This window comes from Eulemur rufifrons, chromosome 8 (assembly GCF_041146395.1).
Source record: "Eulemur rufifrons isolate Redbay chromosome 8, OSU_ERuf_1, whole genome shotgun sequence".
NCBI classification, from domain to species: domain Eukaryota; kingdom Metazoa; phylum Chordata; class Mammalia; order Primates; family Lemuridae; genus Eulemur; species Eulemur rufifrons.
In genome coordinates, this window is record NC_090990.1 from 115,232,132 (window position 1) to 115,344,869 (window position 112,738).

The following is a 112,738-nucleotide window of genomic DNA, read 5'->3' on the forward strand; positions in this document are numbered from 1 at the left end:
TTTAAAGGACATTACAAGCCATAATGTACATAGGAAAACAGATCCATAGACCTTCAATAGAAATGGATTTATAAGTTAAAAGGCAAGGTTGTTCCCCTGCAGAAAAGTTATGGTTGTTCTGGAAATTAGCTAACACTTTATTAGGATTGCAGGGGCTGAACCCAGTATGTCAGTAAAGGTCACAAACCACCAGGATAGTGTGGACTAGGAGTTGAGGAGGACAGGCAGACTTCATCACATCCCTATCAGGTGATAGAGGCCAGATGGTCCTCAGCTCTATGCTACACTGGGGCGCTTGGGACTATGTCCCTGGGGCTGGCAAGACGCAGCCCTGTTGCACACACTCCTCGCTCATTCAGACCTGGGCAGTACTCCCCGCTCCGGTACCCAGCGTGTATCCCGGCTCAGGAAGCAGCCTCTGGACTCACAGTGCATCCCATGCAGGTTTTCCTGCAGGGAGGCAGTAGCACCACGCACACACACACAAGTGCCTGGTCTAGGAATAGTTACAGTTTTTGTTACACATTAAAGGCTTGGCATTTTGAGTTTTATATATCTTAAGCTAAGAAAGATAAAATTTCCAGATCCCACTGAGAAAGTGGATTTTTTTTTTAGAAAACTAACACTAATGAGAATAATACTTTTGAAAAACATAGATATTGTTACATCAGTATTCATCCATTTGTTCATTCCTTTATTGGAAAAACAGTTGTTGTGACTGTCAACTTAAAATCTATAAATCTGGAAAAGAGAACTTTATGTCTTATCATGGGTTGCAGCCTGCAGGCTCAGAAGCAGAGCCTCCGGCTGAGTCCAAAGCAGGCACCTTGCTGGAGTAAGCATGGGACAGGTTTTATAGTAAATGGGTTGGCTAAATATATATATTTAACAGGTTATAATAGCAGCTATGAATATTCATAAAGCAGGTTAGATACATGCGTGTTAAGCAAACATATATGTTACATATGTCCCGTATTCACTTTGGGGTGGAGACTTAACATTAAAAGGCATAAAATAAAAAAAGGCATAAAATTGGGCTCTCCATGTCAAAAGGTGAAATATAGGACAGAAAGGCACCTTGTGCACAGCCTCCCTAACCTGGCCAGAACCAGTGCATGGCCAGTGATCATGTATCAGTAAGAAATGCTTTGTAAACTGGTTAGCTGTCATGCTGAAGTCAAAAAAAGGCAGAGGAATCTGTCCCCAGTGTCAGATACTTGGTTGAAATCAGTGGAGGAATCTTCCATTCTTTTTTTTTCCAGGGCTGATTTCTGTTTAACTCTTAGGAAAAGGCAGTCTGGTGACAATTAGTGAGTAAGCGGCTGTTGAGGTATGACCAACATTCTATATTGTCATGGCTGGGAAACTTATTTTTAAAAGGTTTTCTGGGGTCTCCCTGGCCAAGAGAGTTCTGTTCCATTCGTCAGGGGGAGAGTTAAGATTTTATTTTTATTCCACATTTCTCCCTTTTGGCCAATATCTGCTGCAGGCAGCATCAATGGCCAAATTTTTATTTTGTCCCATGTTGTGGCCGAGGGACTTATAGCCAGTTGAACATTCTAGACCACACAGGAATAGAGGGAGGTGGGCAAGTATTCATTAACCCTTAAAGCCCATCAAGAGACACAAGAGCTAAAATGTGGGGTACACATTTAACTTGTCTATAAGTTCTATGTACTGAGCCACCATAATTATGATTTAACAGTGGGATTATAGCAGTTGATTACACAAATCATAATTTAAATCTTAAGAAGAAAAGTATGATCGAGACTGTGATTATAACGAGAACCTGAATGGCAGCTTGAAAGGGATTTCCCAGTTCAGTAGGGAACCAACTAAATAGATCATTGAGAGGATCAGTAGCTTGTGCCTTTTTAACCATTTAGCTTACTTGGAAATTCTTCCTATACAAGTTTCTACTTCACTTGAAGTGTTGATGTAAGTGGCAGCAGGTGGTATGGGTCACTGCAGACTCTTTCCTGTCTGGCTAGGAGGAAATCTAAAGCAATTCTATTATCTATTAATAGTGCTACTTGAGCTAGGGAGTTCAGAGACTTGGCAGCGGGTGGGTAGCGGGTGAGGGGGGGCGGGGGGCGGTGCTTTGAGGCTTTTTGCAGTGTCTTCAGCTGTCTGTCCAAGTGGTGGATACGTTTCAAATCATATCCCTATTGACATAAACCCCAGCACTTGGAATTCACATTCCTAGAACGCTTTCTCCTATATTATCTTCATATCCTGCTAGCATACACCTTTTACTTTTATAATGAAGAGAGAAAGGGGGTGCTTCAATACGTTTGTGTATGGATAGGGGGTTACAAAATGTCCTAACAGGCACAAAGCTTCTATGTGTAAGCTGTTGAGGCAATGGTGTGCCCATCCCTGGGCAGGCAGATCAGACGCTATGCCTCATACAAACATATGGCTGGGGGCAGGGGCGTCACAAGTGATACCCCCAAAGGTGTGTTTGCCAATAGATTCGTTCGTGGGAAGTGCAGACAATACCAAATGGAACCACAGATTATTTCCTTTGAAAGCTTTCCAGATCCCATTTTCATGATATTTTAATTGTAAGTATTGTTGGCATTGTAGGGACATATTTCTAACTTTATTCATTTGATCTAAACTACATCTGTCTACCCAGCAGTTCATAGCTCACGGAGGCCCCATGGTATAGAATGGGTTTCCAATGTTTGCCCTTCAATTTAAGGACAAATTAAAACAAGGGGTGGTAATATTTGGATTTTGAACCAATTGGACCCAGAAAGTCAATAGGAAGAGAAGTTGGTCTAGATGAGTGGTGATGTTGAGGACATCTCAGAAGTCAGTGACAGGTATTATCAATGACACATTTCTCATGCAAGGATCTGGAAAGCTGCTGGCCACTCCAGCAATCCAGTAGGTTTCCTCCAGTGTCAACACTTTGGGAGGGCTTAACCAAACTGTCATCATGCCATTCTATGCATTGGGACAGGGGGAAATCACAAAACGGAGAGGAAGGCCTAATAGGGCTACGAGAGTAAAAGGAAAGCTGGGACAGCCATGTCAGCTATTCATAAATTTCAACCACGGGAAAAACAGTAAGTCCCACACAAATTCAGCGGGGTTATCCGACTAACTTTGGGGATTGTCCTTAAGGTAACAGAGCACCTGACTAATAAGGAACAGAGTAACGATGTCCTCAGGGGTGAGGGTCATAAGCCCTGCCTAGCTCTGACTATGGCAGGGAAAAGAAGCTTACCGGTAGCTAAACATTCAAAACATGCAGTACGAAGGCACAGAACAAATTACGTCAGTTTACATAGAGGCAAAATTCCTTTTTTTTTTTTTTTGAGACAGAGTCTCACTCTGTTGCCCAGGCTAGAGTGAGTGCCGTGGCATCAGCCTAGCTCACAGCAACCTCAAACTCCTGAGCTCCAGCAATCCTCCTGTCTCAGCCTCCCGAGTAGCTGGGACTACAGGCATGCGCCACCATGCCCGGCTAATTTTTTCTATATATATTTTTAGCTGTCCATATAATTTCTTTCTATTTTTAGTAGAGATGGGGTCTCGCTCTTGCTCAGGCTGGTCTCGAACTCCTGAGCTCAAACGATCCGCCCACCTCGGCCTCCCAGAGTGCTAGGATTACAGGCGTGAGCCACCGCGCCCGGCCGAGGCAAAATTCTTAAATGAGTCCCAACATCTTTGAATACAAGCCTGGCCTTGTGTCTTACGAAAGCAGTTCACGTTGGCTGTCGCCTTTTCCTGGGTCTAAAGAGGAGACTTTGGTTAACTTGAGATTGGTGTCAAATACCAGCCTCAACGTCCAAGATTCAGCGGGGTTCTGTGCTTTGTTCAGGTGAGATATGTGCACCAGGAGTCAACGCCCTGTAACTTAGCAGCACAAGGATGAGTTAATAGTACCTGTTAGGGACCCTTTCAACAGGGACAGAGGGAGTCTTTTAACTAATGCCTCTTCCAGCATACATAATCGCCAGGCTGGAGGCGGTGATATTGGAGTCCGTGACCTGGCTAGATACTGTAAAAAGATCCTACAACTTTGAGGTGACTGCTTTTTGTAGTCTTAATGTGACCCTGGCAATAAGCCAGGAGTTCCCCCTCTAATTGGGTAGGAGAAAACATCTCTTGGTCTAAGGCAAAGACTGACCAGTAACAATTTCAAAAGGGGAGAGTCAGTGTTGCCCAGTGGGAGTGGACCACAGAATAGCAGCACCAGCAGGAGGGCTTTAGGCCAAGACAAATTAAAAGTTTTTGTGATTTTTACTAGTTGGTTTCTAATGATCCCATTAGTCTTCTCAACTAGCCCAGAGGACTGGGGCTAGTAGGCACCATGAAAGTGCTGTAGAATGGGCCATGTTTCACAAACCCATTCTATAATAGTATTTGGCCAGTAAAATGAGTTCCCCTATCACTGTGGAGTTCAGTGGGAACACCCCAGGTAGGAATGATTTTCTCAGGCAGTATTTTGGCCATCGCCACAGCTGCTGCTTGTTTACAGGGGAAAGCCTCAACCCAATGAGAATGCATGTCAACCATCACAAGAACATATTTGTATCCATGGGATGGTGGTAACTGAATGAAATCCAGTTGCCATTTATTGAAGGGACCATTGGGAAGTGGAAACTGGCCCGGAGGATGACTTCAGGGTTTACCTTAGTTACACTGGGGAAAAACATTGCAAAATTTGTATACCTGAGATGCAACAGTTAAAAAAGTCTTCAGTAGTATTATCTGTCCCATTGAATCATTTTATCTGGGTTCCAAGGGTTAGAAATATAAGTATGAATATTAAAGTCTGTCTCTGCAGGGTGCTAGGTAGGACTGGATCTCTATTTGGGCCTTCCCATAATTTTGACTGGGGGTTGAAAGTGCAATTTTGTTTTATCCATTTCCCCCTTTCAAACTCCAAGACTGTCTTTTGAGACAGAGCCTGGAAAGGAAATCTTCAGACGGGAAAGAGAGTGAGGGGGGAAGGAGGTGTGGCAGGGGGCGGGGAAGGAGGGGTAATGGGGTTTGTAAGCATAGTTGGAGAAGGAGTCACCTGCAGGGTGGCAGCTTTGGCTGCTGCATCCACTAGGTGATTACCTTTATGTCCTCTGTCTTGTCGGAAGAATGTTCCTGGACTTAGAAAATGGCCAGGGCTCGAGGAGCCTGAATGACGTCTAGAAGGGCCAGAACAATGTCTTTATTCTTAATAGGCTTCCCAAAGGAAGTCAAAAATACTGTTTATCTCCAAAGCACGCCAAAATCACAGGCGACTCTGAAGACTATCTGTTGTCTGTATGAATATTAGCCATTTTATCCCTGGCCAGCAGGCAGACCCAAGTGCAGGCATGCAGTTCCACTTGTTGGGCACGTCAGGCACCTGGCAGGAGCCCAATGCACTGGTTTCTATCAGAGAGATCATCCCATGGCCTGCCCGATGGAAGCCAGCAGAATTTTTGAGAAGGATCCCTCTGTGTACCACATAAAATCTGGGGGTCCCCCATAAGTCTATACAGGGTAAGAAGAGGGTGTCTGTAAAGTCACAGTCATGGGGACCATCTTCTCCTGGTAAAGGCAAAAGGTGGCTGGATTAAGGCGGTTGCAATGAACTGTAGCCAAGTTAGAAGAGGAGGAAAAAAGTATTTCATAGGAGATTAATTGGTGGCTGAGTGTGGTGAGAGGTGAGAAGGGCCTCAACTGAATGAGGAACATACACATTGAGAGAGGATCCCATTACTATTTTTTCAGTAGCCGTAATGGGAGTACAGGTGTCAGTGACTGCCCTTAAACAGAATGGCAGTCCTTGGGCCACGAAGTCTAATTGTTGATTATATAACCCAATGGGTGGCCTGGCGTGATGGCTCACGCCTGTAATCCTAGCACTCTGGGAGGCCGAGGAGGGAAGATTGCTTGAGCTGAGGAGTTCGAGACCAGCCTGAGGAAGAGTCAGACCACATCTCTACTAAAAATAGAAAAATTAGCTGGGCATGTTGACATACACCTGTAGTCCCAGCTGCTTGGGAGGCTGAGGCAGAAGAATCACTTGAGCCCAGGAGTTTGAGGTTGCTGTGAGCTAGGCTGACGCAACAGCACTTACCCAGGCAACAGAGTGAGACTCTGTCTCAAAAAAAAAAAAAAACAGGAATGAGACGATTGCTACCCCAATGGTGCTGAGTTACGACTCTCAAGGCATTTTCTTCCTGTTCATGGATAAAAAGGAAGAAGGGGAAATGATAATTTGGGTGTCCTAGAGTGGAGAAGTGAGGCTAATTGATATGTTAGGTCTCCGAAGGTCCGTTTACTTTCTGGAGTCCCAACATGAGGATCGGGGGAGGGAATGTGAAGTAAAGCATACAGGGGTTATGCCATTAAGGAGAAGTTGGAGACCCAGGCTCTGTAGGATCCCACAAGTCCAAGAAACCCTCTGAGCTGCTTCTTCGTTGGTGGGGAGAGGAAAGGAAAACATGGCTTGAAGACAAGAAGGGCCAATGTTTAGCCCTCAAGCGGTTCATAAGTGTGTGAGAAACTTAGTAGAAGTTTGGCAGAACTGTAACTTCTCTTTAGAAACCTATGTCCCTCCAGGGCCAGCTGGTGGAGCAAGTGAAGAGTGTCGGTCAGACAAGCGTCTTGTGAAGAAGAGCATAACAGTGAATCCTCAATGTACTGCGCCAGGCTAGAATTGTGGGGCAAGGTTATGTCCTTTAGATCAGCCCGTAAGGTTTAAGAAAAGTAAGTGGGACTCTCAGTACATCCCTGGGGAAGGACAGTCCAGGTGAACTGCTGGCCCTGCCACATGAAACCAAAGAGGAATTGACTTTCTAGATTGACGAGGATGCTCTGAAAGGTGCAACAGAGATCAACAGCTGAAAAACAAGGAGTGTTTCAGAAGCTATGTTAGACAGGAGTGTGTGTAGGTCAGGCACAACAAGGTGCCAAGGGATAACAATATTACTGACAGCCCTGAGGTCGTGAACAAATCTCCATCCCTTTCTGTTTGGGTTTGGACAGGTAACATGGGAGTGTTAAAGGGGCTAGTGCAAGAGAAATCATCAACAGTGGGCTCTATATCTGTCACAGCTTCCCGACTGAGGGGATATTGCCTTATGCTGGGCAGAAGTGTGGTGGGGTCTAACCCGACTGAGGGGATATTGCCTTATGCTGGGCAGAAGTGTGGTGGGGTCTATCTGTATGGATATAGGTGGTGCTGAGCGGATCGGACTGACGTCAGTGTAGATGCTGCCCAGAGTGTGTGGGGCAGTTCTCTTAGGCTGGGTGCTCAGTGGCAACTGAGTAGCTGTCGGCCAAGAAGCGAAAGACAACAGTAAGGTCAGTGGTTAAAGATTCTGCAGGAGAGACCTCCAGAATGGTATCTCCCTTATGAGAAAAAGAAATGTGGGCTTGATGTTTGTCAAGAAAATCTCTCCCTGTCATGTGGACTGGTGCAGAGGGAACAAGCAAGGGACTGTGATGCCCATCAGGGGGCCCAGCTGATGGGAGATCAGCTGTGACTTGAAGACAGGCGTAGGTTGGCTAGTGACCCTGACCATCTGTATGGTTTGGTTACTAAAGGGTTGGGGGCTTTTGAAAGAGCTGGGTTAAGCACTGAGAGCGTGTCCCCAGTATCTATTAGGGCTCACACTGTTTTGCTATGAATTTGAAGATCAATATTTCCCAACTGATTTATTGTAGAAGAGAAATCCCCCTCCTTTACCCAGAGTATCCCCATTCCTGTAATGGGGGAAGATTGGGTTCTCTTTAGCCCACTCAGGATTATTTTTTGGAGCCATTTTTTGTATTTCTCACAATCCCTCTTAAAGTGACCAACTTCCCTGCAAAAATAGCAAACTATATTCTTTTGTATCAGACTCTGCTCCATCTTTTGCCCCTTGGGTGGAGCTTGCTGTTTAGCAGACGGCCCTGGAAGCTGCTTAGTGAGTATGGGTAAGGTCATGAGTTTTGCAGCCTCTTCTTGGCATTTTAGCGTCCTACCTGCCCAACTATCTTTTCCTTTTTCTAACATTTTTGAGAGGCAGTCGGATGTAGAAGCCAACTCGTGAGGCCTCTTAGAGGCCCAGTTAGGATTTATGTTGCTTAACTAAAGTGTTAAGGGCCTCATTGAGACCCAAGAGACTCAGTCAATTTAAAAGCTTAGCCAGAAAGTTTTTTCAAATCGATCAAAGAAATCAAAGACTGGCTCCTCCCCTTTTTGAGTACCTCACTGAATAGCCTTTTAACCTACCTGGCAGGGAAACAGCATCAGGATGGCCTTAATCAAGTCCTCAATCGTCTCCCGTGCTCTTTTAAAGGCTGCCTGCCTGGTAAGCACAAGATCAGTCTCAGGGCGAACCACCCTGCATGATTCATCCATTCCTGAGCCAATGTTTCCCACCAGCATCTGGTGGGAAACATCCAAATGCCTGGCTGATATATATTCATAATTAAGCTAAAGTGGTGTTCCAACTCAAGTGAGTCTGTCTCAGGGTTTGGGAAGTCTTCGATATAAGGGACAGTAGGTTGGTTTGGGACCATGGGGAGACAGAGACGGTTTCCCCACCCTGATGTTCTCCTGTGTTCTGAGCAACTTTAAAGGGAGCAATGAGAGAGGTCGAAGGGGTGTGGATGGGGGGAGTGGCTCTGGGATGAAGGGGGAAGAAAAGAAAGGAAGCTCAGAACGGAGGGAGGGCGGCAAAACAGGGGCAGTGGGGGGGGGGGGGAAGCTGGAGGGGTGCAGCATCCTTTCCTGAGGCATCTTCAGGGCCTGACTCAGGAAAGTTCTCAAGTGTTTGAATACACTGGTCAAGTTTTGAATTAGGCTCTTTTAGTTTTGAACTAGTTTCCTGTAAAGAGGCTATCAGAGATTCCTGACCACGCTTAGGAATACCAATTTTAAAAGACCTCCCACTGCTTGTAAGAGGTCCAGAACCCTGTCTGTTCTAATTTTGTGCACAAGTAAACTCATTTAGGCATGTCAAAAGTTACCACCCATTGTGGCCAACAAAGCTTTAAATTGGCCCAGGTTAGCTTTATCCAGGATCCCAAAAACTCAGAAGAATTTTTCCCGTAATTCTTAAACATGTAAGCCACTTGAGTTCCTGATTGGTGGCTGGTCAGGGACCGTCCCTTTGGAACCTAGGGTCCCTGTAACAGCACTCACCTAACGAAAACTTCCCTTTGAGTGCTACTGCAGGCGGGCATCCCTGCCAAACCTTATGGACCAGATGGAGGGATCAGCAGGAAGAAATGGAGTCTCTGAGATCTCCCACTAAAAGCGGGGCCTCATTGATGTGGGTAGAACTTACCGAGTCCCTTCCAGCAAGGTCGGGGAGAAGACTGAGCGTCAATGGGATCTGCAGGCACCAGTGAATTGACCCTGATCACTCTGGGGGGAACCTGGGGGTCTCCACAGATCCCATCCTCCTCACCAATTATGTCTATTAAAAGTAATGAGATGCATACATTTAGAAAGAAGGATTTTATTTCTTATGATGGGTTGCAACCTGCAGGCTGGTTGCAGAGCCTCTGGCTGACATGGAAAGCAGGCACTTTGCCAAAGCAAGAGTGAGATTTAGTTTACACTAAATACGTTGGCTAAATATACATATTTTACAGGTTACAGAAGGAGCTATGAATACTTGTAAAGGTGGTATCAAGCATGCCTGGTTAGCAAACATACATGTTACATACATCCCATGTTGAGTTTGGGGTGGAGAACTTAACATTAAAATGCAGTAAAGTTAGGCTCCATACATCAAAAGGTGAAAGACAGGACAAAAAGGCACTTCGTGTGCAGTCTCTGTAAACAGCCCAGAAACAGCCCGTGGCCAGGGGTCATTTACCAGAAAGGAAATTGCTAAACTTTGTAAACTGGTCAGCTGTCATGCCAAAATTGTAAAAAGAGAAAGGAGCCCGGCTGCAGAGCCCAGTGATTGGTAGAAATCAGCAGAGGAGTCTTCCATTTTTACTTTCTGGGGCTAGATTGTGTTGATCAATTACGGAAAAAATCTGGTGGGGAAGGGAGTGTCCTGAAGTGTGACTGGCTTCCTGTCTCATCGTGGCTGTGAAACGTAGTTTTTAAAGTTTTTCTGCAGTCTCTTTGGCCAAGAAGGATCCGTTCAGTCACTTGACCGGCTTAGGATTTTATTTTCATTCCACGAAATCCTACCATATCCTAGACACTATGAATAAGACAGACCAAGAAGACTACAAGTCAGGTGGGAACTGCAGGGGACAGATTTTGAAAATACGGGACCGATCTTACTGGGTTTACACACTGAGAGGCAGTGGAGGGGCAGAGAGGTTGAGTGCAGCAGAAAGGAGCGATCCACGCTCAGGCCAGGACTACAAGCAGCCGGGAAGATGGGCCCAGGGCACAGGTGGCTTCTTCAGCAGGAGTGGGACTCTGCAGGAGGGGAAGGACTAGACCAGTGGGCTCTCAAAAGCAGGCTCCACAGGGGCCAGGAGGATCCCAATGGATGAAATGGGTCTGTGCCAGGCAGTCGGGAGCAGCAGGGATGAGGGAAGATGAAGAGGGGCTGCAGCAGGGACTGTAGCCAGTTGTAACCACACAGAACTCAACCCCACTGTTGCCAGATCTTCTGGATTTCTGTCTGCTCTTTCACGACTGCGAAATGTGGACAAGGTCTCATTTTTAAAATACTGTGGAGGACAATCGAAATATATTGGGTTGAATTTGGTCAAGGGACTATAATGTGACCTCTGGACTGGATTCCACACTTCCTCCCAGCCCCTCTGCTCACACTCTCACACTCTCACGGCAAATTAACAGAAATTCTACGTAAAATGACCCCAGAATAAAAAGACAACTTATCAAAAGCAAATGCCAACAGACAAATTAAAATGTGTCCTACTTCATGGAAAATTTTTAAGTCTCTTAAATATTATCTGGGTAAACTTAGGGAAGTTAAAATATAAAGAATATTTTCCTAAATGTGAAAATAAGAGAATCAAAACCACCATCTATACGATACTACCAAATTGGGATTGAGAAAAAAAATTTTCCAAACAAGCTGATGGTATTAAGAACATGGCAAAAGAATCTAGGGTTTCAAGAAGGTAGAATGGGGACAAATTTCAAGATAAAAAATATGGGAACAAGAAATAACACTAAGAAGAAAAATCTTGAAACTTTCACCAATATGCTTATTAAAGCAATAGTTGCTTCTCTAAAATCAGTTAGCTGACAGAGCATTAAAACAGCAAAAAGAAAAGTAAAATTACAAGGCAATAAAAATCAGTCCCAAGAAGGAAGACTTAAAATCAGTATCAGTGATTTCTAAAAATTGGGAAAATGTCAGTTACATGTGAATTAGCATTACAACCAATGGAATAAACCAAAACACATTAAAACGTATTACAAGAAATGAACATAAAATCAGATTGACAAAAAAGATAAAGATTCAGAAAGAAGTAATAATACCGTAATAAAGAAAAATAATAACACAAAAGGACACTTGGTCCTCAGGAATTTCCTAGATAACTTTTCAAAAAGGAATGTATTAAATTGTCACACACCACAGACCAGTATGGAATAAAGGACATAACGAAGGAAGGACAACACAGGCTGGAATGACTACAAATTACCGTCACTTATGAGCCTGAAGCCAAACATCAGGAATGGCGTGGTAGAGAGAAGAACGTGGTGTTCTGTTATAACAGGTGTTGTGCTCACAGACAGCGCACAGGAGGAGAGACAGACAGACAGAATGCTGGGGGTGAGGGCAGAGGGGAGGAGGGGGAGGGAGGGGAAAGCCAATGGGGAAAAGTTAACGTCTGGGGTATATGGGAGTTCCTTGTACTTTTTCTCCCAATTTTCTCAAAATCTCGTATCAAGAGTTAAAGAAAACAAATGACCACATGATCCAAGACACACACACATACTATATTAATTAAAAGTTTCATCAAAGAAAACTTACTTTAACTACATGAGTTACATTATCTTTTTTTATGTTCCCCTATTTTTTTTTAATGCTAGTCTCTAACCACTACACCAGTGGTTTTCAACTGGAGGCGATTTTGCCTCTCGGGGGACATTTAAGTTTGTCTGGAGACTTTTTAAATTATCACAACCGGGAAGTGCCACCAGCATATGCTGGGATACAAGAGACTTTTATTGATTTGCAATAATCTCTCCCAGCTGGGCCTTGCCTCAATGCCTGACCCACAAAATCAGCAACTATTTCTGGTAACAGTCTGGGGACTGCTGAGCTACGAGGACCTTCCAGCTCACTCTACAGTGAGTTGAATTATTCCAGGAGGACGCAATGCTCAGGAAGACGTGCGGCTGCTGAATCAGGCTGGAGCCAGCCCAGGCTTAGACCGCTCCTGGAAAGGTGTGAGGCAGCAAAACATCAGCCTGTAGATCCACACATAGGCTTTGGACGTAGACACCTCAGAATGACCGAAAAAAAAAAAAAAAAAAAAAAAAAAAGCTTCTTAAGTGAAAAGGCAAAGGGATGCAGTCAGAGCGGCATCCACCCTCTCATCAGAAATGCTCAGTTCTAGAAAGCAAGGGGTAAATCCATCTGAATTCTGAAGGGCTTCATCCTGCAATGCCATACCCAGCCAGACTATTAAGTCAGTGTGTACCAAGATACAGACACTCTCACTTATGCAAGGACTAAAGACATTCACCTCATAGGTCCCCAGCAACATGAGAGAGTGACCAGAGTAAACCCAGCAAGATGGTCCTCATCACAGCTGTGCAGCAAGACCAGACAGCATCGGAGAGGAACAGTGGAGATTGTGTCCTGGAGATCTGGCAGGTGAGATGCACGCGGACAGTGAGGAAGGCAAAAGCGACCTGGTTCTCTCTGCTGGGGATTTCACACCTCGGGGTCCCTCCTCCCTGAGACACACGGCTCTGCGTGACCACGGAGAGACTCAGTAACGCTGGGTGAATGAACGAGACCCAGGCCCGGAGAGAGGTGTCCTTCCCATGCTTCACGGCCTTCCTGCTCCAAGGACACCAGAAATGGAAGCAAGAAGTCTCAAGCACCTCGCCACACCCTCCACAATGCCCATGATCCCAGCCACTGCCAGGGTCACCACCCAGGCCCTTGGAAGCAGCAGTGATGGTTGGACAGTCTGGTAGCCAGGAGGAAATGAGACGAGACACAGAGCAAATGTGTTTGGGCTTTACTGGGGATCGGGCAGGCCTCGTGCAGGGACCACGCTGGGGACCAGGCAAAGCTGATCCTCCGGCCCTGCTGGGACAGCTCGGGGCTCAGCTGCACAGACACAACCGCTAACAGGAAGGAAGTCGGGGTGGCCTGAGTGCAGGGCAGGGGAAAGGTGGGAGGGAACCTTGCTGAAGGAAAGTGGGAAGCTGAGGCTTCAAAGGGCCTGGACGGGACAGGGGTTGGGGGCAGTAAGAAGCGTCAATGAGGCCTTGGAGAGGAGAAGGGAATGAGAAGGGCAGGGGGACCAGAAGGCTGCAACTCGGGGTGCAGAGAGTCCACCCAGGCAACAGGCTGAGCACAGGCTCCTCACTGCCATCTCCAGGCCCTACAAGGCCCTCACTTATTGCCCCAGAAGGCCACCTTTGTGTACACAGGTGTTGGGAGGAAGCGCCCGGACTTCATGTAGGCAGAGATCTTCTTCAGGCCCTGAGAGGGGGGAAAATAAGGCCAGAGCTCAGGGTCTGCTGCCCACCAGGGCTGCAGTGGCCACTGCAGGCACAGCGCTTCAGGGCCCTCACGACAGCCTTTCCATGTGGGCCCAAGTGCGGGAGCACCACCCAGTCTCTTAGGGTCCCCAGCTCTGCTCAGGGCACTCTTCCAACCTAACTGACGGCATACCTAAGTAAGAGCTACCACCCACGGAGGCCCTACGCTGTGCTGGCTGCTCTGTGTCCACTAGATAATACAATATAGGCTTAGGAAATCCACCCAGCTACCCCGAAGGATGGGTTCTACTATCACCATTTAGCAGAAGGGAAACTGAGGTGCACAGAGGTTCAGCAACTCCGTCAGGCTCACACATCCAGTGAGTGGGACAGGGCTGGAAAGCAGCCTGGCTCTGGCTCTCTCCAGGTCTGGCTCTTTCTGACAAATTCCCCTCTTCGCCCCCTCCCCCAAATGAGGCCCTGTCACATCCTGTCTGCTCAAACATTCTCCTATTTCACAGGGAGGCTCTTGGCTTGCCTGGGTTTGCACACAGAGCAGGGACCGCTACTAGGACAAAGGGGCTCAGAACATGCCCGTGCAGCCTGCAGGGGAGCCCAGGGCTCACCCAGTGACTCAGCAAACCTGGATGGAAGTGGATAGGGGCCGTGGACCAGCAAAAGGAAAACCGGGCCAGGCTGAATCACTCCCCGTAAGCAGAAAGTACACACCCCTCCACGCGGTACCTGAGCCCAATCTCACTGTGCCCCAACCTACCTCACCTCTAGCCCTGCTACAGCCGACCAGGCCTCCTGGCACCCAGGTGCGCTGTGCACCATCCTCCCAGGATAAAGTGCCCAGATAATTTCTACAGGTTCAAGGAGATCCGAGGCTGCCCGTTCCCCAAGGCCAGGCCCTGGCAGGCCACAGGCTGCAGCCCTCAGCTCTCTCTTCCCCATCCCCTCCCACTACCTCTTACATAATCCCCAAGGCCACTCGGCCTGGACCAGAACCAGCGCTGATGAGAACCAGCTGACACAGCAGATCTTTTCAGTGGAGGGAAAAGGAAAACACATTCTGTGCTGAAAACCTGTTGGACTACTGCCTCAATCCCCTAATCTGTACGAAAGTAGGATTTGTTGCTCTCAAACTAGTTGACTACAGGTAACAGAGGATCTTCCCTGAGGTCCACCCGGTTGGTACAACTGGCACCTCACAGTCTGGGGTGCCAGCAGTTCCCCACTGCACTCCCTTCCACACTGCAGTGGTCGTCTCTGCATCTCCACTGTGCCTGACACCTGCCTGGTACAGACAAGACCAGTCAACACGGGCTAAAATGAGCACGATTCCCTTCTCACAGATAGAGCACCCGGAATATCGGAGGAGAGAGGACACCTCAAGATAAACTCCTTCGACAGGGCACCCACATAGGCACTCACATCCAACAGCAAGAGAGCCCTGGGTCTCAGTGTTCCCCAGATGAGGGTCCAATGGGAGCAAAGCTTTCTGGAGATGAGGTATGGATATTGTCTCTGTCTTGGGTGCAGGACCTCAATGCTACCTTGTGTCAGTCCTACAAATGCCAGCTACATACATACTCCCGAGATGTTCTGCCCCTTCCACAGTGTCCCGGGCTGTCAGACCCAGGCTCTCAGACCCAGGAAACACAGGGCCTGAGGCTTTTCCTTTTGGCACAAAAAAGGGGGAGCCCTGACTGCCACCTATAGAAGCCAGAGGCTGACAGGGAGCCCCCCACACTCGTGGTTAGCTCTGGGACCTTGAGGAAATGACTTACTCTCTCATTCTCAGTTTCCTTATCTGTAAAATGGGAGTGATAACTCTACCGGCCCTGTGGGAATGTTACACTGTTTAAATTTGACACCATGGATGTAATATGCTGAGCACAGGTCCTGGCGTGACGCCAGTGCTCAATAAATGCTGGCTATTCTTTCTTTAGCTCCAGCACTAGGAAAGCGTCACAAAGGAGGACAAAGGCATAAGCGACACCTAAGAGGAGGAGGATGGGGTCATCACCTCAAAACGGGCCATGAAGTCCTTCAGGGTGGGGAACGCGTCCAGGCACTTGGGTTCAAATATACGGTGCAGGTCAAGGACATCGTAGGCGAGGAAATCCACAAATGTGATCTGCAGAAAGCCAAGGGTGAGTGGGCTGCAAGCTTCGGGACACAGGAAATATGACAATTGTCATTCCCCATTGCCCATCCCTTTACCTTGTCCCCTGCAAACCAGGGTTGGTTTCCCAGAAACTGTGAGAAGTGCTTCATTTTTTCAGGAATTTCCTCCAAGTACTTGGGCTTCAGTTTCTCCTGAGACAGAGAACAGCTGTCACCACCCTCAGACACCAGCGCCCCGGGCACAGAGGCAGGCCTCCCCAGGGCTGTGCCTGGCCCCCCTGGCCTCAGGTGAGCAGCCATCTTCCCCACAACTGGAACTGGGTCAGTGCCCAGCCCTCCATTAACACATCAGCATTGATTAGGCTCCTACTGACTACCAGGCCCTATCTGAGGTGATGGGAAGGCAGAGAGGATTAAGACTGTCCCTGAATCTGTCACCACTGATTCCCAAACAAGTCTCCTGTGGGTCAGACCCAGGAGCACCCTGAGCACCCGGCAGGCTCTGCACTGAGATGTCAGGCAGATGACAACTGTATGGAATGAAAAGAGCTCAGGGAAAGAAGTCGAAAGTTCTACCTACTGGGGTGGCAGAAGAATGCAATGGACATTTCAGTAGTTTTCAAAAAATGAGGAGAGTTTCATGTTGAAAAAGAGGGAGAGGCACAGGGCTCCCTGGTGACCCTGAGCTTTCTACTAGGAAAACACCCTGATCCCTGTTGGTTTCAAGGAGAAGCACTAGAAAAATAGTAGCCCAGAAATCCACAGACGAAGGTGCTATTTCATTCCCCCATCTTGTACTTGTTTTTCTCCTAACTTTGTGTGTACTGCACGAGTAGGCAGATGGGGTGAACCACCTAGGAGAGATGGCTCACAGGTGAGGGCAGAGGGCAGAGGTATGGAGAATTCTGAACACATGACTTCATTGCCTAGGAAATGAATTTCAACCATGGGTATCTGAACTTCCTAAGATTGGTAGGGACTGGTTTAGGGTTTTCATTTGATACAGTTTACTGTTAAGAGAGTCACTCTGGTACAGTTTAAGGAACCCCCTGGAGTATCAGTAGCCATTAAGAGCGCAAATCATGAATAGGACCAAAGTAGATATGAACAGAAGAATCCTGATTCCTGACTCAAACCATTCCTGGCTCAGCCTAGGGAGGCACTCACAAAGTCAGGGCTGTAGCAGACCGTGGCCAGCTGATTAGAAACGTCCATAGCCTGGTTCACCAAAATGTCCACACGAATCTTCTCCTCTTCGGTCTCCCCACCTGCCACAAGCACAACAGAGACTCACCCTCAAAATCCTATACCAACCAAGCTCAGCGGAGTGGCCACTGTCCCCAACACCCTGCAGCCGGCCCCACTCACACAGGTTGTGCTTGCGGGCAATGTAGCGCAGGATGGCGTTGCTCTGGGTGATCTTGTGAGCCCCATCGATTAAGTAGGGCAGCTGGATGGGCAACCGGGGAGGTCAGTTGGGCCACCAGGCTCCCCAGCATCTCCTTCCTTTAAGCAAGGGCAGACATGAGACCTGGCACTCACTGTGCCTGCCCACGGCCCTAGGTAAGAATACCGTCAGATGGGTGAGTGAGCTGGGACACAGAACATCATGGAAATGGCGGCGTGGAGAGCCAGGGATGAGAGGAATGGAGAAAAAGGCACCTGATCCCAAAACCTCTGAGCTGGGAAAGGATGTGGACATAGAGACACCTTCCCCAACACCACCCCTTCCTCTGCACCTACGTTGGGAAAGTCCAGGCCCAGCTTGAATTTGTCATTCAGCCACTGGCTTCTGTCATAGTCAGGAGCTGTGGTGGAGAAGATGAGTGAAAACAAACCTCCCCAGAGTCCAGCCCTCCTTCCCTGGGACCCTCCCAAGCAGTCAGAGGCAACAGCCCTGAGGCAGGTGGGTCTAGAACCTGAGCCATTCAGTCTCCCATTCCAAGGTTGGGGGGCGGGGCGGGTGAAGAATGCTTGCAAGGGCCCTGGACTCTGTCCCACTAAGGCTTGCAAAAGTTTAGGGAAACTCCAAGCGGGCACTCGGCCAACTGCCTACACCTACACCAGGCCCAGCAATCCCCTCCCAGCGTCCTGCCTGGGAAGGCCTGACTGCCCCCTCAAAGGGCTTCAGGGAAGGCCAGGCTGCAGCTCCAGCAGGTGGAGGCTGCACAGGGAGCCACAGGTGGCCATGGCGTGGGCTGCCTGGTACCAACTCAGTCTGAGTTGGGCAGAAGTCGGGACATGAAGGTGCCATTACCGTCCCCCATCGTGTACATCTTTTCCTCATAGCTGGAGTCTGTGTATTCCAGAAGCAGGCGGATGGCGTGAGCCAGCTGGGAGGGAGGGCCCAGGTCAGAGGTGGAGGGACCCCGATTCCTGACTTTATCCGCCCCACGTGAGCCCCCACCCGACACCGACACGCCCCTGTCCCCCACGGGCCCGCGCAGGCCCTCGTGAGAGGGACAGGCAGCGGCTCCAGCGGGTCCCGAAGAGCAACCATCCCCAGAACCCGCGCCCCCGCTGCCCAGCCCTTCCCCGGCCCTGCGCCGCGGCCCCACCGCCCAGGCGGCCCCTCACTCACCCCGCGGATGTCCCAGTAACCCAGTGTCATGGGCATGGTGCAGTTTGAGGTGGACTCGGTGGACTGGCCTCAGCGGGGCTGGGCTGCGACTTTCTCTGGGTGCCGCGGAGAACAGATTCTATCCAACTATTCCGCTCCCTGGCTCTTAAATGTCGTCACTTCCGACAAGTTCTCCGAGATGCGCATGCGCAGGAGGCCGGGAGCAGGGCGCCTGCGCCTCACTGGCAGGAAGGAGCTAAGGTCCGCCGCGCCTACCAGCTCGTAGGGTTCTGGGAGCCGGGTCTGGCCGGCCAGAAGCCGAAGCAGAGCTCCGGCTCACCTGCTTCCCCGGCTGCGCCCCCATCCAGACCTCTGCTAGGGGGCAGGGCGTTGGCAGTGCACTTGCGAGAAAAGCCAGATCTTGAAAGTGCAGAGGTCTTTTCCCTTCTCTTCGCCTCTTGGCTGCTGAGTTCCCGCGAGCCCAGGGAGCCTCAGGCTGCCAGGGTCTGGCCAAAGAGTGGTGTCCCCAACCCGAGAATTTAGAGCAGCACTTCATCCCTAGTAAGTCATAGAAATGTCATGGTGTGCTCATCTCTGCTAAGTTCGGGAGTTTGGAGAGTATGTCGCCGGTGCTGGCAGAGCTGGGTCTCTGTTGTGGATGCTCCCGCCCATTTAGACTGGGCTCTGAGACCAGGGTCCAGGCTGAGGAAGCGACCTCTGTGTCAAGGAGGATTCCCCTGTAGGTTTGCCTACAGTGAGGCGATGGCACCATGGAGGTACACAAGTGCTTGGACTTCTGAATAGTTACATTTCTCATTATACATTAAGAGTTTGTCATTCTGAGTTTTAAGCATCTTGAGGTAGGAAAGAGAACATTTCCAGATTCAATTAAGAAAATGATTTTTTAAGAAAGCCATCACTCATGAGAATTATTATTTTGAACAACATAGAACAGATATTGTTACATTAGTATTCATCCATTTGGTCATTTCTTGATTGCAAAAACAGTTGTTGAGATCCTACCACATCCTAGGCTAAGGCAAACCAAGAAGATTGTACTTTGGCTGCCTAAAAGTCAGGTGGGAACTGCAGGGGAGAGATTTTGAAAATACGGGTGTTTCATTGAGAGGCAGTAGAGGGGGAGAGAGGTTGAGAGCAGCTAAAAGAAGCGATCCACGCCCAGGACAGGACTCCGAGGAGCCGGGAAGATGGGCCCAGGGCACAGGTGGCTTCTTCAGCAGGAGTAGGACTCTGCAGGAGGGGAAGGACCAGACCAGTGGGCTCTCAAAAGCAGGTTCCACAGTGGTAAAGAGGATCCCAATGGATGAAATGAGTCTGCGCCAGGCAGTCGGGAGCAGCAGGGATGAGGGAAACTGAAAAGTAGTGTCCTTGAGAAGAATGTGTATGGTGTTTTTTGTTTGTTTGTTTAGACACGGTCTCGCTCTGTCTCCCCAAATAGAATGCAGTGGCGTCACTATAGCTCACAGCAACCTCAAACTCCTGGGTTCAAGATGCCTCAGCGTCCCGAGTAGCTGGGACTACAGGCGTGCACCACCACACTTAGCTGATTTTTCTATTTTTAGTAGAGACAGGGTCTCGCTGTTGCTCAGGCTGGTCTCGAACTCCTGGCCTCAAGCAATCCTCCCACCTTGGCCTTCCAGGGTGCTAGGATTACAGGCGTGACCACTGCGCCTGGCCTGTATGGTGTTCTTGTTAGGTAGAATTTTCTGCATGTGAGTTCTAGCTGTCCACTGTCGTGTTCAAGTCCACTATTTCCTGCTTCTATCTGGTTGTTCCTTCCATTATTGAGAGTGAGGTATCAAAGCCTCCCATTGTTATTGTAGAATTATTTTTCCCTTCAATTCTGCCAGTGTTTGCAGCACATATCTTGCTTTATTCCCACTGTGAGAATTGTGGCCTATATGACAGAGAAATCGATTATCCCTCTTGGATGTTCTCCCGTATTATCTATGCAGTCCTCATTTTGGAAGCTTCTGTATATCCTTTTTAAGAAAACATGATTTCCTGGTGGAATGGTAGTTTTAAATATCTGGCAATCTCTAACAATTGGTCAGAATCACAGGGTGAGTTAGTGTGCAGTAGACAGAGTGGGCCTGATGTCATATAAAAACAGTATTTTAGTGGAGCATAGATTGTACCGAGAGTAAATATAATATCATTTATTGCAATAGGAATGAATCACTTTTGTGCTCCTAGAGATAGACACATTACTTGAGTGGAATTAAACTGTTCCTACAAGGCAGACTCATGTCTTTGAAGAAAGCAAACAACTATGGCAGCTAGAATGGCCCCAATATTAGTCCCGATTGGTTGGCCTTGTAATGGCCTCAATAGAAGCATTTTGTTGGCATGAAGTCAAGGCCCAATATTTGTAAGACTGAAGGTTGGGATTAATGATGTGAAGGAAAGATAATTACCATAAGGAGCCTGTGAAAGGGAAGTTGCCTTGTAAAGCTTTTTTTTTTTTTTTTTTTCCGAGACAGAGTCTCACTCTGTTGCCCGGGCTAGAGTGCTGTGGCATCAGCCTAGCTCACAGCAACCTCAAACTCCTGAGCTCAAGGAATCCTCCTGCCTCAACCTCCCGAGTGGCTGGGACTACAGGCATGTGCCACCATGCCTGGCTAATTTTTTCTATACATATTTTTAGTTGTCCATATAATTTCCTTCTATTTTTAGTGGAGACGGGGTCTCACTCTTGCTCAGGCTTGTCTTGAACTCCTGAGCTCAAATGATCTGCCCGCCTCGGCCTCCCAGAGTGCTAGGATTATAGGTGTGAGCCACCGCACCTGGCCCTTGTAAAGCTTTTAAAAGAACAACTATTAAATTTTTGTTAGCAGGGTTATTAGATTCAGAGCAGTAACAATGGTCTGGAAAAAACATACAAGAAAATTTAGTTTTCTGTTAAGTGGTAGATGGAGAACATAGGAGGTCAGAAGTAATAGGATGAAAATAAAGGAGATAACATTAATATTTTAAATGGCTTGAAAGTGGAATAAAAAGCAAAGTAGAGTAATAGGTAGGAAAGGGTGTTAAGCCAGAATGTTAATCTTTTTCTTTTTTTTTTTTTTTTTGAGACAGAGTCTCACTTTTTTGCCTGGGCTAGAGTGCCGTGGTGTCAGCCTAGCTCACAGCAACCTCAAACTCCTGGGCTCAAGCGATCCTCCTGCCTCAGCCTCCCGAGCAGCTGGGACTACAGGCATGTGCCACCATGCCCAGGTTGGCCTCTTATTAATTTATAAGGAGATAACCTGTGGGTCCAAGAGGGGGTTGATCTTATACACTTTAAAGCTAATGGTAATATTTTAGGCCAGGAGTTTGAGGGAGCTTTGTTCATTTTAGTTTTACAATTCCATTAATTTTCTGTATTTTTCCTTAGGATTGTGGATGATAAGGACAGTAAAGCTTTTGGGTAAAAAGCAAACTTTACAGAGTTCCTTAATGACAATACCAGTAAAATGGGTGTCTTTGTCATTATTAGAGAGATAAGGGGGAATTCCCAGGTGGAAAAACAAAATCAAGCAAGAATGTTTGCCACAGTTAGAGCCGTAGCACTCCAGCAAGGAAGCTGTTTATAATCCATTGCAGAAGGCACTTGGCTAAAGTCCATTTGGAAGCATGAGGAGCCCTCAAGACCCTGGTTCTTGTCCGTGTGTCATCTTTACAGTTAGAAGGATCACGTTGTTGGCAGCAGGACATGTTTTAAAAACATCCTTCAGAATACCTCTAAAATTACCCCACCAATGTTGGTTTAATACTGTTGCCAATTTATCCCTGCTATTATGAGTAATGTCATAAAACATTTTTTCAAAACTCCACTATAAAGTATTTGGCATTATGAGTCAGCCATCCTGAAAGCAGCAAATAATCTCTATGCAAACTTTTCCTGCTTCCAAATGTGTCTACTTTTTTGAATCCGGGGTTTGTCGCTGACAGTTAGCCTCTTTGAATTCTTCCCAGGCCTGTCTTCTCTGTGTGGTTACAGAGCAGTGATCTTGGCTAATACGGCTTGGGTTAGCATAGTGATCAGCTGAAACATTACTAGAGATTCTGGGTCTTTGTGCTTTGAGTGATTGCTTTTATTATAGCTATTAATATTTCCTTAGGTAACAGCAAAGCAGCAGTTTTATTAACTTCTTGTCCAATTTTTATAGGTTTTTGTTGAGGTTAGAAAACTCTTCATTTCCAAACCATTCCAAATTCACAGACTCCCTGCAAAAGTGCATCTACTGTTAGTATACATGTTTACGCATTTACATTTTACAAGCTGGCAAGCCTGGTTGAGGACAATCATTGTAGTCATCAAAGCAGATTTAATTTCTGGAGTGGTCCATATTCTAAGGGTGAATTCAGGTCTGTGATAGCATTTTTAAAAATGAACAAATAAAATTAGGTCAGGGATAGCCAAAGAGATTTCTAACAAAATTATTAAGAATATGTGAAAAGCACTGAGAGTTAACAGAATAATTTGATGACAAAAAGAACCTCTATTAATCTGGGTATAAAATAAATGAATTGCTTTACATGACAGATCCAAATTCTAATTTTACTCCTTTAGTCCATTATTTTTGTAACAGATTATAGTAAGAACTCAATTAATATTCCTGTATTTGTATATATTTGGGCATACACAAATATATAAACATACAAAAAGGGCCGGGCGCGGTGGCTCATGCCTGTAATCCTAGCACTCTGGGAGGCCGAGGCGGGTGGATCGCTCAAGGTCAGGAGTTCGAGACCAGCCTGAACAAGAGCGAGACCCCGTCTCTACTAAAAATAGAAAGAAATTATATGGATAACTAAAAACATATATAGAGAGAAAAATTAGCCGGGCATAGTGGCGCATGCCTGTAGTCCCAGCTACTCGGGAGGCTGAGGCAGTAGGATCGCTTGAGCTCAGGAGTTTGAGGTTGCTGTGAGCTAGGCTGACGCCATGGCACTCACTCTAGCCTGGGCAACAAAGTGAGACTCTATCTCAAAAAAAAAAAAAAAGATACAAAAAGGTAATACTTTAAAGCTTTTTTAAAAAATTGTGGCATCAGGCATGGTGGCTCACACCTATAATCCCAGCACTTTGGGAGGCTAAGACAGGAGGATTGCTTGAGCTCAGGGGTTTGAGACCAGCCTGGGCAACAGAGCAAGACCCCATCTCTACAAAAGATTTAAAAAAAAAATTAGCTGGGCATGGTGTCAAGTGCCTGTAGTCCAGCTACTCAGGAGGCTGAGGCAGGAGGATCACTTGAGCCCAGGAGTTCAAAGCTGCAGTGAGCTATGATGACACCACTGCACTCCTGCCTGGGTGGCAGAATGGGGCCTTATCTCAAAAAAAAAAAATGTGATAACAACACTTAACATAAGATCTACTCTCTTAACAAATTTTAAGTGTACAGTACAGTACTGTTAACAATAGGCACAGTGTTGCACAGCAGATCTCCAGAACTTATTCACCTTGTGTAACTGAAACTTTATACCTGTTGAACAGCAACTCCCCATTTCCTCCTCCTCCCAGGCCCTGCCAACCACCATTCTTGTCTCGACTTCCATGAGTTTGACTACTTTAGATACTTCATGTAAGTAGAATCATGCAGTATTTGTTCTTCTGTGACTGGCTAATTTCACTTAGTACAGTGTCCTCCAGGTTCATCCATAGTGTCACATATCGAAGAATTTCCTCCTTTTCTAAGGCTAAATAATATTCTACTATAAGCATATATCACATTTCCTTTATCCATTCATCTGGTGATGAACATTTAGGTTGTTTCCATGTCTTGACTATTGTGAATAACCCTACAGTGAACAAATGAGTGCCAATATCTCTTTGAGATGCTGATTTCAATTCTTTTGGATATATGCCCAGAAGTAGGATTGCTGGCTCAATATGGTAGTTCTAGTTTTAATTTTTTGAGGAAGCTCTGTACTGTTTTTCATAGTTGCTGCACCATTTGATTTTCCTACCAACAGTGTATAAGAGTTCCAGTTTCTTCTCCACAGCACTTGTTACCTTTTGGAGGGATTGGGGAGTTTGTTTATTTTATTTTATTTTATTTTATTTTTTTATGTTTTGTTTTTTTTTTTTACTATAGCCATCCTAACTAATAGGTGTGAGGTGATATCTCATTGTGGTTTTGATTTGCATTTCTCTTATGATTAGTGATATTGAACATCTTTTCATGTATTAATACCTGTCAGCCATTTACATCTTCTTTGGAGAAATGTCTTTTCAAGTCCTTTCCAAGGATGGTTCGACATATGCAAATCAATTAATGTGATATACCACATGAACAAAACGAAGGATAAAAATCAGATGATCATTTCAATAGATGCAGAAAAAGCATTTGACAAAATTTTTACCTTTCTTGGTAAAAAAAAATCTCAACAAACTAGATATAGAAGGAATTTACCCCAAGCATCATAATAAAGGCCATATATGACAAGCTAACACCATAAACTCAATAGTGAAAAACTGAAAGCTTTTTCTCTAAGATTAGGAGCAAGGCAAAGGATGCCCACTCTCACCACTTATATTCAACATAGTATTCAAAGTCCTAGCAGAGCAATTAGGCAAGGAAAAGAAATAAAATTTATCCAAATTGGAAAAGAAGTAAAAGTATCTCTATTGGCAGATGATGTAATCTTATATGTAGAAAATTCTAAATACTCCACAAAAAAAAAAAAAAACCTGTTAGAACTAACAACAAGGTGAGTAAAGTTGCAGGATACAAAAGTGTGCGCCATCTCCAGTCTGCTGTGCCCGCGGTAGCTGTGAGACTTCCAGCAGTTCTCATGACGTTTGGGACTAAGAATGCTCACCCAGGGTCCCTCACAGCACTGATGTGTTCCGAGATTTGGTCTCACACTTGACTGCAGGCTTTTCACCTAATTCCTTTGAGAGCAAACCTCCCTCTGCTACCCTTGGCCAGCCGTTGGAACGGGCACCCAGCTCCCTGCCAGCTGCCTCACCCTACCCAGACAGAGGGCCCAGATCCACCTCAGACTAGCAGAGTTGGAAAGAGTCTTTTTCCTGCTTTTCACCTGGGAGTGCAGGTCTGTCCCTAAGTAGCAAGTGGCAGTCCGGGTCTCCCTGCACCCTGGAATACCCCTCCCCCAGCGTCTGCTCCTGGGTGTCTTGAGGAACAATAACTTCTTGACAGTCAGTTTAAGTGTGACAGTGGTGTTTAGGAAAGAGCTATGTTCTCTTTAAAGAAGGGGCCTGTTAGCTTTTACTAACAATCCCCGCCAGTGTTTACTGAGTGCCTATTATGTGTCTACTATATATATTTTCTCACCAGATTTTCCAAACATCTCTTTGAATTACTTTTCTTCCCTATTTTATGGATGAGAAAACTGACATTCAGGGAAATTAAGTAACGTTCCCAAGCACACAGTTATATTTGATCGAATCCAGTCAGCCCCAAGGCCTGGGTCTACCCAGAACACCGCACCGCCTACAAGAGGCTGCAGGGTGAAGCCACAGGACCCAAACATCCAGTAACGATCCAAGACTGTTTCCAAACACCGTGGGAGCTGATAATCCACAATCTTGGCACGAAGTCAGAGGCTCACACAAGCCAAGCACAGTGGATGTTTCTTAGAATGCTTTGTGCCCTCTGTGTTCATTATCAGCAAAAAATGACACTTCACAAGGCCAGAATATCTCAGTGTTGCGTAAATCCTATACGCACACCTAGACGGGAAAACAAGGCCACAGATAAGCCACTGAGAGACCAGAGCCAGAGAGAATGTGTGGGGAAGCTTCAAGAGCAATGCACCAGGCCCCAGAAACAGCACTGGCTGCAAAAAGCTCCCAGCAGTAAGCCTTTTGGGCTTACTGTTGCTGTCTCCCTGCTTACAGAGACGGTGTACAGAGAGAACAGGCCCATGCGGGGGAGGCCATGCGGTGGCCCTGGCAAGAATGCAAAGCAGATAGCAGGGATGGCCCCAGAAGACTGGAGCTGGGCCATCTACTCGTTTGGGGGTCTGACCTGGGGTTGGGGACAAGCAAGAATCTGCAGGTAGCAATACGGTGATGGTGGTGGTGGAGCATCAGTGGTCCGGGACAGCCCCGGAGGAGGGGCTGTGGAAACTAGGGCTCTCAGTAGACAAGCTGAGATTCCAGACAGACTCCTGCCTGGCTGAGAACTGCCCAATTAAACAGGAAGCAGAGGGGATGCTGGCTCATGCAGCTGTGGCTAGGAGGGAAGGAAAGGCCGTGGCTTCGCTGCACAGAGGGGTCAGGACATACCACAGACCCCCAGCTCCCTTACCCTTCAGCAGAGAGACCAACCTCAACCCGCCGACCACTGCGTCTGCGCCTTCTCCCACCCGAGCCGCCTCTCAGGCACTGGCCCAGCCCCGATGGCAGAGGCACAGCCTTGGTGCCGTACTGTGGGGTGCTAGACCCAGGCAGGAGGTACAGCCTCCACTCCTCGGGAGGGGACGCAGCCACAGGGCCCCATGCCTGCTCCTGGGCAACGTGGGAAGCCTGGTGAACGCCGACAAACCCCACATTTACTGGACTCCATGGTTACCTGTAGGGCTGCACGTAACTAATACCCTGCAGAGGCCTAAATCCCCGCCCAATTTCTGGGAACGCCAACTCCAGCAGCGCCCCCTGGTGGCCAAACGTGTGGCTCCCAGGCCCTGCCTGCGGAATCCCGGGCTTCAGCCCTCGCTCCATCTGCTCCACTGCTCCTGCAAGGGGGTCGATCGGCTCTGGCCTCATGACAGGGACAGCCCCGTTGGCGCCACCTCACCCTACAGCTCTTTGGGCTTTTCTGGGTCTTTGCCCATGGACTCAAGCCACATCCCGCAGTGGCCAGAACAAAGACTTTGGGGCATCCCGCGGTGCAACCCTAGGAAGTAGAATTCAGAGAATGGCCATCTTTCTTGAATAGCTGAGTGCTGGCCACTTTGCACATATTATTTTATTCCTTACCAGCTCCCCATGAAATAAATGGTGCTATTACCCTCTCCTTACAAGTAAGAATACTGAGGCTGATTGTTTTTTCTCACTTTTTTACACTGAAATGAAATTCACATAACAAAATCAACCATTTTTCAATTTAAACTTGCATCTCATTTATTATGAGTAGGGAGACAATAAAATTTATCATTCAAATAGGAAATTTTTGAGACTAAAAGGTGACGCTAGTCATGATTTTGTTGGAGGAGTACATGTAACAAGTACTTTCTCAGGGAAACAGGGTCACCCTAAAAATAACAGAGTTAAAGCATGTATTCAATGGCCATTTGAAAACCGAACCATTTTAAAATCAGCAATTCAGTAGCAATTAGTACATTTACAATGTTGGGCAACCACCACCTCTATCTAATTTCAAAACATTTTTATCACCCTGCAAAAGAAACCCCACACCCATTAAACCGTTGCTGCCATTACCCCCTTAACCCAGCCCCTGGAAACCACCATCTGTATTATGTCCCTGTGGATTTACCTATTCTGGATTTTTCATATAAATGGAACATGTAACCTTTTGTGTCTGGCTTCTTTCACTTAGCATAATGTTTTCTGGGTTCATCCATGTCATAGCCTATATCAGACCTTAATTCCTTTTTATGGCTAAATTATATTCCATTGTATGGATATAGCACACTACGTTTACCCATTTATTTGTTGATGCACATCTGGGCTATTTTCGCCTTTCCGCCATCGTGACTAGTGCTGCTGTACACATGTGTGTACATGTATTTGGCCGAGTCCCAGTTTTCAGTTCTCTTAGAAGAATATGCCTCGGAGGGGAATTGCTGGGTCATGTGATAGTTCTATGTGTAACTTTTTCGGAAACCACCAAGCTGTTTTCCATAGTGGCTGCACCATTTTACATTTCCATCAGCAATTGTGAGGGTTCCAATCTATCTGCATCCTTGCCAACACTTCTTATTTTCCATTTTTCTTCTATTGTAGTCATCCTAGGGGGTGTAAAGCTGTACTGAGCCTGATTTTTAAGTGAATTTATTTAAAATCAATTTAAAGAAAATATTAAGAGAATAATAGCATGGCTGTATGTGGCTAGAGGGGGTGAAACTGGGAGACCCAGAGCCTACAGCTTGGAGTCCGCAGGTTTATCGCTCTTCAAGGACCTGCACAGCGTCCCCCCAGGAACCCGTACCAAGCCCACCCCTGACTCTGTAAGAGGCCAGCAAATCTTTTCTATCCCCGGCCTCAAAGTGAGCTCCAGGCCATCCTCTTTAGGACAGATCTCTCTAGTCAGAGGGCTGATTGAAGAGGCCTGTGCCCCTGCACTCCCAGGATCAGCAGGGTTTTCAGGGCTGAGCTCCCGCAAGGAATAAATACTGGACTGTGTCGTGGGACAAGCCTCCCGTGCCAGCAGACTCAGCCCCTGCCTCTGAGAGAGGCAAGGAGACCCCTCCAGGCTCCATCCCAGGGAGGCACTGGTCCAAGTATCAGGGCAGTGCTGTCCCCTTCTACTGTGGCCTTTGGGACGCCGACCCCACACAGAAGGATGGGGGGAAGATGCCCCCAACACAGTCCCAGAATGCCTTCCTCCCTCCCCTCCTCCAAGCAGGTTCTCCCCACCCTTGCAGTCTGGTCGAAGCCCATCTCCTCCTTGGAGACTTGCCCAAGTGCCCCAAACCCTAGAGCTTCCTTTCTGCCCCGACCACCTGCAGCCCATATGAGCCTTTGCCAGGAGCTTTATCTCCTCACTAGGACTGGGGTGTGACCAGGATATGGGGGTGACCATTAGGTCTTCCTCAAAGTTCTGAAGGTTACAGGAAAATCCACTCAGAGGAGATGAAATCAACACCTGCAAAAATCATCTAAAAATTAAGAGGCATTCCAGATGAAGAACAGGAAAAGCCCAGAAACCCAATTAGGTTGTGCTGATGCAAAAGAAGGTATGGCCTAACCGCAGGTGGCCCACATATCTGAAGGAAGAATGTGGTAACGAGACAATGGGGGTGGAGCGGAGGTTTCGAGCAGCACAGGCAAAGGGCCAGAGTGTGCGTGGCTCCAGCCTTGCCCGGGAAGAGGGTGTCCACGGCAGCTAGCCAGGGCCAGCTCTCCACCCAGTGGGGTCCTGGTGTGAGCCAAGCAGTGGCTCTCACCGGGGGATTCATACGTGAGCCAGCCTGTCTACTGGGCTGCTGGGGTGGGGACCCAAGGGTGCCCACTGCATGAGTGAGTGAGCATGGGTGCCTGGAGAGGGTGCCTCAGCACACCCAGCCCTGGAGCCAGGGAGCCTTGGGCAGAAGCAGGAGTTGTTCTCACAGGGTACCGCCACCATGTGGACATATTGGGAACTGCACAAGGACTACCATCCACTGGCAAGTGGGAGCTGAGGTCAGCCCACACTCTGCTCCCCCCGGGAACTCGCCCTGCAGAGCTGCAACCACCTAGAGGGAGGGACACTCTTCTTTATCAAAAGATGCCATCAGTTCCATGAGCTGTTCTAATAGCTCATCTCCTAACTCACACAAAGGAGACATGGAGGTGGGCATCAGCCCTGGCTTGTGCGTGACCGGAGACCCCAAGCCACCCACAAGGCATCTGGTGCACAAGGACTGGATGTGGCAGAAGGAAGGGAGTGAGCCATGCACCTGGATTGTCCACAGTGGGGTCTCTAGCACCCAGAGCAGACCACCCTCGGGATACTTGGCATGAATGTGCATTCCCACCACAACTACAGGCACACAGGCAGCTGTATGGGCCCTGAGCCTTGCTCAGCTCAAGACGTGATTGGGGTGGCGTGGGGGTGGCTGGAGCTTCCGTTGATTTACAAGCTCACATAGGATACTGGCTGGAACTCTCAGACCCAGCTGGGTGACATCCTCCAAGAGTAGACACAAGAGCCAGTGGCATCAGCGATAATGCGGCTGCATGTGCACCATCAGGCTGCAGGTGGCCCAGGCCCCCAGGCTGGCTATCACACGTGTCAAGGTAGATCATACACCGCACAAGAGCCCCAGGGTGATCAGGGGCTGAGAGCCAGCCTGTGCTCTGCTCGCCACGCTGTGCTTCCCAGCATGGGCTGTGTCCACCCAAGGGAGGGGCATCTTTATTTCTAAGTACACACAGGCCAGGCACAGTGGCTCACGCCTCTAATCCTAGCACTCTGGGAGGCCGAGGTGGGAGGATCACTTGAGGTAAGGAGTTTGAGACCAGCCTGAGCAAGAGTGAGACCCCGTCTCTATAAAAAATGGTGGTACACATCCGTAGTCCCAGCTACTCAGGAGGCTGAGGCAGGAGAATTGCTTGACCCAGGAATTGGAGGTTGCAGTGAGCTATGATAATGACATTGCACTCTATCCGGGGTGACAGAGTGAGACTCTGTCTCAAAAAAAAAAAGGCACTTTGGCCGGGCGCTGTGGCTCACACCTGTAATCCTAGCACTCTGGGAGGCCGAGGCGGGTGGATTGTTTGAGCTCAGGAGTTCGAGACCAGCCTGAGCAAGAGCAAGACCCCGTCTCTACTAAAAATAGAAAGAAATCATCTGGCCAACTAAAATATATATATAGAAAAAATTAGCCGGGCATGGTGGTGCGTGCCTGTAGTCCCAGCTACTCGGGAGGCTGAGACAGGAGGATCGTTTAAGACCAGGAGTCTGAGGTTGCTGTGAGCTAGGCTGACGCCACGGCACTCACTCTAGCCTGGGCAACAAAGCGAGACTCTGTCTCAAAAAAAAATAAAAATAAAAATAAAAAATAAAAAGGCACTTTACGGGCTAGCATGGCTCTGCTTGGGGGCATGTGGGTGCAGAGGAGAAGGAGACCCAGGGCTGATCCAGACTATTCAAAACTCTGGTTCCAACTCACCCTCATCAACCCACCTCTGGTTGACTTTTTTAAAAAAAATCCTATGCAGCTAGGCATGGTGATTCACACCTATAATCCCAGCACCTTGGGAGGCCAAGGCGGGAGGATCACTTGAGCCCAGGAGTTTGAGGTTATAGTGAGCTATATATACTGCACTCCAGCCTGGGTGACAGAGCAAGACCCTAACTCTAAAAATAAGAAAAAAAATCCTATGCATGGTGTTTTGAGTTCTTACTATAAGCTAGTGTATTAGTCCATTTTGCACTGCTATACAGAAATGCCCGAGGCTGGGTAATTTATAAAGAAAACAGGCTTATTTGGCTTACAATTCTGCAGGCTGCACAAGAATCATCGTGCCAACATCTGCTTCTGCTGAGGGCTTCAGGGAGCTTACGATCAAGGTGGAAGGTGAAGCGGGGGCAGGTGTGTCATATGGTGAGAGCAGAAGCAAGAGAGAGGGAGCGGGTTCCAGCCTCCTTGAAACAACCAGCTGTCACGTGAACTAACAAAGTGAGAACTCAGAGGGCACCAAGCCATTCATGAGGAATCCGCCCTCATGACCCAAACACCTCCCACTGGGCCCCACATTCAACACTGGGGATCAAATGTCAACATGAGATTTGGAGGGGCCCAACATCCAAACTGTATCGGCTGGGAAGTAGCTTCCAGGTCTGCTCCACATCTCCTGCAAGCTGGGTTAGCGTTCCTGTGCACTGGTCATCTCTGGATGCTGGGGCAGATGGACAGAACACATCTCCTGGTCCATCTTGGCCTCTGCTAATGTATCGACCCACCCGGGACCCTCGATGGATACTGCGGAGGAGCTTCTCTCCTTTCTCCTCCCCTCTCCCCACCCCTGCCCCAACAAACTTCTTTCCTGACTCCAGGGTCTAAGGAAAGAGCCCAGCGGGCCAGGCACCTGCAGCGGGAATCGGCCTCCCGGCCTGCTGGGGAGAAAGGCAGATGGAGAGACGGAGACGGGGAGACAGTGAGAAAACCATCAGGAAGGCAGGAGGACCAGCCGGGCGCAGGGTTACCCACGCCAAGAGGCAAGAAATGTTCCCCAAAGGAAGCAGTTGATGGGCTTGTGGTGTCTCCGAGAGGTCAAGGAGAATAGCGGGGAGGACTGGCCTATGAAGGGGGATGGGCAGCCGAGTAGAAGCCCAAGAGTAGTGGGGCTCGGGGGACAGTTTGCTGAAGGAGAGGAGCACAGGAAGGTGCAAACCACTTTATTAAAAAGCCATTTAGGGTCACCCTCACTGGGTGGGTAACGCTATGCATAGGGAGGTGCCGCTCTCCTAACAGGAGGAGGAAATACAGACTACCGGTCAAGACAGGGCTATTCACAGACGTGGATGACACAGACACAGCTGCTGTGGGTATTGTCCCAAGTTCTCCTGCTACCCTGTGGCAAAACCTACAGACCTCTCATCTCAGCAGCATCTTGGCTGGATGTCACTGTGTCCCGGATGATGTGGGATTCCGAAGCTCTGAGACAGCTTGGCCTTGCAAGATTCTGGAGTTTGCCAATCCTCTGGGGACAGCGCACCGTAACGGTTCAACCTGGAACCTGTCAGATGTCCCAGGGTTTGAATCCTGGCTCTACATGGCGCCAGCCAAGTGACCAGGCCAATCACTTACCAATCACCTAGTTTCTCTGTGCATTTGGACACACATCTGTGCAGTGTGGATAAAGATAGTAGATACTGCACAGTACTGTTGTGAGAATTTAAAAAGTTATTCAGGGAAAGGAATGCGATACATAAGAAGTTGGCTTATGAGGGCTGGGAGCAGAAGAGAAGGAGCAGGAGGGAGAGGGGGCTGAAATGAGGGCAGTGGGCCGAGCCTCTACCCAGGAGGCCCCCAGGACGCAGAGCCAGCAGCCTCTCCCAGGAGGCACTCAGGCCCAAGGTAGGTGTGAGGTGGGGAACAGCGAAGGGGAGGCTCAGAGGAGTTAAAGAGACCCGGGGGTGCTTGCCTTCGAAAGTCTCGGTGGCCTTGTCAAAGCCAGACCTCACCCTTGTTCCCCACTCTCCACCCCAGCCCCCATTCGCACCTCTGGCCAGGCCCTGACTCACGTCTCCAGCAGGTCCCAAAGGGAGCTCACAGGCGAGAGCACTGGGCAAAGGAGTCCTACGCCAGTCCTCACCCCACTCACCACCTTTGACCAAGCAACATGGGGCCTCTCTGGTTTTCCACGCCACTATCCATTACATGTGTGTAACACTCGATGACTTCTGTTTAGATCCCACCTTTTTCTGAAAGGATCTGAGGCCACCGGTGGGAATAATCACACTCTTGTCTCATCCAGTTCATCAGGCTATTATAAAAATTAAATGTAGAAATTATAAAGCACAAAACAGACATGATATTATTGGTATTTTCTCCAGAAGGAATTAGCTCACCTTTCTCTGCCCCCCACCCCCCACTTCCCCAATGGAGTTTCCATAGTTGTCCAAGTCCCCTGGACTTGAACTCAGCTTCATAAACAGTATTTAATCTCCATAACAAAGAAATGCAGGTGGACCCTGATGTCCTCATTTTATAGATTAGAGAACTAACGTTCAGAGTTCATATAATCTGCCCAAGATCTCACAGCCAATACCTGACAGCTGTACCATGAAATGGTGATTTTCATCCAGGGATCACAAACTCAGGCAGCCCCCTGGCCATGTGTGGCCTGGGCCGGGTGGGAGGCAACAGGGAGGAGTAGGGCTTGCAGCCCCTCAGGGCATTCAGGCCTCAATCTTTTACCAGGTTGCACCAGCCAATCACAAGGCTATGGCCAGCTCTGCCACCCTGTCTTAACCACGGGTCTTAACTACCCCCCTAAAAATCTCTACCCCACAGCCACCATCCAGAACCTCATCACCCACATCCGGGATGTGGCAGGAGCCTCGTCCACGACCTTTCTGCCTCCAGACTCCCCCACACTGGCCCATCTGCTCAGCAGAGCCAGACACTGTCCCTTCCCTGAGCACCCCACCCCGGCAGGGACCCCTCCCCCAAATCAGACACATACCCCAGAGACCATGATAGAGTACGTGGAACAAAGACTTTGCAGCCAGACAGTTCTGGGTTCAAATCTCAGCTCTGCTACTTACTAGCTGGGTCATACTGGGTAAGTTACTTAACCTCCCTGAACCTCATTCTCTCTGAGAGGGAGTATGTGGTAGCTACAATGCAGAGTCCCAGGAACAGCAAGTGCATTCATGGTAAAGAGCCTAGACCAATGCCAGGTGCTCATAGGTATTTACCCCACCATCACTACTGGAAACGCACAGCAGGCAGGCAAACATACCCTAGTGTTGCTTCCTTAGGCCTCCAGGCTGGGGATGGGTTGCTAGTGGCATCCTCTTTGCATATTTCCCCCAAGCCTGGGAAGTCAGAGGGAGGGCTGACTTGCCCAGCTAATAAAGGGAACACTCGCATTTAAACTCAGCTCAGGGCCGGGCGCGGTGGCTCATGCCTGTAGCCCTAGCTTCCTGGGAGGCCAAGGCAGGAGGATCGCTGCAGCTCAGGGGTTCGATACCAGCCTGAGAACGGTGAGACCCTGTCTCTATAAAAATAAATAAATAAAAATAAAAAAAATAAACTCAGGTCAGTTTCTCATCTGTAAAATGGAGATGGAAACTCCAGCCGTGCATGGCTGTTGCACAGATTCAGAGAAGATGCCAGTGGTTGCAGTAGCTGCTCCAAATCTGTCCAGACTATTTTGTGAGGCAGGAAGGCTGAAGGCTCGACCTGAAGCTGAGCCAATGCCCTGGCCCAGAGCAGGACTGCAGGGCTGAGCCTTTTAATCCCTTCATAGACCCTGTGTCTGATTCTTGGAGGCCCCACCCTCACTCTAGCAAACATTCAAATGCACCCACATCCTGCATTAAATATAACTCTTTGCTTTAAATTTAAGAGTTTTTATAAATTCTATTTTGAAATTACTTGACTAAGAGTAACTCATTTAATTTACTATTGGCCATGATTTCTCTTTAATCATCTGGAACTCTTGCCAAAAATCCAACTTACAAATTGTTTTCAAATATACTGACATTTGTCAGGGTACTAAACTTAACAAATATCAAAGTTGACATACTATTTTCTCAAGGCAATTAAACATTTGTCAATTTCAACTTTGCTTTTTTCATATTTTCCAGTCCCAAAGTTTTTCTTTCAGCTTGGGGTGGCGGGGGGGGGAGGAGGAGCGGGCTTTAAAAGTCCGCCTTGCCCTCCAGAGAGGACAGATTTGCTCACAAAGCCAGGGCTCTTGAATCGTCGCCATCTCTAGACACACAGGCCACCGCGAGGGTCTGGCTGCAGAGACCACACACTCCAGATTGACTCCAGGACATCCTAAATCAGGCAACTTTATTCTCATTGTGAAAACTAAGTGATTTGTCAAACATTGGATTAAATATGATTTAATGCTTAAACCTTTATTGGAATTTCATATTAATAAATTTGCAAATGAGGCAATATTTTGACAAGGTAAATGTCCTGAAGTGGAGTTTAGAAGTCAGGATCACTGTCACCTTAACCAAGCACCCCTACCCTCACCCGGCCTCCAGCTCTGCAGGAACAGCCAGGTCTCCGCCCGCTCCCCTCAACTTCCCCAGGAGGGGGCGCCAGGGAGGTGAACCAGCGCAGTGCAGGATGAGATGTGGTTTGGCACAGGGCCCTCCAACCGCCCAGTTTGCAAGGTTTTGTGATTGACAAGGGACAGTCTCCCATGTAGATTTCACTCAGGGCCAGCCCCAGGACTGGGGGGTGGCAGATTTGTTTGCACATTTTACTGCACTCTGTTTGGGGCCTTTTAAAGCAGATGAAGTTTTAAAATTCCCTCGGCTACTCACCCTCCTTCCCCTCCCCTATCCATGCAAGAGCCTCCGGCCCCTGACTCTGACTACAGAGAGCGGGGAAGATGCTGCCTCCTTCACGAAGACACACGCACCTCCCAGATGGTCTCAAAGAGGGGCGTGCTGGGTTCCAAAAGAGGAAAGGAGGTGGAAGGACAGCGAGGAAGGCGTGGGCAGGTAGAGGGCAAGGAAAGGACTTTAATCTCAGTTCATACACTTCGATCCATCTCTATCAAGAACAGTAAAAAAAAAAAAATTATACATTGGACCTGGTGACTTCACTCACGGGCATCTAGACTTAGGGCTTCATGAAGAGACAGTAATAGCTAAGATTTACTGAGCACTTACTTAGTACTTTATAACCAGCGACTAATTGAAACCCATGAGGAAAGTGCTATTGTTCCCATGAAATGGGGTGAGGACCTGGAGGCACAGAGAGGGAGAGTAACTTGCCCAGGGTCACCCAGCAGGAAAACGGTGGAGCCAAAATTCAAGCCCATATGGCCTGGCTCCAGAATGCACACTGTCAGTCACGTTAGGCCATGGCTATTCTTAACAGAAAAGAGCTGTAAGAGTAAATCATGGGCAGGCTCACCCTGGGTCAGTGCACTGTAATTAAAATTTATATTTAGAGTATTTTCATGACATGTGGATTTATGTTAAAATAATTTTAAAAACACAAAATTATACATATGTGATCTTAACTCAAAAATACGTTTTAAAGGAACTGAAAGGAATACATAGATAAAATATTTAAAAAATATGTATACATATAACTCAATCATACTGCAAATTATTTGAAGATTAGATTATGAATGGGTGGGCAAAGAACTTATGAAGACCAAAAAAAAAACAAGAAAAAAAAAAGATTATGAATGGGCTTTTTTCTTCTTCCGTTCTCTTCTTTCCCAAATTTCTTTAATGAAAATGATTTTCTTTTCACATAGGAGGGCATTTTAAGGCCTTACTGTTTTAAGATTATTTGCTCTTGATAAATGTTTGAAAGAGAAATTTCTGAAAAACTGGAAAACCAGAAGCAAGTTGTTTAAAAAATAAATCGTGGAGAGTTTGCTAAAAATCTCTTTACATTAGTAATATTCTTACAGCTAGGCCTTAGCACACACAGAAAAACGGGAGACAAGAAAATGGAATGAAGGATTCTATTAAATAACAAATTCAATGAGTAGATGTGGAGTCCTAAGTGCTGGCAAATGGGACAGGCAGTTCTTGCCTTCAAGGGACCTTCTAGAAAGATCTTCTGGCTCACACCTGTAATCCCAGTGCTTTGGGAGGCTGAGGAGGGAATATTACTTGAGTCCAGGAGTTTGAGACCAGCCTGTGCAACATAGCAAGACCTCATCTCTTAAAAAAAAAAAATTTTTTTAATTAGCTGGGCATGGTGGTACACACCTATAGTCCCAGCTACTCAGGAGGCTGAGGCAAGAGGATCATTTAAAGCCCAGAAGTTCCAGCCTGCAGTGAGCTATGATCCCACCACTGCACTCCAGCCTGTGCAACAGAGAGAGAACTTGTCTCAAAAAAAAAAAAGAAACATCTAATCCTGCTTCCTTGTCAAAGACAAGATACAGCTTGTTTATATTATTAAATATAGTCATCTCCTTAAAAAGTTATTCCCCTGAAAAGCATCACCCCTTGGGCAGACGAGGCCATGTGAGGTGCCGGAGCCCTGGACACTGAGTTCCAGTCCAGGCCCTGCCACTGGCCACTTTCACCTCCTGAGCCTGTTTCCCAGCCAGGAGTCAGCCAGAGGTGTCCAACCTCTCACTCTTCTCCAGCCCTAACATTCAATCCTGTGACATGTAATGGCTAGAATGAATCGGCAAGAGACGTCTTCTGGAACTGAAGGGCCCTGGGTCGTGGCCAGCAGGCCTGGCCAGCAGCCCTCGGGAGGCTGGGTACGAGAGCTTTCGCCCAGGGCAGCCAGGCACGGAATGGGGCCAGGTACAGATGTGCCCGCCTGCCTGCTGGCAGAGGTGGGGCTGGGCAGAGCAGCTGACAGGACAGGAGGAAGCTGACAGCCTTCCAGCCTCCCGCTCTTGCTCTCGCTCTGCCCAGGCCCTCAATTACACAGGCTCACGCTGTTCTAGAGCTAATCATCTCCGAGGCGGCCAGCCAGAGGAGGCCCTTCCTCCCCTCACAGCAGCAGCTGCAATGACAGGACCTCCCACGGTCCGGGGCACATTCCATGTCCCTTCTGTACTTAGGCAGCAGACTCCAGCAACCGCTGTGCCAAGGGGGTACTCCAGAAATTACGTATTAAACAGGGGACAGAAGCTGAGTGGGTCAAGGCTGGATTCAGAAGACACAGGCTCGTGTCAACCCCTTGCAACAGATTCTGCCCAGGAGTTTGCAGATGTCTGCGCCACACCTTCCTGAATCGGAATCCCTGAGGGTAGGGCCTGCAAAGAGCATTTTAAACAAGACCCCCAGATATCCAGTTTCAGAATCACTGGCCTCAGGTTTGCCTGTGAGTGCATATTCTCATATCTACCAGACTGTCCCCTAAGAGGCTGGAAGTGGGGAGGAAGTACAAGGCGGGAAAGGGGCGCCATCCCCCAAGCTGGGGTGACAGGGCTGTGCCACAGACCTGGGGGCAGGCTGGATGCGGCCTGGTGGGCATCTCCTCTCCCCCACGGCCTCCTTTGTCAGTTCCCGTGTGCACAAATGCCACCCAAGCCCGGCGGCTCCTCTCAGACTGTGCTGTTCCTCCATCCACAGCCACCCCCACCACGGCCCTCCCTTCTCCCAACAGAGACCCCACCTGCCTCGTTACTTAAATAATCTTTATTTCTCATGCACTAGGAAAGACGGATCGTATGAAACACTGCATTTCACAGCAAAGGTCTCAGTCCAGAACACAACGTGGGGGCCAGCCCGGATCCAGGTCTGCTCAAAGCTCTGGGGGCCATACTGGGACACTACTCCCAGGGCTAGTGGCAGATCCAGGACCCTGTGGCTGCAGTGGCCCCGGACACAGCATAGGTCATCTGTCCTCTTCCATGGAGGCACAGGAAGCTGACACCAGAGGAGCATGTGGGCTGGGGAAAGGACGGAGAAGGCTGCTGGGCAGTGACCTGGTGGAGACGGGGGTCCACCCCCTCAGGCCAGGCAGCCCAGGGCTGTGACCCAGCTCTCGGCCCAGCTCTACCCAGCGCGGAGCTGATGCCCACAGCAGCGCTGTACACACCCCACCCGACTGCTCCTTGGCCACGTAAGACAGGGGCCTAAACTTCAGCCCCAGCCAAAGCTCAGATTTGCCCAAAGACTAGAGGGGCCAGCCCCCCACAACCATCCCCAGGCCCTGCGGACCCTGGAGGAGCCCACAGGATAGGCAGGCTTTTGAGGATCCTAGGATCGAGCCTCCAGCAGGGCCATCCCTCAGAACCTCGGCTGCCAGGTGCCACCTGAGCTAAGATGACGGTGAAGGAGATTCCCAGGCATTGCCTTCCCTGGGGTGGCCCAGGGACAGGGACACGGTCAGAGACATGCAAGACAGAGACAAAGAACGGAGACATGCAGAGACTACAACAGGATGGGAGGGCTCTGAAAACAAAACCCGGCCGAGGTGCTGAGATGAAGTGGGTGCTGCGTGGGCCAGGCTCACTGAGGCCCCGGGCTTGTGGCCACACCCGCCTCCTCAGGGATGGTCTCCAGCATCTCGCTCTGGACGGCCTGCGTGATAAGCGCCAGCTCCTGGCACAGGGTCTCATGGCGGTAGCCCACTCGGATGTCTGGCACGTTGGTGCGGCGGATGTCATTTCCCTCGGGGCCCTCCTTGGTATAGTTGGGTCCCAGCCAGTGGCTCTTTACCTGCAGGAGGTGGGGTAACGGGCAGAGCTGCAGCCAGCCCTGGGTGGCCATGCCGCAGCCCGGACCCACTCAGGGCCAGGGCCAGGACTCAAATGCAGAAGAGGGAGGAGACACAATCCCAGGGCGCAGCCAGGCAGGAAGGCATCGTACCTTGTGGGAGAAGCCGCTCATGAGCACACTGTTGCGGGCCAGCTCACACATGTCGCAGGAGCTAAGCTTCCACACCTGGGTGGCGATGCTGTACTCCTCCATCAGTGGCTCCTGCATGGGCCAGGTTCCCTCAGGCAGGCCGGCCCCAGCCCTGCACCTCCTCCCCTGTGGGCCTCGCCCCTTGCTGCGCCCCACCAGCAGGGGGCAGCACCAGCCCGGAGCGACCCCACTGTCCCAGGACACCCGCCGGACTCTGACCTTGGTAAAGTGGAACTGCAGGGGATCGTCAGTGGACAGGGAGACCATGAGGCCTCGGGACAGGTACTCGGGTAGCGGGTTCCGGTGGTAGCTGAGGAAGAGGCTGTTGTTGCTGAGAGGGGACATGGCGATGCCAATCTGGGCCAGGTAATACAGGTACTGCAAGACTGGGGCCTGCACGGGCGACAGGGAGGAAGAGACTGTCGGGTGGCCTGGAGACGGGGAGGGCATGCTGGTCCTGGGGCGTCCAGGCCACAGCAGTGGGCAGGGGGAAGGGAATCCAAGCTGGGCCTGACGTGCGAAGGGCGAGTTGCAGCCAGAGTCCAAGTTGAGGCCCCGGTCTGGAGGCTGGGGTGGGGAGGGTTAATTACACCGGGAAGGTGGAGTCCAGTCTGGGGGCTGGGTGGGAGGAGGGTCAGTCACTGAAGGGCCGGATGGTTCAGAGGAAGGTGAACAACTGGGAGGGGAGGCTGGAGGTGCAGACCCTGACCTTGCGCAGAAGCAGCCCGTGGGAGATGTTCTCAGCCAGCATGAAAGCTGACACCAGGTGGTGGATGGGCCCAGCCTCCCCGCAGTGTGGCCTCAGCACAAACGTGTGGAAGCCCCTCTGCCTGGGGGGCATGAAGACAGGGTCAGCTCCTGAGCCTGGGCTGGCCTGGGCTCACTGGAGCTCCTGAACCCCACCCCGGCACACGCACGTCCTCCAGGCAGGGACCATGTGGGCCTGGGATGAGGGAAGCAGGGGTAGATGCCTGGCTGTGAGGGCTGAGGGGTGGGGGGTGGGGCCCTGAGGGCAGAGAAAGCACCCATCCAGTCCAAGCATGGGGCACCGGGTGGTCGGGGCTCTGGCGGCCCCAGCGCAGGGCACCCAGAGCGAGGTTTGCTGGGCGAGAGACCACATGGTGCACAGGGGTCTGGCGCTGGGCGGAGCAGGCACCTGCGCAGGTGGTTCAACGTGGCCATGTTGGCGAAGGTGTAGTACAGGTAGTAGGCGTAGGGTGGGTTGTCCTCCTCCACCCAAGCCTCGGGGAGGGGGCTCTCCAGATTGAAGACATGGTTCTCGGGCTTGGACTCATCATCCACGCTGTCAAAACCATCCACCTGGCACAGAACCCTGTGGTCAGGCCCAGAACTGCAGCTGGGGCTGAGGCTGGCCGTCCTCCCCATGCCCGGCCCTGTGCTGCCTGCTCACGTGCTCCAAGAAGAGGTGTAGTTCCGGGTGGCTGGCAGGGTGCACAGTGGCCTCAAACAGAGGCAGGAAGATGTTCTCCAGCATCTCCTGGAAGTTGGCCAGCTGGCCCTTGGTACGGTACACGTCACTGCGGGCGAGACCCAGCACACAGGCACGTGCAGGTCAGGGCCAGCGAGAGGAAACCCAGCAGGCTGGTAAGGGTCAGAGCTCGGCCCAAAAGCACAGAAGGACGCCTAAACCACACCGGGAAGGTGAGGACACCAGGGTGGGCTGGGCTGAACAGACCACGGGTGGAACCAGGCAGCCCCTCCTTGCACTCAGAGGGCTTGTCAGGGTCAGGGGAGGTTCGGGCACCCCAGGAGGGCAGGAGGCAGGCCCTGGCCCCTTGAACACGGCCCCCCACATTCCCTTCCACCCCAAGGGACACTCACAAGAGGCGGGGCACCTGCACGAGCCAGCGCACGTTGGGAGAGTGCACGCGGTGCATGACAGCCCAGCGCGCCAGCTTGTCCCACTCGTCCCTCGAGCGCCCGTAGATGGAGAGCCGCAGCTCCGCGTTCTGGTACTTGCTCTCCTCCAGGTCCGACATCACCTCCTAGACACATGGGGAGCAGATACTCTTGCGCCCACCACGTGTACTCAGTCAGACCTCTTCAGGCCTCTTACCCCACACGACCCCCGCCCGAGAGCCCCCCAGATGCCCAGGTCACGTGGCTCAGTAGCTGCCTCCTCACCTTGATGATGTGAGCAAAGTACTTCCCAGAAACCCTGTTGTCGGTCTTGATGAAGATCTCTCGGAGGACAGACTCCCCAATAGGGTTGTATTTGGCATTGAACTTGTCGAAGCGATGGAAGGTGTTCCTGTCCTGGAGGAGATGGGCAGGCCCAGGTCACCCTAACCCCCAGCCCCTACCCTGACCCAGCCCCTCAGCCCGTGCCACTGGGACGGACCGCGTGCACGTCGAGCGTGTCCACACTGAGGTCGTAGGCAGTGAGGTTCATGCTCTCGAAGACCTCCCGCAGCGTCTGCTCGCGGCCCTGCTCCACATGCACGATCTCATCCAGGTGCCGCTTCATCGCCCGCTTGATGAAGCGCAGCAGATGCTTCTGGTTCATGCAGGATGAGGCATGGATGTGGGTGTCCACCTGGGGTGGGACGGGGCACTGCTGGTCCACCAGAGCCGGGAAGGCCCAGGGCAGTGGGATGGGAGAGGACACTCCATTCTGGACGCCGGGTTGGGGGCCCCAAGCCCTTGAGGGGGAGGCTGGGCAGAGGTGCAGGGTCAGGACGCAGAGAGGGCCAGAGGGCGGGGAGTGAGGGCCCACCTTGCGGATATTGTAGAAATCTCGGTGTGGCACTTTCTTCTGGGCAGCCAGCTCCTTCATCTCATTGAGTAGCACGTGCATCTGGAACTTGGAGCTCAGGTACTGCAGCCGGCGGTAGCAGAATGACTTTCTGGGCACGAGGAGAACATGGCAGGGACTCAGGCCCTCGAGGGAGCACCTGGGGAGGGCCTGGGTAGCAGAGTGGAGGGAGGAGGTGGGAGGGGGTGGGAGGAAGGCTGCCAAGAGGGCAACAGACTGAGGGAACCAGAGAGGGGCAAGACACCAGGTGACAGGGGCTGGGGCAGAGCTGGAGCTGGAGAATCTGGGCTGGGAGGCAAGCTGACTGTCTGGGACAGGAGGGGACTCACATGGGGCCATTGATAATCAGGGCCATCAGCACATTGACATCAGCCACAAATTCCTGCAGGTCCGGGTACGGCAGCTCCACCTCTGAGCAACTGGCACGGAGGGGAGCCTGGGTGAGGAGGGCATGCCAGGCCCGGTGGCCCCTCTCCAGCCACTACAGCCTCCCACACAGTGTCCCCCAGCACATAACACCCCTCTTACTGCTCATCAGGTTCCCTGCGGGTGTAGACGTGCACCACGCCCTGCACCATGCGCAGACCCAAGCCCAGGTCCCCAGGCATGGTACTTGGCTCACAGCGCTCATATGGGTGCTGCTCCAGCGCAGGCGGGTGCACCGGGGCATCTGCAGGGGGAGGGAGGGTAGAGTCAGGGCCTGACTTCCAGGCAGGGGACCCCGAAGAGGGTGAGAGATGTCAAAGACCCCAGCAGGGTAGGCAGCTCCTGACTTGACCTCCACCCCTGGGCACCAAGAGGCTGCGTGTGGGCAGAGGCAGGCAGGGCGGAGATGCCCAGGCCCCAGGCCCAGGGAGCCGGGAGCCCAGGGCACTTGGAGCGGGGCAGGGAGGGGGGTCCCACCAGCAGACACAGGGGTGTCGGGGCCCTGCTCATAGGTCCGTGTCTCTAGGGGCTTCTCGGCCAGCTGCTGCAGGTAGCGGCGGGTGGTGGGGCAGAAGCTCTGCAGCGACAGGGCCGTGTACTTCTCCCGGATGAAGAGTGCCCGCACCACACTCTTGGCTGCGTCCAGCAGGTCTGTGAATGGCACCTGGAGACAAGGACACGTGATCACTCTCCTCCATCTCAGACTCGGGCTCACTCTCATCTCCTTTCTGAGGCCTTAGCCAAGACCCCAAGCTACGCCCACCTCTCCCACAGGCCCTGACCCCGGAACACACAGACCACTCTGGTCCCAGCACATCAAGTAGACCCTCTGACCTCCGGCTGCTGGGGAAAGAGAACCACCCTCTCCAGCACCCCCTCACTCAGCTCCCCAGCTGGGACACTGAGTCACGGAGAACCAAAGTCCTGCCCCACACTCACCCCACACTTCTCCTCCCCGGAGATGGTGACCCGCTGAAACTCCCGTTCCAGCACCACATCACGCTCCCGCAGGCCCCTGTCACCCTGCCCCTCGCCCTGCTCCTTGTAGAGCCTGCACGGGAGGGGTACAGGGAGGAGGTTGGAGCCAGCAGCTGGCAGGCCCCAGCTCCACATCCCCGGGACCCCTCTGCCCTCCTCACTGTAGGTCCGAGTCACTGTCCGTCTTCAGGAAATCTTGCTTGGCCCTAAGCAGGATGTCCGGCTCCAGCCTAGAGGGGTGAGAGGTCAGGCGGATCACGAGGGATGGCCCCTGCTCCCAGGGCCCGGCACCGTGCTAGGTGCTGTGCACGTGTTGCCACATGTGATCTCACAGGCAGAGCTGCAGAACCCTGTGCTGTTCGTACCCCACTTTGGAGATGAGACACCAGACCCAGAAGGTAAGCAAAATGTTCCGGGCCACAGCAGTGGGTGGGAGACAGAACCAGAACCCAGCAGCCTGTCTCTGAAGCCCACACTCTATGCTGCCACCCCGTGTGGATCCCAAAGGGAGGACAGGAGGGGAAAGGGGACAGGGAAGGGGCTCTGAAAGGGTCCAGACGGAGACAGAGGGATGCTGAGCCGACCACGGTGTGTGCCCTCGGCTGCCCGCCAGGCTCCGGGCCGGGCTCACTTGACATCCTGGCTGATCTGCCGCTCCAGCCGCTGCCGCCGCTCCTCCAGCTGCTCGATGGGGCTCTCCTCGGGGAACTCATACGGGGCACTGCGGAGCTCACTCTCAGCCAGCGAGCGGCTGAACAGCTCCTGGTGGGAGGGAAGGAAGGGTCAGTCAGTGTGGCCTGGCGCTCAGCCCCTGGGCCCCCTCCTGCAGAGTCTGGGGACAGGGTGAGGGCGGCAGGACCTGGGGGTACCTGGGAGAGGCTGAGGATCAGGAGACAGCCAAGCATGAGGCCAGGGGACAGCTGGGGTGGAGGAGCATGGGGAGCAGAGGCAGGGCATGGGGACATGGGGTGGGGGGTGCAGGTGGTGCCAGGCGATACCTCGGCGATCTCCTTGCATTTGCCATCCATAGACGTGCGCAGGTCGAGCGGGAAGTGCTTGAGGCAGGGGGCGGGGCCCGGCAGGGATCGGGCAGACTGCAGCGGAGGGGCCCCCAGACCACCCCGAGCCTCTGCAGAGACAGTGATGCCAGGGTCAAAGGGTGGAGGGGCAGCCCTTGGAAGCCCTGGGCCCCCACCTGCCCCAGGCCAGCTCCCAAAAGAGCCCAGGGCCTGGAAAGTGGGCAGTCTCTCCTTAGAGGCGGAGGAGTGAGCCTGTGTTTGACTCCTAAAGGACCTCACCCTCACCCATTCCAGGCTCGCAGGTGGGGGTCCCAGTGTGCCCCTAGAACGAGTGCATTCATTCACTCAACAGATAAGAACCCCGGACCAGGGCCTGCTCCCTCAGGCCATCTTCAAGTGACTGCCTCCCAGAGCAGGCACTCATGTGTCGGTGTGCACACACGCACATACATGCAGACACATGCACACTCACAGAAACACACGAACATGCACACGGACACATACCAGACGCTCTTAAAGACCAAGCAGCCACACCGAGGACCCCACTCACAGGGGCAGGGCAGGGCACTGCACCTGACCTCCCAGGCCTATGGAGCACAGCAAAGCCACAGCTGCCCCTCAGCTCTCACCAGGGGACCAGCCTCAAGGGAAGCAGAGAAGAGTAAGTGGAGGACCTGGTTGGCAGGGGAACCCGACCTCCTCCCTAGAGGCCTGCCTCTCCCCCAGGACCCCAGGGCTGCCAAGAAGTGGCCTGGCCCTGGCCCGCCCCTCCGCTGCTGGCTGCCCCTCCAAAGGGAGCTGCCACAGACAGTCTGCGCCACTCAGAGGCCCCAGGATCTGGGCCGGAGGCCCTGGGGAAGGGAGTATCAGAAGCCAGGGGTCCTTGTCCATCAAGGATGGAACTCCTCATCTGTACCACCAGGAGGCTGGCACTAAAGACCTTGAGGCTGCTAGCCTATAGGGGCTGCCTGAGCCCCAGCCCAGCCCCAGAGGACCCTCCCTGGGCTCAGCACAGCCTCCCCGGTGGGAAGCTTGGCTCTCCCAGCCAGCACTCTCCTTTCCCCTCTCCACCCTGGCTTAGGGAAGGGTTGAAGTCTCTGTGCCCGTTTCCCCATACTCCAGGTCTGGTCCCAAGCCTGGACAAAGGGAGGAGGAAGGTACTTGCCCCAGATACAGGACCCAGCCCCCTGCCTAGCCTGGTCCCTGCCTGGACCCTACCTGCAGAGTTCAGCCAGCTCCGGCCAGCAGCCCCATGCCCCTTGCCCGCCTGTTTGCCGAGAGAGCTGCAGCCAGTCCCCCGGGGCCGCACGGGCTGTACCAAGTGCAGCTGTGAGCAGGGGAGACCCTGGGATGGCTGCGAGCAGGGGGCTGGGGGAGTTCAAAGGAGCCCAGAAACCAAGGGAAGGAGCATCAGAGTTGGGAGGTAAGACGAACTCTAGAACTGACAGGGCCTTAACCTCCACAGTGCCAGGGAGGGCCCAGCAGAATGCAGGGATCCCAAGGGGGAGAAACAGGGTAGGCTGATTGGGAAGGGCAGGCAGGCAGGGAGGGGCCAAGCTTCCCTAAAATCCACTGCTCTAGGGGACAGTGAGTAGGCAGGGCCTGGCTGGCCAGAGGGTAGGAGGGGAGAAAAGGGAGGGGGAGCAGCCCTCAACTCTGAGCCCAGCAGCCCGGGCCAGCTCCCTCTGCCCAGGGGCCTTGCTGCTCCCCGCTGTCCTCTGGCCCGGCTTGTGGGGTCACTTGGGAGAGACAAGGCCTTGCTGGGGAGAGGAACTGGCTGTCAGCTGGGGAAGGGGCCCAGTCTGAGTAGGGGCCAGTTACTGAGGCTTCCCGGTGGCCCAGCTGCTCAGACCTCCAACCCTGTTCCAGGCCTATGTTCAGGGACAGGACAAACTGTCCAGAAGGAGAGGTTTGGGAAAAGAGGATCTAGAATTTGGAAGACTTGAGTCTGACTCTTCCCACTTACTGGCAAGTCTCCACCTACCTCTGAGAGGCTTTGAGTCTACAAACGGGGTGATAAAGGGCCCGCGCCCTGTCTAGCCACAGCTGCCCCAACGCTCACAGAGATAAGTGCTCTACAAGTGTTCTGTGAAACACCAGCCTCTGTGCAGACGTGAGGGTCTACAATTATGGACTCCTGGGACCCTCAAAACACTTCCCACATGGAGTCTCACTCCTGGAGCAGGGTGGGAGGTTCTCAGCCGGTGCAGAGCCAAGGCAACTGAGCAGTGAAGGGCAGTGAAGAGAACTTGGCAGGGGCGGAGATGAGGATGATGCTTTCTCTTCCTTGGAAAAGGACAGAGTAGGAAGAGGAAAAACAGAGGGATACCTGCGTCTCCTCCAGAAGTAAGGTCTTTTCTTGCCCAAGAACCCTGATCCTACACACCGCCTCTCCACATATGGCCCCAGACCACAGCCCTCCACGGCTGATTTGTATGGGGTCAGCAGGAGCTGAGTCAAAGGCCCAAACTGCAACCACCAGCCCTGCTTCCCCCAGCAGGGTGGCCCGGGGCCTCCATCCACAGCAATGCTGGGGTGAGCAGGACAGGTTACAGCAGCTAGCTTGCCAGGCCACTGCACAAGGCTGCAGAAGGCTCAGTGGAGGTGACAAACAGGCAGTAACCTCCATGCTCTCTGAGGCCAGGCCTAGAAGACTCAGCTGCCTGCTGGTCCCTTCTCCCGGGGCCTGTGCTGGAGGTTCCCAGCTACAGCACCAACACACACATAGCCCACACTCACTCAGGGGGAGTCGACCAAAAGCCAACTCCACTAACTCCACGCCCACTGACTCCAAGGTTCTAACCACCCCATCTCCCCTCTTGGCCAAGAGCTCCCTCACTCACTGCCAGGACTGCCAAGGCTGTGACCCACGAGTATCAGATGCTCACACCATCTGACCACCCCAAGGTCTCTGGTTCAACAATAGGGCAACTGGTGCGGATGGATCTAGCCACAAGGGACACACTTTCTGGGCACAGAGAACACTCTCAGGACAGTACAGACCTTGCACCAGGCATCTTCAATGGCATAAGAAAATACAGGAGGTAGATGATCAGACTACTGTTATCCACAGCTGCGGGAGGGGTGGGGGACTGTGTTGGCACGACCTGGTCACCAAAGTGGAGGGGGTCTTTCCTTAGCCACAGGCCTGGGGGCAGCAGACGGCGGCAGACATCCCCCTGCAAGCACAGACCCAGGCAGCCGAGGCAGTGGAGCCAGCAGAGGCCTCACCGAGACAGGCACTGCTGCACCGGGCGGCCGGGTCCAAATGGTGCAGGGATGCCTACTACGGTGGGAGCCGACCCAAAGGGTGCAGGAGCACACGCAGTGCAGGCAGCAGCCCCAGCCGGATCCCCACACAGTCCTGACCCAAGGACACCTCATTCTCCTAAGGGAGGCTCACAATACAGACCAGGGACAAGCAAACAGCAAACGACAGATACAGTCGAGCCCCCAGCTCTGGGATGCCAGCCAGCAATGGGCGTGCCCAGATGTCAGACCACCAGTGAGGGGGATCTAGTTCTGGGATCCTGGAAAGAGGAACTAGCCACAAGAGAACAGCTTGTCTGGTAAAGGCACAGGCGCCAGCCTGAGTGGCCAGTCCACAAAGCAGCCAGTCCCACACACCCCCGCTCCATTCACACACGCTTTATAGCAGTCTTAGCACATGCACACGCTGACACGTGTGCATACACACTCTCGCTGCACCCACACCCACACCCACTCCTTGTTACAGAGGACAGCATCCCTGACATAGAAACCTCAGTCACCCCCCCACCGCCCTTCCCAACTCCACCTCCAAGCCCCAGCCCCCGGCACTGAGGTGGAGGAGCACCACCCCAGATAGGATGCTGGAGAAGGGGGCCCCCTCTCCCGGGGACCAGTGGCCTGGATGAGAGGTGGTGGGACAGAGCCCGTGCCTGAGGCCGGCAAGCACACACTCACCTGGAACTGCAGTGGAGGCCTGCAGGCTGGCCCGCTTCTTAAAGGGATATTTGGCCTTGGGCTTGCCAGGGTCAGATGGATAGGATGCCATGGCTGGGGCCACAGCGGTGCCAGCGGGGGAGTCTGAGCGGCACTGGCTGGGGCCTGGCTCTGCCACATCCAACCCCTTCCTCCGCCCCGCCTCCAGCGGGAGTGACTGATGCAGGAAGCAGCGCCCTGCCGGCGGAAGAGGCCCTGGCCACGATTTCTCAGGTTGTCTAGGCAACCTCGGGAGTGGGGCCTCATCCCTGCCCCTTATCCCTCTCCTCCCTCCTCAGTCCCTGGAGTGACATGACTGATGGTGGCTGGGCCTGGGGAGGGGGCGCGGGAGAGAAAACAAGATGGGGAATGGCCAACCCCTGGCCCTCTACTAGCCCTCTCAGGAACCCTCACCCTTGCCAGCGCTCACTCTAGGGCAAAGGAGCCAAAGGAGCCAAAGTCCAGGCTAGCTGGTCCAGCTAGCCCGGGAGGAAAAAAATAACAGTAAACAGGAATCCAGCAGTGAATGCCTCTGAGCTCAGAACACATTCCTCTCAGAGTAGGGATACTCTGGGGTAGAGCCCCCCTTTTTTCTTTTCCATATGACCCCCAGGGGTGGCTTAGCTCTGCTAGGAGGGGGTCGAACTGAGAATCTCAGCCGAGGAGGGAGGGGCCTGTCTTGGGAAAATTCCACTGTCCAGCAGAAGCTATCTCCTAGGAAGGCAGGGAGGCCAGGAGGCAGGGGCTTGGCTGGGGGTCTGGGACAGACATCCCAGACTTGTTCCTCTGTCTTTGTACACTCAGGCTCTGCTTCCCCGGGCCCTTCCAGGAGGAGCCGGCCGCCTTCCCTAGGACCTGCAGGCTGTGCTGGGACCCCCACCCTGTTGTCATCCTGGCCACAGCACTTCTCTGTCCCAGAGACCACGCGAGCACACACTCACCTGAGGCCATGATGCCAGAGTCTCAAGGGCCACCGGGGACGCCGCCCAGGAGGGTCTGCAGAGCCGGGAAGCCGGGTCCTGAGGGAGTGGGGGCGGGGAGCTGGGGCACAGACCCCCGCCAAGTCGCTTCAACGGCCCCTGCCCTGGCACCGCGATGGGGGAGGTGCAGCAATCTTTCAAAATTGCCAGCTGGCTGGAGACGGACCCCCGCTGACCTCGGCGGCCAGGCCGGGCTGGCCTCAGGAGACCCCGGCGTCCCGACCCCCAGCCCAGCACTCTACAGGCGGGCAAGCCACGTGCTCCCCAGGGAGCGGGATCCGGAACTCGCTCGTCTGGGCTTCTCTCAACACTGCCCGGGTATTCAGGGTCGGAGTCCCGCGGCTGGATTGCGGGGGAGTCACGCAACAGGTGCGACCCTACCAAACTCTCGCAGACGTAGTCTGCAGCCCCAGGCCCCGCCAGTCCGTGGCCCCGCCCCCGCTCGGGCCCGCCCCCGCCGCGCCGGCCCCGCCCCGCCATCTTTTCTCTTCCCGGGCGCCACGTGGGCACTCGCCACACCACGTCTGCCCGGCCCGACCCTAGGTCTTGGGCAAGGTTTGTGCGTCAGCTTCCTCATCAGTAAAGATGGTCTTGGGTAATGACAGTACCTCGCTCAAAAGAGTTATTGTGAAGATTGAAGGTAAAGTCCCTTTGCACAGTCCCTGGCACGAAGTCAGGGCCCAATCAAAGGTGGCTGTTACTGTCCCAGGATTCATTTTAGGCAGAAGTCCTGCCCCTATGTTCTCACCCAGGTCATCTGTTTTCTTCTGGCTGCCCTAGGTAGGCAGGGTGTGCTCTGAAATTCTGGCTCCCCTTCCCACATTAATTTCTGTATTTGGTGGTGAAGAGCTTAAATTCTGTAGCCAGAATGTCTAAGTTCAAATCCAGACTCCTCCACCTAATTCTTGACATTGGGCAAGTTACTTCTCTGTGCTCCTATTTCCTCTGTAAAATGAGTATAAGAGTACCCGCTTTATATGGTGGTTGTTAAGATAAATGAGCTAATATAAGTTAAGTACTTAGAACTGTGCCTGGCCTGTAGTTACTACTCAATGTTCGTGTATTATCATTGCTTTGGTCTTGGCCTTTATTCCCTGTTGACATTCACAGGTTGATTCACCTTGTAGCCTGTAAAGAAATGGAGTTGGGCTGTTTTAGGGACTGCAGACGCCCTAGCCCACCAGCATCCCCACTCCCAAGGGGTAGAGAATCCAACCTAAAGGGAACTTGTGGAGGGAAGTCCCTGAGACTTCACTGAATATAATTAAGTGCGTTAGCAGCAATTAATCCCTTCCCTATTCTGATTGTGGGAGCCCTTTGGCCCCCACACCCAGTTGTTCTAATGTTGTTTGTCCGGCTCCTCCCAGTTCTCACAACCCCCACAGCAGAGTTCCTTCCCAAACTCTGCCTCCCTCTTCTCTCCCCAGGCTGGATTCTGGACCCTGAACCCTAATCTCTACCTGCATGTGGTATCACCTCTATTGATCCCCTGTCTACTGCTCCTCACCCCAAACAAACTTAAAAACCCTTGGCCTCCGTAAATATTGTGGTGGGGCAGGGGGAAGTTCACCTCACAAAGAATCTAATAAAACTAAAAGGAGAACAAGGAGATACCATATTTACCTATCAAAATAGCAAAGACTAAGAAAAATATCCTAATGCAGGCAAGGGTGTAGTGAGATGGGACACAACAACACACACATACACACACACACACACACAGAGTATTGGTGACCATAAACATTGATATAATCTTTTTGAAAGCCATTTGGTAATATATAATAAGAGTTTCAAAAGGGTCCTTATTATTTAACACAGTAATCAACTTTCAGGAAATTGTTCTTTTAAGGAAAGCTGCCAGAAAAATATGTGTACACAAAGTCATTCATCACTGCAATGTTTATCACATAGAAAGGTTAGAAACTTAAAGGTCCAACAATGGAGACTGTTTAAATTATGTCATTTGCATACAATGAAATACAGCCATTAAAAATTGTTCTTGGAGAATTTTTTAATGATGTGGAAATGTTTACAATATAAAGTTAAGTGAAAGGCTGGATGTAAAAAAGCTGTACATACAATATGGTCCTAATTATGTGATATATATGCATAGGAAAGAAACACACCCAAAAGTTTACAAATGATTATCTGTAAGTGGTAGAATTATAGATTATATTTATTCTTCTTTATCTGCATTTAAAAAATTATCTACAGTACATATCCATTATTTTTATAATCAAGGGGATAAAAATCAACAAAAGCCTGTAAAAATTTGTAACTGCCTCCACAGACCCCAACCCCAGGTTCTCCGAGTCTTAAACCCAGACTCAAAACATAAACTATTCTTAATATGGCTCTCTAAATTGGTCTTGGGGCACTTAAGAATTTTGAGCCTACTGGGCTTTCAATAATGAATAAAAATAAGTCTCAGAATTAAAATCAAGCACCATGTAATGATGTAGAATGTCATCTATATTCTGATAGGATACAAATTTCGACACAGTTTTACAGGGTGGTGTTTTGCATTGGGCTAGGCTTCTGAATCCAGACCTACCTAACCAGCCAATAGGTGGCAATCCCTGCCCTCCACCCAACCCAGGCAAACCAGTTCATTAGTCCCTTTATGTTCCTCCCTAGTTCCGTCTGCAACTCACCCTTCACTCTAAACCCTCCCCTGTTTCCAGGCTATCTGATGTGTTGTCGCTGCTAGGAAGTCTGACCTGATTACAGCTAAGCATCAATCTCCCACCTACTCAACACCAGCAAGAATCTTAGGGAGGTTTCATTGTCTATGTAGAACAGAGCTTAAGAAATGAAGTGAGTCATCCTGTGGCCTAGGCTTTTCTCACATTGAGGCCTTAATGTTGCCTTTGAGCTTCTGGGATCTTCCCTAGCTCTGAACACAGCTTCTTCCCCTCCTGGCCTATTCTCCAGATGGCTCCATAATTGGCCCTCCTGGAACCTCAGGGTCTGCAATGATAGCGCACTCCTGTTTCTCTGAAGAACTGCTTCTCTTTGCTTCTGGCCTTTAGCTCACTTGTGATGTCAGCCTCCCTAGGCCAGAATACTTGTCACAGATATTAAACTTGGGAGAGAACACCTGTACCTCTAAAAAGATCCATGGCCAGGACAGTTTCCCTAAGCCATACGTTATGCCTAGACCCTTCTAGAAACAAGCTGTTCAGCCCTTGTTTCTCAGCTTCTCCTAGCAGCTAGCTCCCCTCCCCCTCCCCTCTGTCACTTAGCATTGTTTCTTTCTAGCACTATGCAGCTGTACCCATCCATACTTGTTTACAAGTCCCGGGTGGATTTTAGCCAAACCCCTTACCTTGTCAGTCAAGGCCCTTCACTGGCTGGCCCCAATTTCCCTTTCTCATCCTCATCTCCCAGCCCTCCCCCCTTCCATTTCCTTTTACCTTAGCCAGTCACATTCAACTTACCAGTCTTCTCTGAGCACACTTTGCACCTTGTGCCCCTATGCCTTTTTTCATGCTCTTTCCTCTCCCCAAAATGCTTATCCCCCATACTACTGTTGTTCTGCTTCTCTGTGGAAAGTCTGTTTATTTTACAATCACCCCTTCCTTCCTTCTACCATAGAACTTATCAGTCTGACAGTTAGATGAGTGCTTAATTCCCTTTCTTACCAGGGTGGAGGCTAGGTTTTAAACAGCTCTGAATTCCCCAGCACTAACGCAATGTCCTTTAACTAAATGTTTTTCTGTGAATTTCCCCTACCTCCCCCTAGGGACTGGAAGGTCCTGAAGGTAGTTCCTTGTCCTTCTAGGTCCCCCCACTCCATCTGGGACAAGGCTTACCAATGGACGTGAGACAGATCCTGAGATGTCTCCTTAACTCAGGAAACATGCCCAAATTTCTTGGGATAAGTGATGCCTTTTTCACTCAAAATGATACAGTCATTAGGAGGATCACTCTTCTGTGCTTCATTTCTAAAATGGGAATAGCACTGCATGCCTTACCTACTTCACCAGGACTCTGTCCCTAAATGTGATGATAATAAAGTAGAACAGCCACAGGAAAGGCACAGGAGCCGATGATGGGAGGCATGAGGTCACTGGTACCAGGAATGGTGCATGCACAGTAGTGAATCTGTGCTCTCAGGCGCCAGGCAAGGGCCAGAAGCTCCCTTACTCAGCGTAGCAGTAAGAATGGGGAACTTCTACTCAGCAAGCTAGGCAACGAAGCAGAAGCAGCACAGAAGTTTGCAGAGGCAGCAGCAGAAAAAGGAACAAGCTCACATTTTCTCCATGTGTGAAAGAAGTTAGTGGTTCTTTTAACAAAACAAGTGTTACTGTTATTGAGTTCATGCATTTGCCCAGGCGTTCTTTCTCTCACTGGCTGTTTCTGTAGGAGTAGTGGAAAGAAGGATCACTGGTTTGTCTGCTTGCTATGCTATATGACTTTGAATAAGTTACTGAACCCTCAAGTCTTAGTTATCTGGTCTGTAAACTGGGGAAAACAGCACTTACCTTGAAGTTATTGTGAGAATTCACTGGTATGAGCCATACAAATGTCTAGCAATTATTGATTATAGTAACAATATAATAATTACTTCCTAGCAATCCCTTATGCACAGCTCTGGCTCTATGGAAAACAGTATGGAGATTTCTCAAAGAACTAAAAGTAGATCTGCCACTCAATCCAGTAACCCCACTAGTAGGTATCTACCCAAAGGAAAAGAAGACACTTTATAAAAAAGACGCCTGCTCCCATGTTTACTGCAGCACAAGTCACAATTGCAAATATATAGAACCAACCTAAGTGCCCAACAACTGATGAGTGGATAAAGAAAATATGGTGTGTGTGTGTGTATAAAATGTATATGTCATGGAATACTACTCAGCCATTAAAAAGTGTGAAATAATGTCTTTTGCAGCAACTTGGATGGAATTGGAGACCATCACTCTAAGTGAAGTAACACAAGAACAAAAAACCAAATACTGCATGGTCTCACTTATAAGTGGGAGCTAAGCAATGGGTATGCATGGTCATACAGAGTGACTTAATGGACACTGGGGACTCAGAAGAGGGGAGGGTGGGAAGGGAAGAAAAGGCAGGACGCAGAATTACCTCATTGAGTACAATGTACACTATTCAGGCGATGGGCAAATCAAAAGCCTAGGCTTCCTCACTGTGCAATTCATCCATGTAACAAAAAACCAATTGTATCCCCTAAGTCCACTTAAATAAAAAATGGGGAAAAGTACAGATTCTAGGGCAGGTATGGTGGCTATGCCTGTAACCCTAGCACTTTGGGAGGCTGAGGCGAGAGGATCACTTGAGGCCAGGAGTTCAAGACCAGCCTGGGCAATATAGGAAGACCCTGCCACTACAAAATATTTTAAAAATTAGCTGGGAGTGGTGCCACACGCCTACAGTCCTGGCTTCTTGGGAGGCTAAGGCAGGAGGATCACTTGAGCTCAGGAGTTTAAGGCTGCAGTGAGCTATGATCACACCACTGCACTCCAGCCTGGGTGACAAGTGAGACCTTGTCTCTGGAAAAAAAAAAAAAAAATCCACACAGATTCTGAATCAGAAGGTCTGGGTTAAGGCCAGAGATTCTGTATTTCTAACAAGTTTCCAAGCAATCTGATATCACTGGTCCTTGGACCACATTTTGGGTAGCAAAATTCTAAAGTATCTCCACCTGAGGAGGCTCCATCAGCAAGACTAAATAATAAACTGAAATAATTGGCATAGAGAAATATGACCAGTGGAGAATCTTCAATGTGATTGTGAGGCAATTGCTAGACTGCACCCTCATTTCTCCCCAGTAAAAGGCAGCTTGGATGAGGGCCAGAGGGAGAGCTCCCCCAACGTTTGAGAAGCCAGAATCTAGAGTCCCATTTCCCAAAGAAGTAGTGTTTGTTGTGTGAGACAGCACAAGCCCCACACTAAATATCAGCAAAGTTCACTTACCAAGGGAAATTGGGCCTCAGCTGGCTTTGGTCAAGGGGAAGCTGCCCCATTCTCTCTACCACATAACCTTTTTTCTACGTGTATTCATTCACCAAATCTTTACTGATGATCCACTAATAAACTACAAGTTCTGAAGGGTTCAAAGATGAACGAGATTTGGTACCTTGACCTCCAGGGGGAGGAATTCACAGTGGGAAACAAAGTACAATGCGAAGTGGTAAGTGCTAATATTAATAAAAGACATATGTACAAAGTGATGAGCCAACACAAAGTAACAATACTAACAGCTTCCTGGAGCAGCAGCCACTGGGGAAGCTGCATGAAAATTCCTAATCTTTCCAAGTAAGGGCACCACACTAAACAAAAATGCCTTGCCAGGACCAGCCAGTGATGATAAACAAGCATGCACTGATGCCTTGAAGCCCTTGATAACAAGATCCTATATTCTGGAGGCTCAACATGGGGAATGCTTCCTATGTTTGTGCCCCTAGTCTCTAGCTTTACACTGCAAGTAAATCTAAGGAAGCAAGAGACTTTTAGAGGATGAGACCCTCAAAAGGATGGAGGTGGCCATTATCTTATTCCAGAGAGCTTCAGTACCTACATCCTATCCCCTGTGTCAGAACCCAACTGATCATTTCCCTAGTTACAGAAAGATTTGAGTCTTTACCCTTTGTCATATTGACAAAGCTCTTAATTGGCTTGACCCATCACACTGCTAGATATAAAGGCTACAATCCCTAGACTAAGAAGTAGGTCTCCAGTTGGGGTAGGGAGTCTCAGCCAGTGTAGGAAGGGTAGAAGAACCAATAGCCTGCTCTCACCCGGCTCCATATAGACCAGCTTTTAGGGGAACTAAGGAACTGATACTCGATCCCAATTTATTTTTTTCCTTTTCTTCCATCTCATATGTAGGAAAACTTACAAGAGAAGCTTAAGAGCCTGAGGAAGCAGCTGAGGAAGAGAAGGCAGAGATGGGGAGTGGAGCCAGTGCTGAGGACAAAGAACTGGCCAAGAGGTCCAAGGAGCTAGAAAAGAAGCTGCAGGAGGATGCTGACAAGGAAGCCAAGACGGTCAAGCTGCTGCTGCTGGGTGAGTGAGACGGGAAGATGAGCCAGGAAAGGAGAAAGTGATGCTCCTTCCTGCTTTCATGTTCCTTTCCTGAGGGTCAGTGGGTTCTAGCCCACCCCTTGGGAAGGAGGGGTGGCAGGTCATGTTTCCTCTCCCCTATCCAGTCTCTGGCTAGGGGACTGGGAGCTCTAGGGCCGAGTTAATATGGGGCCTGCACAGCCACCCCTAGGGGATCCAGAGTGCCAAAGCTACTCTGGAATATTCCCACTCTTCCTTGAACTAGGAATAGTGCAAGGGCCAGGATGAACCCACCCATCTCCAAATCTAATCAAACGTAACATTTCCTTTCGTCTTGGCAAATACTGAGAACCCTGGACTTGCTAACATGTACCCAATCTGCAGAGAACTCTGAGCCAAGGAATCTGAAGAGAACAAGACCTTCCCTCACCAATGGACGCAGAAGTCTCACCATACAGTCGGTGCCACATAGTCCCAGGGATAGGCCCACTGGTTCTTGCCGAGTATACTGGTTCCTTCTTGCTTTCCGTAAAAATTATGGAAGTAGGGAGGCCTGAGTGAGGCAGAATGGAGTTTTTATCTGCAGTGGTCCCTTCCTGGCTTTCTATTCAGTACCTGCCTCTAAAGCCCCTGCCAGATGGGAGGGTCATCAACTTGATGAGCTCCTAAGGAGATCACTGGTCTGGGCTGACAAAAAAAATCACCCCAATAAGTCAGTAAGTCAGTCAGGGAAATTGATCATGGCTATAAATAGAACCAAGTCAAGAAAATTTGGGACACCTGGCTTAGAAAAAAAACCAGCGGTACTACAGAAGTAGGCTAGCTGGAGCAAGTGGGGTCTATGTAGCCGAAGACTGGCTGCCCGGCCTGGGTTTCCAAGCCCATGAGCAACCTGGGACCTGATGCACCAAGGTAAGGCACCTCTTTTCCCCCAGCTGATCCACGGCACAGCCCCAGGGACACACTAAAGGGGCATATCTCTGTAAGCTGGACCCAGACTCTAAGGAGCCAGGAGGTTACACAGGGGGAAAGAGATGGCAGGGCCACTGAGAGATCTTTTAAGCCTAAGCAGATTTCTTCTAGGTTCAGGATAAGCAGCTTAGAGGGAACAAGCACAGGCTAAGTAGGAGGAGGCTGAGGCATTAGGGCAGTATAGACTGAGAGAGGGTGGAAGGATATGTGAGTTTTTGATGGGGGAGAGCAGAGTGTGAACGAGGACATTAGGACATTTTAGTCAATAAAGGGAACCAGCAAAATGATGAAAAAATAGTTCAGTGAAATGATCCAGCTCTCTCCAGTCCTACCCTAAGATCACTCTCCTGAGTCAAAAACGGGCAGAGAGGAGAAATGAGGTAAAGGAATTCCCCTGAATCTATTATTGGTGGTTCTCAGCAGGGAGATGTTGACCCCCAGCGGCCATTTGTAAATGTCTGGAGGTATTTTTGGTTGTCACATTGAGGGGAATGCGTATCATTGGCCTCTAGTGGATAGAGGCCAGGAATCCTGCTAAACATCCTACCACGAACAGGACAGCCCAAAATGTAAATAGTACTGAAGGAACTCTGGCCAGGTCGAATGGCCTGAGCTCAAGGCTGCCAGACATGGAGGGTAGCAATTATCCATGTTCTCCCCTCACAAGACTGCCAAGCAGCAGCGGGTCTGACTTCTCACAGGCCTCCTGGAAGGTTGGGGGAAATTGGAAGCATAAGCGTTTCTCCTTTCAGGTGCTGGGGAGTCAGGAAAGAGCACCATCGTCAAACAGATGAAGTGAGTAGGAACAAAGAAAGCCCCAAAGGACTGGGGTAGGGTGAAGCCAGTGGAGGTTCTGAGTGAAAGGCTCTTTGGCCTCAAGCAGCTATAACGGTAAAAAGGAACTGATTCTAATGCCCCTCGTCTGTGTGCCTCCTGTCCCTAACCTTCCACTTTGAGACAGCAGTAGGAACAGAGGGATGGGGTGCTTATGACCCTTTAAATACTCCAGATTCCCAATCCTTTAGGTCTAGTTACTCAGGTCCAGCTAAAGACTGGGTGTTTGCCCCTTGCAGGATCATTCACCAGGACGGCTATTCTCCGGAAGAATGCCTGGAGTTCAAGTCTATCATCTACGGGAATGTGCTGCAGTCCATCCTGGCTATCATCCGGGCCATGTCCACACTGGGAATTGACTACGCTGAACCAAGCTGTGCGGTACGTGATTGTTACGTGGTTATGGGTGGAAGCAGGAAAAGCTAATCAGAAGAAACAGACCAGATGCCAACAAACTATGAGGGAAGATGGGTAAGAAAAATCGTTTTGTGTAACTAAAATCCTACTTGCTGAGCTTCAAATCTTTTTATTCAGTTCGGGAGAAGTAAGCAACTCCTACCTTTATAATAAATATTCTCAGCTTCATCTGCCTTTTTGCCTTATTTTACCATTTAAATCGCTCCCCTTAGGCTCCTGACCATGGGAACTTCCATAAGCTAAATCCCTAGTTCTAGTATTGGCCTTTTTCTAGCTTTAAATCATCGAAAAAACCAAAGTGACGGCCAATCTGGCCTTTAAACTTCCAGGCTCCCTGCAATTAGAGGACTCATGTTTTATGGCAGTACCCTTTCAGACTAAGGATAGGAGCCAGAAAGCCCAGAGAGGAAGCATCTGGGACCTCTGCTATCCTCTAGGAACCCCAGGGCTGGATATATTGCCACCCTCTACATCTGGGGAGCACACTCAAAAATTAATCAGTATGTTTTCTTAGATAGAATCTTCACTGGAGACTGCCTCTACCTCAGGCTGGTAGCAATGTAAATTGCATTCCATTCAACAGTATTCCCAGAAGCCTCCTGGAAAGCTATTACTCCTGTGTAGTTCTCAGCCAGGTTTCTGCATTACAGGATGATGGGCGACAGCTCAACAACCTAGCTGACTCCATTGAGGAGGGAACCATGCCTCCCGAGCTGGTGGAGGTCATCAGGAAGTTGTGGAAGGATGGTGGGGTGCAGGCCTGCTTCGAGAGAGCAGCAGAGTACCAGCTCAATGACTCGGCATCTTAGTAAGACTCTGGGGAGGGGCTGTGGGGACACTTAAGCAGTCTTCCAGGCAAAATCTCACCCAGCCTAAAATTTCAGGCATTGAAAGCTGGAGACCCATAGACTGAATTCAGCCTGTAGATCTGTCTTGTTAGGATTGAGTTGAGCAGTGTTTTACTGTGTTTAAGGCCACAGGGATATCTGCCATAGTTGCCACCACTCTGTATTGCTTTACACCAACTCACTGCAGCCTACGAAGCTGAAGACATAAATGTTTAACACAGGTGGTCTGTCTAGCCGCCCTCAAACCTGTTCTCTTTAACTGTACACTTCGCCTCTCCTTTCAGAACCATAACATAGCCCTATAGTTCTGCCACACACACTCCCAGAAGGCATGTGATTTATGATGGCTCTTTCAGGGCAGAATTTTCGAGCTGGTAACCCAGGTTCTACTTAGGCCACTAAGCAGAAATGAAAGTTTCCTACACCTAGAGCATCTTATGTCAGGATGCCAGGGCAGGGGACACAGAAATTGCCAGGGCAAACCAAAGGAAGGTGGTCACGGATTAGAGAGAACCAACTTAACAAAGTTGGTTCCAAAAAAATCAGCAACACAGTTTATCAATCCTCTCTCAGACAGTATGGGATCACAGACATGAGCTTCAAAGTCAAACAGACCTGAGTTTAACTCCCATCTGTCACCTAATCTGGAAATAATGTTACCATTTACCATCCCTGGAACACTCACTTACGAAGGCCTGTCACTGCTAGGTGCATTATGAACACTGTCTCAAGACCCTTTACCCACCTATACAGTAAGAGTTAAAGGTAGACAGTACTTTTTATTAGCCCCATTTTATAGATGAAAAACTGAGATTCAGAGAAGTTAATTAACTTGCCCAAGGTCATATAGATAAATGGCAGAAGCCAGATTTGAATTCAGGTCTCCCTGACTACAAAGCTCAGTATTTTTCACGATATAGCACAGTGCCTCTTGACCCTGGGCAAGTTATTTAACTCTCCTCAATTTTTCTTTCATCTGTAAAATGGAGATATGAAATGTGAAGGCTTGGGAGCTTCCATGAGAATTTAAATGTGAAAATGCCTGGCATTCAGTAGGCACTTGTGTTAATTGTCCTCCCTCCTTCCCTCAGCCATCTCACCTCACACCTGCCTTCCTCCTCTGCCCTTTTCCGTTTGTTTATTTATCTTTGGAGACAGAGTCTTGCTCTTCTGCCCTGGCGTCAGCCTAGCTCACAGCAACCTCAAACTCCTGGGCTTACGCAATCCTTCTGCCTCAGCCTCCCGAGGAGCTGGGACTACAGGCATGTGCCACCACACCTAGCTAATTTTTTGTATGTATTTTTAGTTGTCCAGCTAATTGCTTTCTATTTTTAGTAGAGACGGGATCTCACTCTTGTTCAGGCTGGTCTTGAACACCTGACCTCGAGCAATCCTTCCGCCTCAGCCTCCCAGAGTACTAAGATTATAGGTGTGAGCCACTGTGCCCAGCCCCCCCCTTTATTTTATGGTAACTTTCAAACACATACAGAAGTGGAATAATATAATAAATCATCTACCTTCAACAGTTATCAACTCATGGCTACTCTCATTTTACCCCCAACCCCTACTGGATTATTTTGAAGCAAACCTCAGATATAATTTCATCCTAAAAATGTCATTACATATCTCTAAAATAAAGACTCTTTAAAAAAAATAAATCACAATGTCATCATCACACCTAAATATTTAATTAATTCCTTAATATAAAATATCACCAAATTAGTGTTCAAATTTCCAATTATATGTTTTTCCCCCAATTTGATTCAAGATATAAACAAAATCCATGCATTGCATTGGTTCATGTCTTTAAAGTCTCTTTCAATTTTGCCTCTTGATGAAACTTTTAGCACCCATTTAAACCACTAAATCTCATTCAAGGGTCTAGAAAGGCTTGCGGTCAGGCAAAACCCAAGGAAAAACTTACCTGACTTGATTTAAGTAAGATGGAACCTCTGCCTCAAAGGGGCTTGTCCCTCAGCCCATACCCTACTTCCTTATCAAGGACACAAGCGTTTGAAGGAAAGAATCCTAGATTTAACAATATGGATTCTAGTCCTGGTTCTATCACCAAATTAGCTGTGTGACTTTGGGTAAGACCCTTTACCTCGGCTGTGGAAAATTTGTCATCAATTACCAATCACTTTTCTACAGCTACCTAAACCAACTGGAACGAATTACAGACCCTGACTACCTCCCTAACGAGCAAGATGTGCTACGATCCAGAGTCAAAACCACAGGCATCATCGAGACCAAGTTTTCCGTCAAAGACTTGAATTTCAGGTGAGTACATGGTTCCCTGGGGCACCTCAGATACACATGCGGTATCCCCAAAACAGGCATGGGCATGCTGCCTGGCCGTTGCTGCAGCCTAACCTAAATTACTGTCCTACTTCTCCCCAACCTTTCGGGGTGAACACCAAAGGCATGTGGGTCATATGTTAGGCATACCTATGAGAACAGCTGCTTCCTCCCTCAGGATGTTTGATGTGGGAGGGCAAAGATCGGAGAGAAAGAAGTGGATCCATTGCTTTGAAGGAGTCACCTGCATCATTTTCTGCGCAGCCCTCAGTGCCTACGATATGGTGCTGGTCGAAGATGACGAAGTGGTGAGTGGCCTTTGCACCAAGCAGCTTTGCTAGAACAAGTTCTCCCCACAACCGTTTCTCTAAGCCGTGTGTCACTCCAGTGCCCTAATTTGGGTAATTTCGGCTAACAATGACAGTCTAGCAGTCCTCTAGCAGAGCAATCAATGTCTCATGCAAATAACTCTAGAAAAACCTCTTCTTCTGTAGGTTACAGGTGAGCAACTTAGAGTTCCAGATTTACTGACAGTAAGCTTGGTCTCAGGTTAGACATCCAAGTATCACTTGGATGTCACAAAGCTCATAAGAGGAATTGAGTATTAAAGAGATAAAGGATCATCACCTAGGCAATGCAAAGGAGTTACACTTAATACTCTCCCAAGTTGTCCAGGGAAGGAGATGAAGATGACAGAGCAGAGAAAACAACATATGATGTGAATCCTCCTGCCACATGACAGAAGGCTCACTTTAGAAGCCTAAAAATGTAGAGTGTCAACAGGAGGAAGGAGAGACTGTCAGACCAGGTTTCTGACATACTAATTAAATTGGCAATTGACTAGATGAGTGGTTTTCTTTAACCTGTAGAATTCTACAATACAGGAGCTCTGCAGAACAAGTATCAGAGTGCAGCCAGTTACCTTCTCTCACTTTGAGATCGAGAATGTCATAGGCATGGAAGATGTTAATTTCACATAAGCATCTGCTTCATAAACAGAGGCCCACAGTTTCCTGATGAAAGATAAAACTCCTCTACTCCTATCCCTTGCTCTCTGACTCTTTTCCTTCTTATTAATAGTAGTACGAGTTTACAGTAGAGCACTCTGAATATCTTCTAACCAAAACGTCTTACTATTCACTTTCCAAGATTTCTTCTATCTTTAATTATGAAGTCTATGAGATCTTAAAGGGTTTTGCAGGACTATTAACAATAAGGCTACAAATTTGTTCTTTATTAGATGAAAAAAGACTGAGCCCAAGTCAGTTGACAGCATTCTTCAAAACCCTCAAGTCCTGTTCCCTAAAAACAGGCTAGGCTGGGGAACTGGGCAACCTCTGTAGATACATAGCACCACTTCTCACTCTCTGAGTAGCAATCGGAGAAGGAAACGAGAGCAGTAATGCTTATGGTATGGCACTGGTAAATTCTTTAGCCCTCACCATGTGGCAAAGTATCCCTATCATGTTCCTGTTCAAACTGAGAGCTGGGATCCCATGACACAAGCCTATCAAAATCATCCTGGAGATGCAAATGAACACATGCTAACTTGGGCCTGGTTTCAGCACTTGACCAGCAGTACTTACGGAATATCAAAGTCCTTAGCTGTGCCCTGGCTGATAAAAATCTGCATATACCAGCCACTATCATGGACACTACACATACATGACCTCATTTAACTTTCACAATAACCCTATGAGATAAGGAAAGTGAGTGAGACACTCACTGAGTGTCTGAGTGAGTGAGAAAAGCTCAGTAATTTTCCCCAAGTCACACAGCTATTAAAATGATCGACAGAGGATTAGAATGAACACACAGCTCTTTGGCTGTATTCCACTACCTTAAAAAGAGATAGCTGTTCCCTGTCTTTCCTTTTACATTTGGAGCACTGGTCTTTCCAAGGGGAACAAGAACAGGAAATAGATATCCTATAAGCCCAATCTGATATTTTCAATGGTGTTTCCTCTTACTAGAATCGTATGCATGAGTCTTTGCATCTGTTCAACAGCATATGTAACCACAAGTTCTTTGCGGCTACTTCCATTGTCCTCTTTCTCAACAAGAAGGACCTCTTTGAGGAAAAAATCAAGAAAGTCCATCTCAGCATTTGTTTTCCAGAGTATGATGGTAAGTGTCAGGGGCTAGAGACAATAATAATGTCTTTTAGTAGTGACTGGTGATTGCCTCATTTCCTAGGCCAAGGTGACATAAAGAAACTTGTCTTATGGGAGAAACTTGAGCAGTTATGGGGTTTAAATTCAGATGTGTCCAGAACAGAGCAGACATTCAATGGAGGAGAGCCACTGACTGTTGAAATGATACCTACTGGAAACCCAAGGCTAAGACATAGAGACACTTCTCAATTTCTCTGTACGATTCAAGTGGGAGACACTGGAGTACAACACAGAGAAACCTCCCTCCAAAAATAGGTCTCCAACTGCAGTTGTCTAACACAACATTTCAAGGATCAAGTCAGTCACCTAAAAAGTGAGCAGCTAGGAAGGGTTAATTTATCCCACTTCTTCATTATTTTTCTGGAAAACCAGGGAACAACTCCTATGAGGATGCGGGGAATTATATCAAGAGCCAGTTCCTTGACCTGAATATGCGAAAAGATGTCAAAGAAATCTACAGTCACATGACCTGTGCTACAGACACACAGAATGTCAAATTTGTGTTTGATGCAGTTACAGATATTATTATCAAAGAAAACCTCAAGGACTGCGGGCTCTTCTAGTCCTCACCATTCCTCAGGTATACATTCTATTAATATAAACAGGATTGGAATCTGGATAATTTCAAGCAGAAAATTATAGTCAATATACCATGACACGAGGAATGAATCTGTTCTCCTTTGGAAACAGAGCATGCATGATTGCAACTGTGTCTCATACCTTCTTTTTAAAGTAGGATAGCTAGTGCAGTTTAAAGCGCTCAAGGCCAAGAGTCGAAAGACCCAGGTTCTAGTACTGGTTTTGCAACTTAATACAAAAATGTAAATACTTCATTTTTCTCTGAGACTTGAGTCCCCCAACTATAAAATGAAGATAACTTCCCTGCCTACTTCATAGGGTTATTCTGAGGAGCACACACATAACTGAAGGCACATAAATGTTGTTATGGTTAGAGTCACAGTAAGAAATCTTATATAAATGCTGCCATTTATGAAATTCAACACCTGGTTTTTAGATAAATTATCCCAACTACCCAAGAAAAACAGCAAATCTCCCTACACTCTGCAAAAAACTATTATAAACAAAACCTCAATAAACCTACCACTCCTTTTACTAACAGACCTCTATGTGCCTTAGTTCAGAGATTTGGATCAATGGATAGGGGATATGAGTTTGTTAGATTCTAAGGCACACATCCAAAACTGATCTTTTATTTTTATTTTTTGGAGACAGGGTCTCATTCTGTCATCTGGGCTGGAGTGCAGTGACATCACCATAGCTCATTTGCAACCTCAAACTCCTGGGTGATCCACCTGCCTCAGCCTCTTGAGTAGCTGGGCAGACAGGCACATGCTAATTTTTCTATTTTTTTTGTAGAGATGGGGGTCTCACTCACGCTGGTCCTAAACTCCTGGCCTCAAGTGATCCTCCCGCCTTGGCCTCCCAGACTGCTAGGATTATAGGCGTGAGCCACCGTGCCCGGCCTGATCATCTTTATTAAGCACAGATTATCCCTCTGTCCCCCAAGCTGTCAAACCAACTGAGTTTCCTTTATCTCTATAAATAACTGTTTCTCAGCTATACAAAATACTTTCTGAATAAACTTAGGGGATATCAACAAATTCCTATTTAGAGTACTAATGATTTTATGGCTGCCACTTCTCTATCGTAGAATTTAGAACAATTCTAAAATTCTCATTTCAACTGCTACATGTTTCAGGAGAGCAAAAGATAGCTGAGCTTGTTTTAGGCACTGAAAATCTTTGCAGTTGGGTCCATGTAGTGCTGGCATCTACCCCAAACAGGCCAACAAGTAAATTATTCCTTTGAACTCCTTTGAGGGGAAATGCAGCTTGTATTTATCTTGACAGGAGGTGGTGAAGTCAAGTATAGATTTAGCATTTACAACTACTAGTGAGGAAAGCTCTTGGCACCCAAGATTTAGTATATAAAAGAAAACGTCAATTAAAATGAAAATCTGCTCCTTGCCAGAAACATCCATTCACACTTAGGCTGCTACTAGCAGTATTAATACCAGAGAGCCATATGAGCTTGAAATAACATTGAATAAATTTGTAGCTGTTAAAATTAGAGTCCTTTAATACTTTTTCTGATTCCCTAAAAAGAAACCAAGAGAATTACCAGAGAAACTACTCTGGCTACTGCCAATTAAAAAACTTAAGCCAAAGAAAAATCCTAGGCAAGACTTTCCACATTCGAGAGCTGTTCAGCTCATGCCTATAATCCTAGCACTTTGAGAGGCTGAGGCAGGATTGCTTTAGTTCAGGAGTTCAAGGCCAGCCTGAGCAAGAGCGACACCCTATCACTACTAAAAATAGAAAAAATTAGCCTGGCATGGTGGTGAGTACCTGTAGTCCCAGCTACTTGGGAGGCTGAGGCAGGAGGATTGCTTGAGCCCAGGAGTCTGAAGTTGCAGCAAGCTATTATGACACCACTGCACTCTAGCCAGGGTGACAGAGTGAGACTCTGCCTCAAAAAAAAAAAAAAAAGCGGTTCAGGGCCTATTCTGAATGGCATGGTCCAACCATTACTAACCTGTTCGCTTTAACTCAACATACAGGGGTTCTGAATCTGTTTTGTATCATGGAACCCCCTGGCAGTCTGATGAAACCTACAGACCTCTTTTCAAAATGCATAAAATAAAATTTAGAGAATTACGAAGAAAACCCCATACTAAATACAGTTCTATCCCTAAACTCTCTGGAGCTCTGAAACCCCAGGTCAAGAACTGTCACTACAGATAGATCTTTTCTATTCAGTCCCCAAACATAATTTATCCCATTTATTCCATCTCCACATAGGATTGCCACACCTAACCTCAAATAGAAACAGATCGTTGCCTCTTTTATTACCTCTCCCTTGTTCTTCAAATCTACGTGGAAATTGGTTATGGGCCAAACTATAAAAGTGTAACATAGGCTCTTTGTTTATCAATGTTCACATAGAACCTGCCCTATAGTTCTAGTATGAAAGCAAAGCCAGTGGAACAGGTCTTCTGGCAGACCAATTAAAAATCCCTAGTAGAATAAAACAGGGTTTTATTTTACTCCTCTTCTTTTTTTCTGGTAGATATCCCAACACTTAATTGGTTTATAAACAAATTCACACAGGCCACCTTATATGAACACTTTGTAAAAAGTTCATCTTAGAGGAAGGAGGGTGAAACAGCACTTAAAGCGACATGTTCTACAGCTGTTTTTTAACTTAGGTTATTTTTATCTCATAGACATTCTGACTGCGTTCATGAAAACTTCTCTGTATAAAATGGCTGTAAGAAAGATTAAAACCAACATTAAGCCACATATTCTGCTGTCTTTCTCTTCTTTTGCCTCATTTTAAATTCACCCTGTACTGTTGAATCTCACATACCTTTAGAAGCCATCAGAAATTGTTTTCTGTAACAAGGTCAGAAATAAATATTCAACCCTATTTTCTAGTACTACAACCTTAATTCTTAGAAGGCTAAAATTAGAAGGAACGGAAAAATACTCCAGGCCCATCACTAGCAATTTATGGATAGGAAAGTGAGGCCCCGGGAGGTAGTGTGTCTTCATTAAGATCATACTACTAGAAAGTAGCAGAACTGGAACTCCAAAACAGGTCTTCTGAGTCCAAAGCCAATAGTGACATCATGCTACCAACAGCCCCACCATACACTGTAAAGTCAAAGTCAATTTCCCATTCTTCTAAGCTCCTCCCATTCCCAATCAAATTCTTGGTTATTTTTTAGTTATTATGCCATCTCTAAATCATGGATATTTGACAAAAGCATCTCTAAACTAAGACAGAGATCTCAAAATGAAATGTGAAAATTGCATACAATCACAAAAAATATAAGTAAGTTTGCCTGTTTGTTGAAAGTATAATTTCCTGCTTGTTTCCTTAGAGGGCAGAGACTATAACGTAGTTCCTAGCATAGCATGATTGAAGAGACACTGCTAACAATAAACCAAATAGAAATTAGGTTACATTTCACATAAATCTGATGACAGTTTTTCTTTTCTTACAAAAATACAATATGATGGACACAAAAGGGTGAATACTGTTATGATCCCACTTACACGAGGTTACCTAAAATAGTCAAATTCACAGAGACGGAAAGTAGAATGACGGTTACCAGGGGCTGGGGGAAGGAGGAGAATGGGGAGTTAATGTTTAATGGGTACAGAGTTTCAGTTCACAAAGATGAAAAAACTGTTCTGGAGATAGATGATGGTGATGGTTGTGCAACAATGTGAATGTATTTAATGCCACTGAACTGTATACTTAAAATTATTAAGATGGTAAACTTTATCACAATTTAAAAAATGGAAAAAAACACACTGTAATTGGAAATTTGCTTTTATATTTTCTGTGGCTAAAGGATGGATAAAAGAAGCACAAAAATTCAGTCTTAAAAGCTACATAAAAGACACATTAACATGTAACAGTTCCTACTCTGATAATAAAACTCACATGTACCCCAAATAGTCCAAATCAGAGTACTCCCTCCCATTCCTATGGTGAGACATAACACATTGAAAACCCATGCTATACTCGGAGATGTGCCGTAGACCAAAGTGTGCCGGCCATGCTGGGTGGAGAAGGTGGTGAAGGGTGAAGAGCTCTTACCTCCCACTGCCCTCTCTACCCGGCACAGCCCCCGGAGCACAGATTCCAGCAGGACTTCGGTGTTGGGCCAGGGACTGCAAGTGTGACAGAGCCTCTGGTGGTCCTGCTAGGTAAAAGCGTGAAGACGTTTCTGTGAGGTCAGACAGACATACTGGAGACTGAAGGAGGAAACTTTTCTGCTTTTTGCCCATGAAAAAGTAAGCACTGGTATGAATAGAAAATAGAGAACTGGATTTAAATGTAAAACAAAGCAAAGACCTTTTCACCCTGCTTTACAAACTTTAAAGCAATTTATAGTTCAACTTCATTTCAGGTCTTCAAAATGAATATGGGCAAAGTGATGCTATGAAAAGACCACCAGCTATAATGAATACATTTGTTGTTGTTGCCTTAGGATAGTACTTTTTTTGCAGTGCAGTATTATCATGAGTATCACAAAGAACATTTATAAAGCACTTTCAAGTATGTTATTTCTACTTGATGAGAACCGCAGAGTATAACAGCTGGAAGAAATAATTTAATCTAGTCCATCTTTAGATAACAGATGAGGGATGTAAGACTGAAAGTGACCTACACAAGATTTTATAGCTAGTTGGATGCAGAGAAAAGACCAGAACCCAGCTCTCCAAAGAACTCTCCAACCTCGTAAGATTCTGAAGAGTTCTCAGAACCTTTATCCTACATGAGCAAGGATAAACAAAAATAACAGGTAATTTCTTGTTTTGTCTACTGGGAATCTCTCTTACCTATAATTTAAGCCTCTTAGGAAAACTGTCTGGATAACCCAAGGAGTATTCTTGAGGAGGAGGTAGAGGATAGGAGGAGATAGATAAACCAGATTGTACAAAATTTAATATTCCAGCTATCAAAGATCTTACAGTTTACTAAATGCTAATACACTGGGATGTGTAATGTTGGGATAGTGTATCCCCGCAGTGCATATTAATACTTATTTCTGCTACCTTGTGATTCCCACTGGATTTCAGGAAAACATTAGCATTGGGCATACAAAGATTTTTACATTTCAAAAATTTGACTTTCATTCCAAAGTTTAGAGCTAGCTAGCTTTGCTTTATGCACCAACTGTAAATAAATACTCAAGTTATTTACAGATACAGTCACCTCTGTCACAGGATTTTCTTTTATCTTTAATTTCATGTGTGTACCTTTTAGTTTTCACTGCGTAAATGCAGTGAAATAAATGAAATAAAAATAAATGTTTGGATACCCCAAGTTTCTTGTTTTGTCTCAATTTTGTATAAAAACCAAATATTCTGTATCTAAAATGTAGGAACGTTTTTTGACCAAGCAGTCCTCACTAATTTTTGGTGGAAGGCTCTTTAAGCTATGTACGAAAGGTACTTCTTATTGGCAAAGGAAAAATAACTTGTCATTCACTAGTGATTTTGAGGTCATGTTTGTGTTGAAATTATTTTTTAATTTGTGTTGATCTTTAATACAGGTTTGACATCCCAAACCTGAAAATCCAAAATCAGAAATGCTCCAAAATCAGAAACTTTTTGAGTGGCAACATAACGCTCAAAGGAAATGCTCATTGCAGCATTCTGGATTTCAGATTTTCAAATTTGGGATGCTGAATCAGTAAGTATATAATGTAAACATTCCAAAATCTGAAAAAGATCCAAACTCTGAAACACTTCTAGTCCCAAATGCTTCGGATAAGCGATACTACTCAACCTGTATTAGGTCCTAATCAGTTGTCCCCAAATGTTGGCCCGGGTTGGCTCCATCAAAATCACCTGAGGACTTTATTAAAAAATATACATTCCCAGGACCAGTAAATTAAGACATTTTAATTTACTAGGGTTTACCCAGGGAATCTGTATAGATTCATCATCCACCTCAGGTATCTACTGCTGTATAAAATTCCTTATTACATCTTATTCCTGAGAAGACTTGGGTCAGGCCAGGCCTAGGCCTGACATAGTATCAGGAAAAAAAAACTGCCCTTGCCTTACTGCCTTGACTTGTTCTGAAGTATGTTGTCCTCAGAGGTAACTCATTAAGGGGTGGGGGACAGAGGGTGGATTTTAAAAGCTAAAGGAACGAAGACCTTGACCATCCTGGAAGTTAGTTCTCTAGTGCCTCACAAAACCTTTCTTTTACTCCTTGATAGTTGACAGCAAAATTAACTTTCAACTTTTAGGCCTCTAAACAGCCTGCTTTTTTTCTCTTGTGATTATTGGCAGCAATGTAACAAAATATGATGGTCATAAAAATATGTGGAGAGCTGTGGCTGGTCCAGGTGGACCCCTGATTTGTACTATGAATCCTAGAACACAGTAATTGCCCGCAATACCAGCAAACTGTTTTTTTTTTTTTTTTTTTTTTGAGAAAGAATCTCCCTCTGACACCCTGGGTAGAGTCCAGTGGTGTCTTTGTGGCTCACTGCAACCTCAAACTCCTGGGCTCAAGCAATCCTCCTGCCTCAGCCTCCTGAGTAGCTGGGACTACAGGTGTGCACCTCGATGCCCGGCTAATTCTTCTATTTTTCATAGAGACAGGGTCTCACTCTTGCTCAGACTGGTCTTTAACTCCTGAGTTCAAGCAATCCTCCCGCCTCGGCCTCCCAGAGTGCTAGGATTACAGGCCTGAACCACCCTGCCCAGCCGATAATTGTTCTTAAAGTGAGTATTACATATGAAAAGGAAAGACTCCACAAGTAATAAGACTGAAGGAAATTAGTGCTGTTTTAGGTTTGTTCAAATGAGTAGAGGCCTGTGATTTTTTTGAACATCTGAAAGGGAAAAAAAAAAAAAATCAATCAATGGCAGGTTATTAACTGAAATGCAAGACCGACTTTACCTTGTATGTAACTGTAATACAGCAAGGAGTTCCATAACAGGTAACTCCAGAACTATGTTACGCATGCTAAGCTAATGAATAAATACTATACATGAAGTAACTAGTTAGGCCAAGCAAGCAATGTCCAAAGAAAGTCACAGCTACAAGTCTGAGAATAGTGGCCTGAATATAAGAATATAGGGTGAGTGAATGAATTAAGAAAAACCAGCAGTTATTTTTAAATTGTCTAAAATGTACATATAACACAAACAGAATACATATAAGAATTAAAAAACAAGGCCAGAAAATAGTTTTTAAAAAATTTGGTCCATCTATTCTTAGATTGAAGCACCTTGTGAAAAATAATCCATCAGTGAAAATAATCAAATGATACACTGAACTAGAGATTTAGAACTCTAACAGTCCAAGATGCAAATGTCACCTCAAGATCCACTTATGAATAATCCAATAATTATAAAGGTTTTTGGAATTTTCACACCAGAGGTGGAATCTGCTGCAAGTCTGCATTTGTAAGGTTAGGGAAGACTGTTCATTTAGGAGAGTAATTCCTCTTTACATAGGGACTAATGAATGGCAATTATACTGCCCCAGGTTTTAATCAGGAAAAGATGTGGCTGTCAACAAAATAAAGCTACTGTCGTAATCTTTCCTACTAGGGTCTATTTACTGTTCTATATTCATTAAACTTTAATTTTCTTATATATGATGACTTCTTAGATGGTCCAAAGCCTGGCCACCTGAATTCTGAAACATTATCCATCACAAATCTCCAGGCAACTTTTAGCTTCTTTCATTACAAGTATCAATCCTTTTGTTCAGGTGAGTAGAACGGATGTTTCATCCCACATTCTGACTCTGTTATAAGAAAAGATCTTTTATTTCAAATACAAATTAGTGATTTACAAGCCTAGCTGACAAACACAATCCCCTCTTAAAAATTACAGATTGCCAGCCCACCAGCCAAGTCAATCTCTGATATGGGTCCAAGTGATTTTTACTTAACTCATATTTGAAAACCACTGCTTTAAACTCCCTCCCTGTGTCCTCAAGGAATGTGCATTTAGATAAGTTATTTGGGATAGAGGAGTAAGGGGTGATCTTCATGAAAACAGAGAACAAAGGTAAATGGTATAGAGGCAGAAAAGTGGGGAACTACTATTTTTCATTAACAGAAGGGCTAAAAAAATGAACATATCAGATAGGCACATTCAAATGAAAATACAAAATGCATTTCAAAGTAAAATTAACTTTTTTGGATTATTTGTTATTTTAGATTATCAACACCACCATTCCATTAGCCCAAAGTCTAAAAAGACTACAGTTGAAAACAATAATCCACCAGTTCTCATTTCCAGATGATCCTATGTTACAGAAAACAATAAGGAAAAGATACATTCAAAATGAATAAGAACTATCAACCCTATTACATTGTGGGTATTAAGTCAATCACCAATTAAAGATGGTAATTTTTCCTTTCAGATCAAGTTTTCTCATCCCTAAAGAAAATTCTGCTAGATAATAATTATGCCATCTGCATAGTTATGATTTAAAGAATAAGAAAAAAAAAACTACCAACAAAGGCACTGAACTGCTGTGGCTCGCTTTGTTTTGATGACCACCAACCTTTTCTTTTTCTCTTTAACTAGCAAAAGGTCACATCAAAAGATGACATGGAATCCAATCCAAAAAGACTGGATCCCAAAAGGCACTGCTCAAACTACTGATTTGAAATTCTCAATATGCACTTTCTTCATTTGCCTTCCTCCCACGGACTATTCAATTTTTAATGACATTTGCTGTACATTACACAAAAGGACCTGCAGGCTGAAGTCAATATACTCTCCACATAAGCAAAATGTAAATCTGGAAAATGGATGATGACAGCATGTCACCTGTACATAGATATGACATAAACCTAAGACTCAACAATACTATTACACCAAAGGACTAGACCTTCAGGAAATCCTTCTACCTAAACCCATTCTCAAACAAAGACCAAAGCACACTCAGCAGGGGCAAAAGGAAACAGAAGACAGTATTTCCAGAAAAGACTAGTTACAAAGGGCAGGAAACCTGGGCTCTTTACTCAGCATTTTAATACTGCTGCCAACTATAACAGATTAAAATCTGTACACACGACAAAGTGGAAAAAAGTGCCAAAATGCAACAGTTTTAGCAAAAGAACATACTGACTAAGGATTACTACAGTTAACATTGCTATAGTAAAAACAATGGCAAACAGGGATTTGGCACCACATTTACAAAGTAAAAGCATGCACTGTTAATACACTTTAGATGTCTCCCAACAGAAAAGGCCGTGAAGATGGAAAACAAGGTGCACCTTGTACAAATTCCCTATTGACTGAGACAAACAAGCAAGAATCAAAGTGGTCAATTTAGTAAATATGTAGCAGCAAAGTCACTGGTTCTTTTTGGAATTTAGCAATTTGCATTTCTGATCGGCAGCTGCCATGGGTGTGTCTGTATCCAAGAAGCTGACTTTATCATACCACATCAGCATTTATCTAATAATTTGGTAATCAACATAAACAAGGTTAACCTTCAACCATAAGCTTCAGGAAAAGAGAGCTAGCATCTTACTGTATAACTCTCTAATATAATTACTTTTTAGAAGCCATAAGGTACTTTGAGCAGTATAGTAACATAAATTTCATCCAAAAAAGCTATATTTATAATCCCAATAACTGGAAAGAATTTAAAGTAATTATGGCAATATATTCTGACCATACCAAGAGTTAAGAACAAAGAGTTCCTACTAAGAGGAATATTTTCAAGATGATCTGGTCATAACATATGCACAGTTAAGATTGTTTGTGTTTTAATAAAGATTCTTTTGCAAACAAAGAAATAAAATTTAGTAAAGTTATTCTCTTGATGAAAAAAATTTAAAAATGACTACTGGTGGTTTGTTAAGAAGGGGGGGAAGTAAGCTACATATTGAAGTTCTGGAATGCAGCACCTCAACTTCACATCTGCCCTAAATATTTGAGATTATGAAATCCAAATGATGTCTTGATGATCAAATCATACTTTATAGTTGTTCCAATTCCAATGTCTGACTTTAGCATCTCGTGTCAATTAAAAGTTCCCTAATACAGAAGATTGTGCTAAAGACTGCTAAGATTCTGCATGCTGCTGCCATTCCCTGGTCCCGTTCATGCTTTCAGCTGCCCCATGAGACAGCAAAAGATGTCTGGTCTCAACACTCCACACTGCAGTAACTAGAAAAGAAGAACATTATTAATTAGGAAAAGTTTACAAAGCTAAGAGACATCACTATAGCACTATAACTAAATTGTCTGAAGTTTTACCTTTCACTCCCATCCACGCTTTTCAGTAAAGTCCACATTCCTTTAAGTTGTTTTTAATGATGACATCTGTAACAGCATCAAAAACAAACTGCACATTTTTGGTGTCTGTGGCACAAGTGAAGTGAGTGTAGATCTCCTTGGTATCTTTTCTTCTGTTCAGATCTTCAAACTGGCACTGGATATAAGCAGCTGCCTCTTCATATGTATTGGAACCTAAAAGAGATACCCAATATTCTTGGTTTAAATTATAATGGCTCCTTCAACTCAAATGGTCATTACCATTTACTTATGAAGAGAGGGAACATGATCCACTTAAATATGGACAGAATTCTGTATTTCTATAATCATTAGGCTTTTCTATAAGTCAATTCTTCATGAGAACAGACTCTCATTGTAACTAAAATAAAATCATCACACACAAAGATTAAGGAAAACAAACTAAGTTTTTCTCTCCCCTTTCATTTAGATTTTTCAGCTTAAAAAAATCTAGAAAGTATAAAAGCAAACTAGGGAAGTAGGAAGGTGCATTTCTAGAGAACGTAATTATTTAAAATGTCAGAAAGAGGCTATGCTCCTTGGAGTGATCTTGAAATAAACAATCCAAAAGGGTTATACTCATTCTTCTTTTCAAAATTATCCCACCATTTTAATAGGGTTTAGCCTCAGAGCCTTAGGGAAATGATTTAAATAATCAAAGGCAATATACTTTAAAAGGGTGAATTTTGTGGTTTGTGAATTAATCTCGCAATAAAGCTATTATTTTTTTTAAAAGGGGGCAGGTGGCAGGAGCCAAAAGAAAAGCATATCTTCAACAACATTTGTCATTAACGTTCTCAATCACCTGCTTTTTACACCATCTTCTCTAGGTATGGAGCCTTTGGAGTAGCCTTAGAAACTAGATGCATAAGCTCATGTCTCTTAAAATAAAAAGAAAGAGAAATAAAAAAGAAAGAAAGAAAGAGAGAGAGAGAGAGAGAGAAGGAGGGAGGGAGAGAACTAGATGCAAAGCCAGGGAAACTCAACAATACAGTTATTCCAATAAACTAGAGACTATTTTCAGTGACATTAAGCATGACAAAAAATATCAACAACTAAGTAAATAAAGAAGACTAGATAACAAAAAGCTTAAGAAAGGAAGGAATATTAATTAAGCAAAATATTTAAAGAACTGAAAGAGGCAGCTTTGTAGGCGCTTGAAGTAAAGGTTTCTTGAAATCTGTAGAACCACCTCTGTAAATGAAAGGAGGCAGATGAGTGGCAAGCGGATTTCACCAAGAGGAACAGCTACTAATAGCTGGTAAATCAGGACTGTGTGAATCCTTAAGCAAATGAAGTCAATGGAGAATAGGCTTGGAAGTTCACAACAACAAATGGATATGATATGGAAGGCTCTTTGCTTTGTGGGAAGACTCTCAGCTGTGCCTTCAACATTAATGTCAATCCTTTTAACTTGTTTTACATAAGATTTCTCTCCCAATCTTAAATTTTGGCTACTTTCTTTAAACTCACCTAATTCTTACCTGCCCCGTTCCTTATTCTCAACAGAACACCACATTTCCAACTTCCCTGAGAAAACGGAAGCCATGAAGATTAAACTACACCTCAACTTTTTAGCCTACCACCTCGCTTGAAAAGTTAACTATGTACACTTACGTGTGCTCTGGTCTTAGAGGTATATTCCTTCCTACTCAAAAATCAATTGTTCTAGCTAGATTCTTTTTTTTTTTTTTTTAATTAATGAGGGAAATTCACGTAACATACATTTAACCATTTTAAAGTGTACAATTCAGTGGCATTCAGCGTATTCACAATGTTATGCAATCAGCACCTCTCTAGTTTCAACACTTTTTCACTGCCCCAGGGAAACACCCATTCCCTTGAAGTAATCACTCCCCATTCTCTCCACTCCCTGATGCTCTGGTAACTACCAATATGCTTTCCTACTCTATGGATTTGCCTAATTTGGACCTATCATATAAAAGGAATCACATAATACGTGACCTTTTGTTTGGCTTTTTCACTTAGCATAATGTTCTCAGGGTTCATCCTAGTTGTAGCATCTATTGTTCCTTTATATGGGTAAATAATATTCATTGTATGTATATACCACAATTTGTTTATCCATTTGTCCTACCTAGACTCTTAAGTCCTTTTTTCCCACCTGCTTGTATGTAAATCCTGCTCCACCAATTACCTCTGCTTTTTCCAACTTCTCTTTTGCTTTTAAGATCTTACCCCAAACCTACAAACATTCTTAAATCTCTCCTTTCCCTTTAATCTATACTGCTCGAGTAGCCTATACTTGTCTTCATTTCTTCACTTCCCACTCAGTAACTCACTGTACCCAGCTCTCCTCTCACCATTCCGCTGACACTGCTCTCAGTAACAGTCAAGGGCCTCCTAACTGCTAACTCCAAAAGCCACTTTTCAATACGTATCTCACTTTAGTGTTCTGCACATGACATTGTTGACTAAAATATTTAGTCAACTCACTTTTAAAGCTCTCCTTTTGGTTTTTATGATATTTTGGCTGTCGTGGGTCTTCTCTCTGTATGCTTTAAAAACCTTTCTTTCTCTCCTGCCAGTGGAGGCTGGTCCTCTCTCTCATTCTACCTGTGGTTCTTTTCTCTCCTCATTCTATAATATCATCTCCCTAGGTCATTTCATCCATTTCCATGTTTTAATTACTGCTGATCTCAAATCAATACCTCAAACCCTAACCTCTCCTCAAGCTCCAACGCCACAAATAACTGCCTATTAAATATCATGTAAATAAATGTTCCACAGATACTTCAAAATCAACATTCCTAAATATGAATTCAGATCACAGCACCAGCATCCAAGGGAGAAATCTGGGAGTACTTTTGACTCTTCCCACTTCCTTACCTTGCTACACCCTTTCACTTTATTATAGAAAGTATTTACACTGTCTGAGCTAATAGTTCCTCTTCCCTGCAAATACCTGGCTCTGATCTATGTTTCACAGCGGGACAGCCCTGGCAGGCATGTTTGTGCCCTGGACCTCAACTGATTGGCCAACGGATTTTTGCCACACTTAACCATGGCCAGAATCTTTCTCCTAGGCATTTGAAACTGAGACCAAGCAATTACAATCTAGTCTGGTATTTTCAACAGAGGAGACAAAAAAACTGTGTCAAAGCCATCTTTTACCACGTAAACTGAATAGCAGAAAAAGTTGGTAAGGAGAGAAAGAAGAATAAAAGAATAAAAAAGATATATAGACAGAAGGAGAGAAAAGAGTTGAGGAGAAAGAGTAGCTTCTAGGGTACCTGATAGCTTTCTAATTCCATTCTGAAACCTCTCTACATTCTAGCCCTTGGCTTCTATGATATATCCCTTGGTCCTCACCAGAAGTTTTTATTTGTATCCTCAGAGAGTTATTACTAATTCAACTCCCCCTACTATCTAGCTTTATTGTCACTTATTGTATAATATTTCTAAAGCACAGTTTCTAATAGATTATGTACCCAATTAGAATCCTCCAGTTGTTCATCACTGTCTCAGCACAAGAGATTCGGCCCTCCATGAGTTGATCACTGACCATCTCTCCAATCATTCCTTCCCTACCACTTTAAACTCCAGGAATACCAAATTCCTTCCAAATTCCAGAAGAAGGCATGCCATTTTTCTACCTCCATATTTTCATAATGTACTTCCCCTTTTCTAAAATGCTTTTATTCCCTCATCTGCTTGATCATTTCTAATTCATCCTCTTCGTAGCTCACTCAAGTGTCATTTCCTCTGGAAAAAGACCACACTGACCCCATCAGAAGTAATCACTTCCATTCTGCTTCTACTGACGCACATTTTACACTACAGTAAATTATTTATGTGTGCCTCTCCCTCTGCAACTAAATGTCAGTTTCTTGAGCACATTAACTGCATCTTATCCTTGTATTTTCTTGAATATATACCAAATTTTAATTTTTACCCTTCTTCATTTTCCTCAAAAAATAAGGACAGAAATTTAAAATAAACACAGAAAACTTGAATATGTCTGAAATAGCACTTTAAACTTAAGAGATCTTAATCACATGCTTAATGCTGATACCACTACCAGTGAACACTCTCCATGAATCATTCAAAACAAAAGGCAGTTGTATGACACCAAAGTGTTGATTTAAGTAATGTGTGTACCTCCAATGAAATCTTTCATGAACCCTTACCTGTGTATTCTGGATAACAGATAGTTAGTGGACTCCTCTTTATTTTTTCCTCGAAAAGGTCTTTCTTGTTAAGGAAAAGAATGATTGAAGTGTCTGTAAACCATTTGTTATTACAAATGCTGTCAAAGAGTTTCATGCTTTCATGCATTCGATTCTAAAAAAGAAACAAAGGATGACAGGTCAGTAGCCAACAGTAAAAGTGAATTAATGTAATGAAAAAACACACCAAGTTTTAAAGCACTGAATGGCATTCATGGAAAAATGTCAGACACTAATAACATGAAAGCCGAGTCAGTCCTCATTTTTACAACTCTTGGGGGTGAGAAGGAGGGAAGAAGGGCAGGCTGACAAGAGGATGTACTCAGTGCAGCTATCACATCTCTTTAACAGTAATAAGGCATAGATCAATATTTTGAAAAACTAATCTCACTAATGAGGAGAAAAATTAAGGATATTAAGTTTTGCTTCAATGAGCAAATGAATGTACACAGTCTTCTTAAGAGTTATTTTCCATTTCCTGGCTGCATTTGCCAGGTTTTTTTTTTTTTTTACCAGAAACTCCAACATACCATCTCTTCATCCTCAGCCAGAACAAGGTCATAATCACTGAGGGCCACACAGAAGATAATTGCTGTCACCCCCTCAAAACAGTGAATCCACTTTTTTCGTTCTGATCTTTGGCCACCCACATCAAACATCCTGAGTAAGGGGAAAGAAAGCACAAATTCAGTAGGTCACAGATACACCTCTCCCTAAACTGAAATGATTAGGAAACTTCCCACTATTGCATATTTAAAACCTCATTTATAATGGAAAAGACAAACAAGAAGCAGATAAAATGTTGTCAAAATAATTATCTGCAGCTAAAGGTAAAAGAGAACAACATGAGAAAATAAAATTTAGGAATTATGTAAATTCTCATTTTAGATGGCTGGTTGAGCTTCCTCCCTATAAGCTTGCATCAGATGTGCCAAAAGTCAGCAGAATAAACACTGAAATGGATTAAAGGAAGGAGGGAGGAAAAAGACAGGAAAAATAAAGAGCTAAATAATACAGCTTAATAACAATATTAATAACTAATATTTATTGAGTGTTTACCATGGTGCCAGACAGTATGCTAAACATCTTAAGAACATTTACTCATTTGGTCCTTGTAACACTCCTATCAGTATTATTATCATCCCCATTATACCGATGAAGAAACTGAGACACATTCAAAGTTAAATTACTAACAAATGGGGACTGGGGATCTGAACCCAGGCATTCTAACTTCAGCACCCACGCTCTTATCCATGACACTACTCTGCCTCTCAAAATGGTCTGCCTCTAAATCCCCAACTTGTTCTATAACTTCTCCCTATTGATTCAAAAGTTTGTTTTCTTAACTTTAAGGGAAAAATATTTTAGAGATTAATTGTGAAAAAAATAAATAAATTATATTTTACAGGAGGATTCTAATGAGCCAATATCTTAGGGAAAACAAAAACAAAACAAAAAAAAAACCCCTTAATGAATATTTCCAAACTCCCAGTCTTACTTAAATCTAATTAATAATGACAAAGCTTCAACTGTTCACACACTTTATGGTCCACTTCAGATTAGTTTTAGTCCACTACTCTCTTCTAGCGGGCTTACTTGAGTCAACTGCTGAACTTCTGTCAACAGTGTTCTCACCCACCTCCTCTAGTAAAAAGAACACCCGCACTGCTTTGTTTTTTAGCTGTTACTTAGTGTGATGCGGGATGCATGCAAATGGTTGGATATACTCTTAAGATCTATGTTGGATGACATGATAAAATTTATAAAGATTAAACTCTGTCAAACTGGTTTAATGTGTCAGATCTACAGTGACTAGGGGCCTACATTTCCAGAGGGTTTTTTTGCCCCAGAGATTGAAAGAAATAAGATATAGTTGTTGATTTCTCAGTGTACGTTTGAAACGAAACATACATCATATCTCTTCATGACCCAACTCTTCCTTTGGGTTGATCTTGCACAGTTCTTTTCAACTTTTGGTCATTACATCTGAAATGATGCAATCACAAGTTTCTTTAATATAGAACACCTATATAACACCATATATTTTACCATGGAAGTCTCTAGAGGAGGAGACAAATCAGTACACCAATAGTTTTATTTCAGTACTCCCCTTTTTTCTTCTATGAAGACCATAAAGCTGGGAGGAAACTGAAGTTCCAAGATGAGCTTTTAGCACATATTAACATTTACAATATCATTTACTAACAGATCAACATTTTATAAACATTACCTCATTAATTGAGAGGCAAGTAAGCAATTACACAATGCCTTGCATATGGTAGATGCTCAATAAATGTTTGAATAAATGGATAGTGGTTTTGCCTAGAGAGAAGAGGAAAAGGAAGAAGTGATAGTACTTCATAACAAGATATCTACATGCCAACAATAAAGGGGGTGTGGCACCTTAATTAATCTGGCTATTGATCCTGGCATAAAAAGACAGTTAGGATTTACCTAACTAAAGATCAATCTATGACAACATCAACAGGAAAGTTTCCCACACTAAAGAAATAATGGTCACAACTTTTAATTATCAATGGGTTACAAATCTTACAGCACACAAAGAGACATCTCATTCTTATGGTTTCACAAGTGATAATCCATGTGGGTTTTGCCACTCTTGTTAAATACTTTCATCAGTACTAAAGATAAGTGGCTTGTCTACTCTAAAAACTATTCGGCAGAACTGCTATTTTCCTACACCAGGTTTCAAATCTGGGTTAGTGTATTAAGATTTTAAGACCTCAACTGGTATCTAGTAATATGTAAACTCTGTGTGGATTTCACAAACCCTGTGGAGCAATCCTTTTCAGAGAAAAGAAAACTGAGAGGATCTGTGTAGTAGTTACATTTGTATGCAATAATGCCGAATACTGCATTTTACATATATGCATAATGAGATAATTAAAAACTACATCATATATTGAAGGGGAAAGTTTACTCCTAATCTTAAAGGTCACAAAAGCAGAAAACAGGAACCGAAAAAAACAGTTTTAATATTTATAAAAGACCATTAACACAGAGACAAGCTGAGGCCTGTTTTAGAATTACTAATGCTAATGAGAAAATTCTTTGTATTAGAATACTAGAATTTTCACTGTTTATGTCATCATACCAACCCAAAATACCTCTATTCCCCTGTCTATTTTCCATTCTGCACTGTATTAAGAACTTAGTTTGCATGGTACTATGCACAAAGTGCACAATTAGTCCAAGAGCCATGACAATCAATACTAGCTCCATTCCATTAAACTCAAAAGGAAATTTGAACCAGTAAGAAAGGACTAACACGGGTGAGAAAAGCATTTCTATTTTAATATCAAAATGGCAGGATAGAGCCACATAACTAACCAAAACTGGTTTTCTATCCATGTAATATTTTGTTATCCTGCTAAAAAGCATTCAATACCTATTTTTGGCAATTCTAACAAAAAAGCAGCAGCTGAAAGGAATAACACTAAGAAATAAAACAAACCAGTAATCACATGATTAATTCGATTGTCAGGCAAGTTACAATTTAATTTTGAATTTAAATTCCTCCAGAGGGACACAAATATTTGATGCTATTTGGAGAATGAAGAAACGTTTGGGCCCCCATTTGGTTAAAATATTCAAATAATGGCTGATGAATATAGTAAGTTTCTAAACCAAGGAATATGGCCTAGATAAGTTTTACCCTGATTAAGAGATCCTAACTAAAAGAAAATATTTGTGTTTGGCACATCTAGCAAAAAGGCTAATAATGACTTACTTGAAGTATAGGTCTTTGAAGGTAAAATGCGTTTCCACAATGCCTGTGGTCTTCACTCTCGTCCGAAGAACATCTTGCTGAGTTGGAATGTAGTTGGTTTGGGATATTCTATCCAAATCATTTAGGTAACTAAATAAAATACACATTTATTTTTTTTACTGGTAAAGCCAACCATGTGCACAGTATAAGTCAACAGACTAAATTAGTTCCTTGCCAAAAGTAGATTCTGAAATCGTCACTAAAGCGGTGGAACAATATCAGATCTTTAGTAACATAGAAATGATAAGAAAAAATGTGAATATGGCATAGGATAATTAAAGTAGGCTCTAGATACACTAACAAAAGTGGTTTTAATTCTATAGAATTAAACCGTAAAAGCCAATTAAAAATTTAAAAAACAGGAAATGTTACTCTTATTAAAGACAAATTCCTGAAATTTAATACTAAATCAACTGTGCACTGTACAGTACCAAAACCAAACCAATAGTCCTCAGACATTTAAACTTAATAGGTCATCTGCAAGTTTAACCATTTAAATAAGACATTACAGAATGCCATTTTAATTATTAAAATTAAGAAGAGAACTATCAAATTATGAAGAGAACTGTAAGAATATTTCTTGTTTTCTTTCAAGAAACAGAAGAGCTGGAGATTTTGAGGTTCTTTTACTCTGTGCCAAAAATAGATATAAATGCCACCACCCCCCAAATTTAATTTGTTCGGTGAAATAATGGAAAGACTGCTTCAAAGCTAAATTCTTCCCAGATTCCAGGCTAGAAAACTGAATAGCAGGTGGCACCAATATAAGTGAATCATTAATGATCTATAAAACCAAGTATCATTAATATCATTAATGTTAAGGAGTCAAACTTAGATCAACAATTATGGGGGAAAAAGACCCAAACCAACTCTATAAATCACATGTGGTTAGAGAATTCAGAGCATACTGAATGTATGAAAAAAAACAATGACAATCTACCTTTGATGACCACTAGGAGAATTATTTAAGCTATCAATATCTGCAACTAAAAAATATTATTGAAAGGTAGGCAAAAGTACTGAAATCAGTGCAGTGGTGTGCATAAATAGCCCCAGCTACTCAGGAGGCTGAGGCAGGAGGATCACTTGAGCCCAGTGGTTTGAGATCGGGGCAATATAGTGATACTCTGTCTCAAAAAAAAAAAAAAAGCCTGAAATATTTCTAAAGCCAAGTTTTCACTGAAAGAATAAACAAGTTTTTCAAATATAGTCATGTGCCATGTAATGATGTTTTTGGTCAACAACAGGCCACATATACATATGATACTGGTACCGTAAGATTATAATAGAACTGAAAAATTCCTATCCCCTAGTGATGTCACAGCCATTGTAACATCGTAGTGCAGCGCATTACCTTTTCTATGTTTAGATACACAAACACTTACCACTGTGTTACAGTTGTCTACAATATTCAGGACAGTAACATGCTATACAGGTTTGCAGCATAGGAGCAATAGCCTAGGTATGTAGTAGGCTATACCATCTAGGCTTTGTGTGAGTACACTCTAATTCTATGATGTTCACATGACAAAATCACCTAACTGCACTTTTTAGAACATATCACTGTCACTAAGCGATACAAGACTATATCACTTAATTTCTTCTTATAATAATTAAAGCTAGAATGAGGATGGGAAATGTAGGAAAATAATAATATTGGAGAAAATACCTTAATGCTTAAAAGTGCCCTCATCTAGCACAGAGAGATCCCCAAGCTCCCAAAAAGTACATTGAAAAAATAATACATTCCAAATATAGGTCTTATAAATAAATGTATATAAAAGAGACAAACAGGATCACATAAAATAACTTAACAGAAGTATTAATTACAGATTCTCTAAAACTATGTAATACCCAAGAGAATTTCCTTGACAAAACCATGCTTCAAATTCATTCTATGACTCAACATTCTCTTTCTATACAAAGTCTATTGTGATCTGGCAAAAGATTTGTAAGTGGTGCCTAGTCCAGAGAAATCCATAGCATAGCCCAGACACAGAGAGTTGGCTACACCAAAAGGGATAGCACAATTCTAATTTCCCTCTCCAGCTGGCTATCAATGCCAAGCCCATATGCAGAGGGAACTTATGAATTGGAAGAGATCCAGAACCCGGCTACAACAGATCTCCAGATCTCTCTCCTTCTTCGCTTGCTTATTATAAACATGTCATGGAACTTATTTTATGGTGCCAAGTCTCCCATTTACATTCCAACAGGGAACTTTTTTCTGCAAGTCATACAGATGACCAAGGGCTCTATAATCCTAAACTGAGACAATCTTTATAAAGGATCCTACAGACTTCTAAGAGCATCTATTACTTAAACATTTCCTTAAGGATGGGCACTGAACTTTCTCTAGGGTCACCAAATTATTCTGTTTTAGTTTCACAGAGAAAAATTACTTACTATGAAGCAGAATCATTGAGTTGATATTCCCTGGATCTGCTGAAGCAAGCTTGCACCCCACCATCGCGCCATAACCGTTTAATCACTCCTGCTAGTTCTGGAGTCATGATTCCTTCTTCAGCACTGCCAGCTAAAACAAATAATTGCCGGGCGTCATCCTGAAGAAAGCAGTTAAGAAAGACAGACAGATGATTCTCCATTTCTTTATGACTTGACAACAGTCTCTTTAGAACATACACTATGTTATTTTGAAAGAGGTGTTAACAGAGACCTTTTCTGGCAGGCCAGTATGAGAGAATTTACAACTGAGTCTTTCCCACTTCTCACTCTACTATAGTTGTAAGTTCAGAACAAAGCTAAGGAATGATTTTAGCTCCCCACTACTCTTCCACACCACACGACACCACACTACCATCCCCAGAAACGATCCCCTCTGACTGGCCCACAAATCTCCATCCTGATTGCTCATTATTTTTTGACAGAAAAAAAATGATTTGTGAGATAGGCACATGTAACACATTCCCATTCTGTTAAAGGAAGCCTACAATAAAAATCGAAATGAAAAGACTAGCATGTAAAAAGTAAAGTTTAAACATGTCAAAAGGAGTAAAACATTAATCAAGTTTAAGAAAAAAGTATTCTCTTCTTACCCCTTCAGCCTAGACAACTGAAAAGGAAGGAGAGATGGAGGCATTTAATAAATTTAGAAGCCTAGTGGGGGGAATAAATCCCTCAGGGAAAAATTCAAAGTGTCTAGATTCCCCCAAAGGAATGATAATGATGCTCCAAGGGAAGGGAAAAAAGGCAGCAGGAGGAAAAGAAAGCAATAAAGAGGGATGTGATCAAAACTTCATGAGTCATACACAGTTTTCTAAGTCGTTATAGTTTTTAAACCTCAAATGCATGAGAGGTAGAGAGGACTAAAAAGGGCTATGAGAATTTTGATTGTTTTTGCTGCTTTTATTCTATTCACCCATATTTGTCAGTTTGTTTTATTTTATTTTTTTAAGACAGAGTCCCACTCTGTTGCCAAGGTTGGAGTGCAGTGGCATGATCATAGCTCACTACAGCCTTGAACTGCTAGGCTCAAGTGATCCTCCTGTCTCAGCCTCCTGAATAGGTAGGGTTACAGGTACACACCACCACACCTAGCTAATTTTTTTTTGTAGAGACAGGGTCTTGCTATGTTGCCCAAGCTGGTCTCAAACTCCTGGGTTCAAGTGAACCTCCCACCTTGGCCTCCCAAAGTGCTGGGATTACAGGTGTTCTTACTTGCCAGTTTAAAAGTAAACACGGGTCTCATCGGATGATTTCCCCACCAAAATCTAATATTTATCTGCCGCAAGAGATTACAAATAACTATTAACATAAAAATGGAGACACTAAAAATGCAGATCCTGGGTAAAGAAAAGGGGGAAAGGGGAGCAATCATTTGTATCTTAAGTAGTCATCAGGACAAAATAAACCAATAAGCAAAAGGCTTTTCAGACCACAGATCAAATCACAATCAAAAACTCCTAAGACTTGTGCATTACCAGAACTTGTACACCTACCTAGACAAAACAAAACTACCCATGGTGCATTCAAATTAACTTTGTCAAACTCTGGGTCTTCAGCCTTAATGGTAATATTCCCTGCTTTAAGATCCTTTCCTGTATTCTTTCTAGTAATACTTCAGGCTCAACCCTCTCCTGTCCAAGTAATAACCAGGCCTGACTCTGCTTAGCTTCTGAGATCAGACGAGATAGGGCACATTCGGGGTGGTATGGCACAGACCAGGCTCAACACTCTCTAAGAAATTTTATCTAAGATCATAACCCCCTCCTCTCTTTTCCAAAATAAAAATTTTAAACAAGAATGAATGATTGAGAAAAGTTGAAACATACAAATTGGCCAACATACTCAACAGTGAGCATGTCCTTCTACCTGTAAAGTATAGTGCTTTAACTTACATTTGAAGACTTTATAGTCCCTTGGTTCTGAAATCTGACTGTACTCATGCAGGTATTCAAATAACCTCATTAAACATTACTTAAAAAAATAAAAAATACCATGATTCTAATTTTAGAAACTTCAAAAAAAAAGGAGTTATTGCTACATATTTTTGCTGTCCAGACTCTATAAATATTGTTTCAGGAGCGAGACCCTATCTCGAAAGAAGGAAAAGAAAAGGAAAGGAAAGAAAAGAAAGAAAGAAAGAAGCCCCTCTTTACAATGAATCTCACTCACACCTTCACTCTGAAGCAGATATGAAAAGGAACCTAGCCCACATCTAGCTCTATTCTTTTCCATTCACTCTCCAACCATAAAAAACTAGAGAAGGGTAAGAACAAAGCTATAAATATATCCTTACATATGAAAGAAAAAAAAGAAACTTTTAAAAATTATATAGGATTATAGATTAGGATGGCTGGAATGCTAGATGATTTAGGAGGCCTGAGAGGCATTAATGACATCAACTGCATCTGGTGATATAGGAGTGTTAGCACCCAAAGATTAATGACAACTGATTTGATAAAGGAAAGAAATGAAAGGAGGAAGGGTAATCAAGACAAATAGAGGAGGACAGCCAGAAAGAAATAAAAAAGGAAAAGGAAAAAGGGAGAAACTAAGAGAAGTAAATAATTGAGATACAGAAAAAGCCGACACAGAGAGAGAGAGAGAGAGAGAGAGAGAGAAGAGAATTACTGACCAGTTATCACGTACAACAAGTACAACAGAGAAGCAGAGTTAGGTGATAGGGAGAAATGAGAATAGGGAGGGAAAAACTAAGATCACAGAGAGAGCTGGTACAAAGAAGAAAAAAAGGAAAAGCAGGAAGTGAGAGAAGGAATAAAAAGGGGTTAGACAAGAATAAAGACTTTATTTATGCTTGAACTATCAAACATCCCTGCTCAGGTGCACAGAAAAATTAAGTCCCTAATTTTTGTAATATGGTACCTTTCAACAAAAATATAAAAGTCTTATTCACATATTTTCTCTTCCCTTATTTTCTGCAACTCTGTTCTCCCATCATTTTACAACCCTTAATCTAGCTCTTCTTCCCTTATACCACTTCTAAGATACTTTCTAGTCTAACACCATCCAACTCTGACCACCTTTTCAATATTTTTCCCTTCAACAATTTCCTAGTTATTTATTGGGTATTAATTTGCATTTGATAAGTTGAGAGTTGCTTAAAAGAGTTCTTAAGCTACTTCACAGACATACAGGCTTTGCCTTTCCAAGCAGACTCCCCAAGTCACTTCATTTTTCCATGGCACCTACGTATGTCACTCCAAACACAGCTGATGACTGTCTTAGATCTAGGAAGTAATTCTATAATTTCTCAGCCTCTTCTTGCAATTTAGCTGACGATGACATAAAAGATCTCCTGTCTTCATTTTGGCCCTCTCTCCACTGGCATCAAACATCCTAGTTTACAAACTAGACCTTCAGGGTCTATTAAGTATTATTATAATTAAACGACACAATTTTTAAATAGCTGACATGTGCAAGGCATTAAAGAATTATACTAAGACATAGTATAATCCAATTCTATAGCCTATGGCTCAATGTAGTATAGGGATATAATATTCTTGAATACCTGAAAATCATCTCTAAAATTTGGACTTAATGCACATGTCCAGAAATAGTTTATTCTGAGAGTTTCATTTTTGCCTGTAATCTCTACACCTCAGAAAGCTGATCTATGTATCATGGCAACCTTTCTTTCAGATTATTTCAATTTACTATTATTATTATTAACTATTATAAAATAAAAGTCAACAGTGCTGTAAAAAAAGCAAATGAATAGAAGCGTTGTCACAGAAACCTATGGAAATGGGCACAGAATCCCACTTCTTAGACTCTTCTTATGGTGGAAATCTACTATCTTCTAAAGGAAATTGCTAACACTTCTCAAGTTAGTACACAGTACTTTGCTACATCTTATCTTGTTGCTTAAATTCTTTTCCCTAAAACATGAAGCAAATTTTGCTTAACTTAACTGTGTCTACTGAATAAGAGCAAGCAAAGAGGAAATGAGAAACACTTACTGCTCTGGCAGCTTCCCCAAAGTCAATCTTTAGCCGACCCATGGCTCTTATGATTGCAATGATGGACTGTATAGTATTGCTGTAGACAACTACTTTATACTGTTTACATTCTTCCTCTGAATAGCCATCCTCATGAATGATTCTTTAAAAAGAAGAAAACCACAAGTTAATACCACAGACCCAAAATGAAAAGGTACTATGGAATTTTTAGAAATTAAGAGGAAATCTATTTAAACAAAAGACCATTTTCCAACTCACTTCATCTGTTTCACAATGGTGCTTTTGCCAGATTCTCCAGCACCTGAAAAAAAGAAATCCAGACCTTCAATTTCTCTGTAATCACACACAAAAGTATGAAATCAACATGAGTGATAACACTAGCATTAATGGAAACCCCAGGTCCTAGGGAAAATTTTGGTGAGGCTTTCGTGTCTATCAGGAAAGTTACGGAGCTTCTCCATCAGAGAACTTTGGTTTCTTTACAAAACTCAGCAACCAAGTATAATATATTGAAAGTACCCCAGGGCCTGCTTGATATCATTTGTGGAAAATAAGCATACTCAAAGAGAGATGGCAACGTAAACATTTGTAAGAATTCATCCTCTACATAAAATATCATGATATAGACACTGAACGCAGGTAAAAACAAAATGATTATTTTTTGGTTTATTCATTTTTATTGATTCCTCTGTGACTACCTGAGGAATGTTCCGAGAGCAATCCTCTCAGTCATGGGAATAAACAGGTTCAAAACAGAAACAGAGAGGGCACCGTTCCCCTCATTTTCCCTATATACTCCCTCAAGCCCATGCTGCCCTCCTGAGCCAAATGGAATCACTTTAAACTAATGACCAAAAATGTCAAATAGGCTTTCTGAACTTGACGATCTATCAACTAGATCCTCCCTAGTCAATTCATTCTTCCACCTTCCAAGATGCCTACTTCACACTATCTCCTCTCTCTCAAACCTTATAAACTCTTCCCTACTTCTGACTCTCAGCTGATGATCCCACCCCTATTTTTTTTATAAAAATTAAAGCAATCAGAAAAAATTACTTCATTTCCCTATAACCAAATCTACCAATCTGCACTTCCACTAATACTCTGTACCTTCATCAATGGGTAAACAATCTCTGCCAATGTTTTAAGAATAACCCCTTCCCTAATGCACTTATCCACCTCACTTTACCTACTCAAGGTTGTGGCTGCTGCAATTTCTAATGATATATCCCACATTACTCAAATATCATTGATTTTTCTCTTTCCACTGGGTCATTCTCATCAGCATACAAACTTGCTGCACTATCTTCCATCTTTAAATCAGCACGAGCGCATGCGTACAGACACACCCCCTCCTTATTTTTCCCAGACCCCACACATTTTCCTCTAGCTACCACTCCATTTTCTGTCCCTCTTTATAGCAAAACTCCTCTACTCCTACACTCACTGTTTCCAATTCTCTACCTCCAATTCTCTCCTTTTTTTTTTTTTTTTGAGACAGAGTCTCACTCTGTTGCCCAGGCTAGAGTGCCAGGGCGTCAACCTAGCTCACAGCAACCTCAAACTCCTGGGCTCAAGCGGTCCTCCTGCCTCAGCCTCCCGAGTAGCTGGGACTACAGGCATGCACCACCATGTCCAGCTAATTTTTCCTATATATATATTTTTTAGTTGTCCATATAATTTCTTTCTATTTTTGGTAGAGACGGGGTCTCGCTCCTGGTGGGCTCGAACTCTGAGCTCAAACGATCCACCCGCCTTGGCCTCCCAGAGTGCTAGGATTACAGGCATGAGCCACTGCACCCGGCCTCCAATTCTCTCCTTACCCCATTCCAATCAGGCTTTGATCCCCACCACTCTACTGAAACCACTTCTCAAGGTCTCCAACAACCTCCACCTTGACAAACCCAAAGATCAATTCTTGATGCTCATCTTACTCAGCCTCTCAAGGACAATTTGTCCAAGTTCATCAATTCTTCCCCTCGAAATATTTTCTTCACTAGGCCGGCTTCTAGCCACTGAACCATCCTAGTTTGACTCCTACTTCACTCCTTCTCAATCTCTTCCCTCCAGTTTCTGAATTCTAAAGGTTGTACTGCACTTCAAGGCTCCCTCTTTGGCCCTTTTCTCTATCTATACTCATTCACTAAGTTATCTCATCTCATGGTTTTAAATACCATTGATAAACTGATGATAATAATTAACATCTAGTGAGCACCTGTGCCACTCCGCTCTAAGTATTTTGCTTGTATTGACTCATTTAATCCTCACAATAACCTTATGAGGTAGGTATTGTTAATATTATCCCCATTTTACAGATGAGGTAAATGAATCAGAGAAATGTCAAGAAACTTGCTCACAATCACACAGTAAATGACAGAGCTGAAATTTGTAGTCACACAGTCTGGCTCCAAAGTTAGTGTATACTGCCTCTATGCTAATGATTTCCAAATTTAGATCTCTAATTTTGCTTTCTAACATTGGTTCTAGATTCATATGTCTAAATCACCTACCTGACATTAGATTTCTAGTAGGCACTCAAATCTAAAATGCCCAAAACTGGGTTACTGCTTCTCTACACCCCAAAACAAACTCTGCTTCTCCCTCAGTTTTCTCATCCTAGTAATAAATGGCATCAGCATTCATCAGTTGCTCAGGCCAAAAATGGTAAGTGACATGTGACTAACATGTAGACAGAATGGGGGCATCAGTGTCAATCTGTATATTAAATATAAGTAAAGCTTAATTTTCTTTAAAATAAAGAAATAAAAATAAACATAGTTTTAACAGTTTATTCTTGTACATTAGAAAATACAGGGCTAGATCACTCCAAAAGGTTTCTAAATGGTCCAGTGCTTTAGTCCTTGCCTTTCCTATAGTCAGCTTTCCACTCAGTGGCTGGAATAAACTTTGTAAAATGAATAATAAATTAGATCTAGTCACAACTCTGCCCAGAAACTCTCCCATGGCCTCCACTTACAATCAAAACAAAAATCCATGGGCAGGCAATAAGGTCCAAAATATTCTGGCCCCTGCCTGCCTCTTCACTCTGGTCTCCTATTACTCTCTACTTGGTTCTCACTGCTCTTGTCCGACCAGCTTTCCTGCTTTTCCTCCAACATACCAAACTGGTTCTCATTGAGCTTGATCCTGACTCTGTCTTTCCTGCCTTTGCATTTAATGTTCCCTCTGCCTGAAATAATTCTTGCAAGATTTTCTTTTTCACTCAGGGTTTTGCTTCCCTCAGAACAGCCTTTCCTGACTAACCTACCTAAATAGCTCCTACCTTATCTACATTCTCCCCTGACCCTGTGCTGTATTTTTTTCATACCACTTACCACTTCTCATGACAGATTTGCTCATTTCCTGTCTTCCCCATTAATATACAAGCTTCATGAAGGCTTATTCATGTATTCCCAGGGCCTTAAACTGGGCCTAACATAAATTACTCAAATAAATACTGTTGAACAAATGAATAATATTTAATAAGCATGATCCTTTACTAAATATTTCTCAACTTTGTCAACCAAAAATGTTAGTTAAAATAAAATTCAAATAATATAAAAATTCTAAATAACTACATTCTTACAGAATCAAAAGGTACATTTACATATGACTTTATCTGTTCTTATGACATGATTGATAATTAGGGGCAGCAGTGAACAGTTAATATTCAAGTAGCACCCAGACTTTCTTAGGACACTGTTAGAGAACCCTCCATGTATATCTAAAAAAAAAACCTAATGATTCCATTCTGGAGAAGAGAATAAAAGTGCATACTTTTATTTTATATTCTGAATTGTTTAAAACAATTTATATTTTAAATTGTTTAAAACACAGAATTCCCAGATTATTCCATATTGCCAAGAGCTACTAAGAAAAGTTGAAATTAATGAATTAAATATGCACCATTCCTTTGTATGTTGAAAACAGCATTTTCACCATGTCAGATTATTTTGAATGAAATCATCAATAAATCTATTGATCTCAGAAGCAATTCCTATCCATCTCAATTAAGTTCTACCTTATGAAGGTGCTGATTTAAAAGAAAAATGATGTTGCCCTGCCTCGCTCATATTTTCCCAAGGCTCTCTGAGAAAATGTCAGTTTGTCCTTTCCTTTATTATTGCACAATGTATCTTTTCTCAAGCTTTTACTACGCATCCAGTTCTATCTCTTTTGAAGAGATAGAACTTCTATCTCTTACTGCGCACTGAACTAGGATTTGTTTCAGTGGGTGTTCTAGGGGCATTTTATACAAGAATGAATCACTTTATATTAAAATTCTTTGAGCCATTCAGCTTCTAGATCACCATGAAAAGTGTTACCATCTTACCCATCTTCCAAGTATGAAATCTAAGATACACCTGGAACCCACTCACTCCTCTTCTCTCCTTACCAAGCTGTAACAAAATCTCTCTTCTTATGCATTTCTCAAATTAATCCTTTCTACTCCTCACATGTCTGAGACTGATGTTGTGCCTATTATATGTTACTGCTGTAATTTTCCCAAACTTACAGCTCAAAGCTCCTCTTCCTTCTCATCATTTCCAAGTGGCACTATTTTTAAAAGCATCAATTTATCTAATAATTCTCCAAATTCCTCAAGGACTTTCTATAACCCTTTCTCTTTGGGTCTTATAAGGTCTGGGCTTTTCCTTTTTACCTCAATCCTCTGTGCTTCACTGCTCCAGTAGTAAGCTTCCTCCTTTTTTTTTTTTTTTGAGACAGAGTCTTACTCTGTTGCCCAGGCTAGAGTGCTGTGGCGTCAGCCTAGCTAGCTCACAGCAACCTCAAACTCCTGGGCTCAAGCAATCCTTCTGCCTCAGCCTCCCAAGTAGCTGGGACTACAGGCATACACCACCATGTCCGGCTAATTTTTTCTATATATACATTTTTTTGGTTGTCCCTATAATTTCTTTCTATTTTTAGTAGAGGCAGGGTCTCACTCTTGCTCAGGCTGGGCACGAACTCCTCAGTTCAAACTATCCTCCCGCCTTGGCCTCCCAGAGTGCTAGGATTACAGGGGTGAGCCACCGCGCCCGGCCAGGCTTCCTCTTTAATTACATGTCACTCTTAGGTTTTCCCCAACTGCTTCCCATGTCCAACTATATATGGGGTATTTGGAACTTTCTAATTTTATCTACATCTTTTTACCTATCTTTCTTCAAAAATTCATCACAAGTTTAAGGGGAGACTCATTTTCCCATCTTCAACACACTAGGGAAGTAAAAGTTGGGATACAAAGAATGGGATAGATGCAAAGGATATTGCAGAGACAGAATCTATGGCTTCAAGAGTGAGGAACTGAAGATGACTGTGTAGGCAGAAGGGATGGAATTGGACAGGTGATAGGATATACTAAAGAGAGAAAGTTGGAAAGGTCCCAGAAGCAGTAGGGAAAAGGATCAGTTTGACTTAGAAGCTTTATTCTTAAAAGGATATCTATCTAAAAGATACCCTACAACAACAGGAATAAAGATTGAGAGGTGAAGTTACAAAGATTTTTGAGAGAAAAAGGAGGAAGGAAGTTTATGTTAGATAGTCTCATTCTCAGTGAAAGAGGAAAGGCAATCTGCAGAGAATAAAGGGGTAGAATTAACTTAGAAATCATCCGAATTTGTGTACAGTGTAGATATATAATCACCAACATTGTTAGAAGAAAAATAACTAACCAGTACATACTCTACTGTAGAATCATTGTATTTAACTAAACATGTTCTTAATTTTATTTTTAAGAAGCTCTTTGGTGGGGCGCAGTGGCTCACGCCTGTAATCCTAGCACTTTGGGAGGCTGAGGCAGGAGGATCGCTGGAGGTCAGGAGTTTGAGACCAGCCTGAGCAAGAATGAGACCCCATCTCTACTAAAAAAATAGAAAGAAATTATCTGGACAACTAAAAATATGTTGAAAAAATTAGCTGGGCATGGTGGCGCATGCCTATAGTCCCAGCGACTTGGGAGGCTGAGGCAGAAGGATTGCTTAAACCCAGGAGTTTGAGGTTGCTGTGAGCTAGGTTGATGCCACGGCATTCTAGCCTGGGCAGAAGAGCGAGACTCTGTCTCAAAAAAAAAAAAAAAAAAAAACTCTTTGACAGCAGACACCATGTTGTATCCCCCATAACATATAGTACATTATGGGTATGAAAAATGAGAGATGGTGATAATTTCTTTGCAAGGCATTTTTTTAAACAAGGCTAGTAAATTGGATTGCTATTATAATATAAACAAACCATTATCATATGTGAGCAAACTCATTCAGCTCATATACAAACTAATTTTAAAAATTAACCCTGAGAGATGGCTGATACTCAAAAACACTGTCACCTGATGCCTTATCTTTTTTCTCTTTCATTTGATTAAAGCCAGTTCAAAGAAGGTACGGGAGTATATTATGCTCTTTTCTACTGCACCTTCAGGCACAATGAATTTCCTTATCTGCAAAACAGGGGTCAACAGAAAATGCTAAGAACTGTGCCGGGCACATAGTAAGTATTCAGTAAATATTAGCCAGCCATTATTTGTGAATGTTGTTTTCAATGTTCAGAATATCAACAATTAATGTTAAGGCCCCAAAGAGTTTGATTTAATGAAAATTCTTTGGATATGGATGTTGTTTCAAAATCCCAGTACACCTGGTATAACTTTTAGCAGTTGTTTCACAACGGTAAAATCCTAGATGGAATCTAAATTCATAAACTTAAACAGCAACTTATAACCTAAAAGTTACAGCAAACTACATCAAAGCATTAGTCATTTTCTCCATCCAACCCTGAGGAACAAAAACACTCTCTTCCTTAAATGTATTTGCACTCCTAGACTCCTATCTACTACCACCTCTCCCACACTTCCCATCCATTTATACCTCTAAAGCTTTTCCTTGAAGTTTCCTCACAGTTCTTTGTACCTCTGCTATCTGTGATTGTGGTTATTCCAGAAGCACCTGAAACACCTCCTTTTCCTTTTAAATACCCTCTTCAATAGAGAAATCTTGAAACATCTAGTAACTCAGGATTATAACTAGAACACAGCCCCTCTTCCAGAGGTCTGGACAGCCAAGCCCCAGTATGGCACTATTTTTGGATAACCCTCTCGCCAGATCTAGATCAAGACTCTCTCCTCTACAGGTTCCCATTATCAGACATATGGAACATATGACTAGCATAGGCATGGACAGCCCCTCCCCCACAGCAGGTTGAAAGCTTGATCAGCAAATAAACTTTATCTTTTTTTTCTGACTTATTCTCATCTTTCATTTACAATACAGGCAGTTAAAAATATTTCAGTTTCGCCCTAATGACACCACGTAGTAATCAATTCTAATAGAAGAGTACATTTTAGCCCCAGCTCTGCCATGACTAGCTGTAAGACCTTGGGCAAGTCACACGGGTCACAATGCCTGTCTTTTTATATAAGAAATGTGAAAGACTTTGGCCTAAATATGCTCTATGGCTGCACTTTAATATTCTATGACTATAATTACTATAACACTAAAAGCAAACTAAATTTCTTATTCTGACACACAAAGGTCTCAAATCAAACCATGGACCCACATATTTTCCTATCAACTCAACAATTTACAATAGCTCTCATAATGCAGTTATTATCATGTTCTCCAATCATATACTATTGCTCAAGGAGGGACAAAGAGTATAAAGAATTAAAGAGTTCAGGAACAGTAAAGAATTAAGAGTTGTCTGGCACACTGACCTCCTATACTCATGCTTGAGGGTATTCTACAATTATATAGTTTCAAACTAGCAGAGCATTCAAGTTAGATTGCTATTCTTAAAAACAAAAAAAAAAAAAGAAAAAGAAAAAGAAAGAAAAGAAAAAAGAAATGTGAATACCTATAACTAAAGATCACAGGCGCACAGTCCATACTATTTCCAATACAAGTACCTATTGCTCCCACTAATTCCTCTTTATTGGTGTAAGTAACTAACTAAAAAAATTCAGATTAAGGTTAAAAATGACAATTCATTCAAAATGCTTTTCAAGGTACTATATTTAATACAAAAAACAGCTGCTTCTTAGTTCAGTAAAAGAAAAGGGCTAGCAAAATTACAGATGGGAAAAAAGCTACCACGCAAATAAAAACTTTTTTTTTTTTTTGGATACAGAGCCTTGCTCTGTTGCTGAGGCTAAAGTAGAGTGCCGTGGAGTCAGTGTAGCTCACAGTAACCTCAAGCTCCTGGGCTCAAGAGATCCTCCCTCCTCAGCCTCCCAAGGAGCTGGGACTACAGGCATGCGTCACCACGCCTGGCTCATTTTTTCTATTTTTAGTTGTCTGGCTAATTTTTTCTATTTTTAGTAGAGATGGTGTCTCACTCTTGCTCAAGCTGGTCTCAAACTCCTAACCTCAAGCAATCCTCTCCTGCCTCGGCCTCCCAGAGTGCTAGGATTATAGGCATGAGCCACCACCAGGCCCGGCCCAAATAAAAACTTTTATTCATTTTTTTTTCAATGAACATGTCTCCTACATGCCCAGAACTGCTGGACATTGAGACTTCAAATACAAATTAATTTAGGAATTTATCGTCTGGTGGGAGAAATTAGAGATCTATTTTTCTTATGAAATTAGCAAATTTCCTTAGCCTAAAACATTAGAGTAATTTTTTCACCCAGCCCACTATCCCTCTGAACATGACAAGCCTCTGAATATACTATAAATATCCTTGAAAGCCCTATTCAACTCAAACTTCCACTCCTTGCTAAAGCCTCCCCATTCTTCCAGGGCACAGTTATCACTCTCACCCTGAATGCTACCATAGATTATTCCCTTTCAGCATCGGTCCCAGAGGTTAATTTCCAAATCAACTCCCAACTGTCCTTCCCAGCCATCTCATTTCATTTACTCCCCAGCTCTGGCTACTCTAAAAAAAAAAAAAAAATTATTTGACTATCTTCCCAGCTCCTAATCTCCTTGCCCATTGATTTTCTTGATTTTGATTAAAATAACAATGAAACCTTTTTTGCCACAACCTGAAAACCCTTTCATGACAGTACACTTCTCCCTTGAGAGTACCTTGACCAGGATCAACCTGGCCCTATAGGCTAGTGTCAAACACCATAACACTAACACTTGGTTAAATTATTCTAATTATTTGGGTTTGTGCCTGTTTAGGACTCCACTGGCCCTAAACTCAAAGCATAATCCTTGAAAGCACAAAACAGCACCTTCTTTTTGTGTCCCCTCTCCCAAATCTAGAATACAATTTAGGACAGAGTAGGCATTTAATAACTATCTGTGATATGAATGGCTTGAGTTTCTATGATATTCAGTGGTTGCCTAATCATATTTTGTAAATGTCAGTTGCAATGGATGGAATTTTCAATGTGGGTAGTTAACAGAAACAGAAGATTTCCATTCCTCTGCTATGTTTACTCAGCCCCACACCCACTCCTGGCTATGCCTTCAACTCTCATCTTACAACTATACTGACAATAAATTTGAACTCATTCACTAGCCTCACTCCCCTCTAACCTTACTCTCAAACCCTCGTCCCAGCTCCCTTGCACCCACCACTCCACTGCAGTGAAATAAAGTGCTACGAATCTGTCCTGTCCACCCTGTAACTCTAACACTAGATGAGTGCATGAAATACAGCAAGTGCTCATTAAACATTTGTTCAGTAGGTGAATAAATGAAGGAAGGAAGGAAGGAATATTTTAAGGGTAAAAGAAGGCAGTGAGTTGCAACTAGGACAGAGATAATGGGTCTCTCCTCCTAAAAAGATTTTTCTAGGAAGCAATCACATACCAATTACCAAAAAGACTTCACGGAGACATAAGAAAATTTTGATAAAACTTAATTGATACACTTGACAGAACTTCAGAACGCTGGCCTGTCCATAATCTCTTCTAGCAAATTCCCTACTTCCCCTCCTTAACAGACAGTGGCCTACATGATCTGGACCACATCCTTCCCCATGACTGGATCAGGAATAAACACCTAACACAGGAGTCACCCAGTCACAGGCTCTTGGGGGCCTACACCCTGTGTGACCTAGCTCCAAAAGATGAGCAGGACCAATCAGATTATCTGGGGAATCTGCACTAGGATTACATGTGAAAGAAAACCTAAGCTACCATTATGAGACTTCAGGCACACCGAGGTCATAAAGGAAAACATTCAGAGGAAGGCTGGTCTAGAGAGAAGAGAACAGACAAATGTGCAGGGAGACTTAAAGATGCCATGAGAGAGAAAAGAGAGCTCACAAAAGAAGAAACAGAAAGTGAGGAAATAGAGAATGGATGGATGGGACCAAGGAGACAAAAAAGAGAAACAGAGAACAAGTAAAGACAAGAAAGCAAAAAGAGGCAGAAACAGTGAAGCCAGTAAGAAAGAGAAAGAAGCAGAAACAGCCTAGCCAGTCTCAGAGCTGCCTCAGTTCCTGTAGCCTGATTCTTCAGCTCTTCCTGTATTCCCCCAAAACCTCTCTATATTCTAACAATAATCCCCCTCAACAACTTTTGAGCTAGTTTTAATGAGTTTTCTGTTCTTTACAACCAAAAAAAAAGGGACTGAATGGAATTGGCTTTAAGGAAATTAAAACAAACATCTGCATACATATTGCCCAGCCTAAAAAATTAAACATTACCATTTATCTTTGAAGCAATCTATGAGTCCCTCCTAATATCAATTACTATTTCTTTAACCATTTCCAGAGGGTAAGTAGGCAATGAGGGAGAAGGAGATATTTAAAAAAAAAAAAAAATGTCCTAACAACCAAAATATGGCTGTAACTTACACAGTACTATATGGTTTGTTCAGAGTTCCACATCTCTCACCAATTACATGGACATGATCCTATAATTTTACAAGCTTTATAAACTATAAAGCAGAAAGCTAATTAGTCAGTTTACATTCATAAATCACCTAAGGAAGATGTTGGTTTGATTTTTTTTTTTTTTTTAAGGCAGCTCACTCAGCTAAGCAGCTCTCCTCAAAATGTTATCGCTTGGGAATAAGAACAGCATAACTTGAGTGTTGCTAAGTTCTCTTTGGGCAACTGGACAAGGAAGGGGGAGAAGTGGGATTCCTTCCTTACCTTTGTAGAATATAAGAATGCTTAGAGGAGCAGCCATTTGTGAGCAAAGAGGGGGATTATCCTCTGGCTGTCTCGATGTTCTAATTTTGGCCTCTGGTGAGTAAATTTCCTTTTCACTTCTTTGAAAGCAGGACAACAAAAAGCCATTTTGGTGCTAATGTTAAATTATATGGTATTTACATTAAACATAACTGAAAACTATTTTTCATTTAAAGTAAAAGGGAACAGAAATACCATGAACTGTAATACACACAAAAAAATCCAAAGATCTCACTTTAACCCATACAAATAATTCTTCATTATGTAATAGTAGAGATGTCCTCCAAAGTTAACTGCAATGCTAAATTCATTCATCAAACCCCATATATCACAAAATTTTACATTAAAAAATGTAAGAATCATATCCCTACCTAAGGCCCTCAAACGCTGATAGCAGCACATAGCACTTTTCTACATGCCTACTGAATCAAATGTAAATCAATACCCCACTTCTAAAATTCACCAATAGCAAAACATGACAAATTGAGCCACCAGATAAGGATGCCTATAATTTTAATTTCCTTTACCATAATAAATTCTCAACAAAGCTGTTAAGCCAAAACCCAAAAAAGTCTGGGTTTCACATATGTGTTTACTTCCACTTAATCTTTTCTTACAGCATGAATTAGCAGTGGAATGGCAAAAAAGGCAGGTAATAAAGAGGGAGGACAATGCAAAGTATCTAGGTGATTTCCCCCCAAAGTTTATAAACACATCTACACACACACACACACACACACACACACACACAGACATCCCCCAGTATCCACAGAGGATTTGTTCCAAGACCTCCCTTGGATACCAAAATCCACAGGTGTTCAAGTCCCTTTTATAAAATGTTATAGTATTTGCATACAACCTACACAAACCCTCCCATTCTCTTTAAATCATCTCTGGATTACCTATAATACCTAATACAATATAAATGCCATGCAAATAGATGTTATACTGTATTGTTTTTATTTGTATTTTTTTATTGTTTTTTTTTCCAACTATTTTTGATCTACATTGGTTGAACCCACAGATGCAGAACTCATTGCGTATGTGCAGTGTGTGTAAAATATGGCTTAAAATACAGCTACTAAAAAAAAAAAAAAAAATCAATTAAATTTGCATGTCTTTCTAGGCTCATTTCTTATATTCCTCCTATACCAAACCCTTCATTCTAGTTAAATCTAACTATTTGCTTACTCATGTTCTGTGCCTTTGTGCATACTATTCCCTCTGTTTGGATATACTTCTGGCCAGTCTGACCTTAAGGGTTCCTATTCATCTTTCAAAGCTCATCTTAAATGTTACCTCCTCTGGGAGGACTTCCCTGATATAAATGTCTCTCTCTTCCTCCTCCTTCCAAAATTGGCTATGCCTTCTGTAATCACATTATATTGTCATTGTTTACTCTGACATCTTGAACTGCTTTTTTGCAGTTTTGTCTATTTCTGGGTTTTATCTATTTCTCATTTATATTTCCAGGCCAAAAAAGTACCTAAGGACACATAAGACAATCAGGGATACATAATCATAGATAAGTTAATAAACAAGCCTCCCACTCGCAGTGCAACACTGAAAACCAAAAAGCTTAATAAAAAGTGGCCTTAACTAAATGCAGTGCTATATCCTGGAGCAGAACAAAAACATTAGTGGAAAAACTGCTGAAATCTAAATAAAGTGTGAAATGTAATTAATATTAAGGCACCAACTAATATTAATCTCTTGGTGTTGACAAATACAAATATAAATATAAAAACTAGAGATATCAATACATGACTAAAACAGAAATCCAAATACAGTGTAACATTTCCATAATAAGTTATTAGAATCTTGTGAAATAGTATTTTAATTTTTAAACCCAACTTGAAAGGAGAAAGGGGCCAGGAACGGCGGCTCACGCATGAAATCATAGCACTCTGGGAGACCGAGGTGGGAGGATGGCTTGAGGCCAAGAGTTCGAGATCATCCTGAGAAAGAGCAAGACCTCATTTCTACAAAAAAATAAAAAAAATTAGCTGGGCATAGTGGCCCATACATGTAGTCCTACCTACTCAGGAGGCTGAGGTAGGATAGCTTGAGCCCAAGAGTTTGAGGTTGCAGTGAGCTATGATGATGCCACTGCACTCTACCATGGGTGACAGAGCAAGACTCTGCCAAAAAAAAAAAAAAAAAAGAAAGAAAGGAGAAAGGAAATTTTTAGTATTTGACACAATGTAAATAGGCTGTACTGTCAATAATGATAGGAAGATTAATTACAAGATGACAAGAATCAAGCTATCTTGCTAATTTTAAATAAGTCTGATTTAAATGGCCCCTATATGACCAGTGTAATAACTGCTAACAGCAGGCTATAAAAGCAGATGTGAACACAATTTAAATATACAAATAGAGTGTATGTTTTGATCATGGCAAGGCATGTCTGATTTAACAGCTGCTATAGCCAGAAGAAATTCAGAATACTACACTGAGTGGTTAGAAAAAATTCAGAATACTATCTACTTTTCAAGTAAAGCAACAAGAATTTTTTGAGATGTAAAATACTATCATTCAAAAAACTAAGACTTTTTGTAATGGATACTAAAAACATTTATCCATTTAAAAACATGACTTGGTGACAAAAAGAGGCCCACAGCAGCAAAATACCAATGGATCAATAAACACAATAACACCTCTGCTAATCCTTAACAATCTTTCTTAAACTTTTAAGTATTTTCCAAGTCTAACTTGTAAATCAACTTAAGTTCAGATCTAAAGACATATCCTCATGAAACTTGTGTCTAACATCACTAGGCTATTCAGGTACAAGTCAAACACATTTGGTCTTTTGGGTAACCTCCTTCTTTGCTTATCACATCAGATATATTAATTTCTATTACAACTTAACAGCAAGTCATGAAAAATAGGATATTTCATTTACATAGAGCACTGTAAAACTAGCACAACTGAACAGTGATCCTAACATAATGTTATTCAGTTCAAGCAGCTTGAATTACAAAAATGATACAGCTGACTACCAAGCAAGGTAACAGGATCACCTAGATAAAGGCTTAAAGCTAACTCTAACTCTTGCTAAACACTGGAAAAAAAATTATACCAAAATAAAGACAATTAAAATTGGAGGGAAAATCAAATACTAAAATTATTTTTCTTTGTATTCTCTTTTGAATATTTACATCATGGGCACCTTATGAATTTATGTCTTTCAGGTTTTTAATTACCTTTATGATGTTAAACTAATTTCAGTCAAACTCAAGAATAGCAGAACTAACACAAAAATAGGCCTCTTTATAACTTGCTAAAATATTCTATCCGGTTAATAATATTAAGTTCACAGACAAGCGACCCAACAGGTCCAATTTAAACCCCTTACTGGTATACAGAAAGGAAAATAAAAGCTCAGAGATTAGGACAACTCTCCCAAATTTCAGTCTCTTTGCTGTCTTTAATGACATGGTATCTCCTACTTCTGAATTGAGTTACCAGTTCAAAGAGATGTATTTTATTATTGTTAGTCTACTATATTCTGTTAGCTAGAAAACAAATTTTAAAATAAACTTCAGCAATCTGAACAAACTTATTGCCTACTGCCCTAGACATTTCTTATGAGACTGACATTTTTATTTTTTGCTAATGTTCTAGCAGAGCTCCTGAACCTGAGTACTTAAAGCATCTCTTCTTCTTCCCCACTTCCCCCAACAAGCCCCACGTTCTAATAAAACTAAATTAAACATAAGGTAAAGACAGAGAATGGATAGCTAAAATGTATGAGCGATCTACTTTGTCAAATGTTTTTACCTATACTCTAACGAAAACTTGTAAGCAAAGTTACTAATAAGGAGCGAAGAGTCTGTTTTACCTCTTCCTTTAGCTTTGAACAATTTTGTGTTGCTCATAAAAGTAGTAAGGGGGAAAATCAGCAAGGGAAAAGCAGGAGTGATGATGAAACAGACCCCGAACTGATCATATGCATTTTTAAAAATTAATTCCTAAATTAAAATAAAATTAAATTCAGGTGAAATTAACTATTCTGAGTTGGATGTGATGATAACAGTAGTTTAAAATCCTACACCGTACCTCAACTTAACTTTAAATCTGAATTTAATTATATCTTCCAACTATACAAAATGACAACTTAACATTGAGAATGATCAGGCATTTTCTCATGAATTAATGAGAAACTAAAGCAGGGATATGTTCAGTTCCTCAATATTTCTGTCTCATTCCATTATGTTCAACTTGTATTTAATGTGTCTACTAGGTGGTAGGCACTGTCATCTATTTATTAATCATCAACTCTCTAGCCATGTCTTTAATAGGGAATTTGCCCTACCCCAATCCTTGAAACGGTCAGCCTTATAAAACTTATGATACCCCATCAACCTTGCCATACCCCCAACACAGATGACTGGACTGTGGTAGGCACCTGACAAGGCTGGGCCAATCTGATACTCTTTCCCAGGAATCAGGAATGGAGATCCTGGGAGCCATGAAACACCTGAATTATCAGGTCAGGCAGTGTGTGAGCTACAGGTGTCACAGTAAGCCAAAGTTGAAGATTAGGGGTGTAGAGGGAGGGGGCAAAGAAGTCATAAGGGAGCAGAGAAAACTAATCTGAAGAGGTGATTTACCAGAAAAGCAGAGTAGCAGCTATTCTGCTCTAGGAGAAATGGAGGGACAGAAGGGGGTTGTGTATCACAATCCATGCACATGCAACCTACTTGTATTTCACTTATTTATCCTTGGATGTCTAATGCCTATGAAATTGCCTACTGTGTCCTCTCAGTAAACCTCTCCTTTACTTGTGTGAGTGGTACTCCTGTTCCTTACAGGCAAAACATTTTAGCATTATATTAGGTTCTGTGACAGATATAAACATGAGAAATATTTAGTCCTCCTGCCCTAAAGAACCATATAGTTAGGAGAAGCTAAGTATAAAAATAAACCAGACTATAAGTGGCATAAAAAGTACTATGAGGTTTCAGAAAGAGAGGGTCAGATTATACCCAATTCAGAACATCAAAATGGTTTCATGGAGAAAACGGAACTAAACAGTAATCATAATAGACAGGAGTGTGAGATACTTTAAAAATGTATTTACTAGGAAAAATAAAATACTGGAATTCTAATTCTACCAAAAATTTTTTTTTTTTTAATTTGCTGGCACATGAAATCCACAAATCTGGAATCTAGTAATGACTGAGCAGCTGGGACTACACGTGTGCACCACCACACCCAGCTAATTTTTCTATTTCTTATAGAGAGACTGGGATCTTGCTCTTGCTCAGGCTGGTCTCCAATTCCTGGCCTCAAGCGATCCTCCTGCCTCAGCCTCCTAAAGTACTACGATTACAAGTGTAAGCCATTGCCCTTGGCCTTGCATTTGTCTCTTTATGCTGCCTTTTCTTGGTCACAGATGAGGGACTTGTAAGAATGGAGGTTACGTAGCATTGTGGAGGAAGAACTTGATGAAAAAAATACATATGGCTTCCTTCCTCAGAAAAATGTATATAACCACAAATTTTGTTAACAATTTTAGAAAGAAGTTCATGGATCAGAGGAAGCCTTAAGGGGTACATATATTCCAGATGTAAACAAACAAAAAAGTATGTTGTGGAAGAAACCAGGGAAGAGAGAGAGGGAGAGACAGAACGTAAGAAAAAAAGGAAATATCTGCAAAGCCCCAAAGTTTCCATTTTACTTCCCAAGAAACTAGAGGATGAAGCAGCTCAGCACCATGGGGAAGGACAGAGTAAGCAGCACAGTGTTTCTCACGTTTCACAAACTTCTAAAAGGTCTCCTGACCGGGAACCACTTTTATCAGAGACAACTGCCCAAAAACTAAAAGACTGTTTTATAATAGTGCAAATAACATAAATGCAGCCCTGATTAGAACGTCACATGCCCTGACAAATCTTCTAAGTATTAAGCCCTCTACTCTATGGCCATCACTGTACTATAGGAATGTACAGTAAGGAAAGATTACATTATTATAATTACTGGAAAAGACCATATTTTCAGACTGTAAAAGTGACGAATGCATTTAAATATTAATAAAAGAAAATAACAAGTTTATTAAACACAAACCATTTTCTGCAATGCCAATTTCTATTTTTTATGCCAGTTTCTTTTTTTTTCCAGACACAAGATGCATCCCTGCATTAAATTTAATCTCCATTAATGTCTATAAATCTCATCTCAAATAAATGGCAAAAATTATAAAGGATATCATTTTACAGGAGGATATAATATAACAGCATATTCATCAAAGGACAGCCTCATTTTCAATAAGTATATTCAACCAATAATATGTATAAATTTAAATATGAATAATTAATTGTATAATACAGGGTTTAAGTAAATAGATGATTCTAATTTTCTGCATGCAACTCAATTTTTGCCATACCACCAGCAAAATCCCAAAGAACAATGTATTAATCTCATTTTGTATAATGTTTTCTTCAGACCTGCTAAAGGGAACTATCAAGAAATGGAAATTTGGAGATAGCACAGGAATAGATCATTCAATAACTTACAAAATTAAATGACAACATTTAATTCCTTTCATTACAGAAGAATGTTTATTAAAATTCTTTGAAGATCTTTGAAAAGAGTGTATTAACATGAAAAATAATCAAATAACTGTCTGAAGCACCCTCAAAAAAAGTAGCTAAAATGATAAGCCTCACAAACATCATCATAAAGAGACATTGTCATTTATGAAATGTTTATTATTAATATTTGCCAGGCACTAAAGCTAAGCATTTTACGTACATTACTTCATTCCATATTCTGAAACATCATCATTCCTGTTTTACATATGTGAAAATTATGACTAATATGGTTAAATTACTTGCCCTGGGCCTCAGAGCTAGTAAACAGAGGTAGAACTTGAATTCAGTTTGTGTGAATCCAAAAGCAGTGCTCTTATCCATTATACCAGTGATTCCCAACTTCTGTCACGTGATGGCACACTGGAAATGATAATGTTGGTAAGACTCAACTGAGGTAAGCTGGACGGGCTTAGTGGAAAACTTTTTCTTTAAATTATGAAATTATGGCATGAAAAATAAAATACAAAGTATTACAGATGATATTAAATACTGAACTGGTAAAAACTTCCCCAATAAAATTTCTCCAAATTACCAAATTCAGGAAGTTTACAGACGGAATCATACCAAAAATGTTCAAATATCATACTGTAGTAAAATTATGGAGTTATAAAACAATTTAAAATTTCAACACTATAAAAAATTTGCAAGCAGCACACCTGTATGTCATCCTAGGCACTATACACTGGTTGGGAAGCTTTGCATAATATAGTTTTGTCTTTCAACAGAATATTGTGATTAAACACTAACTTGTCATATCAAGATCTTCCCAATAACATTTAAATGAAATTCAAACCAAAGGTTATCAAAGGAAGAATTATAATACTGAAGTGTTCCTTAACTAATCCAGCCCACACTAGCTTCTTAATTTGTATTTCTACAGTATCTATAATTTGTAAATTCACTTTGATTTAATAACAGTAATAGCTAATATTCACTGAGCTGATACTTAGTGTCAAGCTGTGTTCTGCTTTACATTATTATCATATTTAATCCTCACAGCAATTCTATGAAGTATCTTTATTTTCTCCATTTTAAAGATAGGAAAACCGAGGCACAGAGAAATTAAGTAAATAACTTTCCCAAGGTTATAGCTGGAAGAATTTGAAGCAGTCTGACTACACAGCCCATGCTAATCACTATGCTAATCACTATTCTTTCCCCATAGGAAAGAATACATTATGTGCCAGGGGAGACAAAGGTAAACAGATAAATCTCAACTTAAATCAAGTTCGACAGTTTCATAGTATGAAGTAAAAATGACTTGCATGTACAACAAAGGAGATATTCTACAGCAAAAAGGAAATTATCTGTATACTGTGTTGGGTGCATTTTGCATATAGAAATAACACTGATTATTTTATTTTATTTTTTATTTATTTTTTTTTTTGAGACAGAGTCTCACTCTGTTGCCCAGGCTAGAGTGAGTGCCGTGGCATTAGCCTAGCTCACAGCAACCTCAAACTCCTGGGCTCCAGTAATCCTCCCGTCTCAGCCTCTCGAGTAGCTGGGACTACAGGCATGCACCACCATGCCCGGCTAATTTTTTCTATATTTTTAGCTGTCCATATAATTTCTTTCTATTTTTAGTAGAGATGGGGTCTTGCTCTTGCTCAGGCTGGTCTCGAACTCCTGAGCTCAAACGATCCGCCCACCTCGGCCTCCCAGAGTGCTAGGATTACAGGCGTGAGCCACCGCGCCCGGCCAACACTGATTATTTTAATTTCACGTGTGTTACGATATGGCTCAAGCAAAAGCATCTGTCTTTGCAACCCATCTGAATTTGTGGATTTAATTTGCCCAAGAATATTAAAAAATCTGATTTAAAAAATAATAAAGTTGGTAAAAATTAAAAGCAAATGTTTTAGTATTTTAATTTTTACTCACTGCAAAAAATTAAAAGCAGGCCGGGCGCGGTGGCTCACGCCTGTAATCCTAGCACTCTGGGAGGCCGAGGCGGGTGGATAGCTCGAGGTCAGGAGTTCGAGACCAGCCTGAGCAAGAGTGAGACCCCGTCTCTACTAAAAATAGAAAGAAATTATCTGGCCCACTAAAATATATAGAAAAAATTAGCCGGGCATGATGGCGCATGGCTGTAGTCCCAGCTACCGGGAGGCTGAGGCAGTAGGATCGCTTAAGCCCAGGAGTTTGAGGTTGCTGTGAGCTAGGCTGACGCCACGGCACTCACTCTAGCCTGGGCAACAGAGCGAGACTCTGTCTCAAAAAAAAAAAAAAAAAAAAATTAAAAGCAAATGTTTTAGCATTTTAATTTTTACTCACTGCAAAAAATTAAAAGCAAATGTTTTAGTATTTTAATTTTTATATACTGCTTTTCAAGTTTCCTAAGTCACCAAGTGTTTAATTTTTTTAATTACATGCACTATTTATAAAGTCCTAAATAAAGATTTTTCCAGACACTTGCACGAGTTCTGCTGGCACACGTTCTGCCTGCCATGTGGAAGAAAGCCTCACAGTTTACAACTGTATTACAACAGGCTAATGTCCTGAAGAGATCTCTAATGGTCAATGTACATCAAATCACTCATGGAAAATGAGAATACACCTTTAATTTCATAACCAAAACAACCAATAAAGAAAATGCTAATGTCTTGAGTGCTGTGGTTTATATCAAACTTCTGAAAGGCCCCAAAAAAGACCAACGTCCAACATTATCTAGCTTAGGCTAGTTAACAGTAAATATTTAAGGAGCATCTTCTGTGTGCCAGGGACCATGGTCATCCACTGAAGATACCTGCTATGTAGACAGTGATAGTCTAGTACCACAATTTGAACTCATACCTTCTGGGAGTTAAGATATTCACACTGGAAGCTTAAGCTCCAATACATAACTTTTTATCTATGGTATATCCAAAAGACCTGTTACCAAAGCCTCTGCAATCTACAACTAATCAATATGTTAACAACAAGAGACTAGTAGGGGCACCCAGCATATCCTGGAGTACAAAATAAGTCTTGGGTTGTGATGGTGCATTCTGAGCTCTGGAGCTTTACACCATGAAAATTTGGCACTTTCCTAAAGTGACTCTCAAAAATCAACTGCTTCAAAAAGTAAAGTTCTATTGCTTACAGAAACCATTACTCCTACTTTTTCTTCTCTAATCAATCCCTAGAAAATACTAATAATGAAGAAATGTGGCTTGATTTATTGGTAAGCTAATGCCAGGCTACTTTAAATGATTTACTGAGCCTCTCATTTTAAAACTAAATCATGCTAAGTAAAATGCATGTGACTGTACACAAAAACAATTTTAAATGAATGTTGGGTAACATGAACAGTAACTCCTGAAGCTAATATTTTTTGTTTTGAAAAGAGCAAAAAGGATAAAACAGCTCACCAGAAGCTATCAGTCTTTACAGTAAATATGTTCAATTCCATAATTTATCATAAGATAACGCCATTCCCACTGCACACAGTCCCCTAGCAACTACTCAGCAACTTCCTATGTGTCATCTATTGTCCATTAGATCTTCTGCCACAAACCTCAAGCCATTCTCTAAATTTCCCCCAACTCACACCATCCCCCCACCCCTATAAAAACAGGGGAAAGAGTTATAAAACCTTAAGAGAATAAAAATGACTTTTTAAAAAAGTGAAAAAGTACAGGCTAGGCGGCCTCTGCACCCAAGATCTTTTCCTTGCCATCTAACTCAACCATCTACCTTCACGTTCCTGGACAATCCAGGGTTCCTCCACCCAATTAATAGTTCAAAATGCTCGCTCTCTAACAAATGGCAAGGTCCTATGTGAACACTCTGTCCTAGCCTCTCTATTTAATCATTCAAGCTTCTCAGCGGTATGTCATGAAGTATCATTTCACTCCAAACTCACAAACCATTACACAAGCCCAACATATACTCTATCCCATCCTCGTTACCAACACGCTCCAACCCAACGTAAAACCTACCCTAATATCAGCTCTTCCTTTATGAGCTTTTCCCATATTCCTAACAATTTCACTGTCCTACCGCCCCATACTCCCTAACTCTTTGCTAATCGCAATTCCAGCCCAGAGTTCCACCCTCTCTAGTCTAATTCCTACAACCCGAAAACCCCACCCCCCTCACACGCCCACAGGGGCCTCAGCCAGAACCCCAATACTCCGCCCCAAGCCCGGCACGCCCTCCAGAGCCCTTTGGGGTCCTTTTCGACAGCCTACCCATACCCAGCTCAGGCCTCCTAACTGCCTAGGCTTTCCGACCACCACTCCATCCCCGCCTTCGGCAGCTCACCGAGTAGCAGCAGCTTCACTTCTTTGGCCGCTTTTTCCCCGTCCTCCCGCAAATTGCGGTCGATCATCTTGCTCCGCTCCACCGCCGCCTTGTCTTCGGCGCTCAACGTGCAGCCCATGGCGGCGGCGGGAGAGGGGACCAGGCCCGAGCTCACTCACACACCACAGAAATCGCGGCTAGCCTAGCCGAGACAGCGTCTACTGCTGGGCGGCGGCCCTCTCCGTCAACTCCCCTAGAGCCCAGAGGAACCGGATATCCGGCGTTTACGACACTTCCGGCGACGCCCCGCGGCCGTTACCACTTGAAGCGCTCTCGCTCTGGGAGAGGAGGTGAGACCGAAAGCGGAAGTTACGGGGGAGTGGCGTCAGGGCTGGGCGGTGATTCCGCGGAGTAGCGAGGTTATGTTGAGACGCTGTGCGCCACCCAACTTTAATCCCCTTTTACCTTTCGGCTACCTGATGTGGATAAATGTAGACAAAGCAGGGCCTCCAGCTCGTGGTGCCCTCTCGAGGTCACACAGCGAGTTTGGAGGTAGGAGGGCGGGGATTCCCAAGTAAGAGCCACAGTCCGCGCGGGAATTTTTGCTGGGAATTTCTTGCCTGCCAGAAAACCCCTTTGATCTCTTGCTGTGGCGACCGGGAGCCCAGCCCAAGTGTGGGACACTTTTTCTGCCGGGGTTGTCTCAGTCAGATATATGGGACGGGAACCAAGTGCCCAGCTTGGGCTCCGACCACGTCTCACAGCTAGTATCTGTAACACTGACCATGCCTAGGACTTTAATGCCTTTTTGCCCTCTCCTCTGGCCCACCACCTCCTGCTCTCAAAATATATTACGTACGAATTTCTGTGGGCTTGAGATTT

General features: G+C 44.6%; 4 protein-coding genes across 15 annotated transcripts; 1 reads left to right on the forward strand and 3 right to left on the reverse strand.

Moving 5' to 3' along the window:
* Nucleotides 1-11,484: 11,484 nt before the first annotated feature.
* On the reverse strand, nucleotides 11,485-18,441 carry LOC138390900 (glutathione S-transferase Mu 1). Of its 5 annotated transcripts, none has more exons than XM_069480856.1 (9): nucleotides 18,321-18,441; nucleotides 17,997-18,072; nucleotides 17,483-17,547; nucleotides 17,108-17,189; nucleotides 16,907-17,007; nucleotides 15,836-15,931; nucleotides 15,639-15,749; nucleotides 12,634-12,757; nucleotides 11,485-12,390 (listed from the first exon to the last, which is right to left on the reverse strand). In XM_069480856.1, exons 1-8 carry the CDS (start codon nucleotides 18,354-18,356, stop codon nucleotides 12,635-12,637), a joined length of 690 nt encoding a protein of 229 aa, XP_069336957.1. In that variant the 5' UTR covers nucleotides 18,357-18,441; the 3' UTR covers nucleotides 11,485-12,390; nucleotide 12,634. The 5 variants fall into 5 exon arrangements, with proteins under 5 accessions (XP_069336957.1, XP_069336958.1, XP_069336956.1 ...); XM_069480857.1 differs by having other exon boundaries at nucleotides 11,485-12,500; XM_069480855.1 differs by having other exon boundaries at nucleotides 11,485-12,757.
* Nucleotides 18,442-38,745: 20,304 nt separating this feature from the next.
* On the reverse strand, nucleotides 38,746-50,522 carry AMPD2 (adenosine monophosphate deaminase 2). 5 transcript variants are annotated; one of them, XM_069480865.1, is made up of 19 exons: nucleotides 50,083-50,522; nucleotides 49,124-49,473; nucleotides 45,158-45,288; nucleotides 44,791-44,921; nucleotides 44,321-44,389; nucleotides 44,121-44,232; nucleotides 43,659-43,845; nucleotides 43,284-43,425; nucleotides 43,085-43,174; nucleotides 42,717-42,846; nucleotides 42,342-42,536; nucleotides 42,125-42,256; nucleotides 41,822-41,985; nucleotides 41,391-41,517; nucleotides 41,136-41,299; nucleotides 40,689-40,809; nucleotides 40,199-40,372; nucleotides 39,941-40,051; nucleotides 38,746-39,790 (listed from the first exon to the last, which is right to left on the reverse strand). In XM_069480865.1, the coding sequence occupies exons 2-19, from the start codon at nucleotides 49,212-49,214 to the stop codon at nucleotides 39,581-39,583; spliced, it is 2,481 nt and encodes an 826-aa protein (XP_069336966.1). In that variant the 5' UTR covers nucleotides 49,215-49,473; nucleotides 50,083-50,522; the 3' UTR covers nucleotides 38,746-39,580. The 5 variants fall into 5 exon arrangements, with proteins under 5 accessions (XP_069336966.1, XP_069336968.1, XP_069336969.1 ...); XM_069480867.1 differs by lacking the exon at nucleotides 49,124-49,473; XM_069480868.1 differs by lacking the exon at nucleotides 50,083-50,522 and having other exon boundaries at nucleotides 46,397-49,185.
* A 247-nt stretch (nucleotides 50,523-50,769) lies between these two features.
* On the forward strand, nucleotides 50,770-65,521 carry GNAT2 (G protein subunit alpha transducin 2). Of its 4 annotated transcripts, none has more exons than XM_069479027.1 (9): nucleotides 50,770-50,901; nucleotides 56,974-57,150; nucleotides 58,872-58,914; nucleotides 59,193-59,334; nucleotides 60,021-60,178; nucleotides 62,370-62,498; nucleotides 62,695-62,824; nucleotides 64,490-64,643; nucleotides 65,063-65,521. In XM_069479027.1, the coding sequence occupies exons 2-9, from the start codon at nucleotides 57,033-57,035 to the stop codon at nucleotides 65,251-65,253; spliced, it is 1,065 nt and encodes a 354-aa protein (XP_069335128.1). In that variant the 5' UTR covers nucleotides 50,770-50,901; nucleotides 56,974-57,032; the 3' UTR covers nucleotides 65,254-65,521. The 4 variants fall into 4 exon arrangements, with proteins under 4 accessions (XP_069335128.1, XP_069335129.1, XP_069335131.1 ...); XM_069479028.1 differs by having other exon boundaries at nucleotides 50,770-50,811; XM_069479030.1 differs by lacking the exon at nucleotides 50,770-50,901 and having other exon boundaries at nucleotides 56,805-57,150.
* Nucleotides 65,522-72,494: 6,973 nt separating this feature from the next.
* On the reverse strand, nucleotides 72,495-112,110 carry GNAI3 (G protein subunit alpha i3). The gene is made up of 9 exons (XM_069480871.1): nucleotides 111,878-112,110; nucleotides 90,198-90,240; nucleotides 89,940-90,081; nucleotides 85,903-86,060; nucleotides 83,458-83,586; nucleotides 80,237-80,366; nucleotides 79,668-79,821; nucleotides 75,481-75,693; nucleotides 72,495-75,390 (listed from the first exon to the last, which is right to left on the reverse strand). The coding sequence occupies exons 1-8, from the start codon at nucleotides 111,993-111,995 to the stop codon at nucleotides 75,503-75,505; spliced, it is 1,065 nt and encodes a 354-aa protein (XP_069336972.1). The 5' UTR covers nucleotides 111,996-112,110; the 3' UTR covers nucleotides 72,495-75,390; nucleotides 75,481-75,502.
* Nucleotides 112,111-112,738: the final 628 nt, after the last annotated feature.

What these genes read in the sequence shown, in the direction of transcription:
- GNAT2 (XM_069479031.1), top strand. Translation starts at nt 57,033, where the DNA reads ATGGGGAGTGGAGCCAGTGCTGAGGACAAAGAACTGGCCAAGAGGTCC. An exon ending in GGTCAAGCTGCTGCTGCTGG is followed by an intron (nt 57,151 to 58,871) that starts GTGAGTGAGACG and finishes TTCTCCTTTCAG; the next exon opens with GTGCTGGGGAGTCAGGAAAG. An exon ending in GTCAAAGACTTGAATTTCAG is followed by an intron (nt 62,499 to 62,694) that starts GTGAGTACATGG and finishes TTCCTCCCTCAG; the next exon opens with GATGTTTGATGTGGGAGGGC.
- LOC138390900 (XM_069480856.1), bottom strand. Translation starts at nt 18,356, where the DNA reads ATGCCCATGACACTGGGTTACTGGGACATCCGCGGG. An exon ending in GATGTACACGATGGGGGACG is followed by an intron (nt 17,548 to 17,996) that starts GTAATGGCACCT and finishes TCTCCACCACAG; the next exon opens with CTCCTGACTATGACAGAAGC. An exon ending in TGCCCGCAAGCACAACCTGT is followed by an intron (nt 17,008 to 17,107) that starts GTGAGTGGGGCC and finishes TGCTTGTGGCAG; the next exon opens with GTGGGGAGACCGAAGAGGAG.
- GNAI3 (XM_069480871.1), bottom strand. Translation starts at nt 111,995, where the DNA reads ATGGGCTGCACGTTGAGCGCCGAAGACAAGGCGGCGGTGGAGCGGAGC. An exon ending in CTCAATGATTCTGCTTCATA is followed by an intron (nt 83,587 to 85,902) that starts GTAAGTAATTTT and finishes TATTTTATTTAG; the next exon opens with TTACCTAAATGATTTGGATA. An exon ending in CTGTTATCCAGAATACACAG is followed by an intron (nt 75,694 to 79,667) that starts GTAAGGGTTCAT and finishes TATCTCTTTTAG; the next exon opens with GTTCCAATACATATGAAGAG.
- AMPD2 (XM_069480866.1), bottom strand. Translation starts at nt 49,408, where the DNA reads ATGAGGCCCCACTCCCGAGGTTGCCTAGACAACCTGAGAAATCGTGGC. An exon ending in CAGATCAGCCAGGATGTCAA is followed by an intron (nt 44,390 to 44,790) that starts GTGAGCCCGGCC and finishes TCACCCCTCTAG; the next exon opens with GCTGGAGCCGGACATCCTGC. An exon ending in ACTTTGCTCACATCATCAAG is followed by an intron (nt 41,986 to 42,124) that starts GTGAGGAGGCAG and finishes CCATGTGTCTAG; the next exon opens with GAGGTGATGTCGGACCTGGA.